The sequence below is a fragment of the Schistocerca nitens genome, chromosome 4 (genome assembly GCF_023898315.1).
Source record: "Schistocerca nitens isolate TAMUIC-IGC-003100 chromosome 4, iqSchNite1.1, whole genome shotgun sequence".
Taxonomy (NCBI): Eukaryota; Metazoa; Arthropoda; class Insecta; order Orthoptera; family Acrididae; genus Schistocerca; species Schistocerca nitens.
The window spans coordinates 433,431,177-433,575,355 of NC_064617.1; the positions used below are offsets into that span (position 1 = coordinate 433,431,177).

At 42.1% G+C, this 144,179-nt stretch overlaps 1 protein-coding gene across 1 annotated transcript; it reads left to right on the plus strand.

Annotated features, from left to right (window-relative positions):
- The first annotated feature begins 9,239 nt into the window (after positions 1 to 9,239).
- Positions 9,240 to 105,004, plus strand: LOC126252359 (cytochrome P450 4V2-like). The gene is made up of 3 exons (XM_049953251.1): positions 9,240 to 9,465; positions 19,769 to 19,969; positions 104,570 to 105,004. Exons 1-3 carry the CDS (start codon positions 9,280 to 9,282, stop codon positions 105,002 to 105,004), a joined length of 822 nt encoding a protein of 273 aa, XP_049809208.1. The 5' UTR covers positions 9,240 to 9,279.
- Positions 105,005 to 144,179: the final 39,175 nt, after the last annotated feature.

The window sequence follows — 144,179 nt, forward strand, 5'->3', positions numbered from 1 at the left end:
TCATTTAACGTCCTCTGAGACTCATGTACCTTCTTTCTTTACCATGGGAAACCATTTTCAGGCTTCGTCTGTCTGTGAAATAAATGCAGTGTTTCATCTCAGAATCTTATCTCATTTGTGGAAATAAATATTTCTGCTTGGGACATGTTTCATCGAGATTATCTTCATTCTCCCCGCAGATATAAACAGAATATATATAGATGTCCATGCCTGTAACACATGCGCAGAAGAAGCGGACATATGTGTCCGTTGTCGATGAAGAACGCAACCTAAAATGAAATGGGAATTCTATGATAAAGAGTCGTGTAATTGTAATGTCTTTTGTGTACTGAACAGTGCGCGCCACTGATGCATCATGGAATTTTACAGGCCATTTGGCTCTTTGCAGAATTTGGAATTAGAGCCACCAGATGAATTGCTGTTAATAATTTTCAGCCAAATTTAAGGGAAAATACTTTAATAAGTATCTTTTGATTGGCAGGCATTGGAGAAATATATGGACACATTCAACGAAGAAGGACACTTACTTTGCCAAAATCTGATGGCAACGGGTGGTGCAGAGGTGGACGTGTATCCAATCATGAGCCTAAGCGCGATGCGCATTATTCTGTCTACCATTGGCGGCACACACACACACACATTACACACCACAAACACATTATACACTACAAACACCATGCAACACGCCACACATGATACCGTACATCATCTCAAACCACACAACACTATACATGGCACAGACAACACCACGCCATGCCATACCAATTATTGCATCACGGATCATGTTTCACACATACCACACACCTGCACAACAAAAACCACATCACAAAATCAGCACATGTAACACTGCACACACTAAATCTGTCACACGCTCTACACATCCTAAACCAGTCATGCACCACATTTTCGTAGTGTGTGAACTATAAGGCTGCTTGTACAGGAAAATGTGCGACAATAATTCATACAGCTGTGTTGCTCAGGTGGTATAGTACAAGTGCTTGCAGAAGTAGTATCACATTCAACATATTCAAACAGTAGATCTCATGGAGAATTCAGATTGCAGTAGGTTCCCAGATACCTACTAAGGATTTCAACTACAAGTACTGCGCTGACACAGATCCCCTGTTGACGGTTGACAATATTATTTCTTAACTAACACCAACTTTGAGAGTAGGTACAACACATTTAATGGAATTTTGACATCAGTGTAAATGAAACCCACCCAACAAAAACGAAAATTTACGTCAACAACGAAAGTATCATACAGTGTAGTCACTTTCAGAAACCTGTGATCTGGCTGGAAAAAAGAAAACATGTGTAAAAAACCTTATGTGAACAAATTTTATGGTACTGTGTGGAGAAACCTTATAGAGCTTATCCATCAGAACACTTCAGAATAAATGTCTGCTATGAATTTTTAGCATGCTATTCACCAGTGATTTTCCAACACAGTAAACCACTAGCATGATGGCAGTATTTCTATGATGTCACTCTACATGACCTAACCTGCATGGTTATAAGTTTAGAACACATTATATCACCAATTACATTTGAATGCAAAGTGGCTGATCTGGGGATATGAGTACAGTCCAGAATGGATGTGGCAATCCCAATAGCACTTTGATCGTTGAACCACCCCTCATCCTCAGCATTCAGGCTAGCTAACCATTAGGTGGACCCACCACTTGTGCTAAATACTCCATAGTGGAAAGCTGATCATAATCATTAACCATAATCTGGGATCCACGACATGCAGGAATAAGAAACTAAATACGACACTCGATTGTCCGTATTAATCCATTCGTCTCTTCCAATGCTCATTATTTTTTATTTGTGTATATGTGTATGTATATGTTTTTCAAGGTGTCCTTTTATTTCTAACTCAAATCAACAGGTCCGTGATGCACTGGATGTACACTACTGGCCATTAAAATTGCTACACCAAGAAGAAATGCAGATGATAAACGGGTATTCATTGGACAAATATACTAGGACTGACATGTGATTACATTTCCACGCAAATTGGGTGCATAGATCCTGAGAAATCAGTACCCAGAACAACCACCTTTGGCCGTAATAACGGCCTTGATATGCCTGGGCATTGAGTCAATAAGAAGAGATTGGATGGCATGTACAGGTACATCTGCCCATGCAGCTTCAACACGATACCACAGTTCATCAAGAGTAGTGACTGGCGTATTGTGGCGCCCCAGTTGCTCGCCACCATTGACCCGACGTTTTCGATTGGTGAGAGATCTGGAGAATGTGCTGGCCAGGGCAGCAGTCGAACATATTTTGTATCCAGAAAGGCCTGTATAGGACCTGCAACATGCGGTCGTGCATTATCCTGCTCAAATGTAGGGTTTGGTAGGGATCGAAAGAAGGGTAGAGCCACGGGTCGTAACACATATGAAATGTAACGGCCACTGTTCAAAGTGCCGTTAATGCGAACAAGAGGTGACCGAGACGTGTAGCCAATGGCACCCCATGCAAAAAAATCACGCCGCGTGATACGCCAGTATGACGATGACGAATACACGCTTCCAATGTGCGTTCACCGCGATGTCACTAAACACGGACGCGACCATCATGATGCTGTAAACAGAACCCGGATTCATCCGAAAAAACTGACGTTTTGCATTACGCGCACCCAGGTTCGTCGTTGAGTACACCATCCCAGGCGCTCCTGTCTGTGATGCAGCGTCGAGGGTAACCGCAGCCATGGTCTCCGAGCTGATAGTCCAGGCTGTTGCAAACGTCGTCGAACTGTTCGTGCAGATGGTTGTTGTCTTGCAAACGTCCCCATCTGTTGACTCAAGGATCGAGACGTGGCTGCACGATCAGTTACAGCCATGCGGATAAGATGCCTGTCATCTCGACTGCTAGTGATACGAGGCCGTGGGGATCCAGCACGGCGTTCCGTATTAGCCTCCTGAACACATCGTTTCCATATTCTGCTAATAGTCATTGGATCTCGACCAACGTGAGCAGCAATGTCGCGGTACGATAAACCGCAATCGCAATAGGCAACAATCCGACCTTTATCAAAGTCGGAAACGTGATGGTACGCATTTCTCCTCCTTACACGAGGCCTCACCAGGCAACGCCGGTCAACTGCTGTTTATGGGGTGGGATCAACTATGCAGTAAGTTGAAACACACCGACGACACATGATAACAATGCACATTTCATTCCCTTGATATGTTGGTATCTCTAAGTGGAGTTTACAGATGACGTTCTTAACTGTACTAGTCCTCCAGTTGAGTTGCATGAAATACATGCTGAATTTAAAGCATATAAAACAGTTATTTGGAAAGTATTGCTGAGTGATGATTAGGTTTAATGTGGCAAAAGGAGAATGATAATATAATTTTTAAGGATGGTGGTTTCTCACTATTCACAAAGAACCAAATGTGAATTAACAATCCACAATACATATATACCAGGAGACTTAACGGTTTAGATGTTGGAGAGGGAGGACCTTAGTAGTTCAAACATTTGGAAGATCAGAGAGACGTTACATTTGAGTTGTTGCTATAACTCAGAGAATTAGCACATTTTCGTCCTTCAGTCACATACTGTTCAGATAACAGTACACTTAATGCTTTAGGAACAGCAACTGTTATAGGTTCCTGAATTATATTATTGGAACCATCCCTTGAAATAATTAATACATCTTTATTGTGAAATACAGCATCTATAAAAAAAACCTTTCATCATAAAATTTACTCCATATACGATTTCGCATTCATACAGTACAGGTGACAATAGTTTGGGTAGGGCTTCTATACATTCATGGAAGCGACTATCATCACATGCCATTTGCTTCCATGGCTGAGTATGTACATCATGACAGCCAAATCACAGGCACTTACTTTCTAATGTGTCTCACACTCTCCTCCCATCACATGGCGTATGGCACACATCAGATGGGTATAAATAGGATCAGCTAATACAGGAGGTGTTGTCATCTCAAATTTAGAAGTTTGTTTAAGAAACATTACACTATCAATTCACTTTTAGCTTTGTCTAATGAGAGGAAGCAGTAAGCGCATTTTGCTGGAGAAGAAATCCACTGAGATAAGTGACATTGCCAAAGAGCAGATTACTATTATGCAGAGCTTGTGAACGAGAATCTCAGCGAATAATGTCGGATATTCACGTACTATTGTCGTGATCATCTAAGGAAAGTGATAGAAGGGCAGTGAAGCTACCACTAGGCGCTAAGTTGTAGGACACCCACGACTCTTCGCAGTACTTGAGGTTTGGAGGCTGGTCTGCTATGTAACGCAGGATAACAATCTGTGGCACCTGTGGCGAAAGTGTAGAATGCCGGTGGAAGCATCTGTTTTTCGGAGCACACCATTCAGCGCACATTGTAGAACAAGGGCCTCCGTCGAAGACGAGCGCTACGTGTTCACGTGCTGGCCCAAAGACATCATCAATTACAATAGTAGTGGACTTGGGATATTTCAAATTGAACGTGTATCACTGGAAGCCGGTCGGTTCAAATCGCTCTGAGCACTATGGGGCTTAACATCTGAGGTCATCAGTCTCCTAGAACTTAGAATACTTAAACTTAACTAATCTAAGGACATCATACACATCCATGCCTGAGGCAGGATTCGAACCTGCGACCGTAGCGGTAGCGCAGTTCCAGACTGAAGCGCCTTGAACCGCTCGGCCACAACGGCCGGCTGCGCGATGGATGAATCACGTTTTTCTACATCACGTTGAAAGTCGTCTCCACAAACGCCGACACGCAATCAAACAGCTCCTCAAAACGTGCAGCGCGCCGCGTTCGCAGGCTGGTGGGAGTGGTATTAAGTTACACTAGACATTCTCTTGCACTTTCATGGGACATGTCGCAGTAATTGAAGCCACCATAACAGCTGCGAATCATCTGCATCCCTTCACGCTTGATTTCTTCCCTGACGATTATGTCATCTTTAAACAGTGCAACTGTTCGTGTGTCGAAGCTACAATTGTGCTACAGTGATTTCAGGACCATGATAATGAAATCATGTTAATTTATTGGCCACCAAAGTCACTTTATGTGTATCCGATGGTTGCGATCTGAGTCGATATCGAGCACTGTCACAGCATACTCAAATTTTTGTTTTCTTTTTCCTTCATTGTAATTTCATTCCTCTGCCCCATATGGGCCTTGACGGCTGGCAGCCGCCCAGTCCACCGCTCTTCAGCCAAAAATTCTTTAACAAAAATACAAGGGGAACTCTTACAAAAAAAATGGGGTAAAAAGCGGACATAAAAATACAGTAAATAGAGATGATGGGAGTTAAAATATACATTTATATGGGGACATTGGTCGACAAGTAGAAAGTCGACATAAAGCTATATGAATACAGCTGGCAATTCGTTGCATACTTAAAATCACTCGAGTCAAACACAAGTTGAAAGTCGGCCACAGTATAAAAATCACACAGAGAAAGACACTTAAAAAACAAAATCATTGGAAACGACGAAAGTCGACATAAAGTTAAAAGAACACAGCTGGCAATTCATTGCATACTTAAAATCACTGGAGTCAAACATAAGTTAAAATCGGCCACAGTATAAAAATCACACAGAGTGAGACACATAAAAACGAGACCAATGGAAATGACGGAATACTCACAAAAATAATAACCGCTGGTAGGAACCTGCCGAAAGACGAGGTCGGAAAGGAGGAAAAACGAGGGGAGGGGGATGTGGGGTGGGAGGAAGAGGAAAAGTGAGGGAATTGGGCGCACCAAAAGGCAAGAGATGGTCAGGGCGGGAGATGAAAAGGGAAGACAAGGCAGGAGGGAGTGCAGAGACACTAGAGCACAGGAGAGGGGCATTGGAGGGGGAAAGCATCTCAGGAGAAGGGAAGCAAGAGGAGAGAGAGCCCTGAGGAGGAGGCATGAGGAAGGTGGGGTCAGAGTTGGTAGGAAGGTTAAATGTCAGGGTGAAGCTTATCATCCGGGAGGGTTAGGTGCTGGAAGTTGTGTTGGGAATGGAGGTGGAGGGTGTGGAGATGGAGAGAGGGTGGGACACAACGGTAAAGGTGTGTTAACAGGCTGGGGGCACAGAGGAAGGGAGACACCAGGGGGCGGGGGGGGATCGAGGTGGTGGACAATATAGAGGGAGCGGATGTGTTCAAGGAAATGAAGAAGGTGGGGAATTGGGATGAGGTAATAGAGGATGTGCGTGGGGGATGGGAGCCGGATGCGGAAGGCGAGGCGAAGTGCATGGCGTTCGAGGAATTATAGGGCTTTATAGAACCTGGGAGGAGGCAGAAATCGAAGCCACCCTGGCATAACAAAGGACGAGGTGGATCCAGGATTTGTAGGAGGCGTACTCAAATCAGCAGACAGTTATTTGAGGGAATTACATGACCTGTGCATAGACACCTGGTGCCTGTACCAATGAACTATAGAATCGTTGATATGCAAAATCGGTGATACACTGTGTTACAAACACAGCATAACAAGCTATTAAGCAGGTGGCCACAATGTTTTGAGAGTCTATGTAATTAGTGGTTTCTACATTGTTAATCTTCTAGATCTACATGACTACTCTGCAATTCACATTTAAGTGCTTGGCAGAGGGTTCATCGAACCACAATCATACTATCTCTCTACCATTCCACTCCCGAACAGCACGCAGGAAAAACGAACACCTAAACCTTTCTGTTCGAGCTCTGATTTCTCTTATTTTATTTTGATGATCATTCCTACCTATGTAGGCTGGGCTCAACAAAATATTTTCGCATTCGGAAGAGAAAGTTGGTGACTGAAATTTCGTAAATGGATCTCTCTTTTGAAAGAATTAGTGAAGAAAATAATACCGTCAGAATTTAAGACTTCCTTTATGCACAAAAATGAGAACATTTGTGCAATAGTTCATTAGGCTTCTAATAGATTGCGTTACTTGTTACATCCACAGAATCCTGGCGTCTACTTTCAAGTATCTCATAAAATCCCTTGACATGAAATTCACAAATATGCAAATATAATTTATGATGTCTCTTCATGTTCTAAGAGTGAGAATATTTAAATATGTTTTACAGCTTGTACTTAATTGTGGCATTGCGAAGAGTCAACCAATATATTGCTTCGTCCTAGGCATGTCTCGCGAGATGGCCATGAATATAAAGTCAGAGACATTCGATCCCACATAGAGGGTTACCAGCAATCCTGTCCCCTGCGAACAATTTTCGTCTGGAACAAGAATAAGTGGAAGTGACATTGGTATACAAAATACCCTCTACCACACAACATCATGTGGTTTGCGAAGTATAGACGTAGATGTATTATAGTAATGCTCAATGATGATCATTCTACCTATCAAAGGGAATTGCACTCTAAACTTTTATATACCCTGTTGCCAGGCATTGCGTATTAAAGTTCCTGGTTGTTGTGTTAACTTATTCAGTACTTCCCATGTTTAGTTCGACATTAATTAATACATGTAACTGCGTAAATTGGTCTGATTTGTTTCCAGACATGCAGGTATAGTCTAAATGTATGAGAGAGGAGGAATGCGTGATCTAACAACTGACTGGTAGTCAGGACTCTTTCTGTTAGGCAGTCAAAAGATTGCTCAAACATACACTTCCTTAAATGGGACAATGCCTATTGGCAATAACAAACTAAAAATAAGTTAAATTAAAATGTTCTAGTTGTTTGTTGCTTGATTCTAGCGGAAGTCGTTTACGAGGTAGAATATTTTCATAAGTTCCCAGACTGGCACTTGCACAACACCTGTGTATCGCACACTAAAAGACAACACAAATGCACACACTACTTATGCGGACTCTGACCGGTAACGGGACAACCATAGCAGATTGTGATCAAAACGACTACCGGAAACTAAAAAAGATGCTTCTAGGCTGATATGCAACGACTTCTGGACTCGTGCTAACATTTCTCTTGAGATGTCCGAGCAGGCGGCAACAATATGTCATTGGATATCATAGGATGTAGTTCGTATGTCTTTGTAGGCCTGGTCGCTCAGGTTTCCCCACAGAAAAAGCTTATAGGCGCCAAATCTACGGAATGGGCAGGCCAATACAGGTCCTCTGCGTCTAGTCCAAGGATATGGAAACTATTTGTGAAGACGTACTGTAGTACATCGTGCAATATGGACTGAACTGCCATCATGTGGATACCACAGGTTTCTCCTAGTCTGCAAAGGAATTCTAGCGTCCGTGGTAGTTGGTGTATTAGGAGTCTCTGATACATGTGAGCATCCGATGTTTTGTGTATGAAAAACAGGCCTATAAGCTGATGGTTCACAACTGTACACCACATGTTTACACTCCGTTGAAGCTGACGAAGCGAATATGGTTATTTAACAGACCAGTAGTGCGTGTTCCAGCAGTTTATGTGGCCATGATTGACAAACGTAGCTCATCACTAAGCAATATACATGATGGCGAGAGATGTGATAGAGATGGAACCTAGGTCAATGAAAACTCGTGGGACGCTTGCCTGACTCATGCACCATCCTCGTGTGATTGTGCAGGAGCTAATGTGCGGATCAAACGCAACAGCAGGAAGAAAATTTGTCTCACATTTTTATCTCTGTTTCGTTGACTAGGTGGAACGCTATCACTTTCAAGCAACTGGTTGACGAAGCGGATAAATAATGACCGAGGTGGCTGAGTCCACTGAGATAGCTTACTGTGTACACCGTACAAGAACGAATTGCACTCGCCCTACGCACTCCATACACCATGAGCATGTCGACTTTTTCTACATTGGTGAGTTACACTGTCCACTCACGATCTACTGTTCGCATTGTCACATACTGACTGACTAGCAGCTCGCAATGCACGCAGTGACCACCCAAGCATACTGTAAGCTAACCTAACGAAACCATACTTAGCAACCACGCAGATTCAATGGTACAAACAAGTGTAGATATGGAAACTTTTCTAAAAACGATATCTGGTAAGTGACTCGCACTAGACGTCTGTAACAAACACCACTGGCATTCTAATTCATCCTACTTTAGTTTATTTATGTCAATAGGCATTGTTTCATTTAAAAAAGAGTATGTTTGCGCAGAAAATAGGCTTTCTGGTTGCTATTACAATCTGATTATTGGCTAGCAATACGATTATGTAAAAATCGCACATCAATAGCACTTTCTATTTCCAGAATATTTTAGGTGATAGTTTAAGGTGATTCACGCTGTATAATACTATTCTTTCATTGTCACTATACCTGATCATTTTGTTAACAGAAACTAATATTTCAACCGTGGAAAGCCTTTCACTGTGCTCTGTGGATGTCTCCGGAAGGTCGGGAAGTGAGAAGAGTGAACAAGATTTGCAAGAACTTAACTGAAAAGTACCTCAACTGTCTAAGAGATGATGTTACTAGCATTAAGGCGAAGGAACGAACTTATTTGTCCGGTCTATATTCAGAAGTGCATTCAGAGAAGATAGCGGTAGAAGACTTCATGCGCGATGAAGTAAGTATGCACGGGTGGGAAATAAATTGTATATATTTTCAATTGATATGCTTAAAAATAAGTGTTTTAGATAATAAAGATCCCTTTAATGAAGTTACAGAATAATTCTTTGATTCGATTTTACATTCCAACAGAACCAAATATGTAAATCAAACAGTCTTAGTTTCTCTACGCAATCTGTCATTGACAAAAACGTATTACCATTACACAACAGGACTGTACAGTGTGCCCTCTCCAGTAAAGACTCATATGAACTGCAAAGGAATACTATATACACTCCTGGAAATTGAAATAAGAACACCGTGAATTCATTGTCCCAGGAAGGGGAAACTTTATTGACACATTCCTGGGGTCAGATACATCACATGATCACACTGACAGAACCACAGGCACATAGACACAGGCAACAGAGCATGCACAATGTCGGCACTAGTACAGTGTATATCCACCTTTCGCAGCAATGCAGGCTGCTATTCTCCCATGGAGACGATCGTAGAGATGCTGGATGTAGTCCTGTGGAACGGCTTGCCATGCCATTTCCACCTGGCGCCTCAGTTGGACCAGCGTTCGTGCTGGACGTGCAGACCGCGTGAGACGACGCTTCATCCAGTCCCAAACATGCTCAATGGGGGACAGATCCGGAGATCTTGCTGGCCAGGGTAGTTGACTTACACCTTCTAGAGCACGTTGGGTGGCACGGGATACATGCGGACGTGCATTGTCCTGTTGGAACAGCAAGTTCCCTTGCCGGTCTAGGAATGGTAGAACGATGGGTTCGATGACGGTTTGGATGTACCGTGCACTATTCAGTGTCCCCTCGACGATCACCAGTGGTGTACGGCCAGTGTAGGAGATCGCTCCCCACACCATGATGCCGGGTGTTGGCCCTGTGTGCCTCGGTCGTATGCAGTCCTGATTGTGGCGCTCACCTGCACGGCGCCAAACACGCATACGACCATCATTGGCACCAAGGCAGAAGCGACTCTCATCGCTGAAGACGACACGTCTCCATTCGTCCCTCCATTCACGCCTGTCGCGACACCACTGGAGGAGGGCTGCACGATGTTGGGGCGTGAGCGGAAGACGGCCTAACGGTGTGCGGGACCGTAGCCCAGCTTCATGGAGACGGTTGCGAATGGTCCTCGCCGATACCCCAGGAGCAACAGTGTCCCTAATTTGCTGGGAAGTGGCAGTGCGGTCCCCTACGGCACTGCGTAGGATCCTACGGTCTTGGCGTGCATCCGTGCGTCGCTGCGGTCCGGTCCCAGGTCGATGGGCACGTGCACCTTCCGCCGACCACTGGCGACAACATCGATGTACTGTGGAGACCTCACGCCCCACGTGTTGAGCAATTCGGCGGTACGTCCACACGGCCTCCCGCATGCCCACTATACGCCCTCGCTCAAAGTCCGTCAACTGCACATACGGTTCACGTCCATGCTGTCGCGGCATGCTACCAGTGTTAAAGACTGCGATGGAGCTCCGTATGCCACGGCAAACTGGCTGACACTGACGGCGGCGGTGCACAAATGCTGCGCAGCTAGCGCCATTCGACGACCAACACCGCGGTTCCTGGTGTGTCCGCTGTGCCGTGTGTGTGATCATTGCTTGTACAGCCCTCTCGCAGTGTCCGGAGCAAGTATGGTGGGTCTGACACACCGGTGTCAATGTGTTCTTTTTTCCATTTCCAGGAGTGTAGTATTGCATCACAGAGAAAGAGTATCGAAGATTTGACAACCTCGGTTTGGATTCCATGCGTAATGGGACAGAAACGCAAGCGGAAGACACATTTTTGCTACATCCTTTCAATCTGGACTGCTGTGATAATGAAGCAGTTTCGTTTCTATAATAGTATAGGGAGTGGCTAAATATTGTTTTTGAATCAACTACAGTGTATGCTGAGGGAGATAGTGTCATTCAGAAATTTTGTGTGAAAGTACTGTGCTAACAGGTAATGGAATTACAGGATTTCGATGCAGTTCGATACAGTTCCTGTCTCAATGTAATGGTGAAGTCGAATTTCATTGTGAAAATAACTTTTGATTCTGCACATTCCTGTAACCTGTGATGTTAGGCAATGCTCGCATATGCGGCAACTCAATTCCTTGTGATGCAAGATGACAAGGCATACACTAGTGGTAAACGGCAAAGAAATATTTACTTCTGTTTTTCCATGTTTGATTTCGACGACTGTGCTGGATAGGTGGTATCCCATTATCGAAATCTTGTACATTTTTTCCCGGTAAAACAAATGTCTCTTAAGCATTTGTATCGTCTAAGTGTGCAAATGTCCTAGACTTCCTCCGAAAACCTAACCTCTTTACTGGATAAATCAGTTGCGTTTTTAAGACGAGTTACGTGCTGAATGGCATTCATTGCACTGTAATGCTACCAATTACCATTCAAGGGAACTACAATCCTTCTTCGACTCGTATACAGCGAATTCTCTGATAAGGCTTTATATATAAAGTCAACCAATAATTAGCAATGACTCCACTGTTTAGGGTGAAACATTAAGTTAACGAGCTTTAAAGGAAATGATCCGAATGGTGCTATCCTTTGAAAGGGAATTACGCAACATTTAATACTCGTAGAGTATAGGAATGTTTCCTCTTTCAATGACACTGACAGAGGAGTAGCAATATTATTGGCACTGTATCACTGAATTTTTATCTCAATATTTACAAGTAGGCCCTATATCTGAGAATCACTTTGTCAATGGCCATGTTAATTTGGCTCTGGGGATATACGAGTTTACAATTGTCATTTTCGGCCTCTACCAGAGATGAAAGCCAATATGTAGGAACGTACTGCTGATATTACTCCGAAAATGCTGAGCAACTGTCGATTACCCCGTTTTATGAATGCAGTATGTCTGCGAGGTCTCCAGGGCTCATAAGAGACAAAAAATGTAAATGGAGGTTAATAATGAAGTCCACATTATGCCTTTCTCACTTGTTTGATACTTTCTGCCCATGTCCCTTTCCTAAGCCATTACCTAAGCCACTGCACATTCAAACATTTCTATACGTTTTTCTTGCATTCACAGCGTCTGATATGCACCTGGTTCCCAAATTAGAATTATGTTATTTCTAGTATAAATAATTTCCGCATTAACACGTTGGAATATTAACCAAGTTTCACTGCCATACGATAATTGCTGCCCACACTGAACCTCTGCGACTAGCTGCAGTTTAATTATAACCACCCACTATTTCACTAACGAGCCCCATTTACGTTCCGCATGAGAAAAATAAGTAAGGCTCTTTGTGGCCAGCCACGTCCTAGCAGCAATTGACCAGCCAATAAGATAAGAAACTGTCCACTATTCACACGCTCTCTACATGAAATTTTGGTCACTGGTCAATGAGACAGAGGGAGGATCCCCTCCTAACTAAATCTAAATCCATCCGAGTATTATTTTCCCTTAACGATAGTAGAGAGAGAGGAAGAGAAAGAGCAAGAAAGATAGCACTGTTTTGCTGAACAAATTGTTCTGGGGCCTACTCGCCGGAGAATGTAGGTCCTTACAAAAATTTCCTACTTCGAAACTTGTGTCTTTATTAAAAAATGTTTCTCTTCATTCCACCATATAAGGCGTGACTGCTTTCATGTGTCTACCAAGAAAAATCTTGCCCTTAGTCCTGCCTCTTCTAGCACTACTGGGTCACAGATGTGACAAAGAACCCATTATCAGACAAGAGAAATGGACATGCCTGAAGTTTGCATTGAACTTCCCCTCACCAGTCTGCTGTGGGTCTGTTGCATGTTTTTAGTATCCAAAACACCTCAGACCACCGACAGTGAATATGTAAATATCGTCGAGGCCTCAATGTCTGTCTATTCACAGAGGGCAGGGTCTTTTTCATTACCTCAGGTCCCCTCCTTCCTCGACAAAGACTATCCAGCCATGGCTTCACTCCATAGTTGAAGCCAAAACCGAGTATTAAGTTACTAGATAATAATTTTCCTTTTTATATGGCTCAAATGGCTCTGAACACTATGGGACTCAACATCTTAGGTCAACAGTACCCTAGAACTTAGAACTACGTAAACCTAACTAACCTAAGGACATCACACGCATCCATGCCCGAGGCAGGATTCGAACCTGCGACCGTAGTGGTCACGCGGTTCCATACTGAAGCGTCTAGAACCACTCGGCCACTTCGGCCTGCTTCCTTTTTATAGAAAGTAAGAAGAAATATAGCTACATTATCGTTAGAAGAAGGAATGAGGGCAGTGGTGAAGTGTCCATTAAGGCCCAAAGCTGAGTCTATCCAAAAAACTCCAAAATATTTCGTCCAAACTTAATTTAATCCAATAGGATCATGTTCCATCGTAAATATTTTCAAATAATTCACGTTTGTACTTCGTATGTGCAACCGCCATTAAAATGTGTCACCCCTCTAGCTTTGCAACCAATAGCAGCTCGAAATTATGTGCTTGTTACGAGCATGGGCCCGTTTCTTTCACGTCTCGAGCTGGGGTTTGTACAGCAACTATACGGTTTTTAAAAGTTGGCACTTGATATCTTTTTACTTCTCGACAGCAGTCGGATACACGACTAAGTGGAATTACTAGTCATTCAGCAGTTCACTAACAGATAGCGCTCCTTCGCACACTAGCACGCTAGCAGCAAGCCAGGCTGGATGAGAAACCAATAACTCTTAATTTAAGGGTTTATTTGAAACACAAAGAACAAGAAGCTATTTACTATTAATCGAAAATAAATAAATGTGAATAATCATTAGGTGTTGTTGCAAGATGATGGGAAATGGACTATGTATTTCTATTGTTCGTCAGATAAAAGTTTAGTGACCTCACTTATTTCATACATTGGTAGTTCCGCAGCGTGTCTGTAGGTTTTCATATCAAGATTACTAGACGTGCTTATGGTGAAAACTGGAAGTTAAAATATAGTAAATAGTGGTAACGATTAACTGATTAGTGAAGTACATTTCGGTGTTTCCTGTCACGCAGAGGTGTCATCTCAATTTTTCTTGGCATTGGGTAATCTAATATTTAAATCATTATTTTGTAATGCATGGTATTGATGACTACCTCAATCCGCCATGGACGCATTTATTTCATCACAACATCCAATGAATTTTTTAAGCTGAAACCCTGCATTCGTCTCTCGTCTTTCTTTGAAATATAAACTCCTGGTGAAATGACGAAAGTCCACGTCAAGTATCTCTACTAAAAAATCTTACGGAAAATTTTAAGACGTTTCCAAACTCAATGGTACAATTCAAGACCATGGTTAAGTAGCAGCATTGTAAGGAACAAGCTTTTTCTTGTTTTTATTGTCTACTGTTTGGAATGGATAATGATAGTTTTGAATGGCGTAACTGGGGAGTTGGTGAAGAGAGTCTTCAAAATTATCATTCAAAAGCTGAAAAGCATCAATGTTCCCTTTCAATTTTCACAGCATTTTTTAAATAGAATCAGCTTGGTACATTGAAAATTTAACATGCTTTTCCAGAATCAACCTCCTGGAAGCTTTGAAACAGAACGAGAAGGTTAATCGAAACAGAAGTATAATTAAGAGACTTATGTCGACTACCTGCTTTTTAGCATGACTAGAGTTAGTTCTTCGAGGTCATGACGAATCTGAGGTGTTGGTAAACAAAGGGAATTATTTATAACTTTTGGATATCTTCGCAGAAGATAAACCATACATGAAAGATCATTTAGCATCCGGTGGAGCATTTAAAGACATTTCCTTTGGCACACACAATAAATTAATACCTTGTATTACGGATGTTATTAAAGAACAAAATTGAAGTGAAGTTAAAAATAGTCAAGTCGATGAAACAACGAATGTTCCAACTAGAAGTTAAATGACCGAAATTATTCGCATTGCAAACAACGAATCAGGAGAAACACAAGAGCAATTCGTAGGGTTATGTGACGTATCTAAAGACCGGAGCAGCTGTTTTGTTGCAAGTGCTAAGGAATTGGAGTAATGATAAAAACAAATTAGTACAGCAGCGCAATGGTGGGGAAAATTATAGTGTCCATTCTGTTGTGAAACATGCGTCACTTTGTCCAATGTTATGCACATCAGTTGAACCTAGTCCTTCTCTACGCTTGTAAAAAATTACGCAATTAAAACTTTTTGTGTCAAATCTATCAGGATTTTGTACGTTTTAGCCGTTCCAGTAGAAGAAGTGAACTTCTGAAGGAAAGTGGATTTAAACTACCAAGTCCTTGTGAAACACGGTGGAATTTTCATTCATGCGGTGTACGAACCATTATTCTTCATTACATAGACGAGAGAGCAGCATTTAGTGATGTGATAAACGGTGAAGAGTGTGATGATAGTTCTGTGCATCATGTAATTGGGGTAATTAGTATACTGGATGACCAAACTCGTCATTTTCTACTGGTGCTACACAATTCGGTTTTCCAGCATACATGTATCTCGTATGACACATTGAAAAGTAAAACTGTGGACATAAGACGCTGTAAGCTTGAGATTGAAAACTGCGTTAAGGCTGCTGAAAGACTAAGATATGAGGAAATTATTCTGAAATGCATAATGGAAGCTGAGAACCTCACAAACTCTGTTGGAGGATCTGAAACTAATTTTAAGGAAATAGAAACAAGTATTCAGAAATTGAAAAGGCTAGTATTCCAAATAGTTGGCACAGTAGTACTAAACATGGAAACTAGATTTCAAGACTTTCTTGAAACAGATTTTACAGAACTTGTAAATGTGAAAAGTTCTCGGGCTATAATGGGCCAAATAGTTGCCTTACATGTAAAGTTGAAAAACTACTAGAGATATATCATTTCTTTAACAGTGAAAAACTGAAAGGAAAACGTATGTTAATTTACAACACTGAGTATAAACGTCTAGAGCCTCCGGACCTCCTTAAATCCATTGCAAATAACGGACTGAAAACGTGTTCTCTGAATGTGTGAAATTACTGTCGTTGTTTCTTAGAATTCCAGCGACCACCACGTCTTGCAAAAGAAGCGTGAGTTCATTGAAACGCGTTGAAACCTACCTTCTCAGCACAATGACAAATGAGGAACTGTCAAACAAGGAGATTTTGGCTGTAGGGAAGGAGACGGTGCAATTTTCAAACAATCAGCAGGAGTTCATATCTCGTATTATCAATGTTTACGGCCAGAAAAAGGACAGGAAGATTGAACTAATTCATAAAATATGTTATAGTTCATTAGTATGTGTTACATCCTGCTGCATCACCATTATTAACTGAAAACTATTTTCCCTATACTCCTCCACTGTCAGAGTCTTCCATTACTCGTACAGGAGGATATAGATGTAGTACTCAGCTGTATGTTTACTGGTAATACACTTATTAAGCTCCTCTCTGTCCAACACCAACATCTCAGTAACCGAACACATTTTCCAGAAATTCATTTAATTTAATTAATGTTTAAATGAATAAACAATATATTGCCTGACTTTATGCCCATTTCATATAATGAGATCCATTTATTCACGAAAGCATTTTTCTATCATGCCACCAATTTTAATCAGTTGTTTTCATTCGAATTTCAAGCAGCGAGGCTGTACGGTAACTGTCAGTTCAGTTTCCAACCAAAATTTAGGAAATCCTTCCAGCAGGATAATATGCATATAAATAAATGAATACAGTTCTCAAGACGGTACCTTACGGCCTTCCTCTTCAGTATCTCAGCGCAGACAGATTCTTTTTCTCGCCAAATCACATGTGGGGGCAGGGAGGAAAGTGAGGGAGAGGAGTGGGAAGTGGGGCACGGATGGAGAATTGGAGAAGTAGGAATATTAAGGGTGGTGACCTTAGCAATGCGATGTTGCCACATCTACCCCCTATAGAGAGGAGGTGAAGGGAACACCCACAGAAAGCTATCATCTTGAACAAATTTACAACAATGCAGACTGATGTCAAAATGGCTCCACTACTAATGATCCTCTGGAGGGGGGCGGGGGGCGTAAGGGATGCTTGTGGTTTGGTGCTAACTGCAGACTGTGTGGGAACTCCAGTACATTGTTTGGCCACATTAATGTGACCACCAATCAAGAGCCTGAATAATCACGTTTTGTCGCCCGCACTGCAGTGATACTGGCAGGAAAAGCGTCAGAGTGGTACCGTAAGGTACTGATGGGAATGTGGAGCTTTGGTGACTCCAGTACTATGGTCACCTGCACTAGGTTTCTCGGCTGAAAATCCATGGCGGGAAGAACCCGATCGAGGTGGTCCCGCTGATTCTCGTTTCGATTAAATCCCGCGAGTTTGGTAGCCAGGGGTGTAATGTAAACTCTACCTGGTGCTCTTCAAACCAATCATGCACACAGCAAGATGTCTAGCACTTTGCATTATCCTGCTGGTAGATGAAGTCATGTTGATGAGAAAACAAACTGCATTTAGACTTGATCCTGGTCCCCAGGGACAGGTGCTTAGATGTGTTGATCCACTGTGTCTTGCACAATGAAGAGATCATCCACGAAAACAATCTGAAGGTCATAATACCCTATCTTCAGACCTCGGCCAACTTTTCACGTCGTACACAGGAATGACCATCTGTCCAGTTGAACATAAAACGTGGTCCTTCTCAAAATGCCGCCTATCGCATAGTGGACGTCCAGTTGCAGTATTGGCATGTCCATTCCAGTCTTCGCCGATGAACAGCAGACAGCACGGTTGCATGCACCAGGCTACTGCAGGGGAGTCCCAGGAGTCCCATACGCAACAACATTTGCTGAATGGCAATCGAGGAGACACTGTTGGTTATTCAACAGTTGCCCATCTATTCTTCTGTATACCTCTGTTCACGTCTGCACAGCCGTCGTTCACCTGTATCGTCTATAGCATCAAGATGTACCGAAGTTGCCTTGGCACCGGTTTTGGATAGCACCATTTTGGAACGCCTCATATACTCAAACCGTGGCAGCAAGATAACAGTTCACAAACTTAGCCATTTCGGACACGCGTCCACCCTTAACCTAAGTACGAATCATCGCGCGCTTTTCGACGTCCATAAATACGTCAATTTCCGCGATACGACAGCGAACGTACTGTTTTCCGCATCCTCCCGACACACTTCACATACCCTCTACTGCTAGCGCTGCCATCTGCTGTCCGTGAGTGGCTATTGGTTGTCGACATCGAACGTAGGTGGTGGTCACGTTAATGTGACTTGGTGGTGCACAGCTTACTTGTACGAGTCCAGGCCCAGCACAAATTCTCATTATTGTAATTGCATTAAACAGCCGATGGTTGCTCATATTCGCAACTGCCAATACGTTACATGTATTTCATAACAGGTTTAGTCGCCACAGTGCCTCTTCCTAAAGAAATGCGAGCGTGTCCGAAGTAACATTGCAACGTATTTCTCAACAACACAGGCACAGAAGTATCGTAATCACCAAAGTACTTCCGTGGCCCCTGTTTCTCCAGGTTTTACTACGTAGTATAACTGTGTCAAACAGAGAACGAACTATCGGATATGTTCCTGTATTAAGGTAAGAAGCTAGGTTTGCAGGCAGCCGAACCTCAGATCTGCGGTAGACTGCTGTTCTGTGAGTTAACTGAGTTCGTTGACATATTGACTGCTGCACCAACAGGAAATGCAGACGTTCATAGATTTAGCATGGTTTTGGTCCTCGGTTGCTTTAAGCTGAGGTGGAAGAGCAATTTCAGTACGAGTTTTGTAGAACTTTATACAGCTTTGAAAAGCTATGCATAACTTTAGTCAGAAAAGGAAAGGTGTTGTAAAATGAAACTGATTAAAATATGTGATACAGTATTTATAGTTTTGTACTTGGTGCATCTACTTCTTTTATCTCTTTTTGATTTCAGATAGTGAACTAAGGTGAAAACTTAATTAACAGAAGTTAGTATCCATAAAAGATTGTTAAGTTTCACTTGTGAACGTCATGGTCAAAAGAATTTCCCAAGAACGAGCCATGTCTCTGCTATCTATATCACCCTAACACGAATCTATAACTAATCAAAGTTGCAAATCTATTTTAAAAGTGATACGTTCATTAGTGAGTGAATATTCAGACAACCGGTGAAAACTGACGTAGGTGGAGTATCTTATTTGTAGAGAAGTTTCTATGTCCCTTGTTCCTACAGACTAATCGCTGTTGAAATGAGACCCTGAAATCTGAGTCTGGCATTATCAAGCATGTCAGTGTATTCTACACACTTATCAGTTTGAATAGTTATTGCTGGAGGTGCATCAGAATTTTTTAGATAGCTTGAAACTTTAATGTAACATTTTTCCAAGTAGGGTGAAAGAGATTAGACTGCTAAGATGCAGTGTTCTGTCGTTTTCCCAGGTAGCAACAATAGTAGTGACTGGCACTGAGTCGACGGCTGGTTCCCTGTCCTACGCGCTGGCTCTGCTCGGGCTGTATCCTGAGTGGCAGGAGATGGCGCAGCGGCAGGTGGACCAAGTTTTCGGTAGTGGTGGCGATTTCCTGCGGCCGGTCACTACAGCAGACCTGTCCCAGCTAACCGTGATTGAAGCCATTTTGAAGGTATCCTGAGCGTTAACTCATGCAAATACACGAGGATGGAATGCCGTTTACCTTGTACTACGACTGCAGTTCTAAGATGTAAAATTGTTACGCCGGTTCGTACTGAGTGAACTGATTGTACCACTTTTTAATATTCACTTAGTGGTACAACAACTGTTTGTCAATATTTATGTCCTGCTAATGTTACTCGCTTTACTTATTTATCAGAACAACGGTCTACTTTCTTGTAATCGAATCTGACTGCAAAGGAAAATGTTAGTGAGACAATCTGTGACATGACATATTTATTCTTGCCGCGGTGAATCCTATACTCTGTGTCAAAATTGGTCTTCTTTGGTTGAAGAGCATGCCAATAACGTTCTCTATTTTGCTGCAACATGGTGGTTTCTTGATTGAGTGCGTCGTTCATTTAATAGCGTGGTTTTATTAATGCACATTTTGTGCGAAAACGATTAAGTTAAAGAATGGACACACAGTTAGCCGTTAACAGCTCTAAACTACTTTTTTCACATTGCTTATTCGGCATCAATTATTAATTAAAAAACTGGTACCCATTAGACACCCTTCACATGATAGACTTGTAGTGAACCCTGACAAAAGGTCTGTACTTTTAAACATATAATATTCGCATCGTTCTTGCACCGCTTTCTCTCTCTCTCTCTCTCTCTCTCTCTCTCTCTCTCTCTCTCTATCTCAAGGTCAAGGGATCAAGAGAGCATGAATGGTGCGCAAGTATTACATGTAAAAAAGAACAGACCTCATGTCAAGTACACGACATTTTATATACACTCATGCTCATAAATTAAGGATAATGCTGATACATGGTGAAACAACGCTCTGGTGGGCGGTTTGCGGGTTTAAATCACCTCGAGGTATGACCAGTGCATTTAACCTGTGGTCGCCGCACACTGGCGCTGGCAACAGTCCACATACGCAGAGGTGTGTTGGTGCATGGCAGAGGACGGTGCAGTGAGTTGAGTATACAGACGTTTTCAAACGTGCTAATGGTGACTGTGTGTTGAAAATGGCTGAAAGAACACATATTGATGACGTTATGAGGGGTAGAATACTAGGGTGACTGGAGGTTGGTCAAACACAGCAGGTCGTAGCACGGGCCCACCGTGTGCCACAAAGTGTAATCTCAAGATTATGGCAACGATTCAAGCAGACAGGAAACGTGTCCAGGCGCTACAGTATAGGACATCCACAGTGTACAGCACCACAAGAAGACCGATATCTCACCATCAGTACCCGCAGACGGCCACGGAGTACTGCAGGTAGCCTTACTAGGGACCATACTGCAGCCACTGGAACAGTTGTCTCCAGACACACAGTCTGCAGACGACTGAACATACACGGTTTATTCGCCTGGAGACCTGCAAGGTGTTCCACTGACCCCTGGTCAGAGGAGAGCCCGTAAAGCCTGGTGTCAAGAACACAGTATATGGTCTTTGGAACAGTGGTTCCAGGTTATGTTCACAAACGAGTCCAGGTATAGTCTGAACAGTAATACTAGCCGGGTTTTCATCTGGTGTGAACCAGGAATCAGATACCAACCACTTAATGTCCTTGAAAGGGACCTGTGTGTAGGTCGTGGTTTGATGGTGTGAGGTGGGATTATGATTGGTGCACGTAAACCCCTGTATGTCTTTGACAGAGGAACTGTAACAAGTCAGGCGTATCGGGACGTCATTTGGCATCAGTATGTCCACCTTTTCAGGGGTACAGTGGGACCCACCTTCCTCCTGTTAGATGATAATGCACAGCCCCACCGAGCTGCCATTGTGGAGGAGTACCTTGAAACAGAAGATGTCAGGCGAATGGAGTGGCCAGGAAGAGCTCCGACAGACACTGGTGCAAGAATGGAAGGCTATACCCCAGCAGCTGCTCGACCATCTGATCCAGAGTATGCCAACTCGTTGTGCAGCCTGCGTATGTGTGCATGGTGATCATATCGCATATTGATGTCGCGGTGCATGCGCAGGAAACAGCGGCGTTTTGTAGCACATGTGGTTCGGGACGGTTTTCTCAACTTATCACCAATACCGTGTACTTACAGATCTGTGTCGTGTGTGTTCCCTATGTGCCTACGCTATTAGCGCCCGTTTTCTGTAGTGCTACGTTGTGCCACATTCTGCAATTATCCTTAATTTATGAGCATGAGTATATATCTGATGGTTATAACTAGCCTTCGCTACTTGAGAGGACCACCATGAAAAATGCTTCCTTGTAGGACACTGAAAATTTGTGAGAACATTTGCAAGAACATGCAAAAGAGAGGTAGGGAATGAACCGTTGCCATGAGTGGCTGACATTTGTTTTTGGCATAAAATTTTTACGTCTAGGTTACAAATATTGTTCAATGTGCGATCATCGGCATCCACGAAAGCCTGGAGCTAAATCAGAGATATCTCTACAGCTGCCTGCAACATTTCAGTAGGGATGTTGGCTGCCCCCTGGCTTGCTATGCAAATCTTCAACATCTAGTGTCCTGTTGATGAACTCTGTGCTTAAGCTAACTCCACAGCCATATATCACATGGGTTCAGATCTGGTGATCCTAGTGGCCACTCGATTTGGAAAGATTCACCAATGATTTGGTTTTCTCCAAACGTGTGGCGGAGTAACTGAGTGACAGTATGACAATACAAGTTGGAGCTCCATCGCGCATCAAAACAGTTGAGTCCACAACACCTCTCTCCCACAGAGCAAGGATCACATGTTGGCGAAGCACATTTCAGTAATGTGTGCCGTCCACGTAGCGTGTCCTTGGCTCTTGATGTTGTGAACTACTTTATAAACAAGGTAAGGGGAGGTGGGCTACAGAGTGGTGCAGCAGCTGTCATCGTAGGAAAGCTGGACAGGAGCAGCAATGATTAGCGAACAAGCGCATATGGTAAACATAAATTTTAATTATCTCGTACCTTTCTCCAAGAATAAGAAGACGCTGACGAATGAACATACACCAGTAAAGTCCAGCTCATACAATGGCAACGAGAGCATTGTAGACCACGACTCTCTCATCTAACGCATGATCGATAACAAGGGTGGCGTCTCTTTGGCGACTAGGCTGCACCTCGTTTGGGGTGGTCCACATGGCTTCCTCGACCGTCCTACAATGCTGCGGCAGAGGGCGCTCGTGGTATGGAGCCGCTGGAAGCCTGGTTCAGTGGACTTGCTCCACTGGGCCCGCCGGATCCTGCACGACCGCTACCTGTGTCTGACACAAACTTTAGTTGCCGTTACCAACTGTAGGGGTCCGAGTTTTAAATGGTTCAAATGGCTCTAAGCACTGTGGGACTTTACTTCTGAGGTCATCAGTCTCTCTGACTTACAACTACTTATACCTAAGTAAACTAAGAACAGCACACACATCCATGCCCGAGACAGGAGTCGAAACTGCGACCGTAGCAGCAGCACTCTTCTGTACTGGAGCGCCTAGAACCACTCGGCCACAACGTCCGGCGGTCCGAGTTTTTCAAAGAGAAAGGGACCAGTCTTGAACTGTGTCTTGAAGGCACATTACCAAGTAACTCGTTCACTGTGCAAAGGCACATGACTGAGTAACTCGTTCACTGTACAGGGAACTTCATGAACGTTCGTTCATGACTATCCCCAAGACGTTCCCTGCCCCAGGCCGGCTTGAGTGGCCGAGTGGTTCTAGGCGCTATATTTCGGAACGGCGGGACCGCTACGGTCGCAGGTTCGAATCCTGCCTCGGGCATGGATGTATGTGATGTCCTCAGGTTACTTAGGTTCACGTAGTTCTAAGTTCTAGGGGACTGATGACCTCAGAAGTTAAGTCCCATAGTGCTCAGAGCCATTCGAACCATTTTTCACTGCGCCAGGGAGCGTAAAATGTGTTTCGTCAATCTATAAAATTTTCTTATACCATGTGTTGCAAACGTTGACCCTAGAAAAAATTTAAGAGCAAAGTCTGAACGAATTTCTACATCACCTGTCTAGTCCGCTTTCCAGCCTCTTGTTGACTGCCTGCAGCTGTAATGCCCACTGGTGTTTGTGTTTCAACGCTACGTCACCGTACCAGTACCGGCTTCCGACTCCAAATCATGACGGGAACACCTACTAACGACGTAAATCCTGCAGCGCAGTCTGAACATCGTTCCTATAACGTTAGGTATCCGTACGATAAATAGTTTTCCGCCTACACTGGCTAAAGTAGTGAAAGTTTAATGATTTTTGGGGAGTTCCATTATTGTACGGCACTTTTATGATTAAAAAACGGCTCTTAGTTCACAGGTAAATTTACATATTCTCTTACATGTTAAGAAGTTTAGTATTCGTTTATTAACAAAATTTTGAGTTATCATCTGAGATCTTAAGCATGCCGTTACCTTACAATGTTGCACAACAAAATTCTCTCCACTCTCTCCTGTCATTTAAAATACAGGCACACAGAGATGTTCTCAGCTACACGTCTGCCATAGAGGAACTTCGAGTTTCAAAAGATTTTATTCCTACAAAAGAGCCGTAAGTATGTTACGTTCTGAAGTCAGACAGAGTGGTAAAGCCATGAAGTTCGATGTGAATAACTACTAACTGCAATTAGAATATGCATTGAAATGTCTTATTTAACACCTTCCGTTAAACTAATAAATAAAACTTAATTTGTAATTTGACACTATATTTGAGGAAACTGAGCACGTCATCGGATTTGAAGTAATGCCTCTGGCTCAGTAGGAACTATCTAGATACCGAAGGTGAACCGGAACAATATGGTACCTTTCTTTAGCTGTTGATAAACTGAAGAATACTGTGGTATATAGTATCAAATGAATTTATCACACTAAATGAGAAGCAAATCTCATTTACTATCTCCTGGACTGTAAACTCCCTCAGGCAGCATTTGATACATTATTAGCGTTTAATACTTCGTTTTTAATAGGGAGGGAGGGAGGGGGTGCAACGTCAGATGTAAAACAGACTTTGTGGGGTGCACTTCAAGAAAGTGTTATGGCACCATTACTGCTGATATTAATAAAAGTGGTGGCAAATTAATCTAGATAGCTGCATGACGCTATTCACTGATTACGTATTCGATAAAGACATACTATCACGTAATCGTAACAAAATACAAAATGGCCTGCAAAGGATCGACGCTTCTGACAGGGATTGGTGACATTGAACACAATTTACAGCAGAAACTACACGGAAGAGCCGAATAAATTGGTATACCTGCCTGATATCGTGTAGGCCCGTCCGAGCACGGAGAAGCGGTGCAACAAGACGTGGCATGGACTCGACTCATGTCTGAAGTAGTGCTGGAGGGAACTGACACCGTAAAACCTGCACGGCTGTCCATAACTCAGTAAGAGTACGAGGGGGTGGAGATCTCTTCTGAACAGCACGTTGCAAGGCATCCCAGGTAGGCTCAATAATGTTCCTGTCTGGGGAGTTTGGTGGCCAGCGGAAGTGTTTATAGTCAGAAGAGTGTTTCTGGAGTAACTCTGCAGAAATTATGGAGTGTGGGGTTTCACATTGTCCTGTTGGAATTGCCCACGTCCGTCTTAATGCGCATTGGACATGAATGGATGCAGGTGATCAGACAGGATGCTTACGTACGTGTCACCTGTCAGAGTCATATCTAGACGTATCAGGAGTCCCATATCACTCCAACTGCATACGCTCCACACCATTACAGAGCCTCCACCAGCTTGAACAGCCTCCTGCTGATATGAAGCGTCCATGGGTTCATGTGGTTGTCTCCATATCCGTACACGTCCATCCGCTCGACACAATTTGAAACGAGACCCGTCCGACCAGGCAACATGTTTCCAGTCATCAACACGCCAATGTCGATGTTGATGGGCCCAGGCGAAGCGTAAAGATTTGTGTCGTGCAATCATCAAGAGTACACAAGCGGGCCTTCGGCTCCGAAAGCTCATATCGATGATGTTTCGTTGAATGGTTCGCACGCTGACACTTGTTAATGGTCAAGCATTGAAATCTGCAGCAATTTGTGGAAGGGTAGAATTTCTGTCACGTTGAAAGATTCTCTTCAGTCGTCGTTAGTCCTGTTCTTGCAGGATCTTTTTCCGGTAGCAGCGATGTTTTATCGGATTCCTGATATTCACGGTACACTCGTGAAACGGTCGTACGGGAAAATCCCCACTTCATCGCTGTCTCAGATATGCTGTGTCCCATAGCTCGTGCGCCGCCTATAACGCCATGTTTAATTTCACTTAAATCTTTATAACCTGCTATTGCAGATGCAGTAACTGATCTAACAACTGCGCCGGACACTTGTTGCATTACATAGGCGTGGCCAACCGCAAAGCTGTTTTCTGCCTGTTTGCATATCTCTGTATTTGTAAACGCATACCTATACCAGTTTCTTCGGCGCTTCAATGTAACTAGGTACATGTATCTAGAGGGATTAGAAATGAAACGGATACAAAAACTGCTTGTTGAGGAGACGGTCGACGGACTGATTCAGTCTAAGATTCCTGTGGTGTAAAACACCGACGAAATTAGTTACCTACAAAGCGTTCGTTCAACCGGTTGTTAACTATTTCCTGTGGGTTCTGGAAGCTTGCCTGGTAGGATAAATAAAGGAGAGGAAATCTAGAGACGATCAGCACGTTTAGTAATGGGTTCGTTCAGTAACTGCTGCTAAGGGAGTGTAAAAAGAAAATAATAATAGAAAAGACTATAACGCGTATCCCACTACATTCAAGTGTCAGTCTTTATGCAAAAAAATTGTCTGGCGGTCTCCATTGACTATTTGCAAAAGTAACTAACATGTAAGAAATGTGATATCCCCAGTATCGTCAGTGACACATAAATAATAATACACCGAGTGTACATGAACACATAGATTCATAAATAGGGACAGGTGTGTTACAATTTTGGAGAGCATTGAACCCCTTTGTTGACGAAACGCGGTGACAATAGATGGTCTTGTGTTTCAAAATGTTTGGTAGACCTAGCTTATCACACTGGTTCTGTGAGCAAAACTCAGGAAATTTAATTTTGACAACTAAAATGTCGGCATTGTCAGTAAGAAGTTATGTATATGCTTGGGTGGTGACTGTTCTGTTGGACATAAGTTTCTGTAAGAACGCAACAGCTCCTTGATGTTTCTTCAGTGTGGATGCACCACTATCGTACGAACTCGTAAGGGGAAGAATAATTTGCTAGTATGGGGTTAATGGACAGGAGAAGCCGCATTGCAGCGTGCGGTAAGATGGAAATTAACTTAGTTGGTGTCTGGATGGTCGAAGCAGTTAACGCAATTCATCATGAGAAGCTGTAAATTCAGGTTTGAGTCCCTGTCCAGCATAAATTTATAACTTCCGCCACTGCATTACCACAATGGCCCGTGCAGCTGGAAGTGACGAATTGCCATCTACCCCTTTCCACTCTTACCCAATTCTCTATTTCATTACTTGTAAGTATTGCTATAACACATGAAATTTTTTCTAGGAATGTACTACAAACTATTGTGCATACTCCGTGGCACATAGCGCTATATTCAACTTCTGATGAAAGCAGCCGATTTCCCATTACACGAGTCTTCACATAATAGCTGTGGCCAAATGGTCTTGCCAGGAGTTACCTACAAATTAATAAACGGTCACAATGCCCATATAGTACTAGGGACAGAAAGTTGGCTGAAACCAGACGTAAACAGTAATGAAATCCTAAACTCATATTGGAACGTATACCGCAGAGACAGGCTGGACAGTGAAGGGGGAGGCGTGTTTATAGCGATAAGAAATGCAATATTATGGAAGGAAATTGACGGAGACCCGAAATGTGAAATGATTTGGGTGAAGGTCACGGTTAAAGCAGGCTCAGACATGGTAATGGGATGTCTTTATAGGCCCCCTGGCTCAGCAGCTGTTGTTGCTGAGCACCTGAAGGATAATTTGGAAAATATTTCGAGTAGATTTCCCCACCATGTTATAGTTCTGGGTGGAGATTTTAATTTGCCGGATATAGACTGGGATATTCAAACGTTCATAACGGGTGGCAGGGACAAAGAATCCAGTGAAAATTTTTTAAGTGCTTTATCTGAAAACTAACTTGAGCAGTTAAACAGAGAACCGACTTGTGGCGATAACATATTAGACCTTCTGGTGACAAACAGATCCGAACTATTTGAAACAGTTAACGCAGAACAGGGAATCAGCGATCATAAAGCGGTTAGCGCATCGATGATTTCAGCCGTAAATAGAAATATTAAAAAAAGGTAGGAAGATTTTTCTGTTTAGCAAAAGTGACAAAAAGCAGATTTCAGAGTACCTGACGGCTCAACACAAAAGTTTTGTCTCAAGTACAGATAGTGTTGAGGATCAGTGGACAAAGTTCAAAACCATCGTACAATATGCGTTAGATGAGTATGTGCCAAGCAAGATCGTAAGAGATGGAAATGAGCCACCGTGGTACAACAACCGAGTTAGAAAACTGCTGCGGAAGCAAAGGGAACTTCACAGAAAACATAAACATAGCCAAAGCCTTGCAGACAAACAAAAATTACGCGAAGCGAAATGTAGTGTGAGGAGGGCTATGCGAGAGGCGTTCAATGAATTCGAAAGTAAAGTTTTATGTACTGACTTGGCAGAAAATCCTAAGAAATTCTGGTCTTACGTCAAAGCGGTAGGTGGATCAAATCAAAATTTCCAGACACTCTGTGACCAAAATGGTACTGAAACAGAGGATGCCGGCCGCGGTGGTCTAGCGGTTCTGGCGCTGCAGTCCGGAACCGCGGGACTGCTACGGTCGCAGGTTCGAATCCTGCCTCGGGCATGGGTGTGTCTGATGTCCTTAGGTTAGTTAGGTTTAAGTAGTTCTAAGTTCTAGGGGACTGATGACCTAAGATGTTGAGTCCCATAGTGCTCAGAGCCATTTGAACCATTTGAAACAGAGGATGACAGACTAAAGGCCGAAATACTAAATGTCTTTTTCCAAAGCTGTTTCACAGAGGAAGACTGCACTGTAGTTCCTTCTCTAAATTGTCGCACAGATGATAAAATGGTAGATATCGAAATAGACGACAGAGGGATAGAGAAACAATTAAAATCGCTCAAAAGAGGAAAGTCCGCTGGACCTAATGGGATACCAGTTCTATTTTACACAGAGTACGCGAAGGAACTTTCCCCCCTTCTTGCAGCGGTGTACCGTAGGTCTCTAGAAGAGCGTAGCGTTCGAAAGGATTGCGAAAGGGCACAGGTCATCCCCGTTTTCAAGAAGGGACGTCGAACAGATGTGCAGAACTATAGACGTATATCTCTAACGTCGATTAGTTGTAGAATTTTGGAACACGTATTATGTTCGAGTATAATGACTTTCCTGGAGACTAGAAATCTACTCTGTAGTAATCAGCATGGGTTTCGAAAAAGACGGTCGTGTGAAACCCAGCTCGCGCTATTCGTCCACGAGACTCAGAGGGCCATAGGCACGGGTTCACAGGTAGATGCCGTGTTTCTTGACTTCCGCAAGGCGTTCGATACAGTTCCCCACAGTTGTTTAATGAACAAAGTAAGAGCATATGGACTATCAGACCAATTGTGTGATTGGATTGAGGAGTTCCTAGATAACAGAACGCAGCATGTCATTCTCAATGGAGAGAAGTCTTCCGAAGTAAGAGTGATTTCAGGTGTGCCACAGGGGAGTGTCATGGGACCGCTGCTGTTCACAATATACATAAATGACCTGGTGGATGACATCGGAAGTTCACTGAGGCTTTTTGCAGATGATGCTGTGGTGTATCGAGAGGTTGTAACAATGGAAAATTGTACTGAAATGCAGGAGGATCTGCAGCGAATTGACGCATGGTGCAGGGAATGGAAATTGAATCTCAATGTAGACAAGTGTAATGTGCTGCGAATACATAGAAAGATAGATCCCTTATCATTTTCTACAAAATAGCAGGTCAGCAACTGGAAACAGTTAATTCCATAAATTATCTGGGAGTACGCATTAGGAGTGATTTAAAATGGAATGATCATATAAAGTTGATCGTCGGTAAAGCAGATGCCAGACTGAGATTCATTGGAAGAATCCTAAGGAAATGCAATCCGAAAACAAAGGAAGTAGGTTACAGTACGCTTGTTCGCCCACTGCTTGAATACTGCTCAGCAGTGTGGGATCCGTACCAGATAGGGTGGACCGAAGAGATAGAGAAGATCCAACAGAGAGCAGCGCGCTTCGTTACAGGATCATTTAGTAATCGCGAAAGCGTTACGGAGATGATAGATAAACTCCAGTGGAAGACTCTGCAGGAGAGACGCTCAGTAGCTCGGTACGGGCTTTTGTTAAAGTTTCGAGAACATACCTCCACCGAAGAGTCATGCAGTATATTGCTCCCCCCTACGTATATCTCGCGAAGAGACCATGAGGATAAAATCAGAGAGATTAGAGCCCACACAGAAGCATACAGACAATCCTTCTTTCCACGAACAATACGAGACTGGAATAGAAGGGAGAACCGATAGAGGTACTCAGGGTACCCTCCACCACACACCGTGAGGTGGCTTGCGGAGTATGGATGTAGATGTAGAATGTACTTCATCTGGAGAAACTACCAAATGCCGATATTAGTAGAATTGAGTGGCTTCTGGCGCATTTTCGATTCAAAGTGACACAAAATTCGTCATGCAAATTATATAATATGATATCAAATTAATTAAGTGATAAGTGAATTACCCCATTACCATCCCATTACGACGTCACGGATTTCTCCCAGGTGGCACGTGTTCCCTTCCGCCACCAACAAGCTGGAAATCCCTGCCCTGCAGCGCTCCTGTCGTAACCACCCCCCACTCCACACCCAAAAAAAAAAAATGGTGGGAAATACAAATTTTGTCGGTGAAGTTGGACCACTGGCTACCTCCACTAACCAAACTCCACCTTCACTCCTATGACATCAACCACCCCCACCCAACCCTGGAAACGGTGGGAAAAATCGCTTAAAATTTGCAGAAGCCGAGGGAGTGTGGAGTGTTATTTATTTAAACAATTTTCACGGATGGATTTCTTGTAGTTTATTTATTTCTAAAATCACAATACAACTCGGAATAGACGAGATCTACAGATGATGTTATCCTGCTGAAAAAAATTCACCGTATCATTTGAGACTATTACCAGGCACACTCAGACTTTACATAGAGTTCTCCCTTCACCTACAACTCGAAATAAATAAATAAATATCTCTGTAAATCTAAATAGGACGCTCATCAGTTTCCGAATGTTAGCAACTTGTTTGAAGGCATTGTCAGAGAGAAAGTTCCGAGTTCTAAAATTGCTGTGGCGTTCATTACTTTTCTGAAACTTTCAGTGGGCGTAGTTCATATTTGTTACTGGATTCAGGGGTGTAAAGGCACTTACTTTTTATTTTCCTTACTTTCCGAAGCACAGTGGTGTCTGAGCACAGACATGAAAATGAGGACAATTACATAACTGAAATTTCATGACATATTTCGAAACCAACAACAGATTAAGAAAGAAATAGAGCCACACGACAGCTCGGATATCTAAAAGATTCTCCGAGAATTCGAATCACAGTCTTACAGACGAGAAAAGTGACTGGAATATTCGAGAATGCAGTTGCTGGTATTGAGATGCTCTAAGGCCACATAGGCGGCTTGGGGCAGCGTCCCAACTGTGGAACCAGAGTAGGCTGGCCTTCCTGGGGTTGTCTCTGAACACTCGTACAAAGACGGCATCACGTGACTCTCTGATGTCATGGACCTTTCCGTAGATACGCTGTTCTGCCCCTGTCTTTTTCGAACCAGTGATGTCTACAGATAGACAAATTACGAAAATTTTGCAGCAGAACTTTTGGTACAGATCAAAAAACATACAGCAGTCTTATTTCACTGACAATTAATCTCTGCAAAAGTGGTGTAAAAAACATGAAATAAGGAAACTATTGCCGAGACACTTAGTCAATTACGCTGCTCTGCTAATGTCGAGAAAAGCTTCAGTTTTTCGCTGTGAAGCTGGTCTCCTACCAGACTCTCTCATCACAGACGATTGTACTATTATAACATATCGTTGTAGATAACCCATTTTGTATTCAGTACCATACAAAATTATCATTTCCGCATCCTGCATATAGCTGTCGACCATCAGATACTCATACATACACTGTGAAGCCACAGAGATCCCAAAAATATAGGCACATGCACCATATATCGTAGCGGCACAAGATATTCCCAGCGAGAGCGGTCGGTAATCCACCGTAGACAACAGTCACGAGGAAACTACCCCACACACGCTGGCGTGATGCACGATCAGAGCGCCCTCAGCCGAAAGCTGCCATTCTTCGAACAGGTTTACAAAGGCTGGGCTGGTCAGCCCCCCCCCCCCCCCCCCTGGCACAAAGGCGTCGCCAAACTGTGCTGTTTCCAGTCTGAAGTGATTGCTGCCGTGGTTACTCCCACGACTTGGAACCATGTCCAGATTATGGGGTTACAAAAACATTTACTCTGTCGATGAGAAATGCTTCGTCAATCGCGAAATAATTTACCGATGTCGAAACCGATATCAGCTGCAATATCCTATTTTACACGTGAAAAGACGACGTGTTGGTACCACTTTTATTCCAAAATCATCGAGTAGCATACGAAAATTTCCTGAATTTCATTCATTTTCGCATGGTTTTCTAGAATATCACACCTTTTACGTGACTGTTCTCGATATCACCCCATAGCAGTGTGCTATCGATCACTTTTACAGTGTAATTCCAAAGATGAATGGAAATTATACTTCTAGAAAGCCAAAATTTTAGCGAGGTCATTATGAGGGACGAGCCGCAAACCCCAAAGTAATTAGAAAGTTCTGGTAGTTCCACTCATATTTCTTAACGAATACCGATGTCAATCATATAACAGATTCCAGATCATCCTTATAACTTACCAAGAAAACTAAGATTCTGAGCCTCGTAATCGTAAGTATTTCTCATGTCTAGAGAAGCGGCAAATGTCTCTTCCACCTGTGTGACACCACCTCGATACAAACGTTTGACAATCTGTTCTCCAACCAAATACAGACGGGAGATCTGTAGAATGGCAGTACAAGCAGTCAACCGGTCAGTTTAAAAAATGGTTCAAATGGCTCTGAGCACTAGGGGACTTAACTTCCAAGGTCATCAGTCCCCTAGAACTTAGAACTACTTAAACCTAACTAACCTAAGGACATCTCACACACATCCATGCCCGAGGCAGGATTCGAACCTGCGACCGTAGCGGTCAGTTTACATGGATAGTAAATAACAGTCCAGCTCAAACACTCGGCATACTGAACTTCCTCAGGTTTCACATAATAATCAGAAAATACACACAACACACATGATTACGAAGGCTGCCCAAAACATACTGAGTATTAGTTCACTATTCACCATCCCAGTGGGTGACACTGTTAGGCCAACTGCATCCCCATTTTCCATCTCACCTGTTCGCAAGGCTCATCGGCAGTAGTCGGTAAATTTACGAAAATTGACGGAAAACACGTACAAACTGAGGGGAAATACCCCAAAATGTAGGGAAAATGAGGGAATACTTACATGTCCACGTGGTGCTGAATAATTCTTGTATATGGGAACGAGGATATGTCAGGGCAATTTCCAGCACTCCCCCTCCCAGATGTTGGACTTCGCTATGACATCTACCCTTCATTCCAACTGTAACCTGGCCTTGTTCCCTCCCCTCCCGAGGGCCACCCTTTTCCTCGCTCCTCCTTCTTCCCGAGCGGATTTTCCTCCTTTCCCCCTCTGAGTCCCTGCACCCTCTCCTGAACTGTGTCCTTCCACATCATTCCCTCCCCAGCTCTCTTCGACTTGCCCCTGACCGTCTCCCCCCCCCATACCCTCCCTCCATTTTCCCTTTCTCCCTCATCTCTGTGCCCCTTTCAGATCCTGTGTTTTGCTCATCATCATCAGTGTGCTACGTAAGTGTTGTGTTTGGTGCTGTTCTCCTTTGTGTCAAGAGCAGTGATTTTAATTGTGTGCTGGACTTGTACAGTGTTACTGTCAGTGATCGTTATGTGCTACGCCGTCTTTCAATACTTTTATGCTGCAGCCATACTTCACCTTGTGTTCTCTTAATTGTCCCAGTGTGAGGTTCTTTGTGCACAATAATTTTTTAGGGTTTTGGTCTCCATTTTACAGTCGCCCCCTTTTTGTCTGTTCTCCTCCATTATGTTCCCCCTTTTTATGTATTTGTCCGCCATATTTTCTCGTTTGTAATTTTAAATGTCTTCTGTTGTATCATTATTGTCTTTTGGCTGAAGAGGAGTGCATATGCTGCTGCCAGCCCACCCAGGGTGGGGGATTGAAGTACAATAAAGAAAAAAAAAAAAAAGAATATGAAGGCAAGAGGAAAAAGTTGACATGCAAGCACCAAGAACCAGCGAAGTACTCATATTTCGTAGACAACGATAAGGCATCTGCAGTAGTTTGTTTAACGTGGATGACCACCAAATGTAGAGTAATAAATTTATGTATGTTAGATCACAAGCCCAGGTGTGACCCTAAAGTTACCGGCAAAGAATTTGTAGATTTTTTATAGTGTCCTTAGCCTAAGAGCATTATATTATCAGCCTGGGGGCTGCAATATACAACTACAGAACATATCGCATATCTGCCCCTGTGCAAGATTGTTGAAGTGTTTTAAATTCTTCAAACAATAATTGCAATATGCTTCTCCATATCCTCTACCAAGCTCAACCATGCAGTGCCAGCTAACAAATACCTTACAGAACAGTGGCTGCATGGTTTTTTATAACATTCTGCTGTATGCCTACTGAGGCAATAGGAATACATACAGGTTGACTGCTGTCTTTGATGCTTTCCTGGAAAAGAGAACCATCTGCCTCTAAATTGATATGGATCTGCGGTAAAGGATGATAGGAAGTAGATGGAGTAGTCGATTGAGGGGGCTGTAAAGAGATATGATTTAACGGTAGACTGATGAATCATTACAGAGAGAGGGAGATGCTGCAGCAGGTCATTTATCAAACATTGGACTATTTCTTTCCTTAGTTCTCTCAGGGTGTATGAGCTGTGTGGTATAACCTGCGTGTGACTCACATACAATTACGCATTTGGGGATCACTTAGAGCGTTATCTACCTGCGGTCGTTAACAGCAAGCCTCTTCATACCACAGTCAGCAGGGGACTTCCAACACATATGTGTCGAATCATTGCCATCAAACCGATGGAGAAACTTTGCGGCACCCTCCGATGGACGAAAAAAGATGTATGCAAAGTCCTCCATTCCCCTAGACGTCTTGGACTTAAATGCAGTTTTCATTTTCATAACTGCAGTGATTCTGAATTAGTGGCAGGGGTTCGTGTGGTACTGGAATCCTTAGGTATACATTTGCTTGACAGATGGCGTGTGTGGAAGAGACTGCTCTCTTAAAGATATTAGAGCTGAATGACATGCAGTTTCACATGTCAGACACCGTTGATATGCTTCTGTCTATTTCCTCATAAAACATCGTTTTTTCATGCATTTTCTGTTGCTGACTCCTCAGCATGCAAGCATCTAGAGAGGTCGTGTGTAACTGAACAAGAGAGACGTGGAATGTAGAGCGTATAGTACCCTCTTGCAGTAGGACTAATGAGAGCATAGCGTAAACACCGAACCATAATCGGATGTGAACAGTGCCTGCTATATATCTCCGGAAAGTGGGTCGATGGCAAAGAATCTATGCTGTTTTTAGTGTAAAAGGGAGTAGTTTTATCAACTTAAAGTTTCTCACCCTAGTGAGTGGGACAGAAAACTTGCTGGGTAATGTATATCATCTGTTGGAAATATATTTCTTGCATTGGACTATTAACAGCATTTTATTCCACACATCTAATATAATGGAAACCACGCAGCTGTAACATAGTAGCATGCTTAAATGCAGAACCATGTTGGCTTACAGGTGTGTGTTTATGATATATGATCATTTTTCTCTTCTCAGAACCTTCTTCGTATGGAATTCAAACACTACAACAATTCTACAGAACTGGTAGCACGAGTGATTTACGTAAAATGATTCAAACTCCCTCGGTCTGGAGCTCCATTATGCATGAACGTAGGTCTAGTCTGCAATATTACCTCAACACTCTTAAATGTATCAGGCTCATATCTATTATACAGCAATAAGGTGTCCTAAACTCCTCAGCAAGCAAGCATCTAGAGAGGTCGTGTGTAACTGAATATGAGGGACGTGGAATGTAGAGCATATAGTACCCTCCTACTTCTGTTCGGTTCCAAAGTGAATGAGACTCATGCTGCAGGGAGGGTTATTAAGAACAAAGGAAGAGTTACGAGGTGCTTAGAGAGATGTAATCTATAATTCTGTTCAAAGACCTTAGTCAATAGGTTCAACAAAGGGATAACTCCACCCGAAATACACTCCTGGAAATTGAAATAAGAACACCGTGAATTCATTGTCCCAGGAAGGGCAAACTTTATTGACACATTCCTAGGGTCAGATACATCACATGATCACACTGACAGAACCACAGGCACATAGACACAGGCAACAGAGCATGCACAATGTCGGCACTAGTACAGTGTATATCCACCTTTCGCAGCAATGCAGGCTGCTATTCTCCCATGGAGACGATCGTAGAGATGCTGGATGTAGTGCTGTGGAACGGCTTGCCATGCCATTTCCACCTGGCGCCTCAGTTGGACCAGCGTTCGTGCTGGACGTGCATACCGCGTGAGACGACGCTTCATCCAGTCCCAAACATGCTCAATGGGGGACAGATCCGGAGATCTTGCTGGCCAGGGTAGTTGACTTACACCTTCTAGAGCACGTTGGGTGGCACGGGATACATGCGGACGTGCATTGTCCTGTTGGAACAGCAAGTTCCCTTGCCGGTCTAGGAATGGTAGAACGATGGGTTCGATGACGGTTTGGATGTACCATGCACTATTCAGTGTCCCCTCGACGATCACCAGTGGTGTACAGCCAGTGTAGGAGATCGCTCCCCACACCATGATGCCGGGTGTTGGCCCTGTGTGCCTCGGTCGTATGCAGTCCTGATTGTGGCGCTCACCTGCACGGCGCCAAACACGCATACGACCATCATTGGCACCAAGGCAGAAGCGACTCTCATCGCTGAAGACGACACGTCTCCATTCGTCCCTCCATTCACGCCTGTCGCGACACCACTGGAGGCGGGCTGCACGATGTTGGGGCGTGAGCGGAAGACGGCCTAACGGTGTGCGGGACCGTAGCCCAGCTTCATGGAGACGGTTGCGAATGGTCCTCGTCGATACCCCAGGAGCAACAGTGTCCCTAATTTGCTGGGAAGTGGCGGTGCGGTCCCCTACGGCACTGCGTAGGATCCTACGGTCTTGGCGTGCATCCGTGCGTCGCTGCGGTCCGGTCCCAGGTCGACGGGCACGTGCACCTTCCACCGACCACTGGCGACAACATCGATGTACTGTGGAGACCTCACGCCCCACGTGTTGAGCAATTCGGCGGTACGTCCACCCGGCCTCCCGCATGTCCACTATACGCCCTCGCTCAAAGTCCGTCAACTGCACATACGGTTCACGTCCACGCTGTCGCGGCATGCTACCAGTGTTAAAGACTGCGATGGAGCTCCGTATGCCACGGCAAACTGGCTGACACTGACGGCGGCGGTGCACAAATGCTGCGCAGCTAGCGCCATTCGACGTTCAACACCGCGGTTCCTGGTGTGTCCGCTGTGCCGTGCGTGTGATCATTGCTTGTACAGCCCTCTCGCAGTGTCCGGAGCAAGTATGGTGGGTCTGACACACCGGTGTCAATGTGTTCTTTTTTCCATTTCCAGGAGTGTAGAATGGAATACTACGAATGTTAGAATACTTTGTCACTCCTAGCCATATAAAGGAAGATGGCAAATCGTAATAAAATCTTACCGAATTTATGATGTGTTTCAGCTAGGGAATGTAGTCTTAGCACCTCCTATTTGCTGATGGCAGTGATAGGATAGAGGCTGCGCTACTCCATGTTGCATTGCTGTGAAATGTATTCAAGATGGCGGATATAACATGGTGGCAACGATGCTTCAAAATAACAGTGATGTCATGGCGGGAAATTCAAATTTTAGCTGGAAAGTTGGTCAATTAGACTATCTCCATTTACCTAAACTCCCCTCCCCTCCACCCTCCCCCTTCCCTCAACATCCTCTCCCCTTCCACACCCCTCCCCTCACTCTCCACTTCCCCTCCCATCCTCATCTGGCGGGAAAAAGAAACAGTTGGTGCTGGGCTGTCAGATATTGCATACATAAGTCTTTATTTGGCATGCATTGCTCCTCTCCCCTCCCTCCACCACCTGGAAACTGCTGGAAAAAGACTCAGCTATGCTGGACTACCACATAGGATAGATGTAATTACGGATTGTTTATTTAAACAATTTGAGTTGCCACAGGCAGTATATCCATCTGGTGTATACACCATGAGCTGTGGAGTCCAATGACCTAGTACACAACAGTAACACAAGAGGGCACTGTTGGCCCTCCCACCTCTTCTCCTGTGACATACTATGAGATGGTAGTCTGGGGAAAAATGATGGGAAAAGGGCTACTAAGTCTGTGTCTAGATGCTGGTCTGGGAAGATGGACACAATTGTGTACTGTATTTAATGGGTGAGATGTCTCTGCTGGAGAAGGAGGAGTTTAACTGGTTCATTAGTTGTAATCATGCACTTGAAGAGTGTGTCGATAGCAGTCACATTTTGGAGAAGACAAATACGCTTCATGAAATAATGAAGATGCAGCAGGATGGACCTAAGTTGCATGTCACAACTCATGCTAATAAATGCATGTGCTATAACTGTAGATCTTTCGATAAAAGTCCACTCAGTCTTCTGAGGCACAACAGGCAGGATGTTCATCCATTCCAGAGCAAGCATCCATCTGTACAATTGAGGAAATAATCATCTTGTGGTGCAGTTCTTCTTGTTGTCTCCGTGCTTGCTAAGAAAATGGGATGAGAAGTTCCGCCTTATGCAAGACACCTTTTTTCTTTTGTTTCACCCATACATGTTTCAGCACTTTTGTGCTATCATCAGTGGGTTCTATTTTTTATTTTTTAACTGTAAATTTGTTGGTAACATATTAACATTTTCGTCGTTTACAACATTATGTAAAAGTTGCATTTATAACTTAATTAGCGAAAAGTAGCATACCTTACATTATATTATTGTCCTCTTGTTTTGGTAGCTGTTATGCTACACAGGCTCATCACACAACAGAACTACTTCACATTCAACAACAGATTTTACTCTCAACAAGATGGACTACCCATGGGATCCCCAATCAGTGGCCTCCTAGCTGAAATTTTCCTCAACCAGATAGAAAAACAAATCTTTGACAAAATAGTAATACCAAAACAGTACAAAATAATATATTGGTACAGATACATAGATGACATAATTTGCTTAATAGATGAACCACTGTCCCGCATAAAAGAACTTCATTATAACATAAACTCCATCCACCCACAAATACAATTCACCATAGAAACACAAACAGATGAAAAACTTAATTTCTTAGATCTCACTATACACAAGAGAAACAACAAACATGAATTCACAATCTACAGAAAACCCACACTCACCAGCACAATTATTCATAACCAATCCAATCACCCCATAACCCACAAAGAAGCCAGCTTCAGATATTTACTTCACAGGCTGAACAAAATACCAATGAATAAGCATGACTACACACAAGAACTGAACACAATAAAACAAATTGCACAGGAGAATGGATATGATGCAAAGAGAGTAGACAAAATAAACAACAAAATACAAAAACAAACAGCACATAACCATGAAACACACACACATACAAACACAACTCATCACACAACGAATTGGCAGACAGTAAGTAACAAATGGCACATAATGACTTACAACAACAAAGTCACACACAGGGTGGGTAATATACCAAAGAAACAAGGACTCAACTTAGCATACAGAACCAACAACATAATACAGAGCCGACGTGGAAGAATTACCACCAACACTGACAAATACAGCCAGTCTGGCATCTACCAACTTACTTGCAACTGCTGTCAATCTGTATATGTGGGCCAAACATGCAGGACCTTCAGAACCAGATATAATGAACACCTCAGAGCACTGAAAAGCAATAGCACACACTCAACATTTGCAGACCACCTGGTAGCACACAACCACCACCCAACAAACATTGAAACTGACCTTCACATCCTAAAAACTAGCAGCAGCCTATACCAAAAATTAACTGTAGAAGAAAACTACCACATCCAAAACTCAATAGCCCAAGGAAAGAAAGTACTCAATGAATACACATCACTGTGCAACAAAACTCTCTTCGCCACAATAGAAGAACTATACAAGTAAAACACACACACACACACACACACACACAAATCCTCTCTCCTCTTTCTTTATTTCTTTCTTTCAGTCTCTCTCTCTCTCTCTCTCTCTCTCTCTCTCTCTCTCTCTCTCACACACACACACACACACACACTCACACACTCTGTCTCTGCCCCAGTACTCATCACACACAGGCAAACCCACATAAACCACACACAACTAACACCAAATACAATTCAAACTCGCGCGCCTCAGCCAGCAGAACACGCTACGAAACAAATGAACGCCACACAGCCACAACAACACGTAATGGCAGCGAAAACTCCACCTATGTTTTGAGTAATCGAAAAACTGCATTACCACACGAACACAGGCAAAGAAGTAAACCCATTTACTTCGCCAACAAAACAGGAAAACGTACCACAACTTCTAAACTGTAAGTTACAGAAAGAAAACGTGATACAGTCTTATTTCCGTTCGTAAATACATAACAAATAGAAAATAAATTACGTTTTGCTGTTTGCAGATGACATGTTGTATATTGTGTAGCATAACAGCTACCAAAACAAGAGGACAATGATATAATGTAAGGTATGTTACTTTTCGCTAATTAAGTTATAAATGCAACTTTTACATAATGTTGTAAACGACGAAAATGTTAATATGTTACCAACAAATTTACAGTTAAAAAATAAAAAATAGAACCCACTGATGATAGCACAAAAGTGCTGAAACATATATGGGTGAAACAAAAGAAAAAAGGTGTCTTGCATAAGGCGGAACTTCTCATCCCAAATTGAGGAAATGCTGATGATGAGCAGGGATAAATTTAATATGTGTATCCATAGCTTCCTACACAATGAGTGGAAAGAAAAGATAATGGACAAGCGTGGGGCGAATACTTTTCGATAAATAATGGCAATGCAGTGGGATGGCGTGAACATGCACTTCAGTACTCATGCAGACAGATGATTGTTCTGGAACTGCCTACCTTTTTTGAAATTGCCTAATACCCAACATCAACTTCGTCCTATTTCATAATGAACCACAGGTGTTCACCTTGAGTTTGGAGACCAGGTGGCCTAGTTCTCAACACCGCCACTAGACTGCGCTGTCGGCACTTCACCACTCCCTTCCCATGATATATTCTAAGACGCTGGTCCAGAAAAGAAGGGCAGGAACCAATAGGAATCCTGAATCTGGTCACATGATAGGCTTCAGCCTATAGGATGGCAGTATCTGGTGATGTGATAGGAGGGGGTGTAGGGCAGGCTCAATAGCTCCACGGCCTCAGTCAGCCGGCTGCAGCAGCAGCAGATGAAGAAGAAGGAGAAGAACTATGAAGTGTCAACAGCAGTCACGATCCAGCTCAGCCATGCAGAACAGGAAGAAATGCAAAAGTAAGTATCTCATATAATATCTTTATCTGCAGTTAGCAGACAAAGATTATTTAGGTGTCTTAGTCCATATGTAACACTTCCTCATCTTCGTTCTGCCGTGTCTGAACCTGCAGAAACTTAAGCCGCCATCTTGTTGAGATCTGCACCAACATCTGTACCTGTGGTTTCAACAACCCCCAGCATGTCTGCAACTGTAGCGACACATGGGATCCTTTGACGCACATTGCCAACTTGCTGGATCATGACATGGAGCTGTTATTGTCTGTCCCACTCATTGATTTCTGTGATGCAGATACACGGTCTGCTTCCTATGCATCAAATACTGCTGGTGGTCCTAAACAACAGCAAGATGATGGATAGTACTGGTCACTGACATATGCCCCATCCCAACAGCTAGTGACTGTGCCATACAGCGCAGATACTGTGGATAAGAGGGTATCAAGTGTACCCAAGCTCTTCAGTTCTACATAAAATGTAGCTCCTAGTGGAACAAAACGTGTAAATGTGCATGTAGAAGCACATCACGATTGCGTGTCCATGTGAGAATAAAAATTAAAAATGCATCAAGCCTATTTCTGAGTTCTGCTGGGAGGTAATATGTTGTTCAGAGCGCTACATCAATCAGCAGATGACCACAGAGTATTATCCAACTGGTACCCACCCTCTCCCGCGGACAATCGCCTTACTGGTGTGACACCATATATTACAACAGTTTATGATGACACTGCACTATTAGTGAAATTGGGTGACAAGAGTCTTTATCTAGGGCATGCCTCATTTATGAGGTTATAATGTGGATACTGGGCTAAACCTTGCATTGGTGGGACTGAGTCGTTGGTTGCTCAGCATAGACTGCACATAGAATGATGCTACAAACTTTCCACCAGATCAAAATGTACTTGTTGCGGTACCTTTGCATGAACATAGATTCAAAAGAGAAACAGGCTAAATTAGCACTTGAAAACCATATTATTGTGCGGCACCCATCGGTGTAAAGGAGATACGCACGGAATTAATTGCATGTCAAAAACGCTTCGATTGGGAAATAGTGTACAGGTGCGAAGAAGAAGATGAAGAAAGAGTCTGATGATTTTTTTGAAATACTGCATCCAATGAATGATATTTGAACAAATAATGTATGTATATATAATCTCAAACTGTGTTTGTGTTTTATTTCATACCTGTCTCATCATAGTCCAAGTGTTACACTTATTAATATCTTTATTTTCAATACTGCACCTATAATAATGCAGGAGCAGGCAATAGCTGAATTCCTTGAATAGCCCAGTTGGTTAACTGATGGAGCTATAGTGGTTACACATACTATTACCATCCTTACAAGTGTATCTTTCTATGGATGCCCATTACTTGTCAGCATCATGGTGGAATGGGTGAAGCATCCTCGTCACAAGGACTTTGTTGTTGGTGACTGGACCTGTGAAGATGCAAAAGAAGGCCTTAAGAACAAGAACGGAATTTTCCTGTCTGATCATACACGAGCAATTACTGTAGGTCCATCTAATTGTGGCGAGACCAATCCTCATGACGTTGCTAACACACGCAGATTGAGTCCGATTTGAATACGTTTGCATATTTTCAAAATAACTGTTTCAGTCCAAGTATCAGCTGTTACAGGAGGTATTGCGGGATGTAAAAGGCATTAAATATACAACTTTCAGTGAAAGCGGTGATATCCTCCCGCCTGAAAAAGTGAAGCTGTACACTGTGTTCGTATTTGACGTTATTGCTGTGGAACACCAAGACCAAATTCGAAAATATTTCTCTTTCGATCGTTATATAGGTGCTGATGTATTTTATCTAAGCCAAACATATTCCAGAATCCCGAAACAGTTGGGTAGGGATAATGCAAACATCATTATAGCCTTTAAACAAGAAAATACGAATTTGAAACACATTTACCAATAACGTGTAGGACTTGACATGTCGTTCAATGATTTAGTAAATATAAGTGCCGATTGCTGGAGTCATTCACAGTATGGGTGTCTAGTTATTGATACAACAAGAAAACCTAATGACGGATGGTACAGGCGAAACTTCCAATAATTTCTGTATATATAGCCCGGTAAGAGATGTGGGTGCATCGGTATACGCTGCACCTGGAAAAATTCACACGCGTGTCTAACTCTCAACTCGAGAGAATTGGTATACGTAGACAGAACATCCTCTTGTACATGGACGCGGAAATTCAGGCTATCGTTCGTAGAGTTGGAGGTACACGCAGGGAACTAGAGACGTATTACCAGACTCTTCCGAGAATGTGTGAGGTGGCTATAATTTCGCACCTTACAAGCACTCATCTACATACTTTGCCGTGATTTACAACCAGAATTAGGTATCATTTGATAGGTTGTACATCTTATATACGAATATTTAAAGAAGGTTGACATTGTCACGTACACCTTGTAAACAGTTGTTAACACTTCTTGCATGAAAGGTGATGAAGTGTCTTTATTATCAAAATGGCATAATGAATGATTGCCTATACTAGTACAGGTTGGAACGCCAATGGAAATGAAATGGCAGGCGTAAGTCAAGTCCTGGGTGGAAAAGCCCGCACAGGTGGGTTGATCCTGCTTAACACAGGAAGTAGAGAAGACAGATGGTCAGGGCACCTGAGCGCTGAAGAACAATACAGAGGTGGCCGGCCAGTCTTGTAGTGGGGCCGCAAGGATAACCGGATAGTACTTCAGAAACTCTGAAATTCTTGGACGCAGTAGACAGGAAAGAGGAAGCGTTACCTCTCAAATCACGCCGGATGTGTTATTTCCGAGGATTTTTACTCTGAGAAGTGTACCATTGTATGCATTCCTAATTAACGGGGATAGGTGTTTCCTTGCAAACTTTCCGTGTTGGACGACAACAGACTAAAATATGGTTGGTCGGCGTTTGGGAGAATCTGTAAAGAGGGGTGAATATTCCGTGGTTTCGAGAATATGATCCGCCTTCTGCAGTTACGAGGGAGGATAGCCGAGCTTTGTTGGGAAACGACTGGTGGAGAGAAATGGTCTTCCGTTTTGAGCATCCGTGTTTGACGGTAGCTCAGTGTCAAGTTTATACAGATGGACATGCTGTCTTTACTCTCAGGAGATTTTATAGTTAGAACGGTTAGGCACTGTACTGTTGCGAACTTATACAATTCTGGACTTCGCCTCCAGGTAGGGAATCGTCATTGAGTACGCAGCGTTCAGTGATTGAGAGCACTTCTTCTGTCTATACTCACGTAGAGACGTTATCTGAATTCCTTGTGGCTGGGAGTTTGCGTTTCTTGTCGGTAGAACACAGAGGGGAGAAGACAGTATTAGGTTATACTAGCCTGAGGCCGCCTTCTGCCGTCCTAGTGTTTGAAATAGTAGATCTGTTGCACTTTCTATGTGGTCTGCCAATAATTCGCAGTCTTTGGTTTGCTTTAGCCACAACATTATCTATATGATCGATAGAATTTAAGTTACACGTACAGTCTTAGACATAAAAACTGGCCGCCGGCCGGCTGCCACAAAGACTAAGTCCGAGTCGTTCACTTATGGTGGCCAATAAAACTGGCCGCCCCTGACAACTCTAAGTCCGGCCATCTGCACAATCTGGCAACACCGTAAGTTGCGGAAGTGTTAGGAGGAAGAGTTGTCTACTTCCGATGTGTGCTCGCACTGTGTGAACCCGTGGTCAAGCGGTAATAGTCGCGCATTCTAAACTGATAGTCGCCTGTTCGCGTCCACCTATATATATATATATATATATATATATATATATATATATATTACTACATTTCGGCCCTCGTATAAAGTTATGAGTTTGATTGAACATCGAAGATAATTCGCTTGACATTCTACCCACCAGCAATAACAAGTATTCCAGAAACAATTCCGCAGGACAGCTCGTGGCTGCGTCGCGATCATAACAGCTTACGCTCGAGCGTTTCCTCGCGCTGCAGCGGCTACCGGCCACCGGCCAGACGCCACCCGCCGCCTGAAATGCGGCGCCGCCCATGTGAACGCGGCGCGACGCTGTCAGTATATGTTTTGACTGTCATTTTCGAATTTGAAGTTCTAGTTATCATCTTGCAGTTAAGCATTGCATTTTGCATACTTGAAAATCATGAACTGCGGTTAAGCATTGTAAAATTGAGTCGCAAGTGGAAGAAGGTGTAACATCTGCAACACAATGTTTACTTTTGGTATAACAGAGGGGTGAATGCAGAGGAGGCAACTAGAAAGATTTGAACTGTGTGTGGAGCGAGTGCTTTTGGGAAAAATACGCCAGAAAAAGATATTCTTGTTTCAACAAAGATCGTTCTGGCATGAATGATTTCCCACATTAAGGAAGTCTCGACTACTGATACATGTGATAGATTACCATTTCACCATCATGCGACATTTGCAATCAACAGGCAAAGTTCAGAAGTCTGGCGTAAGAGTACTGCATGCTCTAATTCGAAACAACAAAAATCATGGAGTGACTATTATTGAACGTCATCAGGTCGCTCATTGAGCATTCGTATGCAGTACTGTTGTTGGTGACGTGTTATGATGCCTTTATCGTTAACTTCCTAAGAAGAAATGAAAGGCTGAGCCCCACCAAAAGACGTAAACTCGAGCAAAGAGTAGTGTGAACATAATATTTTACATCTGATAGCTCCAAAAGTGTGTTTTGGGCTACGAATTCTGCCCCACGGGGTGTGTGCAACACAGCTGGAATTTGTTGCCAACAACTAAGACACCTTTTGGTGGCAGTGTAAGGAAATCGAGCAACAAAACTACATCACCTGTGCTACTGCATGATGACGCACTCTGTTGATTTGAGAAACAAAACTGTCCAGGAGATTGATAGTAAAGTCGTCTCTCAGGCATTTGTATTGATAGGGAAGTCCTCTCTCAAGCACATGTCCCTCTCGTCATATATTCGTAAAAATTTACCTTTCCCGCTCTTGATCGATCAACCGTCAAGGCAATTCATTTCTAGACGAAAATACTCTTAAAACTACAATGGTTTAATGACATCGTTAGAACTAGTGGGTTTCTACGGGCGTAGAATTTGTAAACAACATTAGCATTGTCAGATTGTTTTAGATATCGTGAAAGAAAATTGTGCTCCAGATTAATTTCTCTTTGGCGGTTACTGATGCGTTTAGTAAACTAATGGAAAATTTAATTAAAATATTCACTGTACTAATACAAATTAAATTCAGCTTACTACAGTAACAACACGACGGCAGTCTATCTTAATAAAACATTAAGTGTCTATAAGACGATTGATCCTATTTTAACGCGAATTAGTAGGATATTACCGACTTTTGACATCGAAAAGATCTGTATTTACTTCATTTCGTGTATCATTCGCAAGTATTATGAAAATGTGTCATTTCATAGATAAAATTATGTATTCACAACAACAAAAAATATGTAGGTAGAAAACAAAAGTGGCATTATGAATTTGGAAGTACGGTAAGGCTTTCGTTCTGACACTAACAAGGGGAGGCCGCCAATTGTGAAATTCAGATTCGATTCATACTGCGCATAATAAAAGCTCATGGCCAGAGGTGTAATGTGTCAAAGCACCAAGATGCACTTCTCAGCCGTTGTCGAGAAAATCGACAGTTAATAGAAACCGTTGCGGTGAAATACTCTCTACGATGTACAACTTCCTATAGCGTCGTGGCGCAGCGGTAAGTGCTTGGGTTCGTAAGTCAAAGGTCGCCGGATCGAATCTCGCGCCATAGAATTTTTTTTTTAGTATTTGTTTTTTGTAATTCAAATATATATATATATATATATATATATATATATATATATATATATATATATATATATATATATAAAATGGGGTCTCTAATTCGAACGTTTGACTTACACTATACGTATTCGTTTCGGAATGTCGTTTCTACGTCTTCCGTTAACTACACGTGTAAACATTATGAAGACAATTAATAACATTTGTGAAATACAACTTTGTTTGCAGAAAACATAATCAAGTTCAAAGTCGCCAGTTTTTCCACGACAAACAACTTTCAACAACTTATTATATGCATAATTGTTGCAACTGTTTGCCAGGAATTCGTTATATATATATATATATATATATATATATATATATATATATATATATATATATATATATATATATATATATTAATTACAAATAGCCGGCCGAAGTGGCCGTGCGGTTAAAGGCGCTGCAGTCTGGAACCGCAAGACCGCTACGGTCGCAGGTTCGAATCCTGCCTCGGGCATGGATGTTTGTGATGTCCTTAGGTTAGTTAGGCTTAACTAGTGCTAAGTTCTAGGGGACTAATGACCACAGCAGTTGAGTCCCATAGTGCTCAGAGCCATTTGAACCATTTGAACCAATTACAAATAACAAATACTAAAAAAAAAGTTGCATGGCGCGAGAATCGATCCGGGGACCTGCGGATTACGAACCAGAGCGCTTACCGCTGCGCCACGACGCTGTAGGATGTTACACATCGTAGAGAGTATTTCACCTCTACGGTTTCTTTTAACTGTCGATTTTCTCGACGACTGAGAAGTGCATCTTGGTGCTTTGCCACATTACACCTCTTGCTATGAGCTTTTATTATGCGCAATATGAATCGAATCTGAATTTCACAATTGGTGGCCTCCCCTTGTAAGGGTTCCTGAAAGTAGCAAGACCAATTTTGCTCGAGCGTTGTCTTACGATTCCCTTATTGAGTTTGTATCTGCCTGCTTGTAGCTCTGCTACAAAGGAATTAAACATCTGGCTTTCGGCGAGTCTCGAAAGGCGAACGAAAGCAGCTTGCACCTGGTAGCCAAGTATGTTACCTCAGAACTGGTTTTTTGCTAAAGTGGGAAGACATCCTTTTGAGGTTCAATTGTTGGCAAATGTCAGTCAGACATGTGCCGTTGGTCTAAACGTTTCGGTGTGTTGAATTTGTACCAATGACTTTTCTACAGGTTTTTTCTGTCCCAAATAGAGTGTTGAAGTCTCCCAGTAGTATTTTCACGTCATCTTGGTGAATTTTGCTCATAGTATTTTGAGTGTGTTCCAGAATTTTTCGACATTTTCGGTGTTTTTCTTATTTTCGATGTTGGTGGGGACATGTGCATTGATGAGTTTATATTTTTTACTGGGGCTCTTAATGGGCATAGTCATAAGTCGATGGGCAGGCCTCGGTGGCCGAGCGGTTCTAGGCGCTTCAGTCCGGAACCGCGCGACTGCTACGATCGCAGGTTCGAATCCTGTTTCGGGCATGGATGTGTGTGATGTCATTAGGTTAGTTAGGTTTAAGTTCTAGGGGACTGATGACCTCCACTGTTAAGTCCCATAGTGCTCAGAGCCATTTGAACCATTTCATTGTTGATGGGTATGATTTCTTTGACAGAGTTGATGATAGATCTGTGTTAGAGAAATTCAGTGCCAAAGATTGGTACGCCTTTCGCTACCTTTTGTTGTACTTTGCTCTTGAAGATTCAATGGTTTCCGTAATGCAAGGATTCATTGTCAGTTATTCGTGGTTCTTGAAGAGCAAGGGTGAGAATTTTTTGTCGGTCGATTTCTTATGTGAGATTATTTAGTTTTCGTGTTTTGATCAATGTATCGATGTTTAGTTTTCAAGTGCATGTTTTCTGCTAGTAGGGAAATTTACCAGAGATCTTCGATATTCTCTGCCGTGCTAACCTGGTCTCCCCAGAATCCGAAAATCCGACTGCCGCCTGTCGACAGGCGTGTTGTGTACCACCTGGGGTAATGTTGACTTTGCTTGCATAGTTCATGTTTGTTTGTGTCTCATTGGTTTGGCCTGGGTGATTCCAGGACCGGACAGGACCATAGGGTGTTGAAGCCTTTGCAACCAAATATTTTCAGCTGAGCTCATTGAGCTGACAGACGGTGACCAGAGTAGCGGTGATTTTCTCTCAGACGTGTCTGGATTTTGGGTTCAACGGATTGAGTAGCCGTTCAGGATTGTGTTAGTATTTGGTTCACCCCAAGTATTTGATTTCCTCGGTACCACCCATATGGGGGAGGGTTTCCCCTATCCGCCACACTGGATTATTATTATTATTATTATTATTATTATTGTCATTATGCAATCAGCAAATCCGATATGGTGTATCTTCGAACCACTGAAATAGATGTGTATTGTTCGATTCAGTATTTCCATCACATAAATATGGGTTATAATTACGTTACGTTGCTGCTAGTAGACATATTTCTCACTTTATCTTAGACAGTTGCTACCTGTTACTCCATCATAGGAATTTATGTGCGCAGCATTGTTGCAAAACAGTCGTTCAAATTATACGATTTCTGTAGTTTCATTTCGATACCAGATCGTTCTAATCGGATTCAGTCAGTCAGTTTTAATGTGGATATTCGACTACGACCCTCATCATATGATAGGCTGGGTAAACCACATTCTTAATCGGACTGTTGAATCTAGATCACTTATCTATGACAAAGTCTGAATTCTTAAACACTGTGGAAAATAATAATCCAATGTGCTTATCACAAACACGTTATTTAAATATAAATATATGAACTAACGAGATAACAGTTTATTTACAGGAGCAGAGCCCCATCCATCATAGCAGAGCAGTGCGAGATTGGTTTCAGGGCCAAGAGAGGATAAAGCTGTTGCCGTTTGTTGCACGATCGCCGAACATCAGCCAGATAGAGAATATGTGGGTAGAAGTAACAAGGTCATTGCCATGTGGTCCTACAAATGCAAGCGACCTGTGGACGAATATTGAAATCGTATGGTGGGAAGTAAACCATCACGCTACACTGTCGACAACTTAATGAAATCTATGCCCCTACGCCTGCGATAAATCTTACGTAATGGCCGTTGGTCGGTTGGTTACTAAAAGTATAGTCCACAAAACCCATGTGGACAATTTTCTGATAATCGGTCAAGCTTTGCTTTGTCGCAGCTCTTTAGCATAAAAGTCCATTTACTTTCAGTCTCCTCCTTACAATTCTAGCAATGCAAGGTAATTGAAAAATCTCATCCACTCGACGCCAACTGAGGAATTGACTGGTGCATGTGTTGTTCAACACACAGTAGTTGTCACCCTCACTGGAATCAATGACTGTTTGTGCGTGTGTGTGTGTGTGTGTGTTTTCGTGTTCACGCACAATCTGAATCAATACTACTAACATTAGAGAGACAACCAACAATAAATATTGCATCAAATATGACTGTAAAGTATTTTAATGCGATGAAACTGAATTTTTACCCAACCCACGTCCTGCGTATTACGTTAAGTAAGATGTATTAACTCCATAGTATCGTTAGCAGAGACAGTGCGCTCTTGTTGTCGAGGCTTGCGACAAGTACAGCGATTAGCAGTGCCCAATGCCGCCGCGCTTTGTTTATGCTGGCTGAGCGTGGACACTGCAGCAGACGCTTCGCCATAAACACAAGGAAATCACCTTGGCTCTGACAGCAGTGAGCGGATATCACTGCCTGCGTGTTCTTATAGTAACCAACGTGAGACTCTACTCACAGGTGCCATGGAGCAATTGCAACGGGTATCATGTCATTAGTCATCAGAATATCAACCAGTGATGAAATGTCCACTCTATTTGAATCCCACGAAAACAGGAACCTTATCAGAAAGGAATGTGAGGTGGTATTAAAATTTATCCAACATACAAAAATTAACTGCAGGGTTTTCATGTACGCAGTAGTAGCACACAAGGAAATATTATGTCTTGGAAGCGTATATTTCATTTCCTCTTCTCATATTAACGCCCTTGTTTTAGTATGAAGTGAGAAAATAAACACGAAAAACTAAAGTTCCTGAGAAGTATTTAAGTCATTATCTCTTCTCATATCACAACGTTTGTTTTAGTATGAAGTAAAAAAATAAATAGTTTAGGGTTCTGAAGCATAGTATGACACCAGATTCTTATCGTAGGCGCTATCGGAAACGCAAAAACAGGGAGCTGTCCATCCTTTTGTCCAACAGGCTGTTTCCTTTCATGCCTTACTCTCGCTAGGAGATTCTTATTTAAGGACTTGTGGGCATCAAGTTCTTCAGCAGAATAAGCCTTATCTTATTGTGCTAATTACGGTACGGAAAAAAATGCAACAAAGACGAGTTCCCCTGAAGCAGTGAGGATATTTGCACATGTCTGTATTCAGCAATGACTGCCAGCTGCCACAACACTTCACAGAAACCATGCGGCAGGCAACACAACTGTGCGTGCGCTTCAGACTTCATTCAGTAAGCCGTCAGGAGATGGATGAAAGCGTCAAATTAACGTCGCTTTCCGAGTCGTACTCAATCCAGAATGAGGTGTTATTAAGGTAGTTGAGCGTTCTAGCAATTACACTTTCATAATTCCAATATGAGTATCCCGACAGCCAAAAGAACCCGTTAGTGTGAAACCATCGGGAACTGCATTAATAGCAAACTGCAAGAACTTGAGGCAATACGTCGACTCTTTTCTTCGCTGGGTGACCTATTACTGTTATTTAGGATTCTCTGTGTCCTAGTCGTAATGCAAATGGAATTTCAGAGGCGCTTTCCGCTATTCTTGACAAACATCAGCAACTTGAAATCACTGCGAGTTACAACTGCTTGATGATAATGGTTCAGGTTGTCAATAATTGTGGTGGTGTTATGCTGTCAAACTGCTTACAGTAACGTTAATGTTGGCGCACATAATTTAGCGCTGACTACCTACTTAAGTAAAGATAGTGTTGTAGTGTCGTCGCTTCTCTTTATTTATCCTCAGCTTGAGTAATACAATTTTACGAACATACTACACCATTCGCGAGCTGCTAATGATACAGTATGACTACAGAGGTCATCATGCGGGTATTACATTAATTCTGCAATGAATTGCTTAGCAAATATTACCCTCTGCTATGCAGCTGGAATGACTCATTACACAGGTACTCTATGTTGCATTTGGTTAAGTGACCAGTTCGCTGCAATTCTGCTTCTACTGTTCGTAAATACTACTATATTTAAAAAATGGTTCAAATGGCTCTGAGTACTATGGGACTTAACTTCTGAGGTTATCAGTCCGCTAGAACTTAGAACTACTTAAACCTAACTAACCTAAGGACATCAGACACACCCATGCCCGAGACAGGATTCGAACCTGCGACCGTAGCGGTCACGCGGTTCCAGACTGTAGCGCCTAGAAACACTCGGCCACCCCGGCCGGCATACTTGTATGCTGACCATCCGTTATTTGACTAAATATGAACTACAATCTGATTCGCATATATATATGACATGGGTTATCGCCGGCACAAAGTAATGACTAAGCGTTGGATGCCGTTGAAGTCCCGTTACATTGATGGCAAGACAAATGTTCGCAAATCTCCTGTGCTGCCTCAAAAAGCAATTGCATCTTAAGTATCGTAGGACCGACGTCCACACTGTCACAGCGCGTTGAAATACAGCAACGATGGCAGATGAAAATTTGTGACCGACTGGGCTTCGAACCTGGACCTCCTAGTAACTAGACAGACGTGCTGATCACTGCACTATTATTAATTTTTTTTTATAGTTTGAGAAGACTTTCAGCACCAGGTAGGCGGAGGCAAAGAAGGCAGGTGTAGCAGATCCGAGGCCTCGCCGCAATGCTTCCCCCGTACCTGTCACTGAGCAGCTGCATTAATCCCATGTATTCCATGTTTGCGCCCATATATTCCTTTAAATTGTAGAACAAAATTGAAGTAGTAATTAAGGTAAAATAAATTACAGTTGCCGCCTCCAATGGCGTGCATTCCTTGTAGAAAATAACTTATAACAGTGAAAAAGGTGACGGAAAAATACATGACAAACATTCATTCTGAAATATATTCACAATTTAGGTTATTATGCACTGGATGCATATGAGGTCTGTAATGAAGACATATATTTATCAACAAATGAAAAACGTTTCGGAGCCGGAGGGGTTTTGCCAAATTAGAACAGTTCTAATTTTAGGACCAACGTAAAAGAATATTCCGGGAATAAAAAAGTGAAAGAATAGTATTCTGCTTCTAATAAAAAACTGTCCCCCTTTTTGTAGCTCACATAAAGCAATAGATAAAAAAATGATAGCATTCCTTATATTTATTATTCTTCTTCAGCTTAAAATGTTCTTCTGCAATATAAAGCATGTACTCTTCTTAGTTCTAAGTTTTGCTTGTTACGACATAAAACCCAAACGATCCCATATGTCACGAATAACTTTTTCTTTGCGGACGGGCAACATTTCCAGTCGGATTGTAAAGCTTCAGTTATCGGTATCTGACTTCTTGCTGCTCTGTGCTAATTTCTTCTCAGTCCAGTTCCAAATTCTGATTCTATTTTCACATAAGAACATGAGCGCTACAGTTTCTACAAGCCGTCATTTGTCGCCGTATGGAGATGGTCTCAATTTGATTTTCCATAATCGTTCCGCTGTGGGTATGGTTTCGTTTACAACGTCGCACCATACGGCATTGACTCTAGTTGGTAGAATTTTATTGTTGATATTTTTCCTGACGTTCCTCCAGTCTTTTGTAGGTTAATTTACCGTAATTAGTTTGTGAAGACGATGTCTGGTAATATAATAATCATAGACGGTTCTAGTGTTGGTTTGTGCTGGCGGAAGTCTTATACAGCTCCAATCGCCATAGTACTTTCGGACGTAATCTAGGCTGGCATGCTACATTAACAGGAGCGTTCCTACCCCCAGGATCTAACGAGAGGAACAGAAGTTTCGTGACGCCTGTCTTAGTAGCATGTATTAGTTTAAAAGCACGTCTTCAATTCCAAGTCCTCTGCCTCTGCAAGTCATTGCCTCTGCAATGTAGCCGTGTGGAAGGATACTTTGAAGATATTTTGTTTCCACACATACCAAGAGGCTACAGCTAATATTTTATGTGCAGTGACCTGCGGTATCGGTAAGACAGCTGCGACATGATACATTTTGCTAAGTATGTATGTATTTATAAACTGAACTTTCTGCAGTCGATCTAACGATCGCATGTCGTTGTCCTTCAACAAGGTTCCGATGACATTCAGTTTCCGCTCCCAATTGTTCGTGGCCATGCGCTTGGGAATCGCCTTTAACCACAATCCGAGTTGGAGTCTCTCTTCAGTTACATCTAACCAGGGCGCACCTAATGCAATATTGTAAGAACCGAGATGCAGTATTTTGGATTTACAGTTTTGCAAATTTGTGGTAAGAACTTATGAGACCAAGCTGCTTTAATTCATCGGTCCCTAAGCTTACTCACTACTTAATCTAACTTAAACTATCTTACTCTATGGACAACACACACACCCATGCCAGAGGGAGGACTCGAACCCCCGACGGTGGACACTGTCGGGACACAGCAGCCAACCTCACTGCAGCACCTATCTACACGCGCTCCTCGTCAGACGCAAATTCCCCCGGTCCATTATTCCACTCTCTCGAGGCCACACTGTATTCCCACGAGGTTTCGGACGATGACGGGTGGTTAGCACTGAAAACTTTTGATGACCCGTCGAGACCTGAGTAATTATACAGGATCTTTCAGGAGGAATAGATAATCTTGTAGCAGATGGTAGTATAGACAAATTGCAGAAAAAATACCATATAGCACGTGTCCAATTTTTATTGCGTACATGTAGCTGGGTTCACTGCATTTCGTTTCGTATGTTGGTCCTTACAGGACCCAGTTGTCTACACTTCCTTGAAAATGAGCTTCCAGCGTTATTGGAAGGGTTTCATTTGGCTACAAGGATGCGTATGTTCCTCCAGTTTCGAAAATCAACTCTGAACGTCCTCATTTGCCTTTGCTTTGAGTTTGTTAGGGTTACGTACTAACAGCTGTATCTCTGTACTCAATAAAAAAGTGGACGCATTTATTTGGAATTTTTTATGCAATTCGTCTGTATTACCACCTGCTAAAATATCTATTGTTCCTCCTGAAACACCCTGTATATGGATATATGTGTGTTGTCTGTTCTTTCGGACATGTTCGAAAGAAAAGACACTACGAATCCGGGTTCGAACCTGGTCAGAGACAAATTTTCATCTGACGCCGTTGTTCTATTTTAATGCCCATGACAGCCTGGACATCTGTCTTTCAATCTTTAATTGTTTAACAAGGCTGTCTATTTCGATTCGTAGTGTCTGTTCTTTCGGAAATGTCCGGAAGAACAGACACACACACACATTTTTATCTTGAGTGCTATTCGGAAAATGTTCGGCAATTCAGTGATAGTGCCGGACTGGAGCTGCATCAGCCTACTCATTTCACTAGATATAGTTGTAATTTTCTGAACAATTCCTGTTTAAAAAATGACAGCGACAGTGCCTCTCATCGTTTACTTTGTCGGAAACCTGCTTCTTTCTGCCCTAGCCTATACTATAGCAATGAGTGATTGCTCACATTCTTGATACCTCACTGGACGTGCTACTGCAACTGTAGCCAAAGATTCAAATCCCGCTGGATAAGTATGTTTCAGGTCAGATGGTTTTGCTCCTCCCCTTTGTCATTGAAAACGATCACAACGAAATTAAGTATAGGTATCCTATGAAACCCTTGAGTTCATACTGCGGTGTTGTGAAGATGGAAAAAGTAGTTTTTCACAATTATCAGATGACAGATGGAATTTGTCAGATTCCACTAATTATGATTGCATTATTAACTGTTAGTTCACAGGCGCTTTTCAGCCACTAATTGTAACTGTTATTTGAATGCTAGAACTGGAAGAATAGAAACATCAAATTTTCGCCATATGGAATGGTCGAATTCACCTTAAGTCTTCACGTTTCGAGCAAAGGCAGAATATCCGTCAGGAAAGCTGACAACAATAAACAAGGCCATGCCTGTCTTCTGGGGGATATGCCAATGACAGTGATCTCAATAACAATATTGTACAGCAAAGAGACATTGCCAACTCAACCACTGGAGAAGCTCCAAAATTGTGAATCGCGTCTGGTGAATACGCTTTCAAGGTTTCGGTCCGATGAAGACAGTAAAACACAAATAATTGTCACAGTATTAATTTATGACATTTAGTTTGCATTCAGTACATCGATGTATTACAAGTAATTGCATTCTAGCTCCAAAACCTAGTTACAGAATGTGAATAAGACTCATTGACATATAATGAGGGTCTTGCGGCCCTAGCCACCCGCAACTTTGAGACGAAGCTACAGTCACTTCTGAGGTCACTCACAGAACACATCAGCTGGTATCCTTCCTGGCAGTATAACTGATACTTGGCAACAGCGCAGAATATGTTTGGCAACTCTGTGACCGACGAGTTACTTCCTTGATGGCATAGAACTATCCTGCTAAATTCACTAGATATTATCGTGTCATTTCAATTGAATACTGTGAGTGATTTTCTCTTGAGATGTGACATAAGGAGATCAGTTAATGCTTTTGAGTCAACGAAAGTGGTTCCACACGGGAAATACAACTACTCTCGTATCTTATGTTGCGATTTATCTGCCATAGCGGCTACTGAGCCAGTAAGTACAACAAAGGCCCGCACCTGTTCGCTAGCTCCTTGGTAAAGTGCTTGCCTGTGAGGTGCACGCTGCCTTTGTTCGCCTTTCGAGACTCGCTGAAAACCAGATTTTTTAGTTCTTTTGTAGCAGAACTACAAGCAGACAGATACAAATTCAGTGTGGGAATCGTAAGACAACGCTCTAGCAAAATTCGCCTTGCTACTTTTAGTAAACCTTAGTGTCAAAGCAAAAACCTTACGGTACTGCCAAACTCATAATGCCACTCTTGTTTTCTGCCGACATATTTTTTGTTGTTGTGAATACGTAATTTTATCTATGAACTGCCACATTTTCACAATACTTGCGAAGCAAATCATGTGAAGTAACACTTCACCAACTTGTTGGGAAGGTGGAAAAAGCACTACCCTTTCTGGATGCTCTCTGTATCTTCCTGGATGTCGAGGGGGTTCTAGTAATACGATCTCCGAGTAAGTGGTTAGAGATGCAGAAGCTAGTGGTGAATGAACTCATAGATGAGCTGAATGCGAGAGACTACTCTTGAAAAGAATAAGCAGACGATTTATTCACAGTAAGAAAATTTGCTAGTACTGTTAAACCTATGTGCACTGAAGATTATGGAAAAGGATTTAAAGACGAGCCCCACGAAAATTGGTGTAGTATTATTTATGGAGAAGCATGTCCAGCACACATACTGAGAAATTATGTTTCTCGATGAAACTGTAGAGAGACTTGTAGTGCATCTAGCGGTAGCCCTGGATGGAAAACTATTATGAAACCTCACATAAAGAATATGTTCCACTGCGAAAGATAATCGTATAAGCACTAGAAGCTGCTGTAGGGTAAACTGGGGTCTAAACCCAGTACGTACTGGATATACACCTCTGCAAAAAGACCAATGATAATTTGTTGGCCTACAATAAGAACAAAGTTGAACAGAAGGTAGCTGCTAGGGAGTCTGACTAACTACAGAGACTGCCGTGCTTTCACAAACAGATGGGATTAGCAGCCCTCTTAAAATGGATATTATGCTAGACGTGCCTCCAATACACCTGTGGCTTAAAATGGAGGCAGCGGCAGGGACATAAAGGCTAAAAATTGGAAATAACTGGATATAGTTAGAATATACGGAATCCCAAATTAGTATTGCTATGGCTGGGGAAATGCCGACTAAGTATACAATAGCTTATAGCTGTTTCAATAAATCTTGCCATGTAATAGTTGGAAGCAGGGAGCAGTGGAAGAACGAACCACAACACCGTGCAGGAGACATAATATAGTGGTTTACTGACAGGTTGAAAACAGATGAAAGTAGCAAGTCTGGTGTACTGCCTAGAATCTCTTTAGGGATGATGGCCACAGTACTACACGGTATCTTCTATCAGCATGTGCACGGAGGAGAATTAGAGTAGACCCTACAAAAATCGTAACATCTACTTTTATTCAGGCAGCCAAGAAGCTCTGAAATATCTATCAGCCCCTGCAACTAGATCGAAGGTCGTTGCAGAATGCCATGAAGCATTTTCTTTCGGACATGTCCGAAAGAACAGACACCACACATATATATATATATATCCATATACAGGGTGTTTCAGGAGGAACATTAGATATTTTAGCAGGTGGTAGTGCAGACGAATTGCATAAAAAATTCCATATAAATGCGTCCACTTTTTATTGAGTAAGCCGGCCGCGGTGGTCTCGCGGTTCTAGGCGCGCAGTCCGGAACCGTGCGACTGCTACGGTCGCAGGTTCGAATCCTGCCTCGGGCATGGATGTGTGTGCTGTCCTTAGCTTGGTTAGGTTTAAGTAGTTCTAAGTTCTAGGGGACTAATGACCACAGCAGTTGAGTCCCATAGTGCTCAGAGCCATTTGAACCATTTTTTTATTGAGTACAGAGATACAGTTGTTAGTACGTAACCATAACAAACAAAGCAAAGGCAAATGAGGACGTTCAAAGATGATTTTCAAAAATTCCCACACCAACTTCAATGCACATTTGAGTTCTCTTGATAACACCACGCGTAGCTCTTCTGAGGTCGTCTTTGCGTTCTTTTATGAGAACTGCACTATTCATAATCCGAACGATCAAATCGGCTCTTGGGTTTACTTTTTCTTTGTAGACTTCGCCTTTAACCATTCCCGCAAGCAAAAATCCAAAGAGATAAGGTCCGGGGACCTTGAAGGCCAAGAAAAGTGCCCATATCTACTGATCCATCTTACAGGAAATATTAGGTTTGGATACTGTGTCACCTGACGACTAGAATGTGCAGGAGCCCCGTCATGTATTACTCAAGCTGAGGATAAATAAAGAGAAGCGACGACGCTACAACACTATTTTTACTTAAGTAGGTAGTCAGCGCTAAATTATGTGCGCCAACATTAACGTTACTGTAAGCAGTTTGACAGCATAACACCACCACAATTATGGACAACCTGAACCATTATCATCAAGCAGTTGTAACTCGCAGTGATTTCAAGTTGCTGATGTTTGTCAAGAATAGCGGAAAGCGCCTCTGAAATTCCATTGGCATTACGACTAGGACACAGAGAATCCTAAATAACAGTAATAGGTCACCCAGCGAAGAAAAGAGTCGACGTATTGCCTCACGTTCTTGCAGTTTGCTATTAATGCAGTTCCCGATGGTTTCACACTAACGGGTTCTTTTGGCTGTCGGGATACTCAAATGGTTCAAATGGCTCTGAGCACTATGGGACTCAACTGCTGTGGTCATAAGTCCCCTAGAACTTAGAACTACTTAAACCTAACTAACCTAAGGGCAGCACACAACACCCAGCCATCACGAGGCAGAGAAAATCCCTGACCCCGCCGGGAATCGATCCCGTCGGGATACTCATATTGGAATTATGAAAGTGTAATTGCTAGAACGCTCAACTACCTTAATAACACCTCATTCTGGATTGAGTACGACTCGGAAAGCGACGTTAATTTGACGCTTTCATCCATCTCCTGACGGCTTACTGAATGAAGTCTGAAGCGCACGCACAGTTGTGTTGCCTGCCGCATGGTTTCTGTGAAGTGTTGTGGCAGCTGGCAGTCATTGCTGAATACAGACATGTGCAAATATCCTCACTGCTTCAGGGGAACTCGTCTTTGTTGCATTTTTTTCCGTACCGTAATTAGCACAATAAGATAAGGCTTATTCTGCTGAAGAACTTGATGCCCACAAGTCCTTAAATAAGAATCTCCTAGCGAGAGTAAGGCATGAAAGGAAACAGCCTGTTGGACAAAAGGATGGACAGCTCCCTGTTTTTGCGTTTCCGATAGCGCCTACGATAAGAATCTGGTGTCATACTATGCTTCAGAACCCTAAACTATTTATTTTTTTACTTCATACTAAAACAAACGTTGTGATATGAGAAGAGATAATGACTTAAATACTTCTCAGGAACTTTAGTTTTTCGTGTTTATTTTCTCACTTCATACTAAAACAAGGGCGTTAATATGAGAAGAGGAAATGAAATATACGCTTCCAAGACATAATATTTCCTTGTGTGCTACTACTGCGTACATGAAAACCCTGCAGTTAATTTTTGTATGTTGGATAAATTTTAATACCACCTCACATTCCTTTCTGATAAGGTTCCTGTTTTCGTGGGATTCAAATAGAGTGGACATTTCATCACTGGTTGATATTCTGATGACTAATGACATGATACCCGTTGCAATTGCTCCATGGCACCTGTGAGTAGAGTCTCACGTTGGTTACTATAAGAACACGCAGGCAGTGATATCCGCTCACTGCTGTCAGAGCCAAGGTGATTTCCTTGTGTTTATGGCGAAGCGTCTGCTGCAGTGTCCACGCTCAGCCAGCATAAACAAAGCGCGGCGGCATTGGGCACTGCTAATCGCTGTACTTGTCGCAAGCCTCGACAACAAGAGCGCACTGTCTCTGCTAACGATACTATGGAGTTAATACATCTTACTTAACGTAATACGCAGGACGTGGGTTGGGTAAAAATTCAGTTTCATCGCATTAAAATACTTTACAGTCATATTTGATGCAATATTTATTGTTGGTTGTCTCTCTAATGTTAGTAGTATTGATTCAGATTGTGCGTGAACACGAAAACACACACACACACACACACGCACAAACAGTCATTGATTCCAGTGAGGGTGACAACTACTGTGTGTTGAACAACACATGCACCAGTCAATTCCTCAGTTGGCGTCGAGTGGATGAGATTTTTCAATTACCTTGCATTGCTAGAATTGTAAGGAGGAGACTGAAAGTAAATGGACTTTTATGCTAAAGAGCTGCGACAAAGCAAAGCTTGACCGATTATCAGAAAATTGTCCACATGGGTTTTGTGGACTATACTTTTAGTAACCAACCGACCAACGGCCATTACGTAAGATTTATCGCAGGCGTAGGGGCATAGATTTCATTAAGTTGTCGACAGTGTAGCGTGATGGTTTACTTCCCACCATACGATTTCAATATTCGTCCACAGGTCGCTTGCATTTGTAGGACCACATGGCAATGACCTTGTTACTTCTACCCACATATTCTCTATCTGGCTGATGTTCGGCGATCGTGCAACAAACGGCAACAGCTTTATCCTCTCTTGGCCCTGAAACCAATCTCGCACTGCTCTGCTATGATGGATGGGGCTCTGCTCCTGTAAATAAACTGTTATCTCGTTAGTTCATATATTTATATTTAAATAACGTGTTTGTGATAAGCACATTGGATTATTATTTTCCACAGTGTTTAAGAATTCAGACTTTGTCATAGATAAGTGATCTAGATTCAACAGTCCGATTAAGAATGTGGTTTACCCAGCCTATCATATGATGAGGGTCGTAGTCGAATATCCACATTAAAACTGACTGACTGAATCCGATTAGAACGATCTGGTATCGAAATGAAACTACAGAAATCGTATAATTTGAACGACTGTTTTGCAACAATGCTGCGCACATAAATTCCTATGATGGAGTAACAGGTAGCAACTGTCTAAGATAAAGTGAGAAATATGTCTACTAGCAGCAACGTAACGTAATTATAACCCATATTTATGTGATGGAAATACTGAATCGAACAATACACATCTATTTCAGTGGTTCGAAGATACACCATATCGGATTTGCTGATTGCATAATGACAATAATAATAATAATAATAATAATAATAATCCAGTGTGGCGGATAGGGGAAACCCTCCCCCATATGGGTGGTACCGAGGAAATCAAATACTTGGGGTGAACCAAATACTAACACAATCCTGAACGGCTACTCAATCCGTTGAACCCAAAATCCAGACACGTCTGAGAGAAAATCACCGCTACTCTGGTCACCGTCTGTCAGCTCAATGAGCTCAGCTGAAAATATTTGGTTGCAAAGGCTTCAACACCCTATGGTCCTGTCCGGTCCTGGAATCACCCAGGCCAAACCAATGAGACACAAACAAACATGAACTATGCAAGCAAAGTCAACATTACCCCAGGTGGTACACAACACGCCTGTCGACAGGCGGCAGTCGGATTTTCGGATTCTGGGGAGACCAGGTTAGCACGGCAGAGAATATCGAAGATCTCTGGTAAATTTCCCTACTAGCAGAAAACATGCACTTGAAAACTAAACATCGATACATTGATCAAAACACGAAAACTAAATAATCTCACATAAGAAATCGACCGACAAAAAATTCTCACCCTTGCTCTTCAAGAACCACGAATAACTGACAATGAATCCTTGCATTACGGAAACCATTGAATCTTCAAGAGCAAAGTACAACAAAAGGTAGCGAAAGGCGTACCAATCTTTGGCACTGAATTTCTCTAACACAGATCTATCATCAACTCTGTCAAAGAAATCATACCCATCAACAATGAAATGGTTCAAATGGCTCTGAGCACTATGGGACTTAACAGTGGAGGTCATCAGTCCCCTAGAACTTAAACCTAACTAACCTAATGACATCACACACATCCATGCCCGAAACAGGATTCGAACCTGCGATCGTAGCAGTCGCGCGGTTCCGGACTGAAGCGCCTAGAACCGCTCGGCCACCGAGGCCTGCCCATCGACTTATGACTATGCCCATTAAGAGCCCCAGTAAAAAATATAAACTCATCAATGCACATGTCCCCACCAACATCGAAAATAAGAAAAACACCGAAAATGTCGAAAAATTCTGGAACACACTCAAAATACTATGAGCAAAATTCACCAAGATGACGTGAAAATACTAATGGGAGACTTCAACTCTCTATTTGGGACAGAAAAAACCTGTAGAAAAGTCATTGGTACAAATTCAACACACCGAAACGTTTAGACCAACGGCACATGTCTGACTGACATTTGCCAACAATTGAACCTCAAAAGGATGTCTTCCCACTTTAGCAAAAAACCAGTTCTGAGGTAACATGCTTGGCTACCAGGTGCAAGCTGCTTTCGTTCGCCTTTCGAGACTCGCCGAAAGCCAGATGTTTAATTCCTTTGTAGCAGAGCTACAAGCAGGCAGGTACAAACTCAATAAGGGAATCGTAAGACAACTCTCGAGCAAAATTGGTCTTGCTACTTTCAGGAACCCTTACAAGGGGAGGCCACCAATTCTGTAATTCAGATTCGATTCATATTGCGCATAATAAAAGCTCATAGCCAGAGGTGTAATGTGGCAAAGCACCAAGATGCACTTCTCAGCCGTTGTCGATAAAATCGACAGTTAAAAGAAACCGTTGAGCTGAAATACTCTCTACGATTTTGCTCTGGGGGTAGTTATCCTGTCGGGAGTCGTGCGTGTGAGAAAAGCCAATATCTGACGCACCAAATACCAAACGTCCTTTGCCGACCCGCATTCGAAACGATGTTCATCCGTGTCAATCACTTGGCACGTGGCACACAAGGGTGAATCAGCTAGGTGGATGTGATGTAGGCGGGACTGGCACAACTGTTTCCCATTAACAGTTACGTACCATGCAGACTGCACGTTAGTATCAAGGGTGGTGGCATTCACTGCCTGCCACACAGCGCGCCACTTTGTGTTGGGGTGTTTGCTTTCTATCACATTCGGCGTCCTGTTCATTTGCATGGCAGCATATACCGCCCTCGTCATCATCAAGCGTGTGGGTAGTAGTGCGGTGCGGATGTAGCTTAATTCAAGGAAGAACTGGTAATGTAGAAGAAAGGTGCTGGGATGTCCGATATCATCACAGGGGGTGCGAGTGAAATTGGTCGTAAGGCTTGCAGTAAGAGACTTGTGAGGCACGTCGGACTTCGTCGCCACAGTTGCAGGTGACAGCTGACGAACAGGGCCTTCGCTCTGTTCTGAACATGACAAAGGCCTAAACCCCCTCTGCTCCTCAGGAGGGTTAGGGACTCGTAACGAATCTTAAATAACATGCCCGTATTAACAAAGGATCCCAAAACCGCCAACATGCGGTGAGCCAGGGTAGGTGGTACGGGGAGTATCTGTGCAAAATGGGGGATACGTGACGCCAAATAGACGTTAGCATATCGTGTCCGTTGCAGGAGGTCTAGATGTCGCAGACGGTGGTCAATTATTCCTGCTCTCATCTGATTCAATAAACGCCTGTAGTTAAGGGCTGTTGTACGCTTCATGTCAGATGTGAAATCAATGCCAAGACAGCGGATTGTGTCACTGATTCTTAGCGGTGCGACACTCTCGTCGGGTAGGCCTCTGCCTATAGACAGGGCGTGTGATTTGTGGAGATTGAGATGGCTCCCCGATGCCGCGCTGTAGGTCGCCACCCACGCCAGTGCTGCACGAACTTCGTCATTATTGCGAAGAAGGAGTACCAGATCATCCGCATAGGCAGTGCAGCAAAAAGTGTGTCCACCAAGGGATATTCCAGTCAGGCGTTGTCGGAGGCCGCAGAGGAGTGGTTCCAAGACAAGGGCGTACAATATCGCCGAAAGAGGGCAGCCTTGTCGCACCGATCGCTGGATCTGTATCGGCGGCGTAAGACGGCCATTATATAACACCTTGGACGTCACGCCGCGTAGGAGACGCATCAGTACATCAACTATGACGTCCGGATATCCCATGTGTCGCAGTACCTCCATCAAAAATGTGTGGTCGACTCTGTCAAAGGCCTGGCTAAAGTCGAGTGAGGCCAAAACTCCTGGCAGTTGGCGAGCTTTGGCTAGCGCGATCATATCTCTATATCGGCACAATGCAGTGCGAATATTATGGTCACCACCTAACGATGCCTGGTCCTGCGACACAACACATCGTACTGATCGCTTTAGGCGTGCCGCCAGAAGCCGGGTGAAAATCTTCAAGTCACTGTTGAGTAAGGTCAAGGGTCGATAGTCACTGATCCTGGATCCGCTTCGTGGTTTGTGTATAGGCATAATCAGTCCTTCTAGGAAGGCCCCAGGTATCTGCGTCGTGGGAGACATAAGATCGCGGCAAATATCAGTCCATGCTGGTGCCAGCAATTGTTGATACGTCCGGTAAAATTCCAGAGGAAGGCCATCAGGTCCCAGGGACTTATGAGCAGCCCCAGCCTGTATTGCTTCAATGATTTCCTCTTCCGTTACATCTGCAGTCAAATCCGCCGCCGCTGTCGGAGAGATCGAGCCATAAGTGAGTTGAGAGACTTCGGCGATCACCTCTGGGGGATGTCGATGTTCCGAGTACAGCCTAGTGTAGTGAGCATGAAGGGCGTTTCCTATGTCGCGCTGGGTATCAAGGCGTCGTCCGTCTTCCGTCGTGATAGCTTGGATCAGTGTCCTGCGTCGGCGCCGTCGTTCTGCAGTGACGTGGTACATAGACGGTTCCTCCTGGGCCACTCTGTCTTGAGTGCGCGCTCTGACGATCGCACCCTCAAGGTGGCAACGTGTTAATCTGATGATCTGTGCCTTGGCACGGTTCACCGTCACCTGCCGTGCAGGTGAGTACGGCAGTGTTGTACATTCCCTTAAGATGCTGTAGTAAAAGTCCATGGTATGTCTCTTCCATGCTGCAACATCTCGGCCGTAGCCTATCAAGGTCTTCCGGAGGGCTGGTTTGGCGCAGAGTAACCACCACGACAGCGTAGACCGGTAGGTACCACGCCGGCGGCTACAAGAGTCCCACGTGTTCTCTATAAGGCAGCGGCATTCCTGAGAAGCGAGGTGGGCGACGTTCAACTTCCAAAGACCACGGCTGTGCCATACCTTCTGGCGGCCGAGGGTAATAGCGCAGATGTAGGCCTCGTGGTCAGAAAAAGCTGTGGGCCAAACTTCGGCAGCTCTTGTACCCACACCGCTAGACCACGGGCTCACACAGTGCGAGCACACACCGGAAGTAGACAACACTTCCTCCTAACACTTCCGCATCTTACGGTGTTGCCAGATTGTGCTGATTGTGTCAGGGGCGGCCAGTTTTATTGGCAACCTTAAGTGAACGACTCGGACTTAGTCTTTGTGGCGGCCGGCCGGCGGCCAGTTTTTATGTCTAAGACTGTACTTGTAATCCCTAAGTACTTAAATGAATTTATAGTCTTTAGGTTTGTGTGATTTATCGTGTAACCGAAATATAGTCGAGTTTTTGCACTCATGTGGATGACTTCCCCCTCCCCCCCATGAACCATGGACCTTGCCGTTGGTGGGGAGGATTGCGTGCCTCAGCGATACAGATGGCCGTACCATAGGTTCAACCACAACGGAGGGGTATCTGTTGAGAGGCCAGACAAACATGCGGTTCCTGAAGAGCGGCAGCAGCGATTTCAGTAGTTGCAGGGCCTTGTAACATTAACCAAAACGGCCTTGTTGTGCTGGTACTGCAAACGGCTGAAAGCAAGGGGAAACTACAGCCGTAATTTTTCCCGAGGACATGCAGCTTTACTGTATGATTAAATGATGATGGCGTCCTCTTGGGTAAAATATTCCGGAGGTAAAATAGTCCCCCATTCGGATCTCCGGGCGGGGACTACTCAAGAGGACGACGTGGAATGTCAGATCCCTTAATCGGGCAGGTAGGTTAGAAAATTTAAAAAGGGAAATGGCTAGGTTAATGTTAGATACAGTGGGAATTAGTGAAGTTCGGTGGCAGGAGGAACAAGACTTTTGGTCAGGTGATTACAGGGTTATAAATACAAAATCAAATAAGGGTAATGCAGGAGTAGGTTTAGTAATGAATAAAATATAGGAGTGCGGGTTAGCTACTACAAACAGCATAGTGAACGCATTATTGTGGCCAAGATAGACACAAAGCCCATGCCTACTACAGTAGTACAAGTTTATATGCCAACTACCTCTGCAGATGATGAAGAAATTGATGAAATGTATGACGAGATAAAAGAAATTATTCAGGTAGTGAAGGGAGACGAAAATTTAATAGTCATGGGTGACTGGAATTCGAGAGTAGGAAAAGGGAGAGAAGGAAACATAGTAGGTGAATATGGATTGGGGGGGAAGAAACGAAAGAGGAAGCCGCCTTGTAGAATTTTGCACAGAGCATAACTTAATCATAGCTAACACTTGGTTCAAGAATCATAAAAGAAGGTTGTATACCTGGAAGAATCCTGGAGATACTAAAAGGTATCAGATAGATTATATAATGGTAAGACAGAGATTTAGGAACCAGGTTTTAAATTGTAAGACATTTCCAGGGGCAGATGTGGATTCTGCACACAATATATTGGTTATGACCTGTATATTGAAACTGAAGAAACTGCAAAAAGGTGGGAATTTAAGGAGATGGGACCTGGATAAACTGAAAGAACCCGAGGTTGTAGAGAGTTTCAGGGAGAGCATAAGGGAACAATTGACAGGAATGGGGGAAAGAAATACAGTAGAAGAAGAATGGGTAGCTCTGAGGGATGAAGTAGTGAAGGCAGCAGACGATCAAGTAGGTAAAAAGACGAGGGCTAATAGAACTCTTTGGGTAACAGAAGAAATATTGAACTTAATTGATGAAAGGAGAAAATATAAAAATGAAGTAAATGAAGCAGGCAAAAAGGAATACAAACGTCTCAAAAATGAGATCGACAGGAAGAGCAAAATGGCTAAGCAGGGATGGCTAGAGCACAAATGTAAGGATGTAGAGGCTTATCTCACTGGGGGTAAGATAGATACTGCCCACAAGAACATTAAAGAGACCTTTCGAGAAAAGAGAGCACTTGTATGAATATCAAGAGCTCGGATGGAAATCCAGTTCTAAGCAAATAAGGGAAAGCAGAAAGGTGGAAGGAGTATATAGAGGATCTATACAAGGGTGATGTACTTGAGGACAATATTATGGAAATGGAAGAGGATGTAGATGAAGACGAAATGGGAGATAAGATACTGCGTGAAGAGTTTGACAGAGCACTGAAAGACCTGACTCGAAACAAGGCCCCAGGAGTAGACAACATTCCATTAGTACTACTGATGGCCTTGGGAGAGCCAGTCCTGACAAAACTCTACCATCTGGTGAGCAAGATGTATGAGACAGGCGAAATGCCCTCAGACTTCAAGAAGAATATAACAATTCCAATCCCAAAGAAAGCAGGTGTTGACAGATGTGAAAATTACCGAAAAATCAGTTTAATAAGTCACAGCTGCAAAATACTAACGCGAATTCTTTACAGACGAATGGAAAAACTGGTAGAAGCAGACCTCGGGGAAGATCAGTTTGGATTCCGTAGAAATGTTGGAACACGTGAGGCAATACTAACCTTACGACTTATCTTACAACGGAACCTCCACATCGCACCCCCCTCAGATTTAGTTATAAGTTGGCACAGTGGATAGGCCTTGAAAAACTGAACAGAGATCAATTGAGAAAACAGGAAGAAGTTGTGTGAAAGTGTGAAAAAATAAGCAAAATATACAAACTGAGTAGTTCATGGGAAGATATACAATATTTAGGACATTGGGATCGCAGGATCGCCGTGGTCTCGTGGTAACGTGAGCAGCTGCGGAACGAAAGTTCCTTGGATCAAGTCTTCCCTCAAGTGAAAATTTTAATTTTTTATTTTCAGACAATTATTATCTGTCCGTCCGATGCGATCACTTTTTTGGGAGTGATTATCACATCCACAAGATAACCTAAATCGGGCAAGGTAGAAGAATCTTTTTACCCATTCGCCAAGTGTACAAGTTAGGAGGGTCGACAACATATTCCTGTCATGTGAAGTACATGCCGTCACCAGTGTCTTATAGAATATATCAGATGTGTTTTCCTGTGGAGGAATCGGTTGACGTAAGACCTTGCGATCAAATGTTTTCGGTTCCCATTGGAGAGGCACGTCCTTTCGTCTACTAATCGCACGGTTTTGCGATGCGGTCGCAAAACACAGACACTAAACTTATTACAGTGAACAGAGACGTCAATGAACGAACGGAGAGATAATAACTACGCAAAAATAAAGAAAGTAAAATTTTCACTCGAGGGAAGACTTGAACCAAGGACCTCTCGTTCCGCAGCAGCTTACGCTACCACGGGACCACGCCACTCCTGTGCTCATATCGTACATTATGTTGCATATTTGGCCCATGGACTACTCAGTTTGTATATTTTGCTTAATTTTTCACAGTTCCACACAACTTCTTCCTGTTTTCTCAATTGATCTGTGTTCAGTTTATCAAGGCCTATCCACTGTGCCAACTTATAACTAAATCTGAGGGGAATGCGATGGGGAGGTTCCCTTGTTAGAAGAAAGATTAAGAAAAGGCAAACCTACGTTTCTAGCAATTGTAGACTTAGAGAAAGCTTTTGACAATGTTAACTGGAATACTCTCTTTCAAATTCTGAAGCTGGCAGGGGTAAAATACAGGGAGCGAAAGGCTATTTACAATTTGTACAGAAACCAGAGGGCAGTTATAAGAGTCGAGGGGCATGAAAGGGAAGCAATGGTTGGGAAAGGAGTGAGACAGGGTTGTGGCCTCTCCCCGATGTTATTCAATCTGTATATTGAGCAAGCAGTAAAGGAAACAAAAGAAAAATTCGGAGTAGGTATTAAAATTCATGGAGAAGAAGTAAAAACTTTGAGGTTCGCCGATGACATTGTAATTCTGTCAGAGACAGCAAAGGACTTGGAAGAGCAGTTGAACGGAATGGACAGTGTCTTGAAAGGAGGATATAAGATGAACATCAACAAAAGCAAAAGGAGGATAATGGAATGTAGTCAATTTAAATCGGGTGATGCTGAGGGAATTAGATTAGGAAATGGGTCACTTAAAGTAGTAAAGGAGTTTTGCTATTTAGGGAGTAAAATAACTGATGATTGTCGAAGTAGAGAGGATATAAAATGTAGACTGGCAATGCAAGGAAATCGTTTCTGAAGAAGAGAAATTTGTTAACATCGAGTATGGGTTTAAGTGTCAGGAAGTCGTTTGTGAAAGTATTTGTATGGACTGTAGCCATGTATGGAAGTGAAACATGGACGATAACTAGTTTGGACAAGAAGAGAATAGAAGCTTTTGAAATGTGGTGCTACAGAAGAATGCTGAAGATAAGGTGGGTAGATCACGCAACTAATGAGGAGGTATTGAAGAGGATTGGGGAGAAGAGAAGTTTGTGGCAAAACTTGACTAGAAGAAGGGATCGGTTGATAGGACATGTATTGAGGCATCAAGGGATCACAAATTTAGCATTGGAGGGCAGCATGGAGGGTAAAGATCGTAGAGGGAGACCAAGAGATGAATACACTAGGCAGATTCAGAAGGATGTAGGTTGCAGTAGGTACTGGGAGATGAAGAAGCTTGCACAGGATAGAGTAGCATGGAGAGCTGCATCAAACCAGTCTCAAGACTGAAGACCACAACAACGTGAATGACTTAGCACTTTCCATTATTTAGAGTCAATTGCCATTTTGTGGATGGAATTCTGCCATCGTTATAGCCGTGTACGAGAACCATCACTCTGACACACCGGTCGCAGTACATACTATGAAATTGCTAACTGCTTCGGCTTGTTAGGGCTACAAGGCTAAACAGCTGTGATCACTGTGGTTGCACACCACTGTAGATCGTCTTTGAAAGTAATGTCTTCTAGTGTTTGGCACGTAGATGATGTCAGTGATCTCGCGTTCTCTATATTAGATCGCATAGCCATTAAAAGGAGCAGATTTGGGCAATTTATCAGTAATATTAGTTAGAAAATATAAACATCTGTAATGTAAAGGGGTTTTAATCTAAAATAAATGTATAAGCGGGAACCACATTTATCATTTAGTAGTTACTAGTTCCCTTAACCTGGAGTAACATCTTGGAAGTTAACTCGGTGGGAAAGTAACTGACTTAATTGAAAAGGCCGAGGCTTTTCAGGTGAATATAGATGCAGAGGCTCTTGTTGTGAAGAAGAGGGAGCAGGTACATAATAAGTGGAAGAAGAACGGACATATAAAGCCTCACGCCACAGAGATGTCTGATTTGTGTACATCGAGATGTCAATGAAGCTGAAAGTCATTCAGGCGCTGAAACCCGTTCGAGAGAAGTTACCGCTGCTGTGGCTAGGGCATATGGATCGACAGAAGACATTGAGACTTTTAAGCCAGTTATTGAATTTCTCAGGCAGCTCTCAGCAAAAACAAAATCACCTGATAACGATGGTGTTGCCATTGACGAATTCGTCATTCACCATACCCCTGGCCAGATAGATAGGACATTTGGGTACGCAGCCTATAAATGTAACTGATGACACAATTCTGATTGGCCGTAGGCGGTTTGAGAGAACACCTGGCTTAATGAATCTCATCTTCCTAAGACCTACTAAAAACCCATTAATTATTCAGTTAATGACAAGGAAATGTTCTGTGAAATACTGCATTTGACTGACGTACATTAGACCGCAAAAAGCCAGAGCAACAAGATACATAATTGTAACCATTGTAAAACCATGTGCCATGCACACCCTCCAGGTGAGCCGAACGATTCCTCCTTCAGCTCACTTGAAGATGACTGGCGGTTGTCCAGCCGAAATATCGTGCAATGAAGTTTACGACGATCGGCTGCTAGCCTGAAATCTTTTTGAACAGTTGATTCCCCAGAAAAATTTCAAATTTTACGCCACCTTGACCAGTTCACCACATGGTGTAACCAGGGATTCCTTCGTATCAACCCCTCCCAAACCCATGCAATCATCATAGGCCACACCACCCACTCCTTCCGTCTCCACAATTTCTACCTCACTGCTTATTGTTGTCCCATCCAGTTACCCCCATCCTGACACCTTGACCTCACCTTCGTTTGTCACCTCAGCTGACTTCTCGCCTCCTGACCGTTCAGCAGAAAGCCTCCTGAAACTCCTATCTGGCTGGACATGGGGATTGCATCCTTCCACCATCCTCCACACCTACATAGCCCTCATCTGTCCTATCCTCTGTTATACCAGCATTACCTGGATCTCCGCCCCCATCCCCACCCCCACTTTTACAAGGCCCTCCAAATCCTCGAATGCCATGCACACCGCCTTGCCTTCCGTATCCACCTTCCTTCCCCCACATGACTCCCGTATGATGTCATCCCCATCCCCCACCTCCTCCTTTTCCTCCAACATCTCTGCGCACTGGCTGCAGGCTCGATCCCCCCAACCTCTGGTTTCCTCGTTGCTCTCCACCACCCCCACCAGTTGCTGTGTCTCTATCGCTGTATCCCTCTTTCTCTCCACTTCCACAACCTCCACCTCATTCATCAGGTCTGTTTCCTGCATCTCCCCCTACAGGATGTTGAATGTCACCATGACATCTATCCTTCCGTCAAACTGTAATCTGGTTTTCTTACCCCCTCCTCTGGGCCCACTTGTTCCTCTCCCCTCCTTCTCCCAGAGCGGATTTTCCTACTTCCCTCCATGAGTCCCTGCAACCCCTCCTCAGTTGTTTTCCTCTCCCATCCCTTCCCTCTCTGGCCCTCCTTTGGCGCGCCCCCACCTCATCACCGTTTCTCTCCCCTCCTCCTCTTCTCCTTTTCACTTCTCCTTCCTTTGTCGGCTCTCTCCCCCCCCCCCCCCCACTGTCGGAAGTTGCTCCCAGGTTTTTATTCATTATCAATGTGCTGTGTTACTGTTGTGTTTCAGTGCTGCTATACAGTGTCATCTAGTGATGTGGTTTCAGTTGTATGTTCGCATTGTTTATTGTCCATGACTGTTCTGTGCTACAAAGTCCGTAATGTGACTCTTTTAATCGTCCTGTGACTTCTTATGCTCTGGCCATACTTTGCCTGATGCATTTTAATCCCTTGTGTGTTTTATGTGTAATAAATGTATTTTAGATTTTTACCTCTGTTTTACAGTCACCACTTTGTATGCTTGTTTTTCGTATGTTTCCTCCTATTTTCTTTCTATATTCGCCATGTTTCTCCTTTATATTGTTTTAAAAGTCTTCCTGTTTGCTTATGTTTCTCAGCTGAAGAGCAGCACTTATGCTGCTGCCAGCCCGCCCCTGATGTGGAATGGAAAGTACAATAAAGAAAAGAAATTCTTATCCAGTCTTTTCCCTTCTGCCCCATGTTGTAATCAGTGGCTTCTTAAAATCAGTCCTACCAAGACCCAGGCAATCACAGTAGGTCATACCACTTGCTAATTCCAGCTCCTTGATTTTTCCCCTACCATCTGCACTCGTCCTGCCCACCTCCCACCCACCCTCACCTACCTTGGACTCATTTTTGCCTGTCATCTCACCTGGATCCCTCATCTCCGCTCTATCCAATAAGGCCCACAACTGCCTCCGACTCTTTCAACTCCTCTCCAGCCGAACATGGGGGTTGAACCTCTCTACCATCCTCCACACCTACAAATGCTTAATCCATCACATCCTCTATTGTGCACTCCAGCTTGGATATCCGCCTCCCCCCCCCCCCCAAATTCTATAAGCCCCTCGAGATCCTTGAGCACCATGCACTCCACCTCGCCTTCTGTATATGCCTCCCATTCCCCACGCAGATCCTCCATGATCTGATTCCTTTCCTCTATCTGCTCCTTTTCCTCGAACATATCCGCATCCTCTACACCTCCCGCCCACTTAATATCCCCTCATTCCCTGGTAGCTCATCTTCTCTCCAACCCCCACCCTTGCTGTGTCTTCACCATTGTGTTCCCCCTAACCTCCGCCTCTACACCCCATCCCTTTCCCAAGATGGCTTCCATCATGTCCCCCTGCTGGATGATGCCCTCTCTCCCTCCAATTATCCCCCCTATCAACTCTGATCCTTACCTCTGTCCTTTTCCTGGGCTCCCTCTCCCTCCCTCTTTCCATCCTGTTTTTTGCCTGCCTATCTCTCTGACTCCCTTCTCTCTCCCCAAGGCCTTTTGCTTTTCCCTCCACTGCCTTCCTCACTCCTTCTTGCATCCTCCCTGTCCCCCCTTTTTTCTATGTCCACCCCCTCCATGGGCTCCCCCCTTGTTTTCCTTTCTTCACCTCCCCCCTTTTTCACTCTCATCGGTCTAGGTCATCCCCCATACCCATCTGCCACTGTGTCTCCTCTATATGGCTGTTTTATGTGGATGTTCAGTGTTGTGCATCCTCTGTCAGTGTCGCTAACAGCCACCACAATGTCGCTAATTGTGTTTTTTTATCTCGTGCGAACAGAAACCAGACTGTCTCTGTGTTTTTTAATTGTGCCTGTCTACTTACCGTGTGCCTTCAACCGCATTACCAACGCCATTTTTTTACATTTTGAATTCCACAACTTTTCGCCATTTTACAGTTTTTTATAATGTCACCGTTTTATCACCTGTTTTCATTGTTTGTTTTTATCCTCATTATGTTTTTTAACTTTTCTGTAGGCTGTAGAGCGGCCTATTACGCTGCTGACAGACCGCCCCCCCCCCCCCCCCCCGCCACTCCACTAGGGAATCGACATGCAATAAAGGAAAAAGAAACACTTGTCCAGTCATAATAATTACGCGGAATACATAATCTTGTTAAAATGGAACGTTTATCAATCACAGGAGAATGTAGATGTGGTGTTCATTTATTGCTATTCTGATCAAAATGCCCAACAAGCTTGTGCTATGTATGTTGATATTTATCCTAACAGACAGCATCCAAGTGTCCGGACCTTTCGTCAGAAAGTTCATGTATTTGAAGAAACCGGAAGTGTTCAGCGAAATAAGAAGACGCAACCTAGAACTGCAACAAATGAAGATGCCCAAATAAGTGTTTTAGCTGCAGTTGAGGCTAATCCGCACGTCAGTAGCAGACAAATTGAGCGGCAATCGGGAATTTCAATAACGTTGGTTTTAAGAATTATACATCAACATACATATCACTCTTGCCATATTTATGTGCACCAGGAATTGCACGGCGATGATTTTGAACGTCGTGTAAATTTTTGCCGTTGGGCACAAAATAAATTACGAGACGATAACACGTTTTTTTTTTTTTTTTTTTCCAAGAGTTCTATTTAGTGACGAAGCGTCATTCACTAACAGAGGTAACGTAAACCGGCACAATATGCACTATTAGGCAAACGAAAGTCCACGATGGCTGCGACAAGTGGAACATCAGCGACCCTGGGGGGGGGGGGGGGGGGGGGGGGGGTTAATGTATGGTGTGGCATTATGAGAGAAAGGATAATTGGCCCCCATTTTATTGATGGCAATCTAAATGGTGCAATGTATGCTGATTTCTTAATTAATGTTTTACCGATTCTGCTGCAAGATGTTTCACTTCATGACAGATTGGTGATGTACTTTCAACATGATGGATGTCTGGCACCTAGCACGCGTGCAGTTGGAGCGGTATTAAACAGAATATTGAATGACACATGGAGTGGTCGTAGAAGCACCAATCATGGCCTGCATGTTCATCGGACCTTACAATCCGGACTTCTTTCTTTGGAGAAAACTGAACGATATTTGTTACTGTGATCCGCCGACAACGCCTGAAAACATGTGTCAGCGCGTTGTCAATGAATGTGCGACAATTACTGAAGGCGATCTACTCGCTATTGAGAGGAATTTCGTTATGTGTACTGCCAAATGCATTGAAGTTGAAGAACATCATTTTGAGAATTTATTACATTAATGAGGTTACTACGGTCGCTCACGCAGTAATAGCATGCACTCCCATAATTTATGATAAGATCATAAAAGTAAATGTATCACATGGGAACAACAGAAATAAAGTATAAACGAAACTATCTTTTGTGTTTTAATTTAGAAAACCACATTGTTACCAACTGTTCATCGAAATTGGTGAGGCATATTGTATGTGTTGGAATATTACAGCGTCACCCATCGAAAAGCGAAACAAATGTTCCAAACCAGACATTCCCATTTATCTGCGTACTATACGAATATGGGGGGGTACCTGTTTTAAAAAATGCTGTTTCTATCAATTTTAACTGTGGCAGCGCCCTCTATTGGACCATCCATAGCACCATCTGTCTCCCCCATCACGCTAAAACAGATTTGTTGTTCTTATTTTTTCGTTTGATGATAATTTAGTTAGATATTTGGCCCAGTCACTATCAATAAATGCCATACACAGTCATAGGCATTTTGGCGGTCGAGGGAAACAAAAATGGTGGAGTGATGGGAGTGGGCTGGAGGGAGAGAAGGTGAACCAGGTTAAGGGGTTGGTCTTCAGCAGAGAAGGAGGGCTGGTAGCCAGACTGGGTAAGGTGGAGGAGGTGGTGTTGATTAAGGTGCTGATGGATGCGACGGGAGAGGATGGATTCGAAAACAGAGGTGAGGCGGATGGGATGATAGGAAGAGGCGACAGAAGGGGGTTTGTTGGGTTTGAGGAATAAGACAACGCAGGAAGTCTTCCACAGGTCGGAGTAGAAGCCGGTAGAGAGGATGACATTATATACTTAGGCAAGGACAGTCAGGAAGGAGAAGGGGATTTCTCTGAGGTGGCAGTAGGGGATGCAGTCGTGTCCAGGGGCTGTGTGGTGTTTGGACCAGAGGCTAAGTTTAATGTCTTGTGCTGTGATTGGAGTGTTGATGTTGGAGGGGGCAACTGGCCAAAGCATTCGAGACTATGAGCAAGTGGAGCGATCATGCTATCAGTGCATTCCATGACGGTGGAGAAAAGAGAATAATCAAAGTGGGGATGATCACTGATAGAGAAGATCTCAGAAAGGTGGGATGCAAAGTGGTTGGCCTTACTCAGGTTGTCAGGAATGGGCAGTCGTTATGGAGAAGGGGGTAATGGGGTGCAGAATGGGAACCAGTAATTTGATGGAAGGCAGACCAGTACTTGGAGGAGTTGACAGGGAGGGTGGCATTGAGTTGTTTACAGGTCTGGCGATAGTCCCGGCATTTCTTTGCTACAATAAGGTTCCATACTTGTCACTGTATTTGCCAGTGGCGTTGCAGTGTATCTCTGTCATGTGTGCGCAGGAAGGAGCGATAGAGACGATGGGATTCGTGGAGGAGGAGGGCAGCCCATGGAGGGTGAGTTGGATGGTGGGGGTGGATGGTTTTAGTGGGAACATGGGTCTCAACAGAATCAGTAATTCCTTCTGAATGAAGGATGAGACTTGGATGATGTCGCTAGGATGGTGATAGGTAAGAAGGTGACTTTCGATCTGGGTGGTGATGGATTCCCAGTAGGCATCCCAGTTGGCATGACGGTAGTCATGGATGACATTGGGAGGTGGTGCAGGTTGGGGAGCCAGAGGGGGTGGTGAGCAGACATTATCTTAAAAAGGAGGTGGTCACGACCTGTGGAGTCGAGGATGTCAACAGCGATGTGCCCAAGAAAATTGACAGAGGCAATGACAACATGGGGTTAGTGTCACTTTTGAGACGGTTGTGCAGGGGAAGGGGAACAAGTTCACCTTGGATCGTGGAGACAAACTGATGCCACCGCCAAAGGGTGGTAGAGGAGCGACTATGGATGTTTATGTCAGCAGCAATCACATAGGTGGAGAAGGTGCAGTCAATGTGGGAGATGAAGTCATAGGGAAGAGGAGCAGTTGAGCAGACGTAGATGGTGGCGCAGGTAATGGTGAGGGAAGGGAAGAAGACACTGAGGATAAGGTGTTCAGTGGGGTCACTGAGGAGAGGTTGTGGCCGGATGGGTAAATGCTGCAGGTGGCCAATGGCAACTTCACCCTCCGCTCGAGGACCAGGAGCATCAGTGCAGAGGAGGATACAGGGAGAGCTGCAGAGAGTATGGTGGGGCTGGAGAAAGGTTTCGTTCAGGAGGAAGGTGTCGACCTGGTGGTGGGAGAGGGTGTTAATGAGTAGGTATTTGTTGGTGCAGAAGGAGCAGATGTTCTGGAGTAAGATGTGACACTCATGTAGCACCATGATGGGAAGGGAGGGGGGACAAGAGAGGGTGTCGAGGTGGGTGAAGGTGAAGTGGGCTTGGTTGTTGGAGTAATGGCGAAATTGTTCAGGTGACAGAGAGTGGGGGGTGAGGGAGATCTGTTGGAGGGAGTAGGGGTGCTGAAATGTGTAAATGTTTTGGAGGACTATGATGAGGAACCATATGGTGTTTTCAGCTGTATGTGGTGGATGGAGGGAATTTTGGGGGTGGATGGGGGGATCAATGGGACAGACAGGGACAGTAAGGTTTGGGGTGGCAGGAAGGGGGTTGGCTTTACACTTGTGGGAGTATGTGGGACAGGGGAAATTGCAGGTGTTACAGGAAGGAAGGGTGGTAAGGTTGGGGCAGTGTTTTGCAATGAGAACAGGTGGGAGGTTTTTGCAGTTGGTGGTCAGGTGATCGTTGCACATGAGGCAGTAGTGGCAGGATTGAGGAGGGGATTTGAGGATTCAACAGGGTGGCAAGGGTGGAAAATCAGGGCACCCTGGGTGAGGGGCGGACTCTGAAAAGATCCGCATGGGAGAGGTGGGACCAGAGGCATTGTGGATACGTTGGGCAGAGTGGATTTCCAGGTCCAGGTGTGAATTAAGTTCCGCCAACACCTCATCCTCTGTGATCATTGGGCTGATCTTGGTGATCATGGCAGTGTAGGTGTGTGGATGATGGGGAGGCTGGGGCTGATGGGGACAGGAAGAGGAGAGGAAGGGTGTCAGGGAAGCATGGGGACGAAACATAATGCACAGGAGTTTATGGTGGAGGTCTGTGTGAAAGGAGGGGAGGGGGACTTGATGAGGACTGAGTCCCTGTGAGGAATCAGCTGAGAGATGGGAACACCAGGTTGATACTTTCGTATCTGCATGGTGAGGGTATGGGCATCAAGGAACTTAGGTTCCAGGATGGACAGGACAAAGGTGATGAGGGTGGGGACTGGGGTATGGGCAGCAGGACAGGGGTGGTGTCCATGGAGACGATGGGGTGAGGGGGAGGAGGCGGCGACTTTTTGTGGGAAGTGACTGGAGCAGAGTCGGCAATGATGCGCTTCTGGGGTTTTTCGAAGACTAAAGGCTGGGAGGAGGTGCTGAGAAAAGCAGCTGGTTCAGTGGTGGCGATTGTGGCCTGGTGTGACATTATGCATGTGGGACACACAGATGATGAAGTGACGGGAGGGGATGAGAAAGGGGAAGCCGACCACCTGAGGGGCAGCAACGGTGGCGGCAGCGGAGGCATACGTGAGGGCAGGGGCATGAGTGGGAGCTGTTGTGGGTGTGGAGGCTTGGGGGAACAGTGTATATATGGGGCTACACATCAGGGGAGAGGGTGGGGGAATGGGTGAGGGGGGAAGGGAGGCAAGGTGTAAGGAGGGTGGGCAGGGGCGACACTCGGGGAAGTGGCAGTGGAGGAGAGGGGGGGAGGTGTAGATGACATTGGAAGTGGGAAGGCTCATGATGGATGGACAGCAACGGATGGACAGCAGGCGGCGGCAGCAATGGACGGCGGCGGATGGATGGATAGCAGGTGGCGGTGAGCATTGGGAGGCGCTGGCAGTGGCGACCAGGCAGGCAAGCAAGCAAGCAGGAAGGCAGGCAGGCGGATGGATGGTCGACAACAGCGGCGGCGGCGGCATTGGCGGTTGGTCAATGGCCAGCAGGCAGACGAACAGACAGACAGACGCACTGACAGCAACAGTAACAATAACAGCAACAGGCGTTTCAAAAACGTAGATTTCACGTTGAGGGTAGTCCAGGCTCTATAATCTGTCATCTTTGAGGGAGGGGATCCAACCCTCGTGATGAGGACAAGTGTGTTATCGTACCAGATTTAAGTAATGAATTGCACACTGTGCTGCCTGGTGTGTTGCTACTTTTGTGAGATTATTACAGTGCAATCCACCACAAAGCGAAACATATGATCAAAATCAAACGTTCCTGCTTATTTACGTACCATACGAATATGCAATAAATATGGAAGTACCTCTTTAAAAAAATGCAGTTTCGTCAATCTGACCTATGGTATCGCCACCTACTGGGCCATCCATAGCGCCATCTGCTTTCCTCCGTCATGCTCGAACAGATTTGTTGCTCTTATTTTTGCGTTTAATGCTAATTTCGTGAGATACTTGTGCCCTCTCAATCAAATAGGGGTTTGCTGTTCCATATGCAGCAGGTGCAGTACAGCACAATGAACACTGCTGTACTGAAACTGCAAATAGTCTTAGATAAAGAGAGCTCTCGATGCCATCTGATGGGCATCCTTAGCCCGCCTTTGGCTGATACCTTCCAATGTCCGATATGCGTACATTTTTGATCACAGATCTGTAAAACACATTATCAGCAACCCATTTACTTCGTCTTTCGTAAGGTGGATAACCTTGTTCTGTGGAACAGTACCATAAGGATTATCGGCTGTATAGAATTAATTTCAGTGGTACCTGATGACTCCATATAACTGCAGTTCTTCACCCAATAGATGAAGCTATGTCTGTCCATATAAAGTAATTTAGGATCTGCGAAATGAGTTTTAGCAAACTCATAATGAATGTCGTACATGTGGAGTTTGGATAGGTCTAGTACGCACATCCCTAGATGAATAGGTTTCATATACTCTACTACTGTCTTCGCCATCACCACAACAACGAAGTTCGTACTGAACATAGTGACCCGCTTAAAGTTTGGTCTGGCAGTGCATTTTCTTACCCCATAACTCCCTTCCCATTCGGTTCTAATCAAAATTTCACGCTGTCCCCTCAAATTCTCCAGTGTTTTATCGAAAATTGAATTATACACTAATTTATAAAAATCTTTCTCAATGTCACACATTATGGAAGCTCTCTGTCTTGTATTCGAATCAATATACTCCTTCAACCAAGGGGACTGCCTGAAGGAGATAGCCCAGGTGATTCTAACAAGCTCCATGCCCTAGCTGAGACACTGCTGGAGATTACGATGATGAATAACATATCTCTGCTTATTTTCCAGTGTTGTCGTCAGTTTTGGAGTGGAGCCTGCTCGTAGAAATCATTGCTCTGGACACAGCGGAAAATCGGAGTGCACATCATGCAAACTAATAAGTTATGTGAGTTCTGCGTCATCCACATACCCTTCATCAGAATCAGCTGTCGTACTCCCCATGGCTTTTTCCTCCTAATTCCCTGTTTTCGTTTTTGGGCGCCCATCGAAACTCATCAATCGTCAGTGATTGCTTCAGGGCGTTCTAGTATACATTATTTACATCCAGGTACATTATATAACTCGAATCAACGGATGCGCTCAACTTGTCGCTTATCAATGAGTTATTTGCATTGGCATGCCTATGGACACATTGGCAAAGTGCCTCTTGGATAACTTGTTCAAAGAAAAGAAGCATGTCACCATTGGAAAATATTTCGATGCTGCACTTTGTTTTGTTGACCACTGCGCCCCAAGACAACCAAGGTGCCGTGTAATAAAAGGCGGGATGCCGAGAATATGTGGTCATGCACCGACTCTGGAATTCCTCGAATGTCCACAAGCAAGTGCACGTCTGTGTCCATGTGTGTACCCTCCTAAAGTGGAAATGTTGAATTCCCACCAGAGATTCACAGCATGCTCATACTCCGCATCCAGCGTGGCATCGCCTGTGAGGTTGCTCGAGAATGCAGTTATGTCACGTAGCCTGGCTACGTTGAGTTTTGCCATATCATCATATGGGAAAATCCCATTCCTAGTGTCACGTTGAAACTTCCCCTCATTGGGAAAAGCAGCTCAAGTGATATGCATATCCCCCGAGGTAGAGTTTCAACGAGTTTCTGGAGTGGTGCCTGCATAAAACGTAGCGAATCGAGGAGGCGGAGTATAATTCTGGGCGTCACTCGTTTGGAGAATGAAATGTATTGCTCGACGCTCTCAAGTATGACACTAACCTGATTTTTCTCTCAACCGAAGTCAGTCTAGTGCTCAAACTGGAAAGTGAGCGTCATACCCACTTAAGTTATGGAAGAAAATTGGTATGTCCCTTGGTAGCTGGCACTTCAAATTGCCCCACGGAACTTCCCGTAAGATGACAATGTCCCTACGAGGAGCTTCCACATTTCTATCTAATGGCAGCCCACAAATATGATAGTGAACCATGTTGTTGTACAAATCTTCACTCTCCTTCGATTTTGTCATGGGAATGTTGTCGCTGTAAAGCTTATCAACATTTAATGAAAATCTTCCGAGCTCAGTAAGCAGCCAAACCGCTAGGCTATCCCTGACATAAGATTTGTAGTGGTTAAGGCTCAAATCACAGCATGAAACAATTTGGTGTGCAGCCACATACGGTACACGTTTTTCTGTAACTGAGGTTTAAGAGACTGTAGTGTCACCTTCACAGTAGTGAGGAGGCAGTTTCACATGTGGTTACACACTGTAAGTCATAAAAATGAAAGATGCAGTGTCCAAAGATTTGGTGGTCTGGGTGACTTTCACAACAGCGAACACATACCTCGGTACAATATGCACCACCAACTTGAGGAAACATTGCTCTGGGTCTTATCAAAAACACGAGAAATCTGCAACCTGGGCACTGTGGAAGATGTAGAGGTCATCGCCTTCCTTTGGAAACACTCCAAAATGCCACAAAATGTTTCATTTTCTGTATATTGAGATGCCTTTACATTTTTGTCAATAAGACACGTCGTCTCTGTCTTTTATTTCAGCCATCCTGTGCGTTGTGGGGGCAGATTGGTTAATACCATCTGATGCTTCTCTTTCTGCGAGAGTCAATGGATTGAAACTTGTTAAAGTCAGTTTACTACCTAATACAAGACACAGAGCTATAGTCTGAAATGAAAATGTATTGATGTCTACAGAGCTGTGGTCATACACTGCTTCGTTGTGTTACGAAAAAAACCATAAAAAATAAAAAATAAAAAAGGTTAGAAATCTCTTATGAAAAAAAAGCACAAGAAATCTCTATTGTGATTGATAGTGTGTGTGATATGGTCTTCCTTCAATTGTTGTTGTTGTTGTGGTCTTCAGTCCTGAGACTGGTTTGATGCAGCTCTCCATGCTACCCTATCCTGAGCAAGCTTCATCATCTCCCAGTACCTACTGCTACCTACATCCTTCTGAATCTGCTTAGTGTATTATCTCTTGGTCTCCCTCTACGATTTTTACCCTCCACGCTGCCCTCCAATGCTAAATTTGGATTCCCTTGATGCCTCAGAACATGTCCTACTAACCGGTCCCTTCTTTTTGTCAAGTTTTTCCACATACTCCTCTTCTGCCCAATTCTATTCAATGCTTCATCATTAGTTATGTGATCTACGCATCTAATCTGCAGCATTATTCTGTAACACCACATTTCGAAAGCTTCTATTCTCTTCTTGTTAAAACTATTTATCGTCCATGTTTCACTTCCATACATGGCTACACTCCATACAAATACTTTCAGAAACGACTTCCTGACACTTAAATCTATACTCGATGTTAATAAATTTCTCTTCTTCGGAAACCCTTCCCTTGCCATTTCCAGTCTACATTTAATATCTTCTCTACTTTGACCATCATCAGTTATTTTGCTCCCCAATTAGCAGAACTCCTTTAGTGCTTTAAGTGTCTCATTTCCTAATCTAATTCCCTCAGCATCACCCGACGTAATTCGACTACATTCCATTATCCTCCTTTTGCTTTTGTTGATGTTCATCTTATATCCTCCTTTCAAGACGCTGTCTATTGCGTTCAACTGCTCTTCCAAGTCCTTTGCTGTCTCCGATGGAATTACAATGTCATCGGCGAACCTCAAAGTTTTTATTACCTCTCATTGGATTTTAATACCCACACCGAATTTTTCTTTTGTTTCCTTTACTGCTTGCTCAACATACAGATTGAATAACATTGGGGATAGGCTACAACCCTGTCTCACTCCCTTCCCAACCACTGCTTCCCTTTCACGTCCCTCGAGTCTTATAACTGCCATCTGGTTTCTGTAGAAATTGTAAATAGCCTTTCGCTCCCTGTATTTTAATCCTCCCACCTTTAGAATTTGAAAGAGAGTATTCCAGTCAACATTGTCAAAAGCTTTCTCTTAGTCTACAAATGCTAGAAACGTAGGTTTGCCTTTCCTTAATCTTTCTTCTAAGATAAGTCGTAAGGTCAGTATTGCCTCACGTGTTCCAATATTTCTACTGAATCCAAACTGATCTTCCCCGAGATCAGCTTCTACCAGTATTTCCATTCGTCTGTAATGAATTCGCATTAGCATTTTGCAGCTGTGACTTATTAAACTGATTTTTCGGTAATTTTCACATCTGTCAACATCTGCTTTCTTTGGGATTGGAATTGTTATATTCTTTTTGAAGTCTGAGGGTATTTTGCCTGTCTCATACATCTTGCTCACCAGATGGTAGAGTTTTGTCATGACTGGCTCTCCCAAGGCCATCAGTAGTTCTAATGGAACGTTGTCTACTCCCGGGGCCTTGTTTCGACTGAGGTCTTTCAGTGCTCTGTCAAACTCTTCACGCAGTATCTTACCTCCCATTTCGTCTTCATCTACATCCTCTTCCATTTCCATAATATTGCCCTCAAGTACATCGCCCTTGTATAGACCCTCTATACACTCCTTCCACCTTTCTGCTTTCCCTTCTTTGCTTAGAACTGGATTTCCATCCGAGCTCTTGATATTCATTCAAGTGTTCTCTTTTTTTCAATGGTCTCTTTAATGTTCCTGTGGGCAGTATCTATCTTACCCCAGTGAGATAAGCCTCTACATCCTTACATTTGTCCTCTAGCCATCCCTGCTTAGCCATTTTGCTCTTCCTGTCCATCTCATTTTTGAGACGTTTGTATTCCTTTTTGCCTGCTTCATTTACTTCATTTTTATATTTTCTCCTTTCATCAATTAAGTTCAATATTTCTTCTGTTACCCAAGGAGTTCTACTAGCCCTCGTCTTTTTACCTACTTGGTCGTCTGCTGCCTTCACTACTTCATCCCTCAAAGCTACCCATTCTTCTTCTACTGTACTTCTTTCCCCCATTCCTGTCAATTGTTCCCTTATGGTCTCCCTGAAACTCTACAACCTCTGGTTCTTTCAGTTTATCCAGATCCCATCTCCTTAAATTCCCACCTTTTTGCAGATTCTTCAGTTTTAATCTACATTTCATAACCAATAGATTGTGGTCAGAGTCCACATCTGCCCCTGGAAATGTCTTACAATTTAAAACCTGGTTCTTTAATCTCTGTCTCACGATTATGTAATTTATCTGATACCTTCTAGTATCTCCAGGATTCTCCCACGTATACAACCTTCTTTCATGATTCTTGAACCAAGTGTTAGCTATGATTAAGTTATGCTCTGTGCAAAACCTTACCAGGCGGCTTCCTCTTCCATTTCTTAGCCCCAATCCATATTCACCTACTATGTTTCCTTCTCTCCCTTTTCCTACTCTCGAATTCCAGTCACCCAGGACTATTAAATTTTCGTCACCCTTCACTACCTGAATAATTAATTTTATCTCATCATACATTTCTTCAATTTCTTCATCATCTGCAGAGCTAGTTGGTATATAAACTTGTACTACTGCAGTAGGCGTGGGCTTCGTGTCTATCGTGGCCACAATAATGCGTTCACTATGCTGTTTGTAGTAGCTTATCCGCACTCCTATTTTTTTTATTCATTATTAAACCAACTCCTGCATTACCCCTATTTGATTTTGTGTTTATAACCCTGTATTCACCTGACCAAAAGTCTTGTTCCTCCTGCCACCGAACTTCACTAATTCCCACTGTATCTAACATAAACCTAGCCATTTCCCTTTTTAAATTTACTAATCTACCTGCCCAGTTAAGGGATCTGACATTCCACGCTCCGATCCGTAGAACGCCAGTTTTCTTTTTCCTGATAACAACGTCCTCTTGAGTAGTCCCCGCCTGGAGATCCGAATAGATTAGATGAGATTAGATTAATACTTGTTCCATAGATCATGAATACGACACTTTGTAATGATGTGAAACGTGTCAGGTTAATAAAAGATGCCTGTACAAGATATTACATTACACAAAATATTGCATGACACTAATGTTTAAGTTGGTTTTTTTCCCCTAATTTATATCTAAAAATTCAGCCAATGAGTAGAAGGAGTTGTCATCTAGAAATTCTTTTAATTTATTTTTAAATGTTGGTTGGCTATCTCTCAGGATTTTGATGCTGTTTGGTAGGTGACCAAAGACTTTTTTGGCAGCATAATTTACCCCTTTCTGTGCCAAAGTCAGATTTAACCCTGCATAGTGAAGATCATCCTTTCTCCTGGTGTTATAGCTATGCACACTGCTATTACTTTTGAACTGGGTTGGATTATTAACAACAAATTTCATAAGTGAATATATATAATGTGAGGTTACTGTGAGGATCCCTAGATCCTTAAATAGATGTCTGCAGGATGACTGTGGGTGGGCTCCAGCAATTATTCTGATTACACTTTTTTGAGCAATGAATACTTATCTACTCAACGATGAATTACCCCAGAATATGATGCCATACGAAATCAGTGAATGAAAGTAGGCATAGTAAGCTAATTTACTGAGATTCATATTACCAAAATTTGCAATAACCCTAATAGCATATGTAGCTAAACTCAGACGATTCAGTAGACTATCAATGTGTTGCTTCCAGTTTAACCTCTCATCAATGGACACACCTAAAAATTTTGAAAATTCTACCTTAGCTACAGACTTCTGTTCAAAGTCTATATTTATTGCTGGAGTTGTGCCATTTACTGTACGGAACTGTATATACTGTGTTTTATCAAAATTTAAAGAGAGTCCGTTTGCTGAGAACCACTTAATAATTTTGTGAAAAACATCATTTACAATTACGTTACTTAGTTCTTGGTTTTTGGATGTTATTACTATACTTGTATCATCAGCAAAAAGAACTAACTTTGCATCTTCATCAATGTGGAATGGTAAGTCATTAATGTATATCAAGCACAGTAAATGACCTAAGACCGAACCCTGTGGGACCACGTACTTGATAGCCCTCCAGTTTGAGGAATCAGCTGTTGTTTTAACATTACATGAACCACTTATTTCAATTTTCTGCATTCTTACAGTTATGTATGAATTAGACCATTTGGGCACTGCCCCCCTCAAACCATAATGATTTAGCTTATCTAAAAGAATTCCATGATTTACACAATCAAAGGCCTTTGAGATAACACAAAAAATACCAAGGGGTGATGTCCGGTTATTCAGAGCATTTAATATTTGATCTGTTGAAAAGCCTTTCTGAAAACCAAACTGACATTTTGTTAGTACATTATTTTTACAAATATGGGAGGCTACTCTTGAATACATTACTTTCTCAAAAATTTTTGATAGAGCTGTCAGAAGAGAGATTGGGCGATAGTTGTTGACATCCGACGTATCCCCCTTTTTATGCAATGGTTTTACAATGGCATATTTCAGTCTATCAGGGAAAACACCCTACTCCAAAGAGCTATTATATACGTGGCTGAGAATCCTACTTATCTGTGGGGAACAAGCTTTAAGTACCTTGCTGGAAATGCCATCAATTCCGTAAGAGCTTTTACTTTTCAGTGATTTTATTATTTTACTGATTTCAGAGAGAGAGGTTGGTGGAAATACAGTTGTTTCAAACTGCACAGGTATGGCCTCTTCTATTAGTAGCCTTGCCTCTTCTAGTGAAGATCTAGATCCTATTTTCTCCACAGGATTTAAAAAATGATTATTGAAAATATTTTCAATTTCTGATTGTTTGTTAGTACACTTGTCATTAAGTTTTATGGCACTAAAGTCTTCCTGTGCTCTTGGTTGCTTTAATTTTATTATCAGAGTTACTGATCTCAGACATGATACACATGCTTCTGAACTTTTTAATAATTTTTCTTAGTACTGCACAATAGTTTTTATAATATTGAACAATTTTGGGGTCAGTACTCCCTCTTGCTGTTAGATACAGTTCTCTTTTACAGTTGCAAGATATTCTTAATCCTTTAGTTAGCCAAGTTTTTTTATATGTTTTCTTGGAATTATGTTTAACTATTTTCTTGGGAAAACAATTTTCAAATGCCCTTAAAAATGTATCGTGAAATAAGTTATATTTCAAGTTTGCATCGGGTTCCTTATACACTTCATCCCAGTCTAGCTGCTGTAGGCTTTCCGTAAAGTTTGCAATATTTATATTGTTAATTGAATGCACTGCTTTGAAATTCTGATTTGATATACTGCATGGAGCTATGTCATGTACTGTAACTAGCGGTGCACCATGATCTGAAAGACCATTCTCAACAGTATAAGCATTTCTGTCCTTAAACTTATCTTGGTCTATAAAAAAGTTATCTATCAATGTCCTGCTGTTCTTTGTTATCAGAGTAGGAAAATCAATGACAGAGCTCAAATTGAAAGAACTGAGTAATACTACAAGGTCATTCTTCCTGTTACATTCTTTCAGGGAATGAACATTGAAATCCCAACAAATGATAATTTGCTTCCCCCTGTCTGACAGATAGCACAACAAAGCATCCAAATTTTCTAGAAAAAGCTGGAAATTCCCTGAGGGGGACCTATACACTATTACAATTATTAAAGTGCCATCATTTAGTTTTAGTTCAGTGGCACATGCTTCCATATGTTGCTCTACACAAAATATTTTAGTTTCTAAATTTTTTACACTGTGGAAGCTTTTGACATATATGGCAACTCCTCCTCTCATTATATTATCTCTACTTACATGTGCAGCTGATTTGTACCCATTGATGCTAACCTTTTGCATATCAGTGACAATGTGATGCTCAGACAGGCATAGTACATCTATTACATTCTCAGTTTCTATATATCTTCTAAACAAAGCAGAAGCTCATCAGTTTTATTCTTCAATCCCCCAATATTTTGATGAAATATACTAACATTATTTTTCACTTTACTTTTGTGAGTATCTTGAACTTTTTTAACATCTTTAGTACTTGCCTGGCTGAGTTTCCCACTGGACACTGATCTTACACTAAAAAAGAGTTTCCACCATTAGATGTAGTTCCACCCCCCTTTAAATTTCCTGCTATCAGCCCAGCCAGTTTACCCTTCCCTTTCTTGTTGAGGTGTAAGCCATGTCTAGTATAGTCCCACCTACAGAGTGAATCAAGAGGAACCACACCAATGTGTGACCCCGCACCAGATCCAAGTAGCCGTTCCAAATTAACTCTCCTGACAGAAGAGCTCAAATAAGGTCGGTCGTGGCGCTCCAGAACCGACACAAATCCAACACTTGTATGACTCGATGTTGATGCAATCTTTGCCAGGTCACACTCTATGCTGTACTCCGGATCTCTGTCAATACTGTTGCCCGGCCCACCCACAATAACCACGGTATCTTCCTTAGTAAAGCCTCTACACAGTGAACGTAAATCCTCTGTAACCTGCCCCAGTCCAACACTAGGTTTGAAAAACCTTGTGACCTGGTATTCTGACCCTAATTCGTCCTGCAGAAGTTGGCCCACACCTCTAGCATGCGAACTACCTAGCAACAAGACTATCTTTCTCTTTGCAGACTTCCCTACATTCTTATTCAATTTGCTGATGAAAGCTTGGGGACTATTTTACCTCCGGAATATTTTACCCAAGAGGACGCCATCATCATTTATCCATACAGTAAAGCTGCATGCCCTCGGGAAAAATTACGGCCGTAGTTTCCCCTTGCTTTCAGCCGTTCGCAGTACCAGCCTTTCCTTAATCTTTCTTCTAAGATAAGTCGTAAGGTCAGTATTGCCTCACGTGTTCCAATATTTCTACGGAATCCAAACTGATCTTCCCCGGGGTCCAACTTCCTTCAGTGCAGGCAACAAAACATAACACAGGTCCATGTAAGTGACTACGATCACTGGCTGCCTGTACTAGTACACCAACAAATGTACATTTAGTGGGAACACCACATACGTCCGGTGTCAACTAACAGACAGTATCTGCTTCTGATATATTCTAAGAGAGAAATATGATAAAATCATGAGTTCTCTACCCGGTGATGTTAGCGAAGTTTTTGTAGTTTGAAGTTGTACTCCGTTGAATGTTACGAAAATAGCAAAGAGAGGGCGAGTGGCGAGGAGGGAAAGGGGGAGAGAGAGAGAGAGAGAGAGAGAGAGAGAGAGAGAGAGTGCTGTGACCGAAGACTCTGACACCGTTACACTGTTGTATTTCTAGCACGGTAATTATAAGAATATGAAAAAGAAGATTAGGATATGTACAGGGGTATATTTATAGACTGTCATTCAGTATCGATGAATTGGAGGTGTTATGGTTCTTAATTTCATTGTGTATTCCGTGTGTATTCTGAATGTCTGAATTTACTCCTGCGCTTTAGTGTGCTATTCTTCTCGTTGTGATAGCTCTTTAATTAATCAGTGACAGGTGTGGGAGTACACAGTCCTCTAAGTAAGGAGCAGTGCTCTTGCAACATGCTGGTATTTCGAAACAATTAGCAGAGTTCTGTGAGCTGGCTGGGGCATCAGTTCTTCCTGCTCCGGCAAATGCCAACTATCATGCAGGAACACATCCAACATAAATGAAACACACCAAGGTTTTTTCATTTTAATGAAGCCCTTTATTCCTCGACAAATATATGGTAAAGACGACATGGTGGGAGGGTTTTGGTACTATAAAGCTATGGTAAGGCATCCAAAACTACACCCAGCTGGTGTGAGTGCTGACAAACCACAAGTTTTGGACACTATACACCCATAAATGAGTCATGCTGCTTGTTAGGAATGTTATGCTGTTGGAACGTAACGCTAATGTGGCCAGTGTTCTGACATGTACAAAGAAATTGACTATGTCTGCCCATTAGGTAGGTATATATTAGATATGGGAAAGTGCAATATCAGTGATTCTATAGTTGTAAGGGGTTTAGAAGACTTTATGCGGGAAATTGTGCCCAGTCATACGTAGGATATAGATTTACGTTGAAAGCTGATATTTCCAGAGAGACAGTCATCAGGAGGAAGTATTTCCGATATTCTACTCATTGTCAAAAGTCATGAGATTGATATTGCAATCGTAATATTTAATTGTAATTAAACTGATATATATGTGGCTAGTTTCCTAGGATGACACCACTTGGCAGGCAGGGCATGTGACGGAGGTATAGTCTGTCTGTAAACTCAAGAGCGAGCAGCGGTTTTGGTGGGGGAAGCGGCCTTTCCCGGAAGAACGCTGCCACCGGCCTACAGGAGCACCCAAAATGTGTTGCCGGTTACCTGCCAAGCGGTGTAGATCGGCATGCAGTGATATACGTCGTTTCTGTTCGTGGGATCTTAGTTGCCAGTGTCAGTCAGTTAACTTTGTATACTTACTGACATACTTCGATATCCGGAAATGATGGATAATCGTCTAGCATTGCAAGAAAATGTGCGGAATACTAGGAAGGGGAGGTATTTGCGGAGTAAACGAGCTTTCGATCGTCTCTAATGTTATTACAGCGTGTATTAAAGAGGCGACCCCTAAAAGAACTCTTGGCTAGTATTACCAGTCCCAATCAAAGGGCTGAAAAGCCGGCCGGGGTGGCCGTGCGTTTCTAGGCGCTCCAGTCTGGAACCGCGTGACAGCTACGGTCGCAGGTTCGAATCCTGCCTCGGGCATGGATGTGTGTGATGTCCTTAGGTTAGTTAGGTTTAAGTAGTTCTAAGTTCTAGGGGACTGATGACCTTAGAAGTTAAGTCCCATAGTGCTCAGAGCCATTTGAACCATTTTTTGAAAGGGCTGAAATTTATGCAAACGTCAGCCTCGTGTAATAGGACGCATTAGGAAAGAACGCGAAAATAAGCCGCATGGTTTAGTGGAATCGCCACGAAGGAAAACTAATCATCTTGGGAGGAAACCGATCATTATTAACAGTTTCAAAACCACGTGAAACCTTTGATACTTATGGAACGCTAAATCTCTATCTCGGTCACTATTCACCTGATTCTGAGACATATTGCTTGAAATATGTGCGCAATAGATATTCTAAACTCTGCTGAAATTTTCTTCGAAACATGTGCATCGATTCTCGACTTCTAAGCAAGTAGCATGACATACGAGGTGCGTTCACATATTAATTTTTATTTTTTGGTAATAACTTTATTTGTTAATCTACAGCAATGTTATCCTCTTCAAAATATTCCCCATTACGTACTATACATTTGTGCCAGTGCTTTTTCCTATTCCCGAAATTCTTTAGGAACTTTCTTCGGGATAGTTTATAGGTCTCTTAACTGCGCATTTTTAATCTCATCCATGCTTGTAAAACTGCTGTCCTTTAAGGCGTGCTTTGAAATATTTATACCACTTCTATGCCCTTGGTTCACTAGTAACAGGCTCACCAAAAGCAATATTTAACATTTCAAAAAATTTCATACACTTTATTCCATTCCTAAAAAAAATTTAATACAGATTCTCTAATCTGTTTTTATACAAAACAAATAATTCTTGAGGCTACCAAAACACATGTAACCTTTCTGACAGCTGACAACAGTAAATACCCAATATCCATAAAATTGTACACATACTTTTGAGAGATGTTTACGAAGACAGTGATAAAAAAGTAGTGCAAATCAGACACACAAAATTATAAATTTCTGCTTACTTTTGAAACACTCTTCGTGTTGCAAGTCCTTCAAAGAAAACTTCTGCCTTTTAGTAGAAACACAAAGTTAGAACAAGCCTTAAATTCAGATTAATTGCATTATATGGAGTTCGTTTTACGAATAGCAATAGAGGAACATACATTCACATGAACAGGCATTCGGTTCTATGTTTGTAGTGTAATCCTAACTTCCATTCTTATCTTAATGTTATATTTCGGAAGAAGACATCGTTTTTTGTATCCCTTATGGTCTTAATGCATTTGTCTAAAAACGAACGCAGCCGAGACGTATGTGTTCGCCACAGATTTAAAGCGCGCGCCGCGGCAGGGACTGTACTACGTTGTGAAACAGCCTGTAGAAGCGCCCTGTGACGTTAGCTGGGTTGGCAGAGTGGGGACTCGCTCGCTCGCTCTTCAGTTTACCGACAGACTATAGTCCGTGGCTGTAACGAATGGACATTTCTGGCGTAAGGCTTTAGCCGGTATTGGGCGACCCGGACTGGTCAAGTTAGGAATAGGGGTGCAGTTTACCTAATCAAGTTGCCCTCTGGGGGGATGAATAGCGAACTAATATTCGGTATATGTTGGGCAGCCTTCAGGATCACGTGTATTGCGAGTATTCTCTGATTTATATGTGGAAATTTGAGAAGATTCAATATTGCGAATGTTTGCACTGGACAGTTATTCCCCACCCATGTAAACTGACCAGTTGACTAGGAGGGGTGACATTAGATGATCGTAGGTTGCAAAAGATTTATCAGAAATGGTTTATCAATTCGGTTCTGTGAACAAAACTCAGAAACTTTATTTTTGGTGACTAAAAATGTCGACATGGTCTGCATCGGTATTTTTTACATTTGGGTGGAGGTTTTTCTGTTGGACGTGTCAAACCGAACAGACACTACGGAAGTATATAAATTTCTGTTATATTGCGACAGCTGCTTGACATTTCTTCAGTGCTGATCCACTAATATCGTCTGAACGCGTATCGGAATCTGTAATTTGTATGTGTAGGATTAATTTATGAGGGAAGCTGTACTGCAGGATGTGATAGGATGGAAATTTTAGTGGTGTCCATATGGCCAAAGCGGTTAAGGCTCATGAGAAGCTGCCACAAATTTTCAACTTGCCCACTGCATTACTAAAATGCCTTGTGTGGCCGGAAGTCACGAATTTCGATCCATCCCTCTCCTTTCTTTCCCCATTCTCTATTTCATGTAGACGTATAGATTTATTTCAAATTTATTTTTATTAACTGAGCAACTGCTTTTGGATCACTTTTGATCATCGGAGTACAACTGTAAATACTGCTGTCACATACGAAATGTCTTCCAGCAATGTACTACGAGCTATATCACGTACATCTGTGGCGCAGTGTGCTTCATTCAGCGTCTGTTGAAAACATCGGATGTCCCGTTAAACGAGTGTTCACGTAATACCGAGCAAGGTGGCGCAGTGGTTAGCACATTGGACTCGCATTCGGGAGGGCGAGGGTTCAATACGGCGTCCGGCGTCTTGATTTAGGTTTTCCGTGATTTCCCTAAATCGCTCCAGGGAAATGCCGGTATGGTTCCTTTCAAAGGGCACGGCCGACTTCCTTCCCCGTCCTTCCCTAATCCGATGAGACCGATGACCTCGCTGTTTGGTCTCTTCCCCCAAACACCCCCCCCCCCCTCCAACACCCTCAATGTTCACATAATAGCAGTGGCTCATATGGTGGTCTTGGCCAGAGTGCTTTCATCCTATGTACTTCAACTGGACAAATTACCAAACGCCAACTAGTTTGTCCAAGTGCCGCGTTCTTTGCAAATGTAACACAGGTTTCGTATGAAGGCTAGCAGCATGGATAGGGTGCCTATGGAGGGTTCGTCGATGACGAATTGCAGCTGACAGTAAGGAGGTCTCTGTCATGGCTAACAGCTCCGCCTCTTGATTCGCATGTTTGTAAAATATTGCCTAAAATGAAAAACTCGAATGTATTTTGGGTCACTAGTTGCAGCCCACCCACTTCTCCCGGTTTTGAGAAAACTGCCACTAAATCTCATGACGGGCAGGCGTTTCAGAATTGACGGGATCCTTAGATAAATGAAAATGAGGCATTTTTCGTAATCATGTTATGGGGCCGCAAACGAATATTTTCCCAGATTTTGATGAGAGAAACTTTTACAGCCGTTGCTTGTGTACCCATAAGGTTAACGCCCTTCAATGTCGAGGCGCTGGCTATGACACGAAGGGGAAATGAGGATGTTTGTTCCATTGGTACTTACATTCTACGATTTTCTTTCCATACGTATTCTCCTCCGTACTGCGTTTATGGCAATAGGAGGATTAATTAGGTAACTGAATGAACAAGGAATACTAACAGGAGAATAAGAAAACTTTTCAATAACTTGTATTGTGAAAAGTTAAAATTTTGGTTCTGGTCTTTTACAATTTCTTTTGTACTTATTCAGTTTCCTTCGAATAACTACATGGATTTTACTTAGCGTATAAACACTTGAAGAAAACATGTTCCCGATACAAAGGAAAGCTAATGAAGGGAATCTTCAGGCAACCAACTATGAAGCGTTTTTCGAAGGAATGTGAGTAAAAGAGCGATTGTAGAACAACCAGGATGAAAATTTTAACTCTCCGGTAATTCAGATTATTAAAGACAGCCGGCCGCTGGTGGCCGAGCGGTTCTGGCGCTACAGTCTGGAACCGCGCGACCGCTACGGTCGCAGGTTCGAATCCTGCCTCGGGCATGGATGTGTGTGTTGTCCTTAGGTTAGTTAGGTTTAAGTAGTTCTACGTTCTAGGGGACTTATGACCTCAGCAGTTGAGTCCCATAGTGCTCAGAGCCATTTGAATCATTTTTTTATTAAAGACATTTATTTACCTACCTTGTTCTTATTCCTTATTCAGTCCCTCTTCACTGGACTTAGTATTTTGCGACAAGCAAGCTGCTTTCACGAGGAGACGGTCGTATTGGCTACACCTACATCTATAACTTAAGCCATTGTTTTCAATACCCTTGTGTTAGTTTTCGCGGTTTTTCGTTGTGAGATTCTGTATTCCCTTTAAGCTTCCTGTATTGTTATTCTGTTCTGACTTTCTCAATTGGTATCCCTTGATCCGTCTTTAAGTTCAGCTACAGAGTTCAGCTGATGTTTTACATACTAGCTACAATTCGTTTCCCATTTTGATTTTTTCTTTTTTAATCTTATGTTGTGCTGTCTCTCTCCAATTGTTTCGTTTTGTGTATTTTACTATTATTGTGGTTTTGTGGTTGTTACTTTAGATTTTGGTTTTCCCGACCAAAAACTCCTAATTTCTCGCGGTTGTCCCGTAAGCCCCAATATTTATTTTTGACAATCTGTACGATTCTGTATTTAATCTTCAAATTTTCGCAATATGACAATGTCTAATGTTACGACCCGTCATTTCGAAATAATGTCTGTGCAGCATTTTGGGGCTTAAAATGACGTCATTGATCAAAGGCGACGGGTGATATCGAAGACTCTGGTTTTTAGCAGTTACGAGTGTGGCGGGGGGTACATCTGGGACTAATATCTTCCCACCTCCATTCCCTCTAACATCTTCCATTCACAAATGCCTTGTGGTGTCGGCAAACGTCAGTATCAGTTCCAGTTTCTCTGATTTGCTCTTCGTGAAAATTTCCAGAGGTACATTTAGGAGGCAGTAAGATGTTGCCGTACTCTTCCCGGAACCAATTTTTCGAAGCGATTCCCTCAGAATTTCATCAGTGAATATCTCTTTTGTAGCCTCTGCCAATGGAGTTCGTTGAGCAAGTCTGTAACACTCTAGCGTCGAGTAAACGATCCAGTGGAACAAACGCGCCGCAATTCGTTGGACCTTCTCTGCTTCTTCTGTTAAACGAAATCGGTAAGTGTCCCACACAAATGATCAGTATTCAAAAATTGGCGGAACGGTTGTTTCACTTCATAAAGCTTCTTCCAGGGAACCTCCACCAGGCATTTACTTTTCCTTGTATTTTTTGATGTGATCGTTTCTGATGGTTACTCCAACGTATTTTACGGTAGTTACTGTTTGAAATGACTTGATCCCTGGGCTTTAATCGAACAGTAGTGGAACCCTTCGTCCATTTATACACAGTACGTTATATGTGTTTGAGTCATTGATCCGCCTGATTTTACTACACTCTCCTGGCTGAGACGTGACACTGTGCTAAGCACAAGCTAAAGTTGATAACTAAACAAATTAAAGAATTAAGCACAATAATTTAGCAAATTACTTAGCTGAAAAATATTGATATAGTGATGTATTACACGAAGAATGTCGAAAACGGTATACGGATGAGTACCACACATATATAGTGGAGGTATTTAGGTCTTAATTTGGGGAGCCTATCACAATTTACGCAGATACGTGTGGAGTACGAGACGGTCGGATAGAACGTTCAGGGGCAGCCAATTGCCTCACACAATAGCAGTCAGCATGGTGGGTGAAGCCAGCGGTGTATGAGGTGAAATAAGAAGTAGGCGTAAGGACGCTGAAAAAGAACCCGATGTAAATTTAAGATGTAACTTGCGTTGGCAGACACCCCTTCAGTTTGGTTCCTGTGGACGAGTCGAAAGGAAAAATACTTCGCCTTACATTTTATTGCGGCAGACAGTGGAGAATTTGCAGCATTTAGTAAAGTAACGTTTAGAATTAGTGAAAACTTTAAACATTGCAGCGCGTCAGCAATCGTGAATAATTTAGTGATTATAAAGAATCCGCCTCGATTGCAAACAAATGGCTCTGAGCACTATGGGACTCAACTGCTGTGGTCATAAGTCCCCTAGAACTTAGAACTACTTAAACCTAACTAACCTAAGGACAGCACACAACACCCAGCCATCACGAGGCAGAGAAAATCCCTGGCCCCGCCGGGAATCGAACCCGGGAACCCGGGCGTGGGAAGCGAGAACGCTACCGCACGACCACGAGATGCGGGCGATTGCAAACAGAAACCGGATGTTGACCTAGGTTTCGACGCGGATAACCACGCCTTCTTCGGAACACACTAAAACTACAAACTGCCTAAAGAGGCATGGCTCAGCATTAATACAGAACGCCACAAAGGGGCAAAAGACTCGCATAAAATGTAAAATAAACGGTGCGTATGTACCATGTCAACAGCTGTACTTAGCTCAAGCGTCAGAAGCGTGTTTCCTCACCCCAGCCAACGTTCGGTGGGCCGCGGGCTCTCAGGTAAACTGAGGTGGTGCCGGCAGCAAAGCTGTGAGAATGTCCGAAAGGAACGCGCATGCGCAAATTGAGAAATCTTCTTCTTGCATGTGATTGGCATAAAATGTGTTACGAAAGTGATCCGATGACCGGATCTAAGGTGCAGGAAGTTAATGCGTGTGTATGTGTAATGTCCTAGCTCGAGGACGATTTTATAGAACGTGGATAAGCTGAAACTATATATGTGGGATAGCAAATTCCACGGATGGTAAAAACGCATGCACGCAAGACAGACGAAATACCATCAGCTAGAAGCATGCTAAAAATAGGGGGGATGAATAACCCATTTTTCAATTGCTGGAGGTCGGTGATAGTATTTGATGACTATGCTTGGAAGAGTGTGTGAAGTTACTATTGACCAGAAAAGGGTCAAATTAGTATGACAGGCTTAATGTAACTGCGTCAAAGGACGTACAACGCCGCCTTCATCGCCCTTAATATTTAATGACCGACAGAGGTCATTTTGAATAGTGCTGTCGGATATGTACCAAAATTGTGTAAAAAGAACGTAAAGCTAAACTAGTTTCTTAAAACCAGGTACCTGAGGTACTGAACCATGAAGCTTAATCAAGTGAGGTCTGTGAACGCATATAGCGTGGAACAGACAAAATACCTTTATGTTCTAATAGATGTTGACGTGAAAGTTCAAATAATGTAGCGGGCTTAATATACATGCGTGAAAGGGTGTACAACGTCGCTTTCACCGCCCTTGCCGGCCGGTGTGGCCGAGCGGTTTTAGGCGTTTCAGTCTGGAACCGCGCGTTCGCTACGGTCGCTGGTTCGAATCCTGCCTCGGGCATGGATGTGTGTGATGTCCTTAGGTTAGTTAGGTTTAAGTAGTTCTAAGTTCTAGGGGACTGATGACCTCAGATGTTAAGTCCCATAGTGCTCAGAACCATTTGAACTATTTTTTCATCGCCCTTATTATCTATTGACCGACAGAGGTCAAAGTGATTAGTGCTATCAGGTGTTACGAAAGTGGTATGCAAAGTTATGTGTAAATGCGTGAAGAGACGTACGACGTCACTTCAACGTTTTTTAAAAAAAGGGTTATGGATTTATTGCCTAATTTTAGGCCAGAGCTCGGACTTGGAATGAATATGACTAAAATCATCCCTGTATCACTATATTTAACTTGGATAACTGTAATTAAGTGGGAATGGATATTTGGACCACATTAGAAATATTGGAGCTTGTTAGAAGTGAGAACTGTGAACGTGTACAAGAGTCACTCATTCCAAGGCGTTAAATGAAAGAAAAAAGCACGTGTGTTTTATTAGTGTGCCCACGTTTGTAAGGGCAGCCGTCGTAACTAAAATTAAGTGAACCTAGAGCGTGACTGACCAAACTGAACATCCGTCACACCAAACGACCACATAAATGCATCGGCTATCTTCTATGTCGTATGTTAGAATGTGAAGCACTGAGCAACGGGATAAACATCTATGGTATGACAAAGACTGCATCCTTAACGACATAGTACATAGCCGATGCATTCATGTGGTTGCTTGGTGTCACGGATGGTCAATTCGATCAGTTATGCTCTAGGGTCCCTTAATTTTAAGTATGACGGCTGCCCTTACTAACATGGGCGCACTAATACAACACACATGCTTTTTTTCTTTCATTTAACGCCTTATAATGAGTGATTCTTGTACATTTGCACAGTATTCACACTTCTTACAAGCTCCAGTGTTTCTAATATGGTCCAAATAGCTATTCCCACTTAGTTATAATCATCCAAATTGAATATAGTGATGCAAGGATGTTTTTAGTCATATTTATTCCAAGTCCGAGCTTTGGCCTAAAATTAGGAAATAAATCCTTAACCTTTGCATGCCGTTTTGGTAACACCTGATATCGCTAATCACTTTTACCTCTGTCGATCAATAGATAATAAGGGCGATGAAAGCGATGTTGTACGTCCTTTCACGCATGTATATTAAGCAAGATGGATATACGTTTTGCAAGATACGTGTTTTCGGAATACGTGTTAGTTCATATAGGAGCGACTTTCGTTCACCGGAAAGGTCATAACATAATAGAACATGTTACGTAATTTATGATACATTGATGTCAACAATATAGATCTAGAATTAAGTGCTTCCATGCAACAACCCATCTTGAAAACGGAAATGACTTGCGCTTTATTTCCCAACCGCTAGATATCCTTCCTTGCTTCTGTGACCTAGCATAATCTACTGCCAAAAGTTATTTCACACAACCGCTATAGGACGTCGTAGGTCTCTCAAGAGGGCCAGCAATCTTTCCACTATTCAGAATTTGTAGTATATTTTTATTCCGTGATCGCTTATCTCAATATCTCCTTTCTGAATTCATGCGATGATTGAAATGAGGAACCGTATTACCACCTTCCGCGGTAAAATAACTTCGGAAGCACGAATTAACTATTTCAGCCATCTCTCTGCCATTTTCTGTCTCATAGCCAGTACTGCCGGTGAGCGACTGAATAGATGATATCGATACTCTTTCTTATTTCACGTAAGAGCAAAACTATTTTTAGTCAGCCCATTTGGCACGATTTTACTTTGAAATTTACAGACTGCTTCTCAATTGCTCCCATAACCTTTAGCGCCTAATTCAGGTTTTGCTTGTCTTCTGGGTTTTGATGAAGTTCCTTTTGCTTCCGGAACCACTTTCTAACACGACTTATTGAACAGTGGTGGATATTCCCATTGTAAGTAGGCTGTTTAGGTTTTCTTGTTGGTAACGCTACGTAGCGCTCTGTATGAAAATCACTGGCTGTGCTGTGTGCAGTCTGTGGCTAGTTTGCATTGTTGTCTGCCATTGTAGTGTTGGGGAGTTGGATGTGATCCGCCAGCAGTGGTGGATGTGGGGAAAGAGATGGCGGAATTTTGAGAGCGGACGATCTGGACGTGTGTCCATCAGAAAGAGTAAATTTGTAATAATATATATATATATATATATATATATATATATATATATATATATATATATATATATATATATATATAAAAATCACTTTTGAACACTATTGAGGTAAATACATTGTTTTTTCTCTATCAAAAGCTTTCATTTGCTAACTATGCCTGTCAGTAGTTAGTGCCTTCAGTAGTTTGAATCTTTTATTTAGCTGACAGTAGTGGTGCTCGCTGTATTGCAGTAGTTTGAGTAACGAAGATTTTTGTGAGGTAAGTGATTTGTGAAACGTATAGGTTCATGTTAGTCAGGGCCATTCTTTTGTAGGGATTATTGAAAGTCAGATTGCATTGTGCTAAAAATATTGTGTGTTAGTTTAGTGTTGATCAGAATAGGTAAAGAGAGTAATGTCTGAGTACGTTCAGGTTTGCTCAGCTGTTTGAAAAGCTAATAACGTAAGACGTTTTCCAGCACAGTAATACATTAATTTTTCTAAGGGGACGTTTCACCATCTCTCAAATCCTTGCTCGACACATACGTTTCCAAGGCGTACTGTACAAATTAAAAAGGGGATTTTTAATAAAAAACTGATACTTCGTAATTATAAAAGGGAGGCTATAGGATCACTAGTTGTTACGATCTCGTGAATAATTTGGCCACCAATTGTCTGCTGGCAGTCCTCTGTACTTTGACGAGATTCGCCTTCCGGTCATCCCATGTTCCGGTCGTATCCCGACTTGCCACAAACTGTGGTACAGAGCTACAGCCTGCTTGTTCTGTTCAGCAATCACCATTACCTGTCAGAACCGATTGGTCAACATTATAAGGCAAATTTTTATTAATTTTAGCAGATCGTGTGAGGCCTCTAAGTATTGGTGAACGGTAACGGATTTATGCAACATTGTGTTACTGTAGCCATCTGCTCCATTCATGTGGCATCCAACGAAGAAATCACTCCAACATGTGGCATCAACATAGCTGACACCAAGCAATATCTACTAAGAAAACAAATCTGAGGAAAGGTGCGCTCGGCATTAAACTCACTTCCCGAACCCTTCGCCTGCCCCTGTTGGGACGCTACGGAATACGTCAGCCAGTGACTGAGTAGCACTGCCTCCAGGAAAGTCGGAATTTCATGAGAAGATCCCGTCGCAACGAAAGACGCCTTTGTTCTAATGATTGCCACTCCAACTCACGTATCATGTCTGTGGCACTATCTCCCCTATTTCGCAATAATACAAAACGAGCTGCCATTCTTTGTACCTTTTCGATGTCATCCTTCAGTCCCACCTGATGCGGATCCCACACCGAACAGCAATAGTCCAGAATATGGCGGACAAGCGTGGTGTAAGCATTCTTTTTAGTAGACTTGTTGCACCTTCTAAGTGTGCTGCCAATATATCGCAGTCTTTGGTTTGCTCTACCCAATACATTATCTACGTGATCGCTCCATTTTAGGTTATCTGTAATTGTAATCCTTAAGTATTTAGTTGAATTTACAGCCTTCTGATTTGTGTGACTTAACGCTTAATCGAAATTTAGCGGATTTCCTTTGGTACTCATGTGAATAAACTCACACTTTTCTTTATTCAGGGTCAATTGCCACTTTTAGCACCGTACAGATATGTTATCTAAATCGTTTTGCAATTCCTTTTGGTCGTCTGATGACTTTACAAGACGGTAAATGACAGCTTCATCTGCAAACAATCTAAGACGGCTACTCAGATTGTCTCCTATGTCGTTAATATAGAACAAGAACAATAGAGGGCCTACAACACTTCCTTGTGGAACCCCGGATATTACTTCTGTTTTACTCGATGACTTTCCGCCTATTGCTACGAACTGTGACCCTTCTGACAGGAAATCACGAAGCCAGTCGCACAACTGTGGTGATATTCCATAGGCACCCATTTTGGTTACAAGACGCTTGTGAGGAACGGCGACGAAAGCCTTCCGGAAATCTAAAACTATGGAATCAATTTGACGTCCCCTGTCGATAGCACTCATTACTTTATGAGTTTAAACAGCTAGTTGTGGTTTGCAAGACCGATATTTCCTGAATCCAGGCTGACTGTCTGTCAATAAATCGTTTTGTTCGAGGTACTTCATAATGTTCGAATACAGTATATGTTCCAAATCCCTTCTGCAAATCGACGTTAGTGATGTTGAGCCTGTAATTTAGCGGATTACTCCTACTTCCCGTTTTGGCCATTGGTGGGACTTGAGCAGTTTTCCAGTCTTTAGTACGGATCTTTCTGTAGCGAGCGGTTGTATATAATTGCTCTGAGAATACTGATTTTAGGAGAAACCACTTCGTCATAGAAGGAGTCAGAGAGACCTCATTTTATTCAAAGGAGTACATTGTTTGGTAGCAGGCATTTGATGACGAAGTTTCATATGATTCAGCAGACGGGGTTGAGGTTAATCGTGAATCTACAGGTCGTGTTCCGTGCAGGAAGCAACAAATTTCCTTAGATACATCCAGAGCTAATATTTATCGAAAAGTTCTAAAATAACAGTAATTCACCAACGTCAATATAGATGATGAGAGGATTCACACAGTCCAATTCCAAGGACCTTCACATAATATTTTGAAAGCACAAGTGCCACGGCTCAGGCCACAGTAGTTACCACATGTGAATATGATGGCGTCGTCTCAAACACTGGATCTGTACTCAAACGCACTGTAGCAAAAGTTGTCGTTGAGCAGACTCCAGAATCTTTATCGCTGGATCGGTAACCATAGGCGGAACATTACCTACGAGAATGAAGTGACGATACACTCTTGTGATCATGGAGAAGCATGCTAGGAAATATATTAATTAACAGAAATTTAATGAAAAGTGGCTTAAAAATTGAACAACAGGAATTAACGCCATTGGAACTTAAACCAGCATGGAGTAGCCTATTGCCTCTTGTCTCACTGTTCTGAACAAAATATGAAAATTGCAAAATTACCTGAAAGTCAGCAGCCATTCGGTCAACTAGAATGGAACCTACTACATCCTACACAGTAAAAAATAACAGTCGTTGATATCCTGCATTCGTTTAACCCATTTGGTGCCCATTGCTTGGCTGAGTTGGTACTGATAATCTAAGGGTCTCACTAACCTCTACATAGCCGATACTAACAACTAGACAAATTTCCGAGGATACCTTACTTAAATGCTCATTTAAAGAATATCATCATATTTTAATTCCTTTCCAAAAGTGATTTAATTTAATTTATGAATGATATAATAAGTTCTAACCAGATTATTACTTTCTCCGGCTTTTGTCTGCTACTCTGAAGCTATTGCTCAGTTCCGACAGGACCCCCGTCTTACCAGACCCAAGTTTCACTTTCATACTGATATAGTCCCGAAAAAAAATATAACCTCTTGGTGATTAAGAAATTGAAAATACATCTGATACTAGATCTACGTAATAATTGTGTATAATATTCTCTACTTAACTGTAAACATTGAGCAACTATATTAAACACTTGTTATTTCAGGAGACGCTGCGGCTGTTCCCTCCAGCTCCCGTGATACCGCGCTTCCTAACCGAGGACATTCCGTTAGCAGGTGGCAGTTACGTAGCACCTCGTGGCTGCTGTGTCTTATTGGCCTTCTTCCTCACACACCGGCGTCCAGAGCTGTTCCCAGATCCCGACAAGTTTGATCCGGGTCGCTTCCTTCCGGGTGGCAGTGCATCTTCCAGGAGGTCCTGCAGCTACCTTCCGTTCAGTACTGGTCCACGAGGATGCGTGGGAAGCTCCTACGCTACTATGGAAATTAAAACTTTGCTAACAACGCTGTTGCGGCGGCTTCGTATAATTCCTGGATCCAGCAGAGAAGAACTAGAAACTGTCTTATTTTCTATAACCAGCCATCCCCTCACAGGTTACAGAGTATCATGTATGCCTCGGGAAATACAGTCCTTTAAGTAATTGCTGAGGAAACAACTGCAGTTGTATGGACAGCAAATAAAACAAAATAAAGTCATGATACAGAGAAGCAGTCACTACAGAAAACTACATAATTAACCCTCCGCCATAGTCGAGGGCGCTAACGCCCATCTGTGCTTTAGCACTCAACTTTTAGGTACGCTGACTCGAATCCTGTTGATGGATGAAATTTTCAGAGCCGGAAGGAGGAGGAGAGGTGGCGGTGTGCAGCTCCTGATCACATTTATTGTCTCATGATGTGAGGGTATGTGACGCTGTTGACGGTGATCTAACCACAGGATGGGTACGTTAAACTCGGCGACCACCTAGCTGCTACTCGATTGGGTAGACCATATGCCACCAAAGGGTTTCATTATATTCCTTTTCTCATTCTCTTAATGCAGCACAGACATAACACTGTACACACACTGATTCACTACACCCACATAATTTCCACAAATTCTATTACTGCACCAGTCTCAAATATCCCGATGGAAAGGAGCTAATGTGCACGGACGAAGAGCACCCTCTCTGACAATCGGCTGATCCCACCCAACATTGCTATACGACATTTGCGTCTTACGCTACACGAGTAAAGTAAAATCACTCCCAGAAAACCATCTACTTCAGTGGTCTAGTTCTCTTGAAACAAATGTTCGAAATATTGGGCACATTACAAATGATCGTAGAAAATTACATTAAGCACCATTGCATAGCTTCAGATTCTCGAATTTCTCGAATATAGTCGAGCCCTTCTTTCCCATCGATAGTTCTAATAGTTATCGCAATATCAACAGATGATTGCAGAAAACAGTTAAATTAGTGAAATAGCGTGAGGTTCTGATTCGATCTGGGAAATGTGTTTCATATTACCTACGTAGCTTCAAAGTCTTCTCTCTGATAAAGTATCTTCGGACTGATAAGAGGTAGTCGTTTTTCTAGAAACCTTCTTCTCCACAATGCTGAGCCTTTACTGTCACAATAATAACACACCTATGAAACAACTCACAGTGCTATTTGGAACGTAGAGTACTAGTTTTTTGTCACCACAAGCGCCATTGCAAATATGTCTGCCAGAAATCTGTGCAATAATACGTATTTGACAAATGGAACATATAATAGTATTTCACACTCGTAGGGGTAGCTGTAAATGTAATAAAGTTGATCAGCCTTTACAAATATTCCCCCGTAGCAATAATGTGTTATCAACGTAATGTAAATAAAAAGCAATAATTTATTCACAACTGCACCGCTATAGACTTATCAAAGGAGGCATGTCTCTCAAATCATCGCCACGACGGAGTCTGTCTTAAACTCAGACAACAGTGAGTATAGTCAAAAGTTCCGCATGTTTCTCATCTTTAAGTAATGAAATACTTAAGTACGCTGTAGCGCAAGAAAATTCAGGAAAAAAACAGATACGATTCCCTAACCAAAACCCAAGAATTATAGTCGTACAACTAAACATGCGTTACATCCAATAGCGTCATTTACAGTAATCACTACCACCATCCGAAACATATATCTGCTCTTTATACAGTGTTAGGCAAGTAAAGTGACGTACTCATAATGCAGTGTTCCAAACGGCTTTTGAGTACTAAGGCAGTGTACAGGACGGTTGTTGACTACAAAGGCTGACAACATCAGTTATTGTAACACTGCTTGGTACCGTGACACATTACTGACTCATTCAGTAAATAATATTTCTATCTTTCAAGGATGGTAGCTGAGGATCTGCAAGAATATAGCCTAACATGTAACTGCCTGGTTATTAAAGGGCAAGAGAAAGTCAAATTTAATATGTGCCCTTTGGAACTGTTTAACTGTATATATACATAGTTACTTTTATACATACTGCTCTAGAGCGTATGGAAAGTGGAATGGCTCAGTGATTATGTAGGCTAATCCTAATAACTTTTATATAAATCAAAGGACCATACACTATAATTCTCTTACGCAGCGCCTTGAATAAAAATAATTTAGTCTAAGTCGGAAACGTGATGGTACGCATTTCTCCTCCTTACACGAGGCATCACAACAACGTTTCACCAGGGAACGCAGGTCAACTGCTGTTTGTGCATGAGAAATCGGTTGGAAACTTTCCTCATGTCAGCACGTTGAAAGGTCTCTGTTGGATTCCTTTCATGTTTAATTTCTTAAATCTGTTGCCATTTACGGCATAAATTCCTCTTCTAAATTTACGGTGGCGTTTCTGACTATCTGGGAGGAGACTGAGTAGTGGAACGTGTTACTTTTACACGTAAACAAGAACGATCTGTCACACTACTACACTTTAAAGCACAGTTTATATGTAATTCTTATATGTAATTCATGTCACACAGTCTCATACGGAACCTACATCCGCTTTCTGTTATATACTGTATATGATAAGATACTGTCATCCCCCTTCCCTTCTGTGTGAGAGGATGAATGATCAAATGCGTTTGTAGTTGCATGCTTGAGGGTAGCAGACAAGGCTGTCTGCTAGAGAACAGTAGGACCAACGTCGGAACAGGTAGCTACGGTTCCTAAAAGCAAAGAGGTTTCTATTCTTAGTATGGTCCGGTCCGTCCCTTGTCATGTTGGTATAGGAAGCTGCCCCTCTGGCCCCTTCGGTTTGTCTTTGTGAGCGACCCTCAGGGAAGCACGCGGGTAGTGGCAGTTGCAGTCCAGCAGTAGGCAGTTGCAGTCCAGCAGTAGGCAGTTGCAGTCCAGTGGTAGGCAGTTGCAGTCTGGCGGTGGCGAGCGTCTGAAATGGTAAGATCTCCGGCTAAGCGCGTGTCTGCTAAGTCCATAGGACAATGGATTTGTTAAGTTCAGCCTAACTGAGAGTTTAATCACCGTTATTTCAGGTTTAGCTCTAAAATATCTAATGCTATCTTAAATTGCAGCGGAGTGTAATTCTCGTGTCAAGTTCAGATTATTTTGCGGTAGTTGCTTTGTCATTACTTTGTGAGTAAAGTGGAACCACGTGTTGGTCAGTAACTCTAACTAAGATCAATCTTAAATGCGAATGCTTGTGTGACTATAACGTCTCGTCTTAACAATATTTTCAATATAGCAACTTTTCTTTATGTTCAACCCACGTGGGGTGTACTTTGCGAGACCAGTACCACGTGCTTATATAACTGTTTGACCCGTCAGGTTAACAGTAAGACGTTAGTAACCAGTTCAAGGTTTTTATTTTGTCAATTGCTTTTCGATCTAATTTATTTTTATTATCTAAATTATTGTGGAGTTATACGCTTTGTGTAAACCAAGTTGACCACGTGAAGCATGTGGTGTAATCATCAAAGTAGCCCTCAGCTATTCTTCTTGGGAAGATTTCACAAAGAGTTAATATGAATTTAGTATACCAGTGTGTGGTAATTACATGATGGACAGGATTGTGCTACGAACGTAATTTCTTTGACTGAAAATTTGAATCTGTTGGTTGTGGTTAACTTTCTCCTGCATGTGTTTCAATGTTCTTTGTGTGTTGTTTTATGAATGCAGTGTTGTATCCAGTCTCCCAATCTTGGCTCCATATTTTATGTGTTCCGTAAGATTCCAATCTCACATTTTCACAATCGTAAATAAGGCACCAGCTCAGTGTAACTCACGTATAATATGCTGAAATTTCAATGATCAATCTTAAAATAAATTTGCAAATATAAACTGATTTCTTTCTTTTTATTTAAATTCTCCTTTTTTTATATATAGATATATTACCGGTTGTTGTATGACTGTAAAAGATTATAATCAATGTTAGTCTGATTGGTAATGTGGTAAACCTAGACTAGTTACCAGCTGAAACAGTTGCCCAGTAAACGCACGGTTAACGTCCCCAGACAGCTCACGGCTTGTAACCCGCTTTCATTGACCATCAGTACCGCTAGTCAGCATACCAAATTCATGTTAAAATATTACACATGGCGACACTGTTCTGTGATTCCGCTAGACTCTGGAATCTCTGATACGTTAGATTGCGAGCGTGTTATAATCTTAATTTTTTTTCCCTACAGCGCTCAAACAACTTCTGCGTTGTTTCTGAGCAGAATTTCAAAAGATTCACGGCGTTGTTGGTCGGCGTTGTGTTGTTTGTCTTGTTTTGTTTTCTATATGTGTGTGTTTTATATGTGTGTTTTTTTTTCGCTTGTAAATTCCACTGTTTCGATCAAACATAAAAAATTGTTTCGCGTGTGAAAAAGTGTGTACTAGGTTGAGTATCTTTCGTGTGACTGTCGTAATTTTTGGGGGACACATTTATTGAGATTAGTGTGTTGCGTACTGGGTGTAAATTGCACTAATGCTGACACGTAACCAAGCTAAAAGTAAGCGGTCCGACAACTTAAGCAACATGGACCAAGGGGATAATTTGATTTCCAATATTAACGCGTCGGGCGGTTCCGAAAATACAATGGGAAATACTTCAGACGAAATGCAAAACAGCACAAACGGGCTCACATCAGAGCCACAAATTAATTTGCCTCCAACTAACCAAATTGATTTGGTAGAACTCATGAAAGCCTTATTGCAACAAAATAAAGAATCGTTCCGAGAACAAAAAGAATCATCTGAAAAATCGATCCGCGAGCTAGGCGAACAAATGACGCAGAAATCTGAAAAATCGTTCCGAGAACAAAAAGAATCATCCGAAAAATCGATCCGCGAGCTAGGCGAACAAATGACGCAAAAATCTGAAAAATCGATCCGCGAGCTAGGCGAACAAATGACGCAAAAATCTGAGAAATCGATCCGAGAGCTAGGCGAACAAATAGACGAAAAACTAATCCAGCAGACAAATAAAGTCGACAAGTCGATGCAGAGAGTGTCCGATGATATCTCACAAAGAATAAACAACCTGGCAAGTGAAACAAAAAGTGATATTATGAAAGAATTAGGCCTTACATTTGAACAAATCGATGACAATCTGCAAGCCCTAGAACAGAGCAAGCGGAGTGGCGAGGCCGAATCTAAAGAAAGCGAAGAATGGCTACTTAGGAATTTCCAAGAGCTGAGAGAAGAATGCCAAAGGGAGCACCAACAGGTACTCTCGAGGGTCCAAGAGGCGGAAACGCACTGTCCCACGGTCGTTAGCAACACAATAGCGGACAACAGTTTAGCGATCCACGCGTTGGAACAGCAGGTTGAACAATTGAAGCAGACTGGGGCGGAGGACAAGAGACAAATAGATGATAAGATTGCGGCATTAGCGGACATTGTAGGCACGATGAAGCTGACGGAAAGCGAGAACAATACTACACCGGTAGCGGCCGCAGAGACCGAAGAAGTGCGTTCGCTTCTTAAATTTCAGAAGGGACAATTCGAAGTGAACAGGCGACACAAAGCTGTAACAGGCGAATTACAAGAACGCGTGGCGCATCTGGAAAACCACATGGCGTGTGATTCCGAACTCGCCAATAGCAATAAAAATAGCCGTACGAACAGTGCAGAGAGGGACTCCAGCCACGAGGGAGATTTTGACGACAGGGAAGAATGTAATTTAAGGGGCAGACATGAGACAAATAGAAACATACAAGGGCCTCGCCAGGAGGAAATGCGGGGATTTGATTTCAAACATTTCCTTACGGTAAGAAAGTTTGAGATATTCCGAAATTCTCAAAAAGGCATACATCCACGAGCATGGCTCGAGCAATTTGAGTTCTGTCTTCCTCCCGACTGGGCAAGTTCACATAAGATAGAATATATGTGTGGCTATTTGGAAGGCGAACCGGCGAGCCGCATGAGGTCGGCAGCGCGTCACTGCAACTCCACTGGGGAGTTTCGACAAGCCTTTCTCTCCGCATATTGGTCGGAAGCGGCACAAGATAGGGTCAAACATGGCATAATTATGCTGCCAAATTTGAACCAGTCTGGTTTCGGCAGCCCTGCATGCCTATTCAACCACATGCTGCAGGCAAATCAATTTTTATACGACCCATACGGGCCTGCGGAACTAATTAGGATATGCATCACCAAACTGCCGATGCACTTGCGGCACGTCATTCTTGCGGGACGGTGCAAAGAGGACGTGGAAACGTTTAAAACACTTCTCCAAGAGTTGGAATATAATACAGCAGAATGCCCGCCTAATCAGGCACAAAGTTATTACGGGGCACAGCAGCGCGACCGCAGTCGTGGCCATATTACTAATCAACGGCGTGACTGGTCGTCGCGACGCGAACGAAACAATAATCAGGACCGGCCGTATAGAAACTGGGGTAACAGTCGCGAACACAGGTGGAACAACAGAAATGATCGAGGACGTAGACAAGATCGTGAACGCTACAGGTACGGCAACCAGAATCGTTACTATGATGAACACGGTGGGAATAGGACTGTAGGCGGAGCACCTCATGATGTTGAAATTCGGCCGGCCAACCCTAGACATAATCCAGTAAATGGAAATGAACGAAACCGGCAATGACAAATGATCAGCCCAGAAGGCGCCAAATCGGAACAAATGAGCGACATGGCAAATGAGTACATAGGGTTTATAGAGAGGAGAATGAATTGATTAGTTTAAATTTGTGGCGTATGCATTTTGAATAATATGTTGGTAAAAATTAATGATAAAGATGTTTCTATGTGATGTTTCTAGCTTTTTTTTCTTTCCTTGTGCAATTAGGATTTAGTTTGATTCAAACGTAAAGATAAAAGGTGTCCTTGTGAACGAGTAAAATGCTGTTTATGTTTTTTTTTTTTTTTTTTGTAAATTGAAAAGAGTCGCTCCTGAGAGAAGCAAGATCGTTGCTGAATTAGTGCAAAAAAAAACTCAGGGGAATATCTGATCTGTGGGTATTATGGGTCTGGCAAACCCAGGTCCCCAGCTGTTAGTAGCCTTGTTTCCGATTTTCTGCTTTCAGTGCTACTATCTATCTATTACTATTCTATATCTGTCAGTATAAATGAGGATCTCTTACTATAGTATGCATGCTGTATGAATATTTTAAGATAGGAGAACTCTGAGAAAGGAATGAGTAAGTTTGGAATTTTGAAAACAGGATGCGATAATACGATTGTTTAACCATTGGCTTCCCAATATGCGATGATATGTTAATATTGATGATATATGTCTTTTTTGTTCTTTATAGCTGAGTACGTAAAGTGCTGTCTGTGGATTTCGTAAGTATATTGATTCCCTTCAAGGTGAAAGAAGAATTGTGGTTTGTGTAATTTACGTGGCCCTGAAATATTATTGTGGCAGTCAAATACGAGCAGTTTTCCAGCAAATGGAGAATGGAACGGAAATGTGGATCCTTTTTGTAGTCTTCACTGATGTTGAGCCAGAGCCTGAAAAATTATTCTGCATTAATACTTGTCCTAGAAAAGCGACGTTTATGTGTTTTGCGGATGCTGTGAGCATTGCAGCTTATTGTTTTCGCTGGTGCGGGATGCACTGCAGCCTATATGATTTGTACTGAGGAAGTTTCCCTCTTGAAGGTAGAGGATGACTAAATAATTTTGATTATAGGATCGAAGGAAAGCTTGGTTTAAGGTAATAAGGATGAAGCAAAACATTTGTCATTTAAACTACAGGAGGATTCGAATCTTTTGTGTCTGTTGTAAGTTCAATATGTTAAGATGATACTGTTTTACAGAATAGAGGTGACCACAATTTTGCCATTCATGAGAAATGAATCCAGAATAACCACCACAGGCGAAATAACTGATTTGGAAGCGAAAGGTAACTTAAAGAAGGAACGAAATCGCAGCAAAATGGGTAAGAAAATGTAGTATAACTTGTATAGTGCAGACATTTTAACCTTCTCAGAGCCATCTGTGTGATTAATTCTTGTGATAACGTAATTTTAGATGAAATTTTCTTACTGTTTTATGTGTGAATATATGAGTATGATAAATGTATAATTGCGAGTCTCTTTTCAGGTGTGTGTACTGGTATAAATGTTTTGGTGTGCAAATAACCATTGTTCTTTTTAATGTGTATGTTTAAGGAAAGTCTCCATATTCATTATATGACAAGACGTATGCCGCGAGTGTCAAGAAGAGGGCGAGTTAGAACATTGCTGTAGTGGTATATACACGGTGTTGAAATAGAATTGGAGTAGCTTGTGGGCTTAACTAGGAGTGGATAGAAGTAGAATTATGAGTAATGCATGTTTATGGGTAGTTAGTTTGTAGAATAGACAACAGGTGTGCATGTGTGTGTGTAAATAACATGTGAACCCTATGCTGTCCTGACCTATACTTGCACAACGCATAATCCTATTCATTTTAGTGAATTAATAAGTAGCATTTGATTTATTAAAACGTAAGTGAACCACATTAGTGATGTGGATTTAAATATTATATTGTCAGTTCATTTAATTTTAATTTTTTTACATTGTCAAGTCATTTCACTTTTATTTTTTTTACATTGTCAAGTCATTTAAATTTTATTTTATATTGTCGATTCATCTAATTCTTTATTAAAAAAATAATTAAGTCTCACGTTTGTTCTAAAAAATTGTGAAAGACAATACTAAGTGGTATTATGTATGACATTTTATAATCACATAACTATGATGAACAATGTCTTTATATGCAGTTGTGAACGTGAAAGCGAACCGGCTAAACTCTTAAGAGACAGCGGGAGCAGCCGGACTAGTTGTAAACTGGCGGGTTTCCCAGCGGGACACGCTGTCAACCGGGACACTTTGGGAGCGCGGCCGACAACAAAAGAAGGGCTCCGGCAAACACTTTCCCTTGTACCTGGAGCTAATGGGCGGCCGCCCCGCGCGACCCTTCCGGAAGGCAATGACCTGAGATGGGCAAGCGGTCCACCGTGCAGAAATCCATCTGCTGGCAATGCACCACACGCACGCGACCGTGACGAGACGGCCGCGGTGAAACAAAACAAGGGGCGTGGAGCCTTTTGACAGGTACTGTCCAGAGAAACTTGCAGACGTCAACGACGCCTATCGACATTTCCTGAAGGATGCCTACTGTCAAGCGACAGTAAATCATGGTTCGATGTTCTCTGGTCGCTAAGGGTGGCACAAAAGAAGAGCCACTAAGTGCCATCCTTGCCCAGGAATATCAAACCGGCGAGCCAATTGAGGATAACTCAAGAATGTAACAACACAAAGGGCGTGGAGCCTTTTGACACATACTGTCCAGAGAAACTGGCAGACTTCAACGACGCCTATCAACATCTCCTGACGGATGCCCACCGTCAAACGACAGTAAATCATGGTTCGATGTTCTCTGGTCGCTAAGGGTGGCACAAAAGAAGAGCCATTGAAGTGTCATCCTTGCCTAACAATATCAACCTGGCGTGTCAAACGGGGATACGGCACGAATTTGACAACACAAACATGGAACCAAATCGAGATGTACGTGACACGGGAGAGACTTCATGAGAGGGCAGAGATGGCGGGATTGCACGCAACAGATGGACAAAAATCCCTACTGACAGCTGCGGTGACGAACCCCCCTCCCCCACCCCTTATATTGTGCCTCGGAACAGTGGAACTAGTGAGTGTGTCAGTGAACAGTGATTATACGGTTCTTAGTTCAATGCATATACGTGTGTTTCTGTCACAGAAACTTTGACTCGTGTGTTTTGCAGAGACTCGATTTATTGGTGTTTATTAAACTCTGACTCTTGTATTTTGCAGGTGTTCTATATTTTTTTTAAACTTTGACTCTTGTATTTTGCAGGTGTTCTATATTTTTTTTAAACTTTGACTCTTGTATTTTGCAGGTGTTTTATTTATTGGTGTTTTGTTTTAGATGTTGACTATTGTACTGTTTTATTGATCAATGTTTGTTCTTGTATTATGTATTAGATTTGTGATATTTTGTTTCGTAAACTCATTGCAGTGGCATTGCTTCGTTTATCAGTCAGATTGCTATTCATTCTCATTGGACTGTGATCGATTAGCCTTTGCATGGGGCATATTTATTGTGAGGAACCCCTTAAGGGTAACAATCACACAATTATTGTAGTTTCAGTATAACGACACAGTGATCATTGTTTGCTAACTAACTGAAATATTGTAGAGTGATTAAAGTAGTGCCACATAGTTAGGATAATTCTACAGATTATTAGTTTTATAAGATATAGAATTTTTTTGCGATAACCGCTTTGTAAAACATGTTTTTTCTCTTATATATATATATTTTTTTTGCTTTTGCGGATTGTGCATTGTAATGTTCTGCTTTATAATACTGATGTTATTTCACGTTTTTTTTTTAATTGCTGTGGCACCTTTGCTATTTTCATAAATTTTGCTTGTTAATAAACAGTCATAAATCTGCCTGTGATCAGTTGGCTCTTGCAATGAGCAAATACTGGTGAACTCCATAAGGGTAACAACCAGAAATTGTTTTCATATTAATGACACAGGAACCATTGTTTTTACTTGCTGACCGAATTAGGTCTACACGATCTTTTAAATAGGTGTTACAGATTGTGTTTTTTTTCTCTCTTTGAAATTGGTAGATTGTAAAGATGTTTGAAATTATTGTGTTTTACCAAGTAGCTGGTGACCTTTTGCCTTTTCTTTACACTTTTGGTTTAAGTAGGGTGTGAGAAGCCTGCTTGGGAATGTCCTAGCATGGCCAGAAAATTCCCTGCACAGTCTTTTCCCGGAGCGTTGGGGTTATGAAAGGTCTCTGTTGGATTCCTTTCATGTTTAATTTCTTAAATCTGTTGCCATTTACGGCATAAATTCCTCTTCTAAATTTACGGTGGCGTTTCTGACTATCTGGGAGGAGACTGAGTAGTGGAACGTGTTACTTTTACACGTAAACAAGAACGATCTGTCACACTACTACACTTTAAAGCACAGTTTATATGTAATTCTTATATGTAATTCATGTCACACAGTCTCATACGGAACCTACATCCTCTTTCTGTTATATACTGTATATGATAAGATACTGTCATCCCCCTTCCCTTCTGTGTGAGAGGATGAATGATCAAATGCGTTTGTAGTTGCATGCTTGAGGGTAGCAGACAAGGCTGTCTGCTAGAGAACAGTAGGACCAACGTCGGAACAGGTAGCTACGGTTCCTAAAAGCAAAGAGGTTTCTATTCTTAGTATGGTCCGGTCCGTCCCTTGTCATGTTGGTATAGGAAGCTGCCCCTCTGGCCCCTTCGGTTTGTCTTTGTGAGCGACCCTCAGGGAAGCACGCGGGTAGTGGCAGTTGCAGTCCAGCAGTAGGCAGTTGCAGTCCAGCAGTAGGCAGTTGCAGTCCAGTGGTAGGCAGTTGCAGTCTGGCGGTGGCGAGCGTCTGAAATGGTAAGATCTCCGGCTAAGCGCGTGTCTGCTAAGTCCGTAGGACAATGGATTTGTTAAGTTCAGCCTAACTGAGAGTTTAATCACCGTTATTTCAGGTTTAGCTCTAAAATATCTAATGCTATCTTAAATTGCAGCGGAGTGTAATTCTCGTGTCAAGTTCAGATTATTTTGCGGTAGTTGCTTTGTCATTACTTTGTGAGTAAAGTGGAACCACGTGTTGGTCAGTAACTCTAACTAAGATCAATCTTAAATGCGAATGCTTGTGTGATTATAACGTCTCGTCTTAACAATATTTTCAATATAGCAACTTTTCTTTATGTTCAACCCACGTGGGTTCAAATGGCTCTGAGCACTATGGGACTCAACTGCTGAGGTCATTAGTCCCCTAGAACTTAGAACTAGTTAAACCTAACTAACCTAATGACATCACAAACAACCATGCCCGAGGCAGGATTCGAACCTGCGACCGTAGCGGTCTTGCGGTTCCAGACTGCAGCGCCTTTAACCGCACGGCCACTTCGGCCGGCAACCCACGTGGGGTGTACTTTGCGAGACCAGTACCACGTGCTTATATAACTGTTTGACCCGTCAGGTTAACAGTAAGACGTTAGTAACCAGTTCAAGGTTTTTCTTTTGTCAATTGCTTTTCGATCTAATTTATTTTTACTATCTAAATTATTGTGGAGTTATACGCTTTGTGTAAACCAAGTTGACCACGTGAAGCATGTGGTGTAATCATCAAAGTAGCCCTCAGCTATTCTTCTTGGGAAGATTTCACAAAGAGTTAATATGAATTTAGTATACCAGTGTGTGGTAATTACATGACGGACAGGATTGTGCTATGAACGTAATTTCTTTGACTGAAAATTTGAATCTGTTGGTTGTGGTTAACTTTCTCCTGCATGTGTTTCAATGTTCTTTGTGTGTTGTTTTATGAATGCAGTGTTGTATCCAGTCTCCCAATCTTGGCTCCACATTTTATGTGTTCCTTAAGATTCCAATCTCACATTTTCACAATCGTAAATAAGGCACCAGCTCAGTATAACTCACGTATAATATGCTGAAATTTCAATGATCAATCTTAAAATAAATTTGCAAATATAAACTGATTTCTTTCTTTTTATTTAAATTCTCCTTTTTTATATATAGATATATTACCGGTTGTTGTATGACTGTAAAAGACTATAATCAATGTTAGTCTGATTGGTAATGTGGTAAACCTAGACTAGTTACCAGCAGAAACAGTTGCTTAGTAATGCAAGATTAACTTCCCCAGACAGCTCACGGCTTGTAACCCGGTTTCATTGTATATTAGCACCGATTTCAGCATAGCAAAATCATGTAGAAATATTACAACGTTGTAGGTGTCACCACCGGCGCCAACCTAGTGTGAATGCTCTGAAAAGCTAATCATTTGCATATCACAGCATCTTCTTCCCATCGGTTAAATTTCGCGTTTGTAGCACGTAATCTTCGTGGTGTAGCAATTTTAATGGCCAGTAGTGTAGCTGTACTAGTTGACTCTCAAGAGGCACTTAAAGTAAGGGACAGTCTGTAATCTCACTGGAGGAAATGTGTGGTGTATTTAATAGTTATCATCGTGATTAGTTATCCATAAAGACCTCCTGGAATATTGCAGCAAATCAGAGTAGAGAACTGGAACCTTATTGATCTGGATTTAACACAAGCTTTTGTTATGGTTTTTAATAAAATGGGAACGATTGATTATGAAACATGCAACCATGACTTATGTTTGCCGCAAGACTACGAAGGAAACTGCAACAAGGTTGCGATCAATGATATAATGGTTGGGATATGCAATTTAGCTAGGATGTGATCCAATTGTAGAATAAAGATACGTAAGTTATTTAAAAGTCAGATAACAAACTCATGAGTGAACAGTGGTATCGAGAACCATCTTATCTATTCCACAAAGTGCCGTGGCATGTGTCTATGAAAAATTTTCATTTACCTTGGCTAACGTCTATGGTGTTACCAGACTGGAAGCTATGATTATCAACTACTGAATGGATAAAGTGTTTGATTCTGTGAAAGAGGTGTGTTCCAATGTAATCTATGACAATCATTTATATGAGGTGGAAACTACCAGACATATTACGGAACAGTTGCTGCGTTATGTTACCAGTGTTCTGCCGTCTGTCTGATGGGGCAATGAGAATGCATGAGAGTCTGCTGATGTACAGCTACACCTTCCAGGCATTCCATACTGAAAAAATATTATACCCAAGTTTTGTCTGCCTATACTTTTGATTACTTACGTGTAAACTATGCAAAAATTATTAACACAAACTTCAGCATGGACAAAATGCGTTTCTCAACCCAGGACACTGTTCTCTGTGACAATTCGAAACACAGATATTTACGAATTAGTTTTGGTTCCCATGAATGATGTTTGTTGCCAACTGCTTCAGAAGAAGAAGAAGAAGCAATATGCCCAACAGACTGAAACATTTTCTTTTAAAGAACATAGTCTTTTAAGTGTAGTTAATGTGTTATGTGTGCACAAAAGAATGAAAGACGTGAAATTCAACAAAACACAGACTGCGCTGAGTGACGAAGTTTGTTATATTGGAGGAAGAATGGGAACAACTATTGGAAAAACAACAAGCCATTGGAGATGATGAAACAGTTCTTTCAGATTTGTTGAACACAGTATACGGAGAAATATGTATATGACTGGGGCCACGAGACATTTACTGACCGTGATGACTGGGTGTTGTGTGGTGTCCTTAGGTTAGTTAGGTTTAAGTAGTTCTAAGTTCCAGGGGACTGATGACCATAGATGTTAAGTCCCATAGTGCTCAGAGCCATTTGAACCAGCCATTTACTGACAGCAGCATGTACTGACTCCATCTCTTCGAATACTCGCTGAATGGTGGAACCAAGACACATTAAAAGACAACAGTTCACAAACCTCCACTCCCATATGAGTCTGCTTAACAAGGGTATCTGCATTGTATCTAAATGTGGGAGTCCCAAAATTGCGAAATTAGCAACAGCAAACCCAACAGTAGGATTTAAAACTAATGGAGAATCTGGGCTTAGTGACCATTCGTTACTTAAAGTAGTAAAATTAAAGTACTATTCACAAATGCTTTAAAATATGGAGAAGCATCCGTGGTGTGTCAGAGTTCATGTGATGAAGTAGTGATGTTTTTGTGACGTCACTGATAGTTTTCTGTTACCGACTGACTGAGGCAAATCAAGCAGCTGTCATGTAGACCTAAGTCTTTATGAACCCATCAGGTTGTTTGTAGAGGTTAGAATAAGTAAAGAAATTAAGTTAGTTAAAATCTGAGTGAAAACTGGAAGCCAGAAGTCGCATACGTGTTACATTCCGTTGCGCAGTTCAGTGGTACGATACCGTAACGTAAGTGGATCGGCGGAGCGCCGCGTTAAGCAACACAAAGCAGAACTCTGTATCATCGGCTAGCTCGCTGCACGCCACAATGTCTACATCAAGGGCTGCAATCGGGTCAGTTGTACCAGCCGAGCAACACCAAAGTATTCCACCTACCTACTGGGGAAGAAGAACCGCAGACTTCAGCGGCATAAAGCCATATTTAAGGATCGGTATCCAGTTCGTCATCATCGACTGCCGTGTGACTTTGGGGTGACGGAAAGCCTGTGTTACTTAGCTCCGCCACCAGTTTGGTGTCGTCACTGCCATTGCAGTCATCGTATTAGTCACTGTCGCAATGGAGGTTGTCACCTAGCAGGCAACAGAGTACGCAGCTCCTGTAACTGTCGTCGGATGCCGTCAACAGGCAGCCCACTCTCATGGTAGTCATCGCTTGGGGAGCGTTGTGGTAACGCACTGTCGCCATCGCCCAGGGACGCTATCTACACAAACCACGTGACCGGGGCCAGAGCTGGGGACGTTGGCCCACCAATGCCAGGCAGCCGCAACTGTGGTGGTCGCTGAGACAGCACACTCACCTGCCCCACTGCTGTGCCAGTGCAGTTACAGTCGCCGCAGCAGCGCGTTTGAGAGAGTCAGCCGGCCACGTTCGTCTCCGCCAAGAATATTACGAGCGGAAGCAAACCTCACCCAGAGGGCCCACAACCAGTGTATTGCAGATGTTGTTGTTCTGTCCTCAGGAGCCATCCTCTTCCCCACGCCCAGCAGAGTACCCACATTCGAATCCAGCGACTAGCAGTGAAGTTCTATGCCTTTTAACAATTCCTGTTTACAGTATTTGGTGCTTTCTGTAGTTGTTTATTACGAGTGTACACAATTTAAGTCATACAGTGAATTAAAGATTTCTTCAAAATGTGCCTTTTTAGTACGCTTTCTGTACTAAACTGCAGGAAATGTGATGCTGGTAGCCAAAAGTGTAATAAATGTTGTCTTGGAGTTAGCTCTTGATATTACTTAATAGTTAATTGTTATTAGAAATGGAGATACCATCTGTAAACACTTAAAAGGCCCTGACACCATAGTTCCGATCAATGTCGCCCACAGCTTCCCTGTCTTTGAATTACCAGTAACATAATCTCAAGCAGCTTAAAGATCGAAAGTAATAAAAAGCCCATGTGAAATTATCTTCTTCCCCCGTAAAATTGTGCTTGGGTAGGTGAAGTGTTGCAGTTTTTGCAGTCACATTTGTATATTACGAAAATATACAGTGTAAGTGAGAAACTGCATTGCAGGTTTCTCCCGTGTTTGGAGATTATGAATGAGATGTGTAAGAGATGAAAATAACATTTTGAATCTTCATTTGAGGGTCTGAAGCAACGTCTGAAGTCCCAAGTGTATTTCAACCTGTAAGTTTTACCAACTGTGTCAATAAACTGAGCCATGTGCGCTTGGTACTGGTAGAGCAATAGTACAAACAATTTAGACGTGGAAATCGCTCTGGGAGACTTAATTTGCTGGTCCACTCTGGCTTGTTCCAAATGGAATGACAGTCGTCGCCAAGTTTGCTTTAACCTGTAAGCTACACCAGTAGTGTCAATGAACTGAGAGATATGCTGAAAAGTAACACTTTAAAATTTTTTCTTGTGTCCCCAATATCAGTTAAGGTATTACATGTCATGCATTTTACTCAGACAACTGTCCCGCTTCGCTTGCGCAATTTGCAACCCTTCGCCACTAGAGGCCTCCAACTGCAGTGTGTATCGTGGTGGTGTGTAACGTTACTATGATGATGCGTGAGAAACAGCGTGACATAATCCACCAGAAAGCTTGAAGCACGAGTTCTAATAGTATGTCCATACATGAAGCATCACCTCCTTCAGCATGACAATGTCAGACCACACACGATTGCTGCGACATGTGTAACAAACTGATGCCTTGCGTTCACTCTCACCAGTCATTCTCCAAACAGTCCAAATTTGGCCCCATCGGTTTCTCATTTGTTTCCAAAACTTAAACAAAACCTTCGACGACTTCAGTTTGATAGTGATTAACTGTTGCAACTGGAGATGAGGTGGTGGCTCCATGAACAAAATGAGACATTCTACAGAGACAGTACCAACAAACTCCTCTCTCGTTGGGGGAAATGTATATGTCGCCATAGTGACTATGCTGAGAAGTCAGTATGTAAAGATAAAGAATAAAGATGTAGAATGTTAACAAAATCTGTTTTGTTTTAAATGCCTTAAGTGTATCCACATAAATAATTCGGAGGCATTACTTCTTTGGACTCTCACAGAATCAATATTTATATATTTTCATAAATAATACAATCTTTCTTTAAAGTGGAATTCTACTTTTGATCCGAATATCGAATTTTCACCCATGATCAGAGGTCCAACTTTACTCCATTTCCAACCTTGTCCAAAGATATTACTACTCCTGAGACTAGTAGTAATACAGTAAGCCTTTCACCTGCTGGCTGCATATCCAAAGACATTACTACTCCTGAGACTCGTAGTAGTACAGCAAGCCTTTCACCTGCTGGCTGCAATTCTTTTCCCAACGACCTGTATCGGAGATTATGACTGATGGTGTTAGATGTGGAAATAACACTGTGGCACATAATTTGAGGTCCTATTTTCTTACACCGAAATGGGAGTAAAGATCGACTTGCAGTCGTGTTTTCGAGCCAAGTGGGGTACAGAAACAAGATGGCCGACTGAAAACATTGTGCTCAACAACATTTCATTTGCAGACCAACAATTATACCTATTAAGAGTAGAAAGATTTTAGGTTGTTAGTATCTGCAAGCACATGTAGCAAGAGCAAGCCATTAATCCTTATTTTCCACTGGACAGCAGACAAGGTTTTGAAGTATGGACTTATTTATGCACAATGGTAGTCTATACTGACAGGAATAGTCTACCTAGTGGTGCAATTACTAACGTAGAGAAAACATCAGGTTGTACATTGTGTGTCATGTGCGCAGGTAGACTGTTAGGTGCACAGGAAAAAAGGCTAAAGCACTGATGTGAGTACGTATTAAGGTACAGATGTTCACAATATCTGCACTTATACCCCTAATAAGCTGTATGTGTGTTGGTTTAGACTCTCCCTGATTTGGTGTACAGAAATCGGAACACGGTCGTCGTCATATGTACAAAAACCTACGAGCTATAGTACCAGTAACACTAAAGCGAGCCATGGGATTCTTGTTCAGTTATAGAACAATAATGCAGACGATTTACATGAAAAAACATTGTGGCACTAAGTTTTAGATTCCAACGATTTTGAGAAAGGATGGCGAACATACATATGAGGTAGACTGCACAACTATTTATAGCCTCTAACAGACATTTCATGTAAGGAGCGCCAAGTCAGGCGAAATTAGAGCCGGAACTGAAGCACATATGCATTTATCTTGCTTAAGTATTGTTAGTTCATGGTTTGTTCTGTTTTACGCAAATTCTGAAGACAAAATCCCCTGTTTCATTGTGTGTTCGTCCACCACTCTTCGACACAATCAAGAGTCGTGAAGCTGTGTTACATGGATTGGATAAGACTCTGAAAGATTGAAAGGCCCTAGAACGTGTGTTTTCTGAATAGCAAACCATAATTTCACTTACTAAACGGACACGCATTCGGATAATATGTTTCCAGTTAATTTCCAACCCATGTGACAATGCAGACCTCGCAACGTTAATGTGGTGACGGTGATTCCACAGTCTTCAAATAGAACCTAGGTTTATAAATTAAAGTAAAATCAACAGAGCAGGACGGTGTTGGTCTTTTTCGCGTCGGTAGTTGTGTGTTTACTCTTTCTGTTATTACTTGTTTGCTTTGTTTTGTTTTACTATTATTATTATTATTATTTGCGTAACAACGCATATATGAAAAGAGCCGCGAAGTACCATTTAGTAAGGCTGTGCTATGAATTTCTTTATCATCATTACCTTTTAACAAAACAGAATATATTGAGATCTTATTGTTCTGTATCTGGCCTTCTATTAAAGGAACATTTTTTCGTGACTGTAACTCATTCTAAAAATCAACATATCTTCCCCACTTTATAGTTATTGAAAATGGAAATTACTTTGTTATGAATACTGATGTTACAGTTCGTATGATTGTTCAACAACAAAATTTTGCAGTGGATTTTGTTTCTCGGTAAAACATCATTCAGTACCACGACTAGCACAAGAACATGAGACTCTTATTGAAAAAATACGTTTTCACTATAAAGGTTGCCAGACCAGAACCGAGCACAGCAAGATTCCTATTAGATTTTGAAGGTACATTATCTTATTTGTACTGTTAGTTACATATTATCAGCAGCCCGCGTCAACCTGCAACACATCATAAAATCTGCTGATCTGCACTGCAAGTCCGGAAGCTAAAAGAAATAATATTATTTTACTATTACTTTCCCTCTTCCTTGCGGTATGATAGATTATATTGGAAGTAGTTTGAATACGCCGCGGCAGCGGCTCTTTCGTTCGCCGCACAGCTCAGCACCACAGATAATATTTAAATACTGAAAAATGTCTCAACAGGATGGGATAGTAGGCAAGCAAGCTATAACAATTAATAATGCAAGTTTTCATTTAAATAACTCTATTCAAACATTTAAATATTTTAACTGTTACACACCTTTAAGAATGCATACGTAATGGCGTACATCTCTTAGTCTTGACAAAAGAATGCTACGCTAGCGTACAATACAACGTCACAGGATATCCTACTCGCTGAACTCCAAGAAGAAGAAGACTACTACAGAGAAATTAATGTTCGTCATGTATTATATACTAATCACCTATTCTACTCTTTGTTTGATATTTATCTTCTGTGGCGGTTTCATTACTCGCCGACACAGATATTCTCTAAAATAAATAATAAAAAAATACATAATTTTATACAATAACAAATATAATACATATGATTTACTCGTTACTACATGATATGTTTTTTTTTCTACTAGACGTTACATCTTACGACACAGACCTTTAAGTACTATGTAGCCACATGGCATTTTCCACATAACATACATACAGCTACGTCACAGGCAGCTTGCAATGTAACTTTGTATAGCAATACTCGCGCTTAGCAGTATGAAGTTTCTGGATGTTCTGGCTACATTATTACATAAGCAATAACAAGTTTGCTTCTTGTTACAAAACGCACTGTTTTAAACCAGGCACCATTGTGAAAAGTAGTTGCAAGAACTGTTAGCTGTAAGAGTCTCATTCACAGTCAGGGAAAACATATCTAGTTATCTGGAAAAAAATATGACTCTGTGTGTGGACCTACTGCTGTTACAAATTACACTGCACTTCACACAACTGCTTAGTTTTATAGACAGATCGACTACGTTACAACATATTCTTCCAGGAATCCACAGGTATCTGACATTACATCTTTACACATTTCATATATAATGTGGGTATAGAGCTGATATCAAATAGTGTCCACATGTGTTCAGATCAGACGAATTTGAGGCTAAGATACCAGTGTGAACGCTCTTCAAACCAATGTAGCACGATTAGGGTCTAGTACCACAAACAGTTAAAGGATGCTTGTGTTGTAGAATGTGCTATATTAATTCATAAAGATGTGTGCTTAATATGGTGCATCTGGTAGAGTACTAATTGTTCTTGTGATAGTACAGTCATTACATAAAATCAATAGTAGGTTCCATACTGAGTTCATTATGGTAGTATCACTAGATTCATGCTACAGATTTAAGTAGGTTCCTATAGAAGTAGTAGCAGTAGTAGTAGTAGTAGTAGTAGTAGTATTAAACTCCATCCATCCTTCCTACACAGAAACAGTGATGTAAAGTTCAGGACAGCACTTCATTTTTGACCTAAACTGACTTTGTCTGTAGCTATGCCATGATGTCATAGGAATTTGATACTGATTTAGACAAAACGTTTAACTCAGATCGTCTCTACTATAAACGGAAAACGATCTCATGCTGAGACCAGCACTGAATTTTTTAGTGGTTTTTATACGATTGTTAATAAAAACTGTAATTATTTGACGTCATACAAAAGATATTTACTCGTAACATTACTAGCGAATTTCTAAATGCTGACAGTTCAGGAACCTGAGGGCAACAGGAACATGTGAAAAGTTTTCATGTATTTCAATGAGGGGATAATGAGATTGGTATATCGGAACTTACACACTTCCATAGGCATTCTCAATAGTTTCCGTGAAATGCCAGTACGATTCCTTCAACAAAGGTGCATGTGCAGGAGGCCTACTGTTGTTCAGGGTAGCCAATGTCAGTAGAGGTTATGTCAAATGATTACACAAGTAAACTTGAAGAAATTTTACAGTCTTGCTATGTTGTAGCCCATTGAAACATGTTCGACTATAGAGAAAAGTTATTCAAGCCTGTAAGAATTTTGATCTTATGAAAGCTACTCTGAAATATTTCAAATGAATTTTGCAGTTTGAATATTTCATATGAAGCAAGAATATAGCGATAAATTGATAAGTTTTCTGCTACATAGTAGAGACTACATAACACATCACTACAAACATTTACATGTTAGAACACACTTGTAACAAGTATCATCCAAGCTATAGTAAAATGATAACAAAAACCACAGTTTCCCAGACTTTTTCAACATGTCTGGAACGTATGTGCTGCTTGCATTTGCAAATTGCCCCACTATTGCAACTTGAGTTGCATGGGCTGTGAGGTTAGAGCTGTCGTCTGGGTGACTGTAGTGCCATGTTAAACAATGTACTAGTAGTGGAAAATGCAGCTATTAGATTTTCTAATACATCTTAATTTTTCAATTTGGTCGATGTGTACCGTGGTTCGTTCATTGGGAGTTAGTGGAGTGCACTTCACGCCAGATGGCTTACCGTAGGGATTTTGTGGCTCCATGTGGCTGTCCGTCTGGTTGGCCCTGTCCAACACTTTGATATTGGAAATAGCATGCAGTGATATCGCTGACCATAGTGCTCAGCTAACAAAAGGCAAAATTCACGACCAGTGCATCCAGAGATTATGAAAGGGGACTGAGGGGCTATCCCTTGTGTAATACATTTTGAAATACGGACTTAATCCTTTTTCTTCTATCCCAGCAGTAGTGGTAGTCATTTACACTGTGACATCAGATTGGAAATTGTTTCAAGTTTGGGCACCTGGACCAGTAATATTTTATACATTGGTCATGTAACATGACCCACCAAGGGTGGCTCAGTATCCCAGGATCTGCCATTTTCGTTTCTATACTTAGTGCAAGTGTTATGACAGCCATACACGATCGACAATGTAGTGAAGCCAAATGTCAAGATAGTTACATCATATCTCCTGCCACTCAGTTTGCAGGTAATAATACATTATATTTATTTAACATATCTGATAATAAATATTTAATACGATTATTCTCTATGTTATTTATGTGGTTTTGAAATTTGTATTTGAATCGGTTTTTGTATCTGTCTCATGTCAAGGAAGAGCACACACCGGCAGCATCTTCTGTGCCGCTCCCAAGCCGAAAACTGACTCCTGTGGTTCACTAAGTGAAAGCCATTGCACATAAGAAGGTTCTTTCAGAATATGTTATTGCCCTCTGATTTATACTAAATTAAATTTTTTAACTGTCTTTAACAAACAAGTTAATGGATTTTCAATGTTGCAAACAGATAATGTGATGATGATTAGTTAGTTCTTGTCTTGACCTAATACAACTAACATCAGTGTTAATGTAAAACTGGTACTGCAATAAAATGCATTTGCGGAAGTAAGAAATTATTTATTTATTCATAATGATTCAGTTTAATTGAATGCAAATGTGCAATAATAATTTGAATTTGAATCTGATTTCATCATCAGGAAACCGATTTTCATTATGATCTAGTGTTGTTGAAAATTTGGAGTTGTTGAAGTCGGGAGTGAATCAGCGATCGATATTTAAGGGCAAGGGCAGAGATAATACTCCAGTTGTTATTTTCGGGAAGACAAAGAAACAATGTGGACTAGTAATATGTAAAATGATTTAAGTAATGACTCTCTCTACTTCCGAGTTCGCAGGAAGTTATTCTAACTATTTCATTGAAGTAACTCAAGTTATTTGTAGCATTCCCGCCACCCCACCCCCGTGGAAAAGGAATCTGAAGTGGTCAAGCTGACCTGCGATATTTAACTGATTGAATGTTTTGTCAAACGCGTGTTAGGTACCACATGTACTGATGTTGCATGTTTAAGTAATAACATAGCAAGGGGAGCGACGCCACATGTGGCTACCAGTACATTGTGTGTGAGCATAAATTCGCAAGGAGCAAAGCTCATGAGAAAAGAGAGAGACACCAAGAGAGTTGACGAAATGCAGTTATAGGCACTGGTTGCCGCACAAATGAGAGGAGTGGAAGTGAGTGCAATGGAGGATATTGCATTCATTTTCTGGCTGGCGAGCAACGATCACAACACGCAGTAACCTGATGTAAGCAGCCGGGACAGCAGACATCCACGACCACGAGATGCAGTGTCCTGGTGGAAGCAGCCGGAGCAGCCACCCTCACAAGCATCGACCGCGAGGCACACCATCTTGGTGGAAGCATCCAAAGACAGCCAGCATTTCGAGTATTTTAGGTACTAGCAACCGGGAGAAACTCACATCAACTCATCATTCCTGGTGTTAGCTGCCAGGAATCACCTGCTTGAACCAAGGCAACGTAGTGGGGGGCTGTAACGTCTAGTAGAAAAAAAAACATATTAGGTAGTAACGAGTAAATCATATGTATTATATTTGTTATTGTATAAAATTATGTATTTTTTATTACTTATTTTAGAGAATATCTGTGTCGGCGAGTAATGAAACCGCCACCGACGATAAATATCAAACAAAGAGTAGAAGATGTGAATAGTATATAATACATGATGAACATTAATTTCTCTGTAGTAGTCTTCTTGGAGTTGAGCGAGTAGGATATCCTGTGACGTTGTATTGTACGCTAGCGTAGCATTCTTTTGTCAAGACTAAGAGATGTACGCCATTACGTATGTATTCTTAAAGGTGTGTAACAGTTAACATATTTAAATGTTTGAATAGAGTTATTTAAATGAAAACTTGCATTATTAATTGTTATAGCTTGCTTGCCTACTATCCCATCCTGTTGAGACATTTTTCAGTATTTAAATATTATCTGTGGTGCTGAGCTGTGCGGCGAACGAAAGAGCCGCTGCCGCGGCGTATTCAAACTACTTCCAATATAATCTATCATACCGCAAGGAGGAGGGAAAGTAATAGTAAAATAATATTATTTCTTTTAGCTTCCGGACTTGCAGTGCAGATCAGCAGATTTTATGATGTGTTGCAGGTTGACGCGGGCTGCTGATAATATGTAACTAACAGTACAAATAAGATAATGTACCTTCAAAATCTAATAGGAATCTTGCTGTGCTCGGTTCTGGTCTGGCAACCTTTATAGTGAAAACGTATTTTTTCAATAAGAGTCTGATGTTCTTGTGCTAGTCGTGGTAGTGAATGGTGTTTTACCGAGAGACAAAATCCACTGCAAAATTTTGTTGTCGAACAATCATACGAACTGTAACATCAGTATTCATAACAAAGTAATTTCCGTTTTCAATAACTATAAAGTAGGGAAGATATGTTGATTTTTAGAATGAGTTACAGTCACGAAAAATGTTCCTTTAATAGAAGGCCAGATACAGAACAATAAGAACTCAATATATTCTGTTTTGTTAAAAGGTAATGATGTTAAAGAAATTCATAGCACAGCATTACTAAAAGGTATTTCGCGGCTCTTTTCATATATGCGTTGTTACGCAAATAATAATAATAATAGTAAAACAAAACAAAGCAAACAAGTAATAACAGAAAAGAGTACACAACTACCGACGCGAAACTGGCGCCCAACGTGGGGCACGAATTTGCAGTGGCCACAAAAATAATTGTTTTATGTACTCTCTTTTCAGTGTCTATTGTTATATATGTATATATGTATGTATTTAGTGATAAATGTATGTATGTGTATCATGATTAATGCCATGTATTAAATAAGGTACAAACACTCTTTCATGAAAAAACGCACTACTGCAAGCGATCAGAGGAGACGATCCTGATAGTACTGAGAAACTGTAACGACTACATAATCCGGGGGCAGCCGAACCCCGAAATCAAATAAACTAAAGGTAAGACTACAGTGTAGTTGTCCTGTTTGTAGAAGCTGAACTCCAGTGAAGTGATCTCATATCGCTAGTGGTGTGCGTAGTTTGATGTTAGTGTTTATGACAGGACAAAGTTGATGGTAGATAGTAATTCTTAGTGTGCAGTGTAGTGTAGATAAATTAACGTATTTTGTGTGCAAGTGGCAAAACTGTCAGATTTTGTGTTCGAGTAGGCAATTTAGGAATATGGTTAAATTGCGTAGTCAACGTCCGAGCAATATGGATACTGAGGAACAGCCATTAGTTAGTGCAGGAAATGTGGAAACGGGTACCTTAAGCAGTACAAGTACTCTCTTTGAGGATATAATATGCGAAAATGTGGGGGCAGGGGCACAGGAAGTGGTGCCACCGCCCACTAGTGCTCAAGGAGATGTAGATAAAGAAATTGCACCAACCCCAGAAAAGCAGGAACCAGAGAGTGGTAATCTGCCTGGCGGGTATTCACTTCAGGCGATATTAGAGCGTGTGCTGGATTACCAGTCAAAATTCGCACAACAACAAGCTGAAAAGGATGAAAAAATTGAGATCTTTCTCGCGCAGCAAGCTGAGCGGGATAGCCAGTTAACACAAAACTTCCTTGCCCAGCAAGCTGAGAGGGATCGCCAGTTAGCTGAGCGGGACCAGCAACTTGTGCAATCGTTAGAAAATATGAAAAAAGAGATTGCCGATATGAAACAGAATTATGACTCGATACCTAAGGCCGTGCAGGAGTTGACGGTACAGGTCAACAACCTGCAAGTAGCAAACACTAACAGGGTAGACGAGATAGGTGTATTAGCCAACCGATTAGAAAAGCTAGAAATAGATTCCACACAGCTTGTAGAGCAGAAGTGGAACGAACAAGCGACCAAAATTGAAACCGAATTCAACTCATGGTTAGAAGCGAAGGAGAGTGAGATCGACAAATATATTGATTCTAAGGTACAAGCCGCCATGGTAGATAAAGATTCCGAATCATTCAGTACCGCAGTAAATAGTCAGGTACAGAATCACGTGCAAACCATCAAACAAATACTCAGTGAGGATATTCCGCAGTGGCAAGTGAATATGAGTAAACGGATATCCGACTTGGAAAAGGGTTTAGCACAAAGCAGAAAACATCTGGAACATGAAACTATGTCGACAACAGCCAATGTTTTCGGCAACGCACAAACTTATACGCGACACAACAATGGTGAATCTGTAGGCGATAATGCGAAGAGCTGTAGCTTCGGTTCGGAGCACACAGCATATGTCCCAGGAGCAAACCCATATAGTTCAAAAATATTAGTTGAAGAAAGTTTAATCAAAAATAGGCAGTTTCAAACATTTACTACTGAACGGAAGTCAGTACACCCAGTAGTATTCATAAAAAGCTTTAAAAATATCTTGCCTAGTGTGTGGAATGAAGCACAGAAAATTCAATACGTAATGTCATACATTCAGGGTAATGCAGCGTTGTGGGCTACGGAAGTAGCAGACAGCTGCATGACGTATGAACAGTTCGAAAGGGCGTTTCTGTCGAAATATTGGTCGCCTTGTATACAAGAGCGGCTAAGAAAAGAAGTATACAATCCCGAACCGTACTCACCCCGTCTTGGGAATTTGAGACGGTATTTTGAAAAGTATATAAACAAAACGCGCTACTGGGACGAGCCTATATCACCAAGAGACATAATAAGACTCCTAAAATCACATTTACCCATTCATATCAAAGAGAAATTAATACACGTACCAGAGAGCGACATGGAACACTTCCTGTCTGTTCTAGATTCAATAGACTTGATCCAGGAAGACGCAAAATCAGCGTGTGATCACTCGCGGAATAATGGATTAGGGTGTAAACATGACAGAAATAATAGTGCACAAAACCACACCCATTGAAATGGTGGGGGTGGTAACAAGCGGCAAGAGCATTCGCAAAATAATAATAATGGTAGAAGTCATAACGGGTATGGGCAACCCACCTATAACAAAAAGCGTCGATTTGACGACCGGTACGAATCCGGAATGTCAGGGACCAACCGCTGGAAAAATGCGCGAGGTCAGTGGCATAGCAATTATAGTGACAGTAATCGCAATTGGAATCAGAATCAGCGAACAAGCCCAGAGAGACAGGGTAATGACCGGTACGACAACAACAGACCACCACCGCAAAACGTGCCTATTGCGCAGTCGTGGCGGCCTGCAAATCAGAATGTACACATAGTGAAGGTCGCGGACAATAACCGTCCAAGTACCTCACAAGCAAGCAATCCAACAAACTAGAATCGGCCTCGATATGCTCTCCATCGTTGGCCGAGGGGTGGAGTGAGAGCAACACGAATGATAATAATATACCTGGAATGTGTATGCTGCGCTACAACGACGGTATCAGTATGGATAAAGATCTACTGAACGAACCGCACGAATGTAAGAAGGATAACAACGAAAATGTGCAAGCCGTAATAGAAGCGAAAATCAATGATGTTGCAGTGAATATAATCATCGACACAGGTGCCTCAGTAAGTGTAATGAGTATAGAGTTGTTTAAAGCACTGGGGAAAGGACGTAGCATACCGACTTTCCCGGTTAATAATTGTAAGGTGTCTGGAGCCATAAGTGCACAGAGCCAATTAGTTAAGTACCAGGTGCAGGTGGAGATTTGTAAGGAGGGCGAAGCCATAGTGAGCTCATTCCTCATTGTTAAAGGATTAAAGGTGGCCTGCATTCTGGGAGTAGATTTTCTCCGTGAGAGGGACGCAGTGAGAGACCTCTCCTTGGGGAAACTAAGCATAGTTAATAAAGGTAGGAGGATTGAGTTGTCTATGATGAAATCGAAGGAGGTACTTGTGCCATGTTGTAATCGAATTAATATCAATTGTAGGAACCCCTGGGTACTACACCTCGATGATTTTTCACATGTAGCAGACCTCTATTACCCGAATTTAGAGGATCGAAATTTTGAAACAAATGTTGAGGCATTTCAAACCAAAGTGCAGGAATCTGAAGGTTTAAACGACACACAAAAGCAACAGTTGACGCAGCTGCTATCGGAATATACCATGGTATTTGTGGTGTCACTGCCAGACACCACACTTGCTAGGTGGTAGCTTAAATCGGCCGCGGTCCATTAGTACATGTCGGACCCGCGTGTCGCCTCTGTGTGATCGCAGACCGGGCGCCACCACATGGCAGGTCTCGAGAGACGTACGAGAACTCGCCCCAGTTGTACGACGACGTTGCTAGCGACTATACTGACGAAGCCTTTGCTCTCATTTGCCGAGAGACAGTTAGAATAGCCTTCAGCAAAGTTAATGGCTACGACTTAGCAAGGCGCCAATTGTATCAGTGCATGTATCTTACGAGTCTCATTTGTATAGTCAAGAGAGATGTACCAAAGGAAGCATTAAAAGTTAAGTATATTCCAAAGCTACGTATTTTCTTTATAGCAGTCATAACGTATCCTGTTCCAGACTTGACGCCAGTCGGCGTGTGTGTACGCGTGCCTTTCGGCTTCCTTCTCAGTGTGGCGTAGCGAGCTTGTTACGCCACAACAGTATTTACCGACCGACCAGGAATAGTCAAAGGGTACCACTATCACATAGAGGTGATGCCCCACAAAACATACTGTCGCGCAACTTAAATGGTTCAAATGGCTCTGAGCACTATGGGACTCAACTGCTGTGGTCATAAGTCCCCTAGAACTTAAAACTACTTGAACCTAACTAACCTAAGGACAGCACACAACACCCAGCCATCACGAGGCAGAGAAAATCCCTGACCCCGCCGGGAATCGAACCCGGGAACCCGGGCGTGGGAAGCGAGAACGCTACCGCACGACCAAGAGATGCGGGCGCGCGCAACTTACTCCATCCCTTGGTCGAGGAGGGAAGTAGTGGCGAAAGAGATTTGGAAGATGTTAGAGTGGGATATCATTGAGCCCTCTTTCTCCCCATACAGTAGTCCTCTTGTAGCAGTGGCGAAAGCCAATGGAAAAATCAGGCTAGTGTTAGATGCGAGGGACATTAATAAAATTATTATACCTGTCCGGACTCGTCCAGAAAATTTAGATGAGCAGATACAAAAATTTCATGGAGTGCAGTACTTGACCTCAGTCGATCTTAAAAGTTCGTATTGGCAAATCCCACTTACACCGGAATCAAGGAAGTACACAGCTTTCATATTCGGAGGGCGAAGTTACCAATTCAAGGTACTTCCCTTCGGATTGAATGTGAGTGCTGGAGTATTTATTACTGCTCTAGACACGGTACTGGGTCCAGACTTGTTAGAAAAAATCACAGTATATGTTGATGATCTGGTAATCGCTACTGCTACTTGGGACGAACATATGGAATTGCTGCATAGAGTACTAGAGAGATTTAAGCAAGCAGGTGTGACAGCAAATTTATAAAAGTCAAAATTCGGACGAAATAAAATTAAATTTTTAGCCCATCTTATCACATCACTTGGTATCAGCCCAGACAACAAAAAACTAGAGGCGATCCGAGAATTTCCAAGCCCCCGCACTAAGAGACAATTGAAAGCGTTCATTGGACTTACGTCTTTTTTCAGAAGGTTCGTACCTAATCAGTTGTTAAATGACGCGTCATTGCTAAATCTACTACGAAAAAATTTGCAGTGGGTTTGGACTGACAAATGTCAACAAGCTTTCGAAGCGATTAAAACCGCCCTACTGAATGCAAATATTTTGCAGCACCCAGATCTGTCAAAAGATTTTTGTCTTGCGACGGATTCGTGTTCCTATGGCTTGGGAGCGTGCCTGTTCCAGTGGGAGGAAGGCAACGACCCGGCAACAATAAAGATTATCGGCTTTGCCAGTAGGACTTTAACTAGCTGCGAGAGAGCCTACTCGGCAACCGAACTGGAAGCGCTTGCAGTAGTCTGGGCTGTAAAAAAGTTTAATTACTATCTACAGGGGAAGGAGATTAGAGTGTATGGTGACCACCAGGCGTTAAGTTTTTTGATGTCATGCAAGCTATTCCATACCCGGCTGAGGAGATGGATGCTTACCTTACAAGAATACCAAATAAAGATTATGTACATAAAAGGCCAAGATAACATAATAGCGGATGCTCTGTCGCGACTGCCGGTAGGATTACCGGAGTTAGCAGAAATGTTAGAACAATCCGCCGAGTATAAAGTGCTTTTAGTGCGTGACAATACTTACACGAAGGATTTTTTATATATATGTAAAAATATGTTTGAATTACAGAAATCAGATCCGATGTGGAAAAAAATCATTAATAATATTGAAAAGGGTGCTAACAATAGAGATGAGCAAGCTTTTAAGATTGTGAACAATATTTTGTATCATAAACTTAGCACGAAAGAAGACTGCTGGGCAGTATGCATACCTAACCAGTCGGTAAAAGTTATAATATGGCACACGCACTTGGCATGGGGCCATGCAGGGATTGGGAAGTGTGCAGAAATCATGGCGAGATACTGCTACTTTCCCCGAATGAAACACCAGATTCAGGCAACAGTTAGGACTTGTGTTATGTGTCAGAAAGCAAAACACTATAATAGATCCACCAAATTTGAACTACATCCCATAGTTCCACTCAGGCCGCTTCAATTAGTATCTGTGGATGTAGCAGGTCCCTATCCCATGGCCAGAGGAGGTATGAAATATATACTGGCCATGTACGATATTTTTTCCAAATACTTGGCAATTTATTGTATAAAATCAGCTACGGCCAAAACCATAGTCAGACGGATCAATCAAGAATACTTGCCTCAAGTGGGGAAACCCGAAGCCATAACGACTGATAATGCCTCTTATTTCACGGGTCGCACTTGGAAAAATTACCTACGGGAACAAAGTATACAGCATATTCTGGTATCCCGGTTTCATCCAGAAGCGAGTTTAGTTGAAAGAACATTCAGAGAATTGAATAAGTTCCTTAGAATTTACATAGGGAACCGACATACAAAATGGCCCGGGTTAGTACCTAAATTTGTACAAATACACAATTTAACACCCCATTCAAGTACAGGATACCCACCGGCAGAGATATTGAAAGGAGTTAATGAGACACCGAATGAATGGCTCACGCCTGTACCGAGATTACCAGCCAGGGCAGAAACAAGGGAGGAAAAGATAAAAAAGATATGGAACAAACTAACCAGCTGTGCGGCGAAGAGGAAAAAGAAGTACGACCGAGGTATAACTAACGAACAGAAATATAATGTAGGGGACCTGGTACTTATTCGTAACCACCCTAAATCCTCAGCCACCTTAAAACAAAATAGTAAGTGGCAATTGCTATATTCAGGGCCCTTTGAAGTAATAAGGGTGCCACACGAATGTAGCTATTTGATAGCACATCCCCATACGGGGAAGATAAAAGGATTGTATCCACGTAAAGATGTAAAGTTATTTATTCAGTGACATGTCACATACAAGGAGTAATAGTTATAAGAAGATTTTAGTTGTGTTTTAGAGTATAAGTATGTTAGTTTAAAAAAAAATTGTGTGTAATTTAACTTGGAGGGAGTAGAATCAGTAAAGTGAGCAATAGCATACACAGGGAAGACTTTGTTTACAGACAATTAGAGTCATTAAAATACTATATGCTCATCAAGCAACGAACAATCTTCCTGTTGATAAAGTGAGGATTAATTTCTTGAATCATTTTACAAAGGATTAATTTCTTGAATCATTTTCTATGTGTAGTATGTAAGTACAATTAATGATGCAATCTCATATAGTAAGGTAACAGTTGTAATTGTATTAGAATTAAGGAACCCTGAGAGAGAGAGTCTCTACTAGCCAAAAATTGACTTTGTAATATGAAACAATTATGTGATGTGATGTTTGCTGCCAGTAGTGATCTGAGAACGACACTGGAGCAGAAGCCAATCAAAAACAAACCCGTTCCGTGTAAACTCCGCTTTGTATGTATCGATGCTTCAATTGAAGCCTGTGTACTTGGTACACGCCCTAGAATATTCATTACGCGATACGCGAACTAAGTCAATCAACGCGGAACCTACACTGTAGTCATGTAGGAAAAATCATTAAAAATAATGCTAGTACTAAATGAAGTATTTATTGAGCAATATGCCCAAGTCAAGCTGTCATGCACATAGTAAAATCTGTTTGCTAGATGGGTGATAACCAGGCAAGCTACACTGAAAAAAGGAAAGGAAAGCTATGTACCAAAAATCACACACCTTTAAAAAATTAAAAAAGGCCATATACGCCTAGTAATAGCATTAAAAGTGTGTTGTGACAAGGCAAAACCAATGCATACAATGTAGATGAGAGTGATTATGCTAAGAACAGTTAAGATGCATTAAAAATAAACTGTGTGCATAAACAATTGAGGAAAGGACGGAATATTGTGTGTAGTAGGGACAGAAAATGACTGTTGTATCTGCACCAATATATACGTCGATATAAGTCAAGTGTTGAGTGACAGACTGTCATAGTGCAGTGCTCAACGAACAATAGACCGTGTATAAAAACAGTAGTTATTGATCCGTTCGGAGACGATTCAAACAAACATTGCTCGACGGAGACATTTAGTATGTGTGAACCGAAACATTTTCGCGTGTTGAGAGACGCTCTGGCAGTGTATCAACCGTGAGAACAAGTGAAAGTGTGTAGTACAATGTGCGTGTGACGAACCCTGGATACCAGTGTCACAATGCCACAAGAAACCTGCTATCACGCCAAAACATCCTGTGCATACCAGTGAAGCGACGGCTTACTGACCAATAAACGCTTTTAAACAAGTTGCATTTTCTTCCACAGCTAGTAATGTGTGTCCTTAAAGACAGTACACCGTTGTGGAATGTTTGTTTCATGCGCTACGACGGGGAGCCATGCGGAGAAGCAGAGACGAGTGCCGTGCCGCCAGACAGCCGGTCGCGGTAAACCACTGCAACACGCCGACATTGGCGAATGGTTCGGCGCTGTTCGCGACTGCTTGGGCGCCACGTCAGCACGACGTCGCTGTTACTGAGAGCCGGTCGTCGACCCCAGCGGTCGTCGGCACGCTGCGTACCAGACGACGCTACTCAACAATTGCTTCGCGCCGCACGCTCCGTACAACATTGTTGTCATTCAAATGAACTATCAACTATGTGATTAATGTACTATATGAAAATGGTTTATTGGACACGAAATGACGTGACAAACATTTTTTTTTCTTTAGTTACTGAGTGCAGACTCACAGTATTCATTGGTTCAGTGATATATATATATATATATATATATATATGTTTTCGACATGTTAATGAAGTAAACTCGCACGAATGCCAGAACATTATAAAACAATTGTCGTGAGTAAGTGCAGAGACAATCCATTATATTATTGTAAAACTGTTTAATGAGTGACTTTCATTGCAACACAAAACACAAATGTGAAAAAGGGTAGAAGGTACATTTGTAACAAAGAAACTAAAAGTTTAACATTTTGTCATAAATAGCCTTTGTTATCTGTGAACATTGGATAAAGTCTGAACTTTTTTGTGATGAACAATCAAACTGTGTGTTAAGACAAACCAGGCGAGATGACCATGGCTCCGGCGCAGTTTTCCCAGGTTTTCTGACCGCACGTAGCCCGAATGGGGGAGCCAGATAACTGTAATGACCCTGGGACTAGGTTTACGGTCACCTCGCAAAGTGTAACAAAACTATAAAGAGTGTAATTAAAACTATAGTACAAAAGAAATAAGAAGTGAACAGTGAATGTTCCAACCAAGGTGACAGACAATAACAAAATAGGCGTTAGTGGCAGCATATTGCCGAACATTCTTAACGTTAGTCAATTGCTGCCAGGGGGCATTGTAACGTCTAGTAGAAAAAAAAACATATTAGGTAGTAACGAGTAAATCATATGTATTATATTTGTTATTGTATAAAATTATGTATTTTTTTTATTATTTATTTTAGAGAATATCTGTGTCGGCGAGTAATGAAACCGCCACCGACGATAAATATCAAACAAAGAGTAGAAGATGTGAATAGTATATAATACATGATGAACATTAATTTCTCTGTAGTAGTCTTCTTGGAGTTGAGCGAGTAGGATATCCTGTGACGTTGTATTGTACGCTAGCGTAGCATTCTTTTGTCAAGACTAAGAGATGTACGCCATTACGTATGCATTCTTAAAGGTGTGTAACAGTTAACATATTTAAATGTTTGAATAGAGTTATTTAAATGAAAACTTGCATTATTAATTGTTATAGCTTGCTTGCCTATTATCCCATCCTGTTGAGACATTTTTCAGTATTTAAATATTATCTGTGGTGCTGAGCTGTGCGGCGAACGAAAGAGCCGCTGCCGCGGCGTATTCAAACTACTTCCAATATAATCTATCATACCGCAAGGAAGAGGGAAAGTAATAGTAAAATAATATTATTTCTTTTAGCTTCCGGACTTGCAGTGCAGATCAGCAGATTTTATGATGTGTTGCAGGTTGACGCGGGCTGCTGATAATATGTAACTAACAGTACAAATAAGATAATGTACCTTCAAAATCTAATAGGAATCTTGCTGTGCTCGGTTCTGGTCTGGCAACCTTTATAGTGAAAACGTATTTTTTCAATAAGAGTCTCATGTTCTTGTGCTAGTCGTGGTAGTGAATGGTGTTTTACCGAGAGACAAAATCCACTGCAAAATTTTGTTGTCGAACAATCATACGAACTGTAACATCAGTATTCATAACAAAGTAATTTCCGTTTTCAATAACTATAAAGTAGGGAAGATATGTTGATTTTTAGAATGAGTTACAGTCACGAAAAATGTTCCTTTAATAGAAGGCCAGATACAGAACAATAAGAACTCAATATATTCTTTTTTGTTAAAAGGTAATGATGATAAAGAAAATCATAGCACAGCATTACTAAAAGGTATTTCGCGGCTCTTTTCATATATGCGTTGTTACGCAAATAATAATAATAATAGTAAAACAAAACAAAGCAAACAAGTAATAACAGAAAAGAGTACACAACTACCGACGCGAAAGGGCCATTAGGGAGACGATTCTGCCACTGGCAAGATCTGCGCGTCCTGACTTGGTGGTAGCTGCCAGGTAGAACTACAGTTACTAGCTAGTTGTAGGCTACACCATGAGCTAGTTCACCATCAATAGAATTTAATTCTGTGGGTGCACACTGACGGTACAAATATATAACCTTGTCAGCGATGCTGGCGTTTTTTATACCTGTATATCATAAAGAAAGTATATATGAGTTTAAAATCTATAATAATGATGTCGGAAGATAGCGTAGTAAGTATCAAGGAATGGCCTTTGTGGGTAACAGTGACACTCAAAAAATTAGATAGTACTAATGTAGAGATTATGAGTTTAAATGCCTCAAATATAGAGACATATCATAAATTATTTTGTAATAATGTATATATATATATATATATATATATATATATATATATATATATATATATATATATATATATATATCCGTTTAAAGACCTCTAATTTAGAGATGAATCAGAACATAAGCAATGTAAGTGCCTCAAATGACGTTAATTAGCTTAAGCATGGATTCCAGGTTAGAGGATCATATTTGCGAATCTAGAAAAAGGATTTACAAATCAAACAGGATATTCTCAAATTCGCTGAGCAGGAGTACGAAAAATGTAGGTTTATTCTTACAATGAAGAAGACAGCAACCAGCCACTATTAATAATTCTATTTATTTAAGAAAATAATAACCGATCTTGAACTGACCATCGTCAGACGTCTGTTTACAACATTCACAAGATGCACTTTACATAAACGTCAGTTTTCGATTTTTATTCTCCCGCTGTAGTGAAAAATTCTTAGTGTGTTGGTGCCTTACGGTAGAAAACGACGTTAGAAGCGTCCTTTGTGAACATAACTAACCTTCCAACTATGTAATACAGAGTAAACAAATATGTGTGGTTAAGTGGTTATAGTACTTACATCGAAAATTCAGCGAAATTTTGTGGCGAAGTTTCAGGATTGTATTTTTGAAATATTGCTAAGTATATGCAGTACTTAAGTGGTTTGCATACCACCAAATACCAAATTGCTCAAAGCACCCCCCACCCCCCACCCCCCACCCCCCACACACAAAAAGTATTTGCCACATGTGAAGTTGACACAAAGATTGCAGTTTTACATATACAACAGTACCAGAGATGTCCTTTCTCAGAGATATTAGAATATATAGATGACTTTAATTTTACATTATGAATGTTTATAAAGAATAAACAAAACATGACGAACAATTAAAACACAAAGATAAAACTTACATTACGAGCATATAATATTACAGATGAAGTTGACAGATGTAGTAACCAGTTTGTGTGAATGGTAGTTACATGGTATTATCTTAATACTGTGCTATATACAGGGAACAACATAGAGGTGAGATGAAGTGAATAATATGACAGTAGCAATTATATTAACATCGTGGGACGCACTGAAATTTTGAATCAATTTTACACTTGCAATAATGTGTGATTGTGAAGGCAACTATATTTTGGTGTAAAGCAGCGTCAAAAAAGTTCGTGTATTACAAAATATATATTGCTATGATTTGACAGTGGAATTTTTAAAAAAGAATCAAGGTAACATTTCAAGTATTTATATTACAAAGAATAAAGGTTACATTGTCAACATACAATATTCAGTGAGCATTAATTACAAATAAATTCTGAAAATGTAGTAACCAGTTTGTGTGAATGTTACTTATATGGTATTGCTTAAATACTGTGCCATAAACAGGAAAATAACATAGAGACGAGATAAAATGAATAATGTGACACCAGAAATTACATTAATGTAGTATGACCCACCAATTTTTTTTCAGTCTTATAGTTGCAGTAATGAGTGACTGAAAAGGCAGCCATATTATGATGTCATATTTTTTTGGATTATTGATTGCATGTTCTTAAAAGGAGTAGTGTTTTTTATGTTTTAAACTGGAAAATAAGTGAGTGAAATTTTGTATGAAGGTTCCATTGGCAAGCTCTGTTCGTTCATTGAGGATATGGCGTTCATAAACTCCTTGAAATCTATACCAGCACCCAGATTAAGTTCGGTACGCTTCGCATTATCATCACTTACAATTGGTTGACAGAACAACGCACGTCTTACCTTTTTTCCACTACGGCTTTTCTCACTAAAGGTGACATACAGATATGGGTACTCAGCTGACAAATTCTGTTTCCGTGATGACATGGGCCCTGTGAACCAGGGTTCAAATATCCCTTCACGTTGAATTCTGTAATACGTTGACCTATGCCCATATCCCCACATATTTGTCTGACATTATAGGCTAAAATTCGATATGTGACATGACGTTCTGTTAGAAGTTTATTTGCAGAGTACACTATATCATGTTCCTTATACAAATCGTGTAGCAGATTAGCCCTCGTATCATTATGCACCTGATACTTTTGAAAACTTCGTTCCAGGACCACTATAACTTTATCCTATGTGTGGTTTAGGGATAGCATCATTGGATAGTAACAGAAACGCCTTCGGTCCTGGGTTCGAAACACGCCACCACTAAAACTTTGATTATTAATCAGCATTGTCGGTCGAAGAATTCCAGCGTAAGAAGTCACCCTCGGTCTGCCAACGGCCTTGTCAAAGAGGACGCATCAAAGAGGACGCAGCAACAGACAGAGGTTCAAGGCACTCTCTTGTCCTTGGGATGGGAAACTGCCCCTAAAGGCGGAAGAATCAGCAATGATCAACGGCATGGCGATGCAAAACGGATACCTCTGCATAAAAGCATCTGTGTACCCACTGGATATGTGGCCTGCAGTTGAGAAAGTGTCATGATGATCTCTCCATAGGCAAAATATTCTGGAACAGTCTCCTATTGAAATATCCGGTAGAGGACTGACAAGAGGGCGGTGATCATGTGAAAAAGGCTGAATGAGCAACAGATGGATAACGTTATACGAGTCAGGGCGCGGAATGTCAGAAGCTTGAACATTGAACTGAAGCTAGAAAATGTGAAAAGGGAAATGTAAAGGCAAGATATAGTAGGGGTCATTGAAGTGAAGCGGAAAGAAGACAAGGATTTCAGTTCAGACGAGTACAGGGTAATATTTTCAGCAGAAGAAAATGGTATAACGGGAGTAGGATTCGTTGTGAATAGGTAGGTGAGTGAGTTACTGTCGACAGTTCAGTAAGAGGGTTGTTCCTGTCACAATCTACAGCAAACCAGCACCAACAAAGATATTTCAGGTACAAACGCTGTCATTGCAAGCTGAAGGTGAAGAGATAGAGGAAGTATATGAGGAATTGAAAGGTAATACAGTACATGAAGAGAGATGAAAATCTGTTAGTCATGAGGGACTGCAATGCAGATGTAGGAGAAGGAGTAGAAGGGAATGTTACAAGAGAGGATGGGCTTGGGACAAGGAATGAGAGAGGAGGAAGACTAATTGAGTTCTGTAATAAATTTAAAATGGGAATAACGGACACTCTGTTCAAGAATCACAAGATGAGGAGGTATACTTGAAAAAGGCCGAGTGATACGTGAAAATTTCAGTTAGATTATATCATGGCAAGACAGAGTTTCCGAAATCAGATGCTGGATTGTAACGCGTACCCAGGAACAGATACAGGCTCAGATCACAATGTAATAGTGATGAAAAGTAGTCTCAAGTTCAACAGGCAGAATCAATTCACGAAGAGGTGGGTACGGAAATGATAAGAAATGACGGCGGATGCTTGAAGTTCTCTAAGGCTATAGATAGAGCAATAAGGAATAGCACAGTAGGTAGTACAGTTGAAGAGGAATGAACATCTCTAAAAGGAGCAGTCACGGAAGTTTTAAAGTAAACGTAGGTATAAAGAAAGTAACTGCGGAGAAACCACAGGTAACAGAAGAAATCCTTCAGTTGATAGATGAAACGAGAAAGTACAAAAATGTTAACGAAAATTCAGGAATACAGAAACACACGTCGGTGCGGAATGAAATAAATAGGACTTGCAGGGAAGCTAAGACGAAATGGCTGCAAGAAAAATGTGAAGAAATCGAAAAAGACATGATTGTCGGAATGACTGACTCAGCTTATAGGAAAGTGGAAACAACTTGCGGTGAAATTAAATGCAAGGGTGGTGACATTAAGAGCGCAAGTGTAATTCCGCAGTTAAATGCAGAAGAGAGGGGGAGGAGGAGATTAGTGTTTAACGTCCCGTCGACAACGAGGTCATTAGAGACGGAGCGCAAGCTCGGGTGAGGGAAGGATATCGGCCGTGCCCTTTCAAAGGAACCATCCCGGCATTTGCCTGAAGCGATTTAGGGAAATCACGGAAAACCTAAATCAGGATGGTCGGAGACGGGATTGAACCGTCGTCCTCCCGAATGCGAGTCCAGTGTGCTAACCACTGCGCCACCTCGCTC

What these genes read in the sequence shown, in the direction of transcription:
- LOC126252359 (XM_049953251.1), top strand. Translation starts at nt 9,280, where the DNA reads ATGTCTCCGGAAGGTCGGGAAGTGAGAAGAGTGAACAAGATTTGCAAG. An exon ending in AAGACTTCATGCGCGATGAA is followed by an intron (nt 9,466 to 19,768) that starts GTAAGTATGCAC and finishes TCGTTTTCCCAG; the next exon opens with GTAGCAACAATAGTAGTGAC. An exon ending in TGATTGAAGCCATTTTGAAG is followed by an intron (nt 19,970 to 104,569) that starts GTATCCTGAGCG and finishes TTGTTATTTCAG; the next exon opens with GAGACGCTGCGGCTGTTCCC.